General features: G+C 45.1%; 2 protein-coding genes across 2 annotated transcripts; both read left to right on the top strand.

Annotated features, from left to right (window-relative positions):
- Positions 1–35,290: 35,290 nt before the first annotated feature.
- UBTD1 (ubiquitin domain containing 1) lies at positions 35,291–97,134 on the top strand. The gene is made up of 3 exons (XM_088449959.1): positions 35,291–35,608; positions 86,841–87,068; positions 91,327–97,134. The coding sequence occupies exons 1-3, from the start codon at positions 35,527–35,529 to the stop codon at positions 91,710–91,712; spliced, it is 696 nt and encodes a 231-aa protein (XP_088306085.1). The 5' UTR covers positions 35,291–35,526; the 3' UTR covers positions 91,713–97,134.
- A 25,751-nt stretch (positions 97,135–122,885) lies between these two features.
- ANKRD2 (ankyrin repeat domain 2) lies at positions 122,886–143,622 on the top strand. Its single transcript, XM_088449958.1, has 9 exons — positions 122,886–123,110; positions 124,913–125,020; positions 126,653–126,814; positions 130,575–130,682; positions 132,050–132,148; positions 133,171–133,269; positions 135,003–135,101; positions 140,338–140,436; positions 143,326–143,622. Exons 1-9 carry the CDS (start codon positions 123,036–123,038, stop codon positions 143,422–143,424), a joined length of 948 nt encoding a protein of 315 aa, XP_088306084.1. The 5' UTR covers positions 122,886–123,035; the 3' UTR covers positions 143,425–143,622.
- Positions 143,623–144,179: the final 557 nt, after the last annotated feature.

Below are 144,179 nucleotides of genomic sequence, written 5' to 3'. Positions count from 1 at the left end.
CACCAGCAACAAGGCACCGCACAGTACTTACAAATAGGTTTTTCAAGTGTCTCTGAGCAAACTCCCTGCCTGCTCTCCCAGGTGAGACACTCAGCCCTAAACACACTAGGCTTATATTGGCCACTCTCAGGTGGAAACCCTAACAAGCCTGTTACCAGGCTGCAAGGCCCAAAACCTGGAGCGGCCGTGGGTGGAGCCCTCCCTCTCCTCTCACCCACAACCCCCAGGTCCCAAACCGGCTTTTCAAAAAGCCGAGACTCAAGCCTGCTACACTGCAGACTTTCTCCTGGGGGTTTAAAACACATAAGACAGGAATCTGGGACATATGTACCTGCCACAGACCACTTTACCAGTGATCCTATCACAATATATATATATATATATATATATATATAACACATATAAGTAGATAACACGTACCTTTTATATATTGATGTATACAATATTGTGCTATATGTTTCCCCAACAGGCATGAGCAGGTAGTGTATAATTAAAGGCTACTGATCCTGGCACCAGGGATTTGATAAAAATAGACAATGCACTCAGCTTAATGGTAACTGGATAGGCTTACGGATCTCTGTCTTCAATTTGCTGGCAGATCAGTGATTTGCAGACTGCAAAGACCCAGGATCTATTCAAAGGGTTTTAAATAAGTAATCAACATGCAAGTGTTTAAAAGTGACACGTCTGCTTGTGCGACATGATGGGGCTCTAACCTCAACATTTTCCTTTGTTTGTGGTGTAGACAGTAACCTATTGTCACTCAGGCAAGTATGAGTGGTCCTAAGCAATCCCTTGTGCTCCCTACCCTTCCACTAAAGTACTGTACATCCACCTACAGCTGGGCGCGGAGAAACTTATAATTTAGAACAATGGAGGTTCTTCAACTGATTTAACTCCAGCTATTTGTTACCCTCAGGGACGTTTCTAGAGAGGAGGGGGCCCGTGTGCAGTCTCCAACACGGGCCCTCTTCTCCGCCCAGCAGCTGGCAGCGCACTGAGATGTGCGCGGACAGCGCCGGAGTTATAGACTCTGGGCACTAGAGTGTGCCCATAGTCTATAGTGTATGCACAGGTCACCGTGAAAATGGCCGTGGCGGCCATTTTCCCTGTACTGCGCATGCGCAAATGACGGGAAAATGGCCACCATGGCCATTTTCCAGTCGTTTTACAGCGCCCGATCCCCGCGCCGACGTGAGACTCCGGAGAGGTAAGTAATATCATGGGTGCAGGGTGTGCGGTGCGGGGCCCCCAGGACCCGGGGCCCGTGTTCCCCGCACCCATTATAGATACGCCCCTTTTTACCCTGGGTACTCCCTTTGAGGACGGATTGGTTGACAGCATACTTGCCGACTTTTTTATTTCTCTTCTCCAGGAGAAGTCCAGAGAGGAGACCATTTTCGTGTCATTTAGCTCCGCCCCCCTAGTGCAATTATCTCCCCATCGTGACCCCCTCACTAAGAAAATGGCGGGATGCGGGAGATCCGTACACTCCTCCGGGGGTGGGGCTACTCGGAAATTCAGACCGATATGCCATCAGGGCAGCTGATTGGTAACACACTTACCAATCATCGGCCACTTGATGTGTCTGGGCTGACATCACAACTGGGCGGGCATTTAACATTTCCCGTCCAGTTGTGATATCAGTGTCGGCGGTCCCTGCAGCCAGTGTACGGACGGGTAGTGGGTCACTCGTACACACAACACCGATATATGTCGACATCGCCTGTGTTGAACGATGTAATTCGCAGACATATTGGGTGTACACACCTGCCTATGCACTCACGATATATATCGCTCTTCGATAGAATGAGCGATACATTGGCAAATTTGTCTCACAAAATAGATACGCAGTCTGAAAATGTGCACGGGTGAATTAAGCTAGATACACACCTGACAGATCTGCCAATGACTAGGCAAATTACGACAACCACAATGATCTCAATAACACCATACAAATGTATCCACATACATCTATCCTCCCTGTGCTACAAGTCTCGATAAACATAACGTGTGAGAGCCGTGTGACTAAGTAGCGCAGAGCTTATTGTCGTACGACTTTTTTTTATCTTCAAATGTGTCTTATTCGCAAACAATGATGCGACAAGAACGCACATGCAGCTTCTGCTGATTAAAATGATATGCCGCATGCCTATGTTCTGTGTGTGACTGCGTGCAAATGCTACGGCTGTGACACTGTAACATAGACGCATAAGACGCATTTGAAGGGAAAGGTCACATGAAAAGACGCTCAGCACCCAGGTAGTCGAGCTGAGGGGGGCCCATCTTCCTTGTCAAAGTTACATGTATTATATAAATTCTTCACCATTGGGTGGTACATAAGGGCCCTTTTTGCTGTAGGGCCTTCAAATACCTAGTTACGCCCCTGCTCAGCGCTACCGAGTCATACCACGGCATGGCGCTACTAGAGGGGCTGTTTAACGCCCAAGGAGGCTAGATGTACGAGGACACATCTGTTTATGGAGCATACAAACTACACAATAATTGCTTTGTTTGAAACGATCACCTGGACTTCAAATCGTGGAGGTGACTTTTTATATGCAGGATCGGGCCGTTCTCCATGCATACTACAAATTCCGAATAATGCCTCTCAGACGGGACCAACATAGCACATGATATGTCGGAGACAGATCCGACGGGTTATCGGCCGTCCGTCGGGCCCTGGGGCAGCGTACACACTAAACAATTTTCGTGCCAGTGACCCAATATTTACAAACTGTGTACCCAACTTTAGGGGTCCATTTATCAATAAATATTTGCGGCTTATTCCCCAAAAAATGGGTAACCGTAAAATTTTGTATCACCTGAATGTATGACTGAGGGGCCGCATAACTGCTGCGAGCTCTCTATTCCCACCGGCAGCCGCGACCCCTATAGGTTTCTATGGCAATTGCGATGCTGCCATATTTACCAACTTCCGGAATGCCATGCATCCCAGAGATTGGAGCCCCTGTCCCTGTGGTTGCATTTTGTTACATCCGGGGCGGTATGATCACATCCTGTAATGTGATCGTGGGCGCTAATACCGCACCCAGAACGCATTGCAAATGCGATCATTCCTAAATGGGCCCCAACCTACTTCCACTGTAGGACCCATTAGGTAATTAAAACACTGCATGATTTAGCTTCAGTCATGTCTTTATTTAACCATGGGAGTTAGGGGACATCAGGATTATCATGTGTTTGAAGGCTGTAATCATATTGATTGAAGTGTGCAATGAGCTATCCTGCAGGACTACAGTTTAGTCAAAAAGTGCAGAACGGTTGCTCAATTTGGTGCCAGCAAAATGTATTCCCTGCCTCTGTACGTGTGCGCCAGCCCAGTTCCCATGTGCCTCACCGCTAGCCACTCTATACTATACTAGTGAAAGTTTAAAGGATTACATCGACCCCCAGCACAATACGCCTGTAATCATCACCATAACCCTCTACCTGCCCCAGTACCCTGTACCCAGGACCCTGCCATGTTGCCAGGCGCTCATGCCTGAGATCACCGGATAAGTCAGCAGGGAATACTGGCTAGACGTGTGCTATTTGCTAGGTGTATTATATCATTTTGCCTAAGAATATGTACAGCAGTATTATTCATACTTGATGACATTTGAGTAATCCCCATCAAGAGATCCCAGTGGGAGGTGCCAGTAATTCTGGTGCCTCCCTGTGTGGCTCAGCGTCACGATCTGTGGCATCAGGAAGCGGGGGGGGCGGAGCCACAATGATGCAAATACACAATCACATCATCAAGACAATAGGAGCGGAAGGCTGGGCTATTCTTCTGACTTACCAGGAGTCTCCCACACAGGCAATTATGGTGATGCCATGGCCGTCAATACTTAATTTGTCACGCTGCAGACGCCTTCTTCTCCAACCCATGTGGTAACCCCATTACCAGCACTTACACGTGCAACACTGTGGCACTGTGGCTGGCATTGCTCCCTCATGGCCCTGGGGGGTTCGATACCAATCAGGGCATTATGTTTAGGGAGTTTGTATCTTTTCCCCATGTTTGTGTATGTTTCTTTCCACAATCCAAACCCATACTGGTAGGATACATGGCTTCTTACCATATGGACTGTAAGTTCCATAGGAACGGGGACTTGTTCTCTGTTTAGCATGTTGGCGCTATACAAATATATATATATACTAGGGCAAAAGTAAGCTATCTGCGGGGGGGTGCAGGTGAAATACTAGTGTGCGGGCCGTCGGGACTCAGAATGCTGGCGTTGGAATCCTGATACCAGTCAGAATCCCGGTGCCGGTGGGAGGGTTAGGGGTTACGCACTAGGGGGAGGGTTAGGCACTAGGGGGAGGGGTTAGGTTTAGGCACAAGGGGGGAGGTTAAGTTTAGGCTGCGGGGAGGGAGGGTTAGGATACTTACCCAACATGTGTTGGTTTCCTAACTCTGACGGTAGGCCGGCGTCCTGTACCCAACCCATCTGCGGCTCTCCATCTGTTGGAGAGCTACACGGCTGGCATAATCCTCATGTACAGTAATCAGAGGAACCTATTACTTGATTTTAGTATTAACTGAATAATTGCAGGTGAGGAAAATGTTACATGAATATTTATACGGTGTTTGATGGAGAAACCATGGGAGTTGTACACCTATGGGTATCAGCGTGGAATTCACAAACAACCTCATTATAATGTTTTGCATTGTCCAGTGTGGAGATAAACCAGACAGTTACCAAGGAAGTCTATGAAAAGAATATTATCCCTTCCTTATTTATTGTATGTGCAAACAATGGCTCCCATTCCTGTGCACAGTCGTCACTTACTGACATAATGATGTTAGCATTCCATAGTACACGTAATGTTACTCATCTCTCCGCTACCATAATACTCTGAGCCCTATCACAGGTGCTTCCAAACATGTGTATTAGAAACCATATGCATTAGTTACAAAGGGGAAAGTATTTCCGCATTCTAACAAATGCACACCCGAGAATGCAATGACATTTAAAACACAGGTTCTTGAACACAGACGCTTATAACAGTAAGATTAAAAAATATATATTAAAATAATACATGTATTGCTTTAAATATGCGCACTGAGACATTCCATGCTTGTCGACATTATCGCTGTCCCATCTGGGAGGGGTATGCAGTCGGGAAGCCGGCAGACCGACTGCTTTATCCCGGCGAGGGTTAAATGACAAGCGTCTAAATCTAGACGGCTGTCATTTTACTGATGCCGGGAGACCGGCACCCAGCATCCCGATTGAAGTGATGGCGGGCGCCGAGTGCGGACAGCCGGGGAGGGGGGGGAGGGTTAGCTTAGATGCTCCCGGGGGGGACTTAGGGTTAGGCACCCCCCGGGGCTTAGGCGGTAGGGAAGGGGCGGTTAGGTTTAGGCACTTAGAGGGGGGATTAGGGTTAGGCACTGGGGGGAAGGTTAGGGTTAGGCACTGGGGGGAAGGGTGAGGTACACCTAAGGAGGATTAGGGGAGGGAATTAGGATAGTGAATACTTACCTTAAGGACGATCGGGATTTTCACCCATGTCTGGCAGCCGCTGTCGGGGTTCCAATGTCAGGGTAAATCATACCGATTCCCTGGGAGGGGACAGGCAAGTATGGATAGGGGGGAAGGATGGCACGGCATAGGGGGGGGCCTGACAGGATGACATGACATAAAATTGGGGGCAGAGCAGGGGCGTGACTACGCAATTGTGGCCCCGCCCCCACTGCACAATGCCAAGTTTACCGGCAATGTGAAGCAGGGAGAAGAGCCATGATAACGCGATTCAGTTGGGTCCGGGGGTATGCGGCCGGCCGGGAGACTAGTCCACTTTTCCAGACGTCCCCCCGGGGATAGTAGGCAAGTATGAGCCATTCACCTGTTCATCCTGCGTATTTATGATATCAGAATATAGGCTAAATATGCTTTTTAATGAACATGTGACAGGGCTCTAGGTTTCCTATATACGATCTATTTGTAGACCATGATATTTGTGACCTGTAATTACTTTTGGGGGTAATTGTACTTAGAAGCGGGTTTCCAAAACAATTTTTTTGTGTTTTCCCGACAGTTTTGCATCCTGCTGATTTACTAAGGTGAAGATCGAAGCTAAAACCCTGTTTAGATCGCAAATCGACCGTCCCAAATTGTAAAGATGGAAAGAATATATATCATCAGATTCATCAAGGGATGGTGTTTGTGTTTGTGCATAGAGCTCCATTATTTATGTTTTCAAAGCTAAGAATTAAGCAAAAGGACGGAGATGCGCAAATTAATCTGTTTGCAACATTTTTTGTGCATGGCTGCATCCGTTTGTGGGTGGATCTTGCATGTGAGATGCACCCACTCACGGGAGCATGGCATAGCACCCAGCAGCTGGGACTAAAGTATTCATTACTATATTAGGATGGCAGGAGCTGCATTTTTAAAAGGATGTAGTTAGATACTAAAATGTAACACACAAAAATTAAAGTGCTACATCTTTATTTTGTACATCTCTCAAGTAAATAACATACACAAAATCTATTTTCTGTCATAGAGATAGATGAATGAAGGACTTAATTTGACATTACATCAGGTCATCTTAAACACACACATTCCACAGCACATATCCTAACCCACTGCTCCATGCTCCTTCCTCACTATCTACCCCTCTGTGTCGCCCCTGTCTGTCTGCCCCTCCCCTTTAGAATGTAGTCTCTCACGAGCAGGGCCCTCGTCCCTCACGAGCTTCTCCTATCCCAACTTATAGTATAATTTACTGCTAACTCCCCAATTGGCAGCTAACATTTGGTTGCTGAGGCCCTGCTGCTTGTGTTATGCAGCTATGTGTATAAACCATGTCCTTGCCCTGCATTGTTTTGTATTACTATTAACTGTTTTTCGTGTGTGCTCATTTATGTACTGTGTAAGGCGCTGCGGAACCTTTGTGGCGCCATATAAAGGATAATAATAATAATAATTTATTTCCTTCATAAGCCTGCACAGATTTCCACACAGGAATTTAATGGAGAAAGAGGGTCGATTTTAAGTTCCATTCTATTTTGAGAGGGTTTTGAGGTGATTTTGACACTCAGGTATTTACTAACGGCAAAACTGACTCAAAATCCCCAGAAATTTGACTTCACACACAAATAAACCATGGGGACTTCCTCATAGCCAGAGGCGTAACTAGGGTGACAGCAGTGAGTGACAGGGAGAGGGTGTCAGCACTGGGTGACAGGGAGGTGACGCCAGCATAGGCGAAACTGGGGGGAGCACAGGACCACCCATTAGTCCAGTTCGCCCATGAAGTCAGTAGTGCCACTTATTGCCACAGGCAGGACACAGTGAAACAGCGCCGGAGGCATTTCAAGCATGGCACCAGCCGCGAACCTGATTGGCTGCCATTTCGTGATCTGTGATTGGCTCACGGGCGGTGCCATGTTTAAAATGCCTCCAGCGCTGCACCGCTGTTTCATCATGCCTGGCTTGCTGCAATGCAGCCGGTACATGCCCTGTGCCCCCACAAGCCCAGTCCCCCCAGTAGGGCCTTCCTTGCACTGTGTCCCTAAGCCTTGTACCCCCCCTAGGTCAAGCCTTCCCTACCCTGTGCCACTCTCCTCCCATGTCTTGCCATCCTTGTGCTCCCATTAGGTCCAGCCCTACCTGTCCTGCACTACTCCTTAGTCTAGCCCTCCTTTCCCTGTGCCCCCCCCCATTAAGCTCCAGCCTTCCCAGCCCCGTGCCACCCATAAAGGTCTAGCCTTCCTTGCCCTGTGTTCTTCAAGCCATTTGCCAATCCCAGGTCCAGCCTTCCCTGCCCTGTGTCAGTCCCCTACCATGTCCATCCCTCCCTGTCCTGCACTACCCCTTAGTCTGGCCATCTCTTCCCTGTGCCCCCCATTAAGCTCCAGCCTTCCCAGCCCTGTACCCTCCATTAAGGTTGAGCCTTCCTTGCCCTTTGCCACCCACCACCATGTCTAGCCCTCCCTGTGTCCCAGATAGGTATAGTGTTTCCTGTCCTGCACTACCCCTTAGTCTAACCCTCCCTGCCCATGGCCCCCCAGGTCCATCCCACCCTGTCCTGCATTCCCCCTTGGTCCAGCCCTCCCTGCCCTGCATCCCCCAGGTCCTGTGTTTGATGTCCTGTGACCCTATAGTTGCAGCCCTCCCTGCCATTCCATATCCAGACATCACTGGTCTCAAATATATTTCCCTCACCACACACCTTGCCCTTCAAAAACCACTGTTCCTTTTGCCGTGCACCTCATCCCGCCACACCCTTTCATCTTCCATCCCTTACCTTCTACATCCCTTACCATCCTCCTCCTCTTCTGCTGAAGTCGATGGAGTCCCGCTGGCCGACAATCAGAAGCGACCTGGAGCAACCGTACCATGGCAAGGAAGCACAATCTTCTGGCTTAAATATTTTTTTTTTCCCTCTATCGCTTGCAAAAATCCTGACAGCATTAAAATTTGCCAGTGAAGGCTTCACAAGTGTTATGATGGTACTTTATGCAGATCTGGCTTTTTCAAAGGTTTGTTTTTTTATTATCATATTATTCATTTATTATAATTTGCTTTTATATGTTTAAATTGGGCAGCATATATTTGCCTCGCAGCACTGAGGTTGTGGGTTTGATTTCCCCTATGGTCCTAACTGTGTGGAGTTTGTATATTCTCCCTGTGCTTGCGTGGGTTTCCTCCGGGTACTCTGGTTTCCTCCCACACTCCAAAAATATACTGGCAGGTTAATTGGCTCCCAGCAAAAATGAACCATAGTGTGTAAGTATGTGCATGTACATGTGGTAGGGAATATAGATTGTAAGCTCCACTGGGGCAGGGACTGATGTGAATGGTCAAATATTCTCTGCAGTGGCGTAACTAGGATATTTTGAGCCCAGGGCAAATTTGAAAAGGGAGCCCGTTTTATAATGCCCCCAGTAGTAGTTCCCCCCCCCCCAAGTAGTAGTCCCCAGTAGAGGTTCCCCCTCCGATTAAATGCCCCCAGTAGTAGCCCCCCCAGTAGAGGTCCTCCCAGTAATGGTACCCCCAGTAGTAGCCCCCACCCCCGGTAAAGGTCCCCCCAATAGTAGCCCCCACCCCCAGTAGAGGTACCCCCAGTAGTAGCCCCCACCCCCAGTAGAGGTCCCTCCAATGGTAGCCCCCACCCCATACATGCCTACCCTCCCGGTTTTCGCGGGAGGCTCCCGATTTTTCGGGTAACCCCCCGCACCCCCGGAAGGGTAGGCATTTCTCCCGCATTCTGCCCACTTCCTAGTGAAGTGGGCAGAATTAGGAGAATACCCGCGGCAATCGCGGGTCTCCGTGAAGGGGGCGGGGCTTAAGCTGTGATTCTGCATGAATCACAGCATTTGGCCTCGCCCCTATGTAAATTGTGCCCAATCGCGGCAATTTTACCGCGAGGGGGCGGGGCTTAATGGCGCAAATCGACAAGCCCCGCCCCCGTCAGCCCCCTGCTGCTTCTCTTACCCGGGCTTCTCCCGGGAAGAGAATATTAAAGGTAGGCAACCCTGCCCACCCCCCCCAGTAGTGCAGACAGGTTTAAAAAATATATATAAACAAATATACTTACCTGAATCAACGCTGCTGCTCCTGACCGCGACACCGCTCCCGCCGCCCGCCAGTCCTCACGGGCTGGCGCGCTCAGCATTATGGGAGAGACGTCATGATGTCATGACGTCTGTCCCATTACCCACTGCAGGAGCCGGACGGAAGCCCGGCTCTTGCAGTGGGTGCTGCAGCAGTCAATGAGAGTCTATCTGACTCTCATTGGCTGCTGTTTAATACACACATCGCTGCCAGCGCTGGCGGCGATGCGCGTGTTATGCACAGCCTGAGCCCGCCTCCTGGCGCTATTGGGCAAGCGCTCAGGGGGAGGGAACGGGCTCAGCTGTGCAGCACAGGACCGGCGCGGGAAGCCTAGCACCGGTCCTGTGTAAATGTGCAGTGCTGACCGCACTCACTGCGGTCGGCGCTACACTGGCTAACTAGGGCGGGCCGAACCATGGCCGGCGGCGCCCCCCCCCGCGCCGCCGGTCTCACGGCACCCACCCTGCTCGACCCCCCCTAGTTACGCCACTGATTCTCTGCAAAGCACTGTGGAATATGAAAAGAGTGTGTCTCAAAACCACGCCCCCTATTTGGGTGACGATGCCCCTTTCTCTAACAGGCACCCTGCCCCCTGCAACTTTAGATTATATATACATAATATGCTAAAACTGGGACCACTCATTACCAGATCTATTTTTGCCTATGGACACCAGGAGCGGATGAAGGAAGTTGATGACAAAGAGAGGGTGACAAGGAGATAGCACTGGGTGACAGGGAGAGGGTGATGGATGATAGGGGGAGAATGACTATAATGAGTGACAGGGAGAGGGTGACAGCCAGTGGATGCCAAATACACAGTATTTATATTTTCTTACCTGGGCCCAGAACTGCAGTGCATGGGTGGCAGCTCCTCCTTAGACTTAACGCCAGGGACGGTCACGAGATTGGGAAGTCAGATCCCCAGTGCCCAGGCACAGCCGCAGAGAGGAAGCCGGGGAGCATAAAGTGGAAAGGGGAGGAGCTGAGGAGAGGGGATAGCGTGGCCCCTCCTCCCCCTCTAGTCTGGCACGGACTCTTGTAAGCCAGGTCCTGTCACTCTGGGGGGAGGAGCTGAGGAGAGGGGAGGAGAAGAGAGAGCAGCCCCACCTCCGGCCATGCCTGGACTGTCAATCACCGGCAGCATTCAGGCAGCGGCTGCGGCACTGGCGGTGGGCAGCGCAGTGGCATATAATGAGTCAGTGTGACTCATGGTAATGCTGGCGGCTGTGGGGGTCAGCGGCAGGACTGGATGGCGGAAAGACAGCCGGCCCTCCCTCCCTGCCGGGTCCAACACAGTGCCCAGGGCACGCCTCGCTCTGCTGCCCCATAGTGACGCCACTGTCCATAGCCATCAGTAGAAAAAGCTTATTTACGAACAGTCAATTTGAAAATTGACCATTGTTAATATTACCATGAGAAACAGTTATATTTGATTTTAAATCATGTCTGAAAACTCAATATGATGAGAAAAAACACCATGGAAGAGAAGCATGTGGGGCACTGTGGCTGTATAAATCGTGGATATGCCAACTAGCACTGGGATGAAAGTGTTTGTGGGTAATACAGGGCACGTGACATGTTTTGGCCAATAGTAATGTTTTTGTATGATTTTATGTTCTATTGAGGGTGAATAGAACACATTTAGAACTTCAAATAGAATTTTAATTGAAACCAATGTAACATTGAAATCAGAATGGAACCTAAAATCGACTGTTAGTATATGATCTATTTGAAATAGAAACACTGTGGTCGATTTTGTGGGGATGTTGGTTCTATTTTGTTCAATTTTAAATGGAACCAAAATCAACCCTTAGTACATTTACCTCCAAGTGTGCTATGGCAGTCTAGCGCCAACAAACAGGCTGTGCCCAGTGAAGGGACCAGTGTGATCATCCCAGGTGCCTAATATAAGGACAGTACTAAGTTTATTCCCACCCTGGAAAGGAGACATCATCATAAAGCCTTTACAAACAATGGGCCTGATTCAGACCCACTAGCAAGCGGCTGTCCGCTCGCAAGTGGGTCGATGTTATGGACTGAGCATGCGCACGACGGAGGGAGCTCCGTCGTGCGTATGCGCCAGACGCGACGAGCGAAGGAAAGTCCTTCGCTCGTTGTGTCCGATCAAAGGGGGCGTGCTGTCTATGTGGATTGACAGCACGCCCCCTTTGGTGGGCGTGCTGGGGGCGTGCCTCCCTGACGGGGGCGTTCCCACGGGAACGCCTCCCGTCAGAAGCCAGCCCACTGACATCACTAGTGATGTCAGTGGGAGTGATTTTGGCTCTGATAGAGCCAAAATCACTCCGGAGCTTGCGGTTGAAAACCTCAACCGCGGCTCCGGCTCGCAAATTTGATGGTCGCGATGGTCTCGACCATCGCGACCATCACAGTGCACGCTCGTATAGCCTGTGGGTGGTGACCCACAGCTATACGAGCGTCCAGGAGGACGCTCCATGAAAATGGAGCCCGGCCCTCATTCAGAGCGCGCGCTCTGCTCAGAGCGTACGGCTCTGAATGAGGGCCAATGTTATAGAGACATGGCTATAAACCGATTAAATGCACATTTTTACGCCATGCACAATTCTTCACAGCAATCACACTTCATCATACATCTTTTTCAAGTAAACGATATATGCTCTAAAGACAGAAACATCAAGAAATTCCAAAAAACATAAAAAACTGCAATAATTAATTATACTGGGTGAAAATGTAATACATGCAGAGTGGCAGAACTAGGGAGTGATGGGTCCAGGTGCAAAAATACGCTTTGGGCCCCTCCTATCTCTGAGGCCATTCCTTCCCTGCACAAAGGAAAAATAACGTGGGTAGTAATATGCATATTATGCATCGCTTAATAGAGAATATTTTAGTCATTTACATCAGTACCTAACCCAAGGGAAGTTTGCAATCTATGGGCCTGATTCAGAGCCACTCGTAAGTGGCAGCTCGTTCGCTCCGAGCGATGTTTGCCCAACTGCGTATGCGTACGGATCGTTATACGCATGCGCGAACCAGTCAGTGCGGCCGAAATTCATGTGCTCGCAAAATAGCGAATGCCTGATAATTTGAGTGACAGGAGGAGGCGTATGTGGGTGGTAACAGGGGAAGGTGCTTGAAAACGGGGAGTGGAGATCAGAACGCAGGCGCGCTTAAAGGTCAAAACGGGCGTTTTATGGGTGTGCATATTTAAAACAGCAGCGTCATTGACCACGTCACTGTTTTTTTTTTAAGCCAGAACTGCTCGCAAAATTGTGGTAGCAAAAACCAACTACAAGAATAGCGAGCAGCTCATACCCTGTTCGATGTACTCGATTAATCTAATAAATAGCGGACATGACGTAGGATGCGAGCGGCCAGGGGGCGTAGTTTCCCAAAAAACGACCGTGTTTTGTTCGCTCGTTTAGACCTAGAGGCGTGAACAGACCACAAACAGCGAAAGGTTCATTTGAATAGCCACCCCTATTTTCTGGACGAGCGAGCGCAAATAGCGTCCGGCTCTGAATCAGGCCCTATATTCCTTATCACATGGACACACATACATGCAAGGGGTAATTTTTCATCAGGAGCCTATTAACCTACCAGTATATATTTTAGAGATGTGTGCTGACTCCTGTGTTTTGGTTTGGCTGGCTGACTAAGCTAAGTGACACAGTGGGCGGCACTAACATGTGGCAGTTCAGTTTCTAATTTCCAACACGGATACAGTGTGTTATACAGTGTGGGTTGGATACACCAATAGTGCACTTACTTTGACAGCAGTGTCGGCAGAGCGGGGTTGCTGACGGTGTCCTCAGTACATGGATGGCAGTGCTGCGGTTCTGGCAGTGTCCTCAGTGAATGGTACCGGTGATGTCGGCAGTACGGGGGTGCCAGCGGTGTCTTTAGTGCAGATTTGCTGGCTGTGTTGGCAGTGCAGGGGTGCCAGCGGTGCCTTAGTGCAGGTTTGCTGGCTGTGTCAGCAGTGTGGGGGTGCCAGCGGTGTCTTAGTGCAGGTTTGCTGGCCGTGTCGGCAGTGTGGCGGTGCCAGCGGTGTCCTCATTGCAGGTTTGCTGACTGTGTCAGCAGTGCAGGGGTGCCAGCGGTGTCCTCAGTACATGGAATGGCAGTGCTGGCAGTGTTCTCAGTGAAGGGTACCGGCGGTGTCGGCAGAACGGGGGGTTCCAACGGAGCAGGTTTGCTGACTGTGTCGGCAGTGCAGGGGTGTTCTCAATGCAGGGTGCAGGCGGTGTCGGCAGAGAGGGTGTGCCAAAGGTGTCCTCAGTGCTGATTTGCTTACTGTGTCGGCAGTGCAGGGGTGCTGGTGGTAACCTCAGTGTGGGAGTGTCGGCAATGTCGGGGTTGCTAACGGCATACTCAGTACGTTGGGCAGCAGTGCAGGAGTGTCGGCAGTGGGGGACACTGTCAGTGAGGGGTGCCGGCGGTGTCGGCAGCGGGGGTGCCGGCGGTGTCAGGTGGCGGGGGATGGCGGGTGCCATCTTCTTTTCCTCTTTTCTGCTGTTTTCAATGGGCTTAATGCTGAGTGGCTGAGAGCCGTGACAGATGTCAGCGTTAAGCCCACTCAAAACAAAACCTTGCAACTCGACAGAGGGGTCGCAAGGTTTGCCTCGGGTCAGGAATCCGGGCCAGGCAGGGAGATCCGAGCTGCGCTCGGATTGCCCCGGATCCCAGAAATTCGGGTGGGTAACCCGCTCATCTCTAATATATTTGGATTGTGTGAGGAAACCGGCTCTAGTCTGGTACATTGTGGTGCATGCTGAATAGATGACTGGGGGTATGAGAGAATTGGGGCGCTGAAGAGATGGTTGGGAGTGTCAGATAATGGGGTGCTGGAGAGATGGCTGGGAGTGTCAGATAATGGGGTGCTGAAGATGACTGGGGTGCCAGAGAATGGAGTGCTGGAGAGATGGCTGGGGTTGTCAGAGAATTGGGTGAAGGGTAGATGGACGGGGATGTCAGAGAATGGGGTGCTGTAGAGATGGCTGGGTGTGTCAGAGAAAGGGGTGCTGATGAGATGGCTAAGGAATCAAAGAATGGGGTGCTGGAGAGATGGCTGGGAGTGTCTGGTAATGGGGTGCTGGAGAGATTACTGGGGTATCTGATAATGTAGTGCTGGGGAGATGGATTGAGATGACAGATAATTGGGTGCTATAGAGATAGCTGTGAATGCCAGATAATGGGGTGCTGAGGAAATGGCTGGGGATGTCAAAGAATGTAGTGCTGGAGAGATGGCTGGGAGTGTCAGGTAATAGAGTGCTCGATAGATGACTGGGGTATCAGATAATGGGGGGATGTATGGAGAGGACAGAGAATGGGGTGCTATAGAGATAGCTGGGGGTGTTAGATAATGGGGTGCTGGGGATGTCAAAGAATGTAATGCTGGAGAGATGGCTGGGAGTGTCAGGTAATAGAATGCTGGAGAGATGACTGGTGTATCAGATAATAGGGAGATGGATGGAGATGACAGAGAATGGGATGCTATAGAAATACCTGGGGGTGTCAGAAAATGGGGTGCTGGGGAGATGGCAGAGGGTGTCAGTGATCAAAGGAGTTAGATTAAATAGAAGCTTTAAAAAAAAAAAAACTATCCATAAAAATGTCCATGTAAAACAACATGCGCAGTGTTAAATATACTGTATTTTATTACTTGGATTAAGGGCCTGAGTCACATGTAGACACATTGCTGATATTTACACAGTTGAGCGAATATCAGTTGACTGCGCTTGCTCCATGGTTGCACTGCGCACGTGCCAAGGTACCGCAATGTGACTGACAGCCAGGGACCGTTTGGGGGGCGGTAACAGGGAGCAGCATGCGTCTGCGAACCTGTACACAGATAAAGCGTTTCCGATGGCTGAGTTCAGGCAGCCATTCTGCGTGACCAAAGACTTACTCAGACGGCTGATTATCGAATGATCTGTGACGACGGCTGCGTATTTGTCTCAATACATATCCTTGCGGTTAAAGCATTTGCATATTTCGGAAAAAGTGCTGCGTGTGGGATCCCAGCTGCAATAACATTAGCATCCACATCTGAATCAGGCCCTAAATCATCAACATTCACAACCCGCACTATTGTTAGTATAGGCAGGGCGCATTTATAATGGGTGTAGGGTGTGCCGTGCACATAGGCACCTGGATCTGCCCGCACTGCACCCATACTTTTTTTTTTTAATACTTACCTCTCCGATGTCCCACAGAGTAGCGCTATAGAAAACGCCTGAAAAAATGGCAGCCGTGGCCATTTTTCCCAACATTATGCGCATGCGCAGTAGGAAATCACCGGGAAAATGGCTTGCCGCGTCATTTCCCCATTGATCTGCTCAGTAGATTCCAGGCATACTCTAGTGCCCGGAGTCTACCGCTGCTGTCAGTTCACTGATGGCAGCCGGGGAGAGAGGAGGGGGCCCCGGACGTTGAGTGAACACGGGCGCCCCTCCTCTCTTAATACGCCCCAACAGGGGCTGCCTTATCTAAGCAGTCCACTTTTAGCAAGCAGTATGTTGTATGCAAAACTCTTTAGTCCACAGACTTCCAAGATGCCATACTGCTATTTGCAATGTAGTATTTTTGAACAGCCATGATGCTTCGGGTTAACTTATTGAATGAATAGTCTCCAGCACTTCGAATACCAACAGGTTTCTCTCAATAAAACACAGGACCTGATTCAGAGCCGGACGCTCTGAACGAGCGCCCGCTCTGAATCAGGGCGTGTTTTTTTTATAGTGCGGCCTTTTGGCCGCTCGCATAGCTGTGGGTTACCACCCACAGCTTATGCGAGCGTCCATGATGATGGTCACGATGGTCAAGACCATCGCGACCATCGGGCTTGCGACGAGACCCTTGCGGTAGGGTCTCGTGGCCGCAAGCCCTGGAGTGCTTTTGGCTCTATCAGAGCCAAAAGCACTCCCACTGACATCACTAGTGATGTCAGTGGGGCCGGACCCAGACGGTAGGCGTTCCCATGGGAACGCTCCATCTAGGCAGCCACGCCCCCGGCACGCCCACCAAAGGGGGCGTGCTGTCACTCAACATGGACAGCACGCCCCCTTTGGTGCGAGACCCGGAGCGACGGCCTCCCTGTCGCTATCCGGGTCTCGCGCATGCGCATGACGGAGCCGCGCCGCCGTCATGCGCACTTGGGCAACATCGACCCGCTTTCGAGCGCTCGGCGCTCGCGAGCGGGTCCGAATTAGGCCCACAGTTCATGGAGGAGGCACAGTGTTATTAGAAAGTTCGTATGCAGATCCACTTACCCCAGAGCCTTAAAATGTACCAACCCGTAACAATACAAGACACCAGTCCCTTACCTCCCAGCTGCTGGTACCTCGGATAGTGCAGCTTTTTAGGAGAGTACTTTTTGTCCGATGCTTAATGGATTTACAAAGAGAGATGTCACAAGAAAAAGCGCAAATAGTATTATCGCTGTCTTGCACACATTCTAGAAGGGGTAGTTATTCCCTTCAGTTGGAAGCAGCAATTTGTGAGGCTTTAAACCCTAGTCTTGGCGCCTTCTTTTTCTGTGTGTTCTTACTGGAAAACCCCAATCATTCCGGATAATTCAAAATCACACATAACATACTCACAGCTCCCAGCATTTGCCCAGGTGAGAATCAGGACAAGAGAACGCGTGCCCCTAGCTCATCTGCACATTACTGTGACAAGAGCAGCGCTTCTGTCACCCTGGAGACACCCCCTTCCCTTTGAATGCAGCACATATTATGGCAGCTGTGCATGGAACCCTCCGTTTATCTCTGCTCTCAGGATCAGGGTGCAGGGACAGGTCACTCAAATCTGGACGGTCGCCTCGAAATCGGGACGGTTGGGGAGTATTGCATTCTGATATGAACCGGCTTCACAGGTCTGGAGTTCAAATAACATGTAAACACATAAAGAAATATACTTTGTCATTGTCAGTAACACATGCATAAGCAAGATTGTATCTTGGCCTTGGATAACAGGACTTCCCTATGCATGATTCATACCTTCCCTTATGCTGAGTATACTTAGCTGAGCCTAGATCAATGTCTCAGCTTCTACAGTGACCTTTTTAAACTATCCCAGAAAAGTTAACTCTTTCACATCTTGGTTTATTTAATTATGCATATTACAAATATTTATTATTATTATTTATATAAATATTTATATTAAATATTTATTATTATTATTATTTATATAAATATTTATATTAAATATTTATTATTATTATTAATAATAATAATCTATAAGTGGGCCCAGTGGGTAAATTGGGGCTGGATTGGCCCACAGGGGAAATACCCGGTGGGCACCACTGCCTAAGGGACCCATCCCCTCCCTTACAGGTCAGGTTTCAGACCATACATTCTTATAAATACATTGTTACTCTAATACAGCATCTGTTACTTGGGGCCTGCTTCATCAAGGAACGCAAGTGAGAGAACGCACACACTTGGCCGCTGCGTGTATACGCTAATCAATGCATACGCACGGCAACCGCAGCATAAGATGCAGATGCCCAGCACTACATATTGCCGTCCACTTCTCTTTACTCAAAGACAGCAGAAACATCGGTAACATCAAGAACCATCGCAAACACCTGATGTCATGCAGGATTTTGGCCACTTCCTGCGTGCATCGAGTCGTCTGGCTGCGTATGCCGCCGCACTGCCTTAATTATGCACGCCCCTATAACGGCGTCCCAACGCACAGGCACGCCTGCGTTCGCCCAACCACCCCCCGTAACCACCCACAAATGGCACTTCCCATCAATCAATATCGGAAGGGTCTGCGTACCCTTACCAGATCGCACTGGCTAGTTCATGCACGCGCAGTGCGAAACCATTAGCCAAGTGAGTGTGTTCTCTCACTTGCTTTCCTTTCTGAATCAGGCCCTTGGTGGGCAGAACCATTGACTGCTGGATGGCCAAACCCCTTAAACATAGACCCCTACCTCTGCATATCCCCAGTGGGCCCTTCATGCCCCAGTCTGAAACTGTGCATATTCCAGGGTCGTCAACCATTCTGCCCTTGGAAGAGGTATTTGTACACTCTAATGCCCTCTGCAGTCCTTAACCAATTTCATTCATACTATCATTGTACACAGCCAGTCCTGAATGCCCATCCCTTTGATGTTGTCTCCTTCATGAGGCACGTCTCACACACAATTACACATGCTCTGACCTTACTCAGGCTGCGTATGGCATCGGTGTGAATAATTTATGCATGCATAGGCAACTGCGTTCAAACGCACTGGCGCGCCTGCGTTCGGCTGACCACCCCTCCGTTACCACCCACAGACGGCACTTCCTGTCAATCATTCTGCGATGGGTCTGCGTAGTCAGACACCTTGAAATACCGAACACCTGTTCTCGAAACGCGTTGGCCAGAGGGAGAGCTGTCTGGAGGAGTTCTGGCTTTCTGTTACCACCGGCAAGCGGAGAAGAGGTAGGACCTATTCTATCTATTTTTTCGGGTACTGGTCCCGTTTATGTGGAGTTTTTTATTGGGGTCCTACCTTATCTCCGTACTGCTAAGCCAGCTCCCCCACACATCACTTTTATTCTATTTTTGTGTACATCTGTATAGAAATCTCATGTTGGTACTTCCTTTGTTGGAAAATAAATCTTTATATATGTGAAAGAGGCTTCCATCATTTAAAGAAACCTTGATGGGATTATTCCTACATATATCCATGTGAGTACCGGTATGCATCCATTGGGACCTGAAAAGAAACCTTTACATATGTTTTGTATATCCACTTAATGAGGTATGCCATCACTTTTCTGACGACATCGTCTAAATATAAAATGAATTGTTGGAATTAATGCTAACACCTAAAGATACCTTTATAGGAACCTCCCCCCACTCTGAAGAGTGAGTAGGGGTACGCTCCATTAGCTCCTAGAGTTGTTTTTGATAATTAAAATCAGAACCTCTTGAATGTTCTTCTAACACTTTTCTTTCATATGTACTATCAACATCATTTACATCGTACCCCGGCATCTGGGAACCCTAATGAAAATTCATTGACTACTTTGTAAGCTAAGTATTAACGTCTTAACCACACATTTCATCACCATTAGTTCACATAGGATAAAAGCGCCATTTTGTAACACTATTCCTTTTTTACACTGCGATCGCAGTGGCTGGTTCATGCACACACACTGCGATGCCTACGCATGCACAGTAATAAACAATCGGCCGATTGCGTGCGTATAAGCAACTGTGTTCCTTGCTGAATCAGGCCCTAAATACTGTGTGCTTATTAACAAGCAGATACATTGGCAAACTGAAATAATGGACAATATCAAGTGGATTTCCTCCTGTCCCCTACTTTATAACTGTGCAGAGGACTGTGCAGATATTCTGATATTGGATGTTAGTTGGGACTCAAGTCCACAAAGATGGTATTTATTTATACAACTGTGTTTATACAGTCAGGTGCATAAATATTGGGACATTGACAGAATTTTCATATTTTGGCCTCTATTCACCACCACAATGGCTTTGAAATGAAACAAACAAGATGTGCTTTAACTGCAGACTTTCAGATTTAATTTGAGGGTAATTACATCCAAATCAGGTGAACGGTGTAGGAATTACAACGGTTTCTATATGTGCCTCCCACTTTTTAAGGGGCCAAAAGTAATGGGACTATCAACTCAAAAGCTATTTCATGGACAGGTGTGGGCTGTTCCCTCATTATTTCATTATCAATTAAGCAGGTAAAAGGTCTGGAGTTGATTCTAGGTGTGACATTTGCATTTGGAATCAGTGACAGCTCTTTGGATCTCATATTGAGAGTCGACAGCAACTATCAGTGAAGCAAGCCATCATTAGGCTGAAAAATCAAAACAAACCCATCAGAGAGATAGCAAAAACATTAGGTGTGGCCAAATCAACTGTTTGGAACATTCTTAAAAAGAAAGAACGCACCGGAGAGCTCAGCAACACCAAAAGACCCGGAAGACCACGGAAAAAAACTGTGGTGGATGACAGAAGAATTATTTCCCTGGTGAAGAAAAACCCCTTCACAACACTCTCTAGGAGGTAGGTGTATATGTGTCAAAGTCAACAATCAAGAGAAGACTTCACAAGAGTGAATATAGAGGGTTCACCACAAGATGCAAACCATTGGTGAGCCACAAACACAGGAAGACCAGATTAGAGTTTGCCAAACAACATCTAAAAAAGCCATTACAGTTCTGGAACAACATCCTATGGACAGATGAGACAAAGATCAACTTGTACCAGAGTGATGGGAAGAGAAGAGTATGGAGAAGGAAAGGAACTGCTCATGATCCAAAACATACCACCTCATCAGTGAAGCATGGTGGTGGTAGTAGTGTCATGGCGTGGGCATGTATGGCTGCCAATGGAACTGGTTCCCTTGTATTTATTGATGATGTGACTGCTGACAAAAGCAGCAGAATGAATTCTGAAGTGTTTCGGGCAATATTATATGCTCATATTCAGTCAAATGTTCCAGAACTCATTGGACGGCGCTTAACAGTGCAGATGGACAATGACCCGAAGCATACTGCAAAAGTAACCAAAGAGTTTTTTAAGGCTAAAAAGTGGAATGTTATGCAATAGCCAAGTCAGTCCCCTAACCTGAATCCGATTGAGCATGCATTTCACTTGATGAAGACAAAACTGAAGGGAAAATACCCCAAGAACAAGCAGGAACTGAAGACATTTGCAGTAGAGGCCTGGCAGAGCATCACCAGGGATGAAACCCAGCGTCTGGTGATGTCTATGCATTCCAGACCTCAGGCTGTAATTGCCTGCAAAGGATTTGCAACAAAGTATTAAAAAGTGAAAGTTAGATTTAGGATTGTTTAGTTTGTCCCATTACTTTTGGCCCCTTAAAAAGTGGGAGGCACATATAGAAACCGTTGTAATTCCTACACCGTTCACCTGATTTGGATGTAATTACCCTCAAATTAAATCTGCAAGTCTGCAGTTAAAGCACATCTTGTTTGTTTCATTTCAAAGCCATTGTGGTGGTGAATAGAGGCCAAAATATGAAAATTCTGTCAATGTCCCAATATTTATGCACCTGACTGTATATGTTTCTGTTAGAAGATAATCAAGTGATTATTTTTTTTATGTCATTCTCTGCGCTCTCTTATGAATTATTTTTCACATTTTTATTTATACTGTAAAGACAGGCTTAACAATAGCCAAACAGTAGAGAACCTCAAAATCTCCAAGACTGGTCCATGGAAAGAAGCTGTGAAATAGGGAAAACTCCAGAAGGCAAGTGTCCAAGGAGCTGTAATCCAGGAAGCAAGGAGAGGCAGTGGTGAGGGAAGGAGGGGTAGGGACTTCAAGGGATTGTCCAGATGTAATCCAACAAAATCAGCAGGCAACGATCACATGGAGTGGGGAAAAGGGGGACCAACACCCCACTAGCAGCAAAGGTCACGTATTGCTGGATAAAGGCAATGAACAAGAATAGAATCGGCAAGCTGCAGATTCAACACTGGGAAGGGAGCACAGCTGGACAGTCTCTTTGGACAGGAGGAGGGGGAGACAGCACCGGGATAGCACAGCCGTAGGAAATGAGGGACAGGCACCCCAGGGTCCAAGAGCAGAGCGCAGAAACCCCTGTGAAAATTATCCTCTACAGCCAAGGGGGCAAGCGTACTGCACCACAGTACTCTGGAGGAATGCACAGTACCTGGGAGACCAGGAGGCAGCAGGTCGCCATCGGAGGGAATTGTTAGAAGTTGAGTGTGCTACTGCACAGTCTCCAACAATATGGCTGCTCAAGGGGTACTTAATTTCCCTTACCAAGATGGCCACCAATACTATAACTGTGGCGTCATCTTGTTTACTTTGTATGAGCGATACAGTGGAGGACTGCTGTCCTCCCCTTGGCTCCTGAGACAAGTACCCACATAAGGCTGCTGATCCGGCGCCTGTACCGTTACCACAATACCCGAGACAGTCACCGGCTGCTCAGCTGCCTAACCCTGCTCCGCTTCATGCTCTGGACATCCAGTGTAACAGCTAGTATCGATGTACAAACCTCCTATTCAATAAACCACACAACCTGATTAAGTTTAACTGGACTAGTGCTCTGGATCAATTACATATTCGCTGGTGAATACACAACTCTAAAGCAGCAAGTTGTTTATCACATTTCTAACAGGTTATGGGCCCAGGACGCACAACTGTATAAAGACACCTAGGGGTAAATTTACTAACGTGAGAGTTGTTAGAAGTGGAGAAGTTGCTCATAGCAACCAGATTCTAGCTATTATCTTCTAGAAGGTGCTAGTTAAATGTTATGTAGAATCTGATTGGTTGCTATAGGCAACATCTCCGTTTCTAACAACTCTCACTTTAGTAAATATACCCCCTAGAGTGCTCAACTGTGAAGACTTATTGCAAATACCAGAACAACGTTGAGGCGCCATCTTGGTCACATGTAAAGATACAGATGGCTGCAGCAGCACAGAGTAAAGCAAGTAGAATGTGTTTTAAACAAAAGATTGTCACAGCAAACACATTTTATAACACAAAAACTGCACAATAATGGTTGTAAGGAGCATACATACAGGAATTACACCTATGATTGTGTTAAAACAAACTTAAAGGGACAGAGAATTACACCACATTGAAATTTGTTATGGAAATGCAATTTTAGCGGGAAAGACTGTGGAAAGTAACAGTAGATCCTGGCGACAGTCCAAACCCAGATAAAGTACAGAGAGCCATAGGTACCATAGGCTTGAGTATGGAGGAACATGTGTACTTCATAATCCATAGGATAATGTCGGCTAGAGACATGTGGACTCAATTGCAAGAGGAGTATCAGGATAGAGATCTCATGAGAATATATTGTAAGATGTAATACAAAGTTACATGAATGCAGAAATACGAGTGATTATATACAGGATAATGTCTATCTCTCAGCAGTTAATGTCTGTTGGTATACAAATAGATGATGAATACAAAACAAAGACTTCTTGCTTGTGGTGTTAGAGGCAAACACTGCAAAGTTAACTACAGACACAGGGCCTGATGGGAAACAGTCGGGAAGCCGATGGACAGAATCCCAACCGCCGGCTTCCCGACTGTATAATCCTGGCAAGGGTTAAATGACAGGCGTCGAAATCCCGACGCCTGTCACTTTCCCGATTGAAGGTAAGCTGGGTGATGGGCGTGGACAGCCACGGGGAAGGGAGTTAGGTTTAAGGTTCCCGAGGGGGACGTAGGGTTAGGCACCCCCCAAGAGGTTAGGTTTAGGCGGCGGGGAAGGGGGGGGTTAGGTTTAAGCACTAATAGGGGGGGATTAGGGTTAGGCACCCCTAAGGGAGTGTTAGGGTTGGGGGGGAGGATTAGGTTAGTGAATACTTACCTTGGGCAATCTGGAATTTCATCCTTGTTGGGCTGCCGCTGCCGGCCTGATTCAGTAAGGAACGCAATTTTGCTTATATGCATGCACCAGTTGCTAATATCAGCGGTGCTATTTAAATGCCTGACATAAGGATTCCCCCTTCTCACATCTGTATACTAGGGCAACATAGCGAATTAATAGGTAACATTGAGTAACATCGAACCCATACGAACAGTTAATGAAGCCCTGACCTCACTCAGAAATTGCTAACTTCTGCGCACGCTATGAAACCTCAGGAGGCGTCTGGTATCACAGTGGATAATTTATGCACACCCATGCAATGGCTTTGAAACACACTGGCACACTTGCATTCACACGGCCACCCCCTACAGTCGCCGCCCACAAACGGCACTTCCTGTCAATCACTCTGCCTTGGGTCTGTGTAGCCTCTGCGTACGGAGTTCTGACCACAGCGTCTGGCTCGTGCACTGCGATGCATGCGCAGTGTGAATTATCGACAGATTGCGTGCATAGACGCAACTGCGTTCCTTGCTGAATCAGTGAGAGGAAAGCTACTGCAGTTTCAGGAACGTGCACCCTGTGAAACTAATGCTGACACAACTGAAATGCAAGCATAAAGTAAGAAATTCCGAAAATTTAAGTTCAAGTGCTATAATTGTCACAAGATAGGTCACAAAGCAATCAATTGTAAGCAGAGCACAGTGAATCCTGTGCAGAGCCTGAAATGTGATGATAGAGATCAGTCAGCCCTAAGTGTCACAGATAACCACAGAAAATACTCTTGGTATATTGATTCAAGTACAACAAGACATTTCAGCTGCAATGAGGAGTGGTTCACCAAGATAGGCGAGTGTGACACTATCACAATAATCAAGGGAATTGCCAATCAAACGTGAACAGCCGCAAAAGTTGGAAAAGTAAAGCTTGTTTGAGAATTGTCTCAAGAACAAAAATTAAAAAAAACCTGAAATGTAGATGGGAACAAATCTTATTGCCATCAGTGTCCTAGAACAGAGAAGCAAGTTCAATGTGAGAAACAGAAGTGGGACAATTATCGCTATAGACACAAGACGCCAGCGATTAAATGTCCTTGATACACAGCACTGCTATGCGATGATGACAGCTGAGTCACAGTCATTCAAACTCTAGCATAGAAGATATGGTCACCTTGGATATGGCAATATCCAAAAGCGGCTGAACGGGATGGTCACAGGAATGTCAGTAACTAGTACAAAGAAACACGTGTTTGAAACCTGCATATTTGGGACACAGAGTCAATAACCGTTTCCAAAGTCAACAAACAGAGCTAAAGCACCACTTGAAATAGTGCATTCAGATATGTGTGGACTAATGGAAGTAAAGTCTGTTAGTGGATACAGATACTTCATGAAATTTATGGATGACTTCATGAGAATGACACACGTGTACTTCATGAAGGAAAAATCTGAAGTAGCACAGAAAATTGCAGACTACAAAAGACTTGTAGAAAACCAAACAGGCTGCAGACTCAAGTTTTGAGATCTGGTAACGGTGGAGAATATCTTAACAGGGAGGTGGATCAATTCTTCATAAAATATGGAATAGAGCATCAGTTGTCCACTGCTTATACTCCTGAGCAAAACTGTGTTAAAGAATGAGCAAACCGCACACTAGTGGAGAAAACAAGATGTAGAAGGATGCAAAACTAGAGAAAGTTTTGGACGAAAGCTGTGTACACAGCAGTTTACTTAAAGAACCGTTCTCCAACAGTTGCCCTAAAGGACATAACACCGATTAAGGCCTGGTCAAAAAGAAAGATAAGTGTGAAACACCTGAGAACATTTGGAAGTACGTACTGCTTATGTCCATATACAAAAATCAGAGAAGATGCAAATTGGATTAAAAGTCAATAAAGTGCATAAGGGTGTGATATAAGAGATAGACAGTAATTATATAGACAATGTCTAGGTAGACACCAGATGTTAGACAGACAATAGGTCAGCAGGAACAAAAGGTCAACACATTTTTTTCTCTAGCCCTAATCTCCACCCTTCCCTTTCCTTGGTGCCTAACCCTAACCCTCCCTCCTAGCGCCTAACCACCGGGGTAGGTGCCTGACCATAACCGTTTCTAAGTGCCTAACCCTAAAAAAAGAAAGAACATGTGGTGACCATTTTTGTGTCTACATTTTTACACTGTCGACCATTTATACCTGTTGACATTTAGTGTGTCAACCTTTTGTCCCTGTCGACCTATTGACTGTCTGACATCTGGTGTCTATCTAGACATTGTCTATCTCCAGTCCGGAACCCAGTGCATAATGCTTGGCTATTGCCATGAAAGTAAGGATTATGGAATCCAAGTACAAGAAAACTTGTCAAGTCAAGTGACGTTGTATTTAAAGAGATAAAACAAGTTGAAGAGAAGCTGGACTTGGACATACCAGCAGCTGGAGACAAATCTGAACCAGAGACTACCAGTGTGCAAGTTCAACCACAACAAAGATCATCTGTTAGATCAAATACTGGCAAACCACCCAGAGTATATGATGAGGTATTTGCAAACATTGCTTTCATTGTACCTTAAGAAATTCAAAAGCCAAAGTCAAAGAAAGACTGGTGTGAATGGAAGCCTAAAGTGGGAAAAGATACTTTTCAAAAGTTAGGAGTAAAGAACATAAAAAGCATCAAGATTTATGACAGTGACAGCAATTTAAAACTTATATGTCAAGAGACTGTTGCTGAGACCTATGTAGTAAGTGAGATGGACTTTGCTAAAGATTACATGATATAGTGATGTTTTTATATATGTCTAAAAACACCTTTTTTTTTTTACAGGTTGCTATGTGAAAGCTTCATGTGTAAGTTTGTGTAACATGGAGAATCTTGTAGCGAGGAGGGGGGAGGTGGGGCTTAGAAGTGGAGTGCACTACTGTGCAGTCTCTAACAATATGTCTCCTCATGGCATAGTTAGGGGTAAATTTACTAAACTGCCGATTTCTATTCTATCAGTGAGATCCGTCTGTGCTTCCATGTTTAAAAAAAAAAAGAAAACCTGTGTAAAAAAAAAAAAAACGCCCCTCCCTCCCCCAAAAAAGAACAACCTGCACCGGGCTTTGGAAACCCAGTAGTGGTTGTGCTAAATACAGGGGACAAACAACGTAGGGGTTCCCTGTATTTAGCGCAACCAGCACTGGGCTCTGAGCCGGTCCTGGTTATGGAAATACAGGGGGAAATATGCAAGGGTTCCCCTGTAATTTCCATAACCAGCACCAAACTTTTTCTAGAAGGGGGAGGGGGGTAATGCCACAGCCAGGGGAACCCTTTCACCGGGTCCTCCAGCCAAAGCATTACCCCTGACCGCTAGTCAGCCCAGGCCAGGGAGCCCTGGGGAGCTGGGGACCTCCCAATAAAGAGGTCCCCCTCTCCAGGGCTATCCTCGGCACCCCTGGAGCGGCTGTATTATGTAGTGTGGTGCAATTGGTAGTAAAAATATTGGGTCTCATTCAGACCCGGTCACAAGCGCTGAGCGCTCGCAACCGGGTCAATGGTAAGGCCCTGCGCACGTGCAGCGGCCGCACTGCGCGTAGCGCAAGCCCCGGAGCGAAAGAGAAACTCTCTCGCTCCGGAGCTCTCTACAAAAGGGGCAGCTGTCGATGTTGATCGACAGCTCGCCCCGTTTTGTAGGCGGGGCGTGGCGGGGGGTGGCTACACAAACGGAGGCATTCCTTACGGAACGCCTGCCGTTTTGTGGGCGGCCGCACTGACATCAGCAGTGATGCCAGTTGGGAGCTTCCTGCTCGACCAGAGCAGGAAGCTCCCTGGGGCTTGCGGTTGCCGAGACCCAACCTTAGGGTCTCGTCGCAAGCCCTGATGTTTGCGATGGTCTTCATCATCGCGACCATCACCCTGATCGGTCGCTGTAGCTGTGGGTGGTAACCCACAGCTTAGCTAGCGACCAGGAGGCCGCACTAAAAACTACAAGCGGCCGCCCTCATTCAGAACGAGCGGTTGCTTCTTGCGACCGCCCCTGAATGAGGGCCATTGTCTTTTGCTGTGGCTCTACAGGTCCCAGTAAGCCTCTCTCGCATGCTGGTATTTGGAGAACCACAAGTACCAGCATGCGGGGCATTACGGGCCAGCTGGTACACAAGAAATATATATATAAAAAAAAAAAAAACAGAACACACACACCATGAAAGTAAAAGTTTAATAAAATATACATGCACACTCACTATCTCACATACTCACCTACTCATATAAGTATCACTGAAGCCAATCATGTCCCCTTCTCCAGTAGGAATCCATAAGTTCCCTGCAAAAAAAAAAAACCACTCACCTCCTCCTATGCGTGGATCACATCCTCTTCCATTTAGGCATCCATAGGGCTTGGCAAAAAATCAAACCGAAAATATGCAAACCAACAGCTTACCTCTCTCAGCCAATGAGCGCTCAGCACCGGGATTTCTATAGTGAAATTCCACGGCGGAGTGGTCGTTCAGGTAGTACTGTCCTTAGAGGACAGTAATGTCCGCTGGTCCACGTATTTTCGGTTTGTTTATTGCCAAGCCCTATGGATGCCTACATAGAACGAAGGAGGTGAGTATGGATGTTTTTTTCTCAGGTATCCTATGAATCATCTACTTGAACAAGTGGACATGATGGGTTTCAGGGATACAGTATGTGAGATAGTGAGTGTGCATGTATGTTTTATTAAACTTTTACTGTGTGTGTTCTGTGTTTCTTTATATTTCTTTTGCTGTGGAACTACAGATACCAGTGGGCCTGTAATGCCATGCATGCTGGTACTTGGTTCTCCAAGTACCAGAATGCGGGGGAGGCTTGCTGGGACCTGTAGTTCCACAGCAAAAGACAATATTTTTACTACTATCAATTGCACCACACTACATAATCAACCCGGCACTCACTGTTCCAGGGCCATCAGCCTAGGCCTGGGGTGCCCTGGAGAGGGGGACCCATGTTATTGGGGCGTTACCCCTGAACTCCGATATTCAACTGATCTGCGACCAATGCTGCGTCTTTGTACGCAGTCATTTGGATTTGTGAAGCTGCCGGTGGGCGCCGCAATATAAATCCCGTCGGCTGCTACATTTACATATTTTTGTACAGCCGCTGTATACATATTCACAGCAGCGCCGGCATTAGCGTACATCCCTGAGTCCCCGGCAACATGGCTGCACACAGTTAGACCAGGGAAACGTAAGCCTATAAAGACGTGGTCCAAGGTAAAACAGAACAGGGCGCCCTGCTGTCCGATAGTGACGCGGGTAGTCCTTGTCAAAGTCTCCTATTCTCGTTATCTGCCCTCCCGCCGGCTCCCATGTGAAGTCACTGGAAGGTGGGACCACCTCACAATGCCACTGGCACTGCTGAGTATAATTTGGTGGGTACAAATGTGTGGCCAATGGTCATAGGCCAACTTTTTAGTGATTTGACCATCTTTGTCAAACAAAATACTAGAAAGTCTGATGCAGAGTGCAACGTGTGCCCGTTTATAGCATCTAACTCTTCAATGACCACAAGAAAGTACGGGCAATGCCGGGTCACATGTTTCAGTTGCATCTCTAGTTGCGACTAAGCAGACAGAACTAGGGTGTAGTTTGGTGTGGGCGTGTCGTCACATCGCGAGCTATATATGTGAGAGTATCATTTGCACCAAGTATAGGTTGGTGTACATGCACACTGCTGACGGTCAGTAAAGGACCAAGCTTACGGATACAGGGTGGGTGGACTGCAAGATGCGACCATTGATAGTTAACAACCATTGATGATTTGCCACAGAAGGCTGAGATCCAATGATTTTCTGCCATCAGTGGCATAGAGGCTGCAATGCCCCATCCCCCCAGCCTGCAACGGGGTCAGGAGCTTAGTCCCCCCCCCATCCTTTCCCAACGTGGTGCTATGCCCTGGGCCCATTCCCTGACTGATCCGCTGCCCACTCTTTAAGGAGTAAGTTGTATGTCTTGTGGTTGCTGGTTGGTACAAGTGTGTTGGTACTGGGAGCAATGGAGGACGTGGACAGGGCAATGGGAGGCGGTTAGCATAGCCCCGCCCCCTCCTGCGGTCTGTGTTCTCCAGGGGATGCTGCCCGGTCACACTGATGTGTTTCATACACAGAGCACTGGTGTTTATAATGTGATAGACACAGGTGAGTACTATAACTATAAACATCAGGGGCAACGTTACCATAAGGCGACCTACGGTGGTCAGCAACATCAGAACGTCAGGATTTTGTTAACTTCACAATACCCCAGCGCTGAGCTGCAGCCTGCCTACAGAAATAAGTTAAAGACCCACACCTCATTGATAGACAAGGAATGGACAACTATAGAAATATATCAGCACACGGCAACATGCAATAAGCAACTTCTGACTCCTTTTCTCATCAACCAGAGAGGATGATACAGTTTACGCACTTAAAGAACATATTGAAATACGTTTTGGGATTGTTCCATTTTAATTCCATGTACCTTATCATTTATTTGTGGTATACCATATGTATGTTCCATACATTATATTACTTTCAGCCTCATCACTACGTGAAGCCCCATCCCCACTTATGCCTGATATGTGTTTTAGAATGTAAGCTCTTACGAGCAGGGCCCTCTACCCTCTTGTGCTTCTCCTTACTCTACTTTAATTTACTTCTTACTCCCCACTAGGACACCTAACACTTGGTTACTTTGCTCTGTTGCTTATCTGGGTGTTATGGTTGCTAATGTAGCAACATATATTATCCATGTCCTTGTCCTGTATTGTATTGTATTGCTCTGTAAGTCACTGGTCAACCTATTTGTTTATGTTATTTGTATGGCGCTGTGGAACACTTGTGGCGCCATATAAATGATAATAATAATAATACTAACATTTGAAGGTGACCACACACATAGCAATCTGCACACGACGAGCCGATGTGTACGATTTCCTTTGAAACTCTCCCCCGGCAACTCTGCACACAACCTGGTGTCCAATCTTCATGCGATCTCTCCTACATCCAGACTGTCACAGTGCATCGCTTTCCTAGATTGTCAGATCTGCCCTACTGCACGGCAGATCTGACGATGCAATGTGCGACCGGCAGGGACGCGCATCGCATCGTGAATGGGGACTCACGATTTACTCTCAGTTTGGCCATATTTTACACGACCTGTCTTTCCAATGTGTCGGAATCGGCCAGATCGGGTAAAATATTGCTATGTGTGTGGCCAGCATCAGACTTCCCTTTATCGTTTAAATAAGACAAACTCACAGATGGAAGTAGGAACAATCCGGGAAATAATTTCTGCAACACAAGTAAAAAAAAGTTAAATAGCGTATAAAAGAAATTTAAAGCACAGATGATAAACACAAGCGGACGGTGCCGCTCAGTAAAAGGGGCCATGCAATTAGACTATCTTTTTTGGTGCAAAAAGACAAAAAGTAGATTATAGCACTCGGGACACATGATACATTAATAAAGGAATGAGTCTGACCCTATTAGACTAAAAATAGTTGCTGAGAAGGCGGTGTCTGCGATGGGTGAGGCCAGGTACGCCGCAAAACCAACAATGCAGAATGACGTCACAGTATGTGATGATACAGTGTGCGCGCTGATAACAGTCCCAGCATACTCTCCTGTCAGCATCATATGGTTATCAGTGAAATTACTTTTATTTGCAAGTCTGCTGAAATCAAAGCACAACCCCTCTAGTGTGTGTTCCTGCCCGGGGAGGGCACTACACTAATCTCATTAACACAGAAGACCTGCTCAGCAGGACCCTCGGGCCCCCCTGCCATGGCATTATGTGTAATGGGGGTAGGGGGATCGCTGACCCTAGATTACTAGAGAAGATTCTTTAGAATTAGATGAATGGAAGGGAGCACAACTGGGGGGGGGGGGTCTGCACTGAGATAAAAACCTTACAAGACAGCTTGAGATCTCATCAGGCATCATCATAAAAAGGATAGGACGGGGAAGGGGGGACTGTAAGGGTTGATGTAAGTGTAACATGCATGCTCAGTGAGTGTAGAGCAGGGCGAGGTGACTGCAAGGGTTAATGTAACATGCACACTGAGTGAGTGTAGAGCAGGGAGAGGTGACTGCAAGGGTTAATGTAACATACACACTGTGAGAGTAGAGCAGGGAGAGGTGACTAAGGGTTAATGTACATACATGCTGAGTGAGTGTAGAGCAGGGAGAGGTGACTGCAAGGGTTAAAGTAACATACATGCTCGGTGAATGTAGAGCAGCAAGGGGTGGGAGTGATTACAAGCATGGTGAGTGCACAGTGCGGAGCAGGGAGAGGGAGAGTTTCCCCTTTCAGGTCGCACCCGGTATATGTACACGCGTCCATCTCAGGTCCCACCGGCGTGAGACCCCTTTCAGACTGGCGGCCCGACCCGGCACTAATGCCGGGTCCATGACGTCACCACCATCGCTGCTGAGCAGGTGCCTGGAGATGACATCATCTTCAAGTGCCGTCTCTCCCTAGGCAGTGAACGGGACCCGGGTCGCCACGACCTGGGTTACCCATTCACACGGCACTGCGAGCCGGGTTGAACTCGTGTTCAACCCCGCTCGTTACCCAGGATGAAATGCCGGGTCGCTCGACCAGGGATATTTCAAATGGCCCCTTTCACACTGCCCAGTAACCCGGGTTGCTGCGCGTTCATGTGCAATAACCCAGGTTACTTGATGGCAGTGTGAAAGGGGTATAATAAGTGAGCACTGTGTTGCAGGGAAGGGTGTGACTACAAGCATGGTGAGTTAGCATTGTGCAGCAGGGAGGGAGAGTGAGTGTGCTCTAGGGAGGGGTGACTACAAGCATGGTGAGTGAGCACTGTGCTGCAGGGAGAGATGGTGAGTGAGCACTAGGGAGGGGTGACTACAAGCATGGTGAGTGAGCACTGTGCAGCAGGGAGAGATGGTGAGTGAGCACTAGGGAGGGGTGACTACAAGCATGGTGAGTGAGCACTGTGCAGCAGAGAGAGATGGTGAGTGAGCACTAGGGAGGGGTGACTACAAGCATGGTGAGTGAGCACTGTGCACTAGGGAGGGAGTGACTACAAGCATGGTGAGCAGGCATTCTGCAACAGGGAGGGGGGAGCGAGCACTCTGCAACAGGGAGAGAGTGACAACAAGCATGTTGAGCTAGCACCAGGGCCGGCTATAGGGGTGCTCGCCATGAGCGGTCGAATAGGGGCGCCACACATAGAGGGCGCACCCTTCCCCAGCATCCCAATTTCAGCGGGACACTACTGTCCCGCTGTTGCAACCGTGGGTCGCGGGTGGTCAAATCGGGGGGTTTGGCACTTGGGGGGGAGGTTAGGGTTAGGCACCCCTAAAGGAGGGTTAGGGTAGGGAATTAGGTTAGCAATACTTACCTAATTAGCAGTCGGGATCTTCACCTCTGCCGGGCTTCCACTGTTGGGATTTAAACCCCGGCAGTAATACCTACTACACCCACTACAAGCATGGTGAGTGAGCATTGTGCAACAGGGAGGGAGAGTAAGTGAGCACTGTGCAGAAGGGAGGGGATGACTATAAGCATGGTGAGCACTGTGCAGCAGGGGAGTAAGGTGAGTGAGCACTGTGTATGAGTGATCATTGTGCAGCAGGGAGGGGTGACTACAAGCATGTGAGTGAGCATTGTGCAGCAAGAAGGGAGAGTGAGTGTGCACTAAGGAGGGGTGACTAAGCATGGTGAGTGAGCACTGTGCAGCAGGGGAGTAAGGTGAGTGAGCACTGTGTAGTAGTAATCATTGTGCAGCAGGGAGGGTGGCGACTACAAGCATGTGAGTGAGCATTGTGCAGCAAGAAGGGAGAGTGAGTGTGCACTAGGGAGGGGTGACTATAAGCATGGTGAGTGAGCACTGTGCAGCAGTGGAGTAAGGTGAGTGAGCACTGTGTAGTAGTAATCATTGTGCAGCAGGGAGGGTGGCGACTACAAGCATGTGAGTGAGCATTGTGCAGCAAGAAGGGAGAGTGAGTGTGCACTAAGGAGGGGTGACTATAAGCATGGTGAGTGAGCACTGTGCAGCAGGGGAGTAAGGTGAGTGAGCACTGTGTAGTAGTAATCATTGTGCAGCAGGGAGGGTGGCGACTACAAGCATGTGAGTGAGCATTGTGCAGCAAGAAGGGAGAGTGAGTGTGCACTAGGGAGGGGTGACTACAAGCATGGTGAGTGAACATTGTACAGCAAGAAGGGAAAGTGAGTGTGCACTAGGGAGGGGTGACTACAAGCATGGTGAGTGAGCACTGTGCTGCCCTGGGGGGGGGGGGGTAGGGTCAGTGAGTGTGCAGCAGGGAAGGAGTGACTACAAGCATGGTGAGTGAGCACTGTGCATCAGGGGGGCAGGGTAAGTGAGCACTGTGCCACAGGGAGGGGGTGACTACGAGTATACTGAGTGATCACTGGGCAGCAGGGAGGGAGGTGAGTGAGCACTAGGAACGGGTGACTACAAGCATGGTGAGTGAGCACTGTGCATCTAGGGGGCAGGGTAAGTGAGCACTGTGCCGCAGGGAGGGGGTGACTACAAGTATACTGAGTGATCACTGGGCAGCAGGGAGAGATGGTGAGTGAACACTAGGAACGGGTGACTACAAACATGGTAAGTGAGCACTGTGCAGCAGGAAGTGGGGTGACCACAGGCATTGTGGGTGAGCACTGTGCAGCAGAAAGAGGGTGAGTGAGCACTATGCAGCAGAGAGAGGGTGAGTGTGCACTGTGCAGCAGAGAGGTGAGTGAGCACTGTGCAGCAGAGAGTGGGGTGACCACAGGCATGGTGAGTGAGCACTGTGCAGCAGAGAGGAGTGACTACACTACAACTCCAAGCATAGTGAATGTATGGCTGTGTGCAGCAGGGAGGGTGACTACACTACAAGCATAGTGAGTGTATGGCTGTGTGCAGCAGAGAGGGTGACTACACTACAAGCATAGTGAGTGTGTGGCTGTGTGCAGCAGAGAGGAGTGACTACACTACAACTAGAAGCATAGTGTGGCTGTGTGCAGCAGGGAGGGTGACTACACTACAAGCATAGTGAGTGTGTGCAGCAGAGAGGGGTGACTACACTACAAGCATAGTGTGGCTGTGTGCAGCAGAGAGGGGTGACTACACTACAACTAGAAGCATAGTGTAGCTGTGTGCAGCAGGGAGGGTGACTACACTACAAGCATAGTGTGGCTGTGTGCAGCAGGGAGGGTGACTACACTACAAGCATAGTGTGGCTGTGTGCAGCAGGGAGGGAGCACAGGAACAGCATAGGAGAGTGGCTCTGTGTCACATGCTCACCTGAATGGGGAGGAGGGAGAGGTGGTTCCTTTTTTTTTTTTTTTTTTTTTTCAAGGGGAGAAATATTTCCCAACAAACAAATAGCACCAGCCCTTTATTTTGGAAACCGGCAGCAGTCGGGCTGTGGTGCACGAGATTCGCCCCCTAGTAACCCCTTCATGACCAGCAGGACACTTTACTCGGGGTTCCCAGGAAGTGTGGCTCAGTATTAACATGAAGCCGGATAAAGTTGCTGGAGAGCCCGTGCCCTGGGATTAGCACTGCATTGGGAGATCGGCAGGGATCACGGTTGGAGTGAGCGGTACATGGGGACTGTGTGACGCGGAGTCCGGCCATGGGAGGCTGCATGGGACGACCCCGGGATGAGAGCCAGAGATCGCAGTCCAGGGCCTCCGGGCACCCCCGCAAGAGAGCAGGTATGTGGTTCACTTTTATGATAGGGGGGTGCAGTGCTCTGTGTGGCCGCTGGGGGTCGCTGTTTGTGTTGGGGCTACTGTTACATTGTATAAGAAACTTCAAATGGAATTACAGCCCATAAGAAACTCCTCTTAGGTACATGAGTCCCTATATTCTGCCGACACCTGTCCACACAGACCTGGGAGATACATTCCCCTTTATTAGCACTAATAAAATGCTCGATCATGTATCCTACAGACCCCTTATACTATATACATGATTCATGCACATTAGGGCCCTGATAGTATACTACTAACCTATTTTGGTATAATGGAAATGGTAACTAAATACTTATCATACTGTCTGAAACATAATCAGAAGTTTATACTATTTTTACATAGTACTAAAAATAAAGCTAATCTACTTTAAATCTTTTTTTGCACTATTACAGTAATAGGGGCTAAATTAATTGAGATTTAAAAACTTTTCTTACTTTATCTGTTTCACTAACATCCCATATAACACAACATGTAAAAATCAGGTTCGGAGCATAACCCAATTCCTGTAATTGGGTCATGTTGGAGGGTCAGTAGTGCTGCCTAGTTATGTACTAGTGCCTGGCCGTTCATGAAACTAGCTAATTAGATTATATATCCCAGTGTGGTTCCAACTAATGACCCAATGTGATTGTTCTAAGGCTGGGGCTGTATAATGTAATGTACAACTAACTTACCTCTTTAGCTGCATACACACACAACGATTTTTTTAATGAACGATTTGAGTAAACGATTTTTTCCCTTGTAAAAATTTACTAAAATCGTTTACTAAAGTTGTTCATTTACTAAATGTCATGAACGATTTTTATGAACTACAAACGATTTTTGCATATTCCCTTAATGTAAATCGTTGAGTTGACAAGTCTGACTGAACGACAAACTACAAACAACAAACTACAAACGTGAACGCGCATGAACGATAATCGTTCATCGTTTGACTCAGAAAGTGAACGATTTTTGCCATCAATTATCGTTAAACGATTTCGTTTAACGATAATCATTAAAAAATCGTTGTGTGTGTATGCAGCTTTTGTCTGTTATTGCTCAGTCTTGCTTTATTACTGTTTTGTACCCAATTGTAAATGTACAACGGAATATTCTGGCGCTATATGAGTAACTACTACTAATACTATATAGTATCATGTGCAATTCAGCCTATGGGCCAGAGAAGATTTGTATCCATTGACCTTAAGAAATTACTCCCAAAAAGGCCCCCACATTACATTACCACCACCACACAACCCCCTTGTCTACATAGCTCCTTAAATATATCTACCCTCTTCTAATGGAGCATACACACGGTCAGATCTGTCAGATGAACGATTTTACCAAAGATTTGAACGATGTTTGACTGCATAAAAATTAGGGATGTGCAGGCTCGGATAGGTTCGAGTTTGCACGTGGAGTTCGGATTTTTCCCTCCAAAAAAACGGAACTCAGAATGAGGCAAAACGTCATCTTACATGGACGAACATCATCATTCCTGGACAAAAGACCAGGAATGATGATGTTCGTCCATGTAAGATGACGTTTTGCCTCGTTCTGAGTTCCGTTTTTTTGGAGGGAAAAATCCGAACTCCACGTGCAAACTCGAACCTATCCGAGACTGCACATCCCTAATAAAAATGAATAGACTCGTCCAAGTCTGACTGCAAACACATCAGATATCGTTATCTGACCATCGGGAACGCGCATCGTTCATCGTTCAGGTATGTCAGATTTTCCTTCAGATATGAACGACTTTTTAAATCGTTATCGTTCAGATCTGAAGAAAAATCTGACCGTGTGTATGCACCATTAGGCTGGGTACACACGCAAAGATTTTCTGTCCAACCATCCAACTAGCTGATTGGTTGGAATGAAAATCTGGTAACGTATGGGAGTAACTGATCAGCAATTTGCTCCTAAATGCCCGAAAACAGATGAAAATGGTCATCAGACAAGTTTGTTAAATGTTTGATTTAAACAATTTGTTCAAACAACAGTTTTTGTCCATTTTCCGGCGTTTGGGAGGAAATAGCTGATTGTCATTTGCTTTCATACCTTACCAGGTTTTCATTCCAACCAATCAACTAGTTGGATGGTTGGACAGAAAATCTTTGTGTGTATGCACCTTAAGGAGCGTACACATTGGACCAGTGATTCCCAACCTCAGTCCTCAAGGCACACGAACAGTCCTGGTTTTAGTGATATCCATGATTGTGCACAGATGGTTAAATCAAAATAACTGAGGTACTAATTTAGTCACTTGTGCTCAAGTATGGCTATCCTTAAAACCTGGACTGTTAGTGTGCCTTGAGGACCGTGGTTGGGAACCCCTGCACTAGACGATATGCTCCCTGAGCGATATCATCTAGTGTGTCCCCGGCAGGGTGTGCTCAATGTCGTTCATGACATTGAGCACACTCGCTGAACGATATCATTAACTATATCGTTCAGCGCCGGGCTCTCTCCCCCATTCCCCAACATGCAGCAACCTGACAATATCGTCAGGTTGGCCTGCATGTTTACCCAATGAACGATAATGACGAACGACCCGCGGGAACGCGCATCGTCGTTATCGTTCATCGTTTTGGTGTTTAAAAATGGACGATAAAGTGGACGACTGAACGATAACGATATCGTTATTGTTCAGTCGTCCACTTTAATCGCCCAGTGTGTATGCACCTTTAAGGGCTCATTTACACATTTTTGCCCACAGTCTATAAAGATTGTTAGGGGTGATTTGCAGGTAAGTTGTGCAAAGTTGACAACTGAACCTGGGTATATAAATGACTGAAATATTCATTGAAATTCAGTTTTTATAAGTAAGTATTCCCAGGGAGACCCAGATCTACATCAGAAATCTACACCTGGCCATAGGGACTTATAGAACCTAGGGACTGTACAGCATGTTGCAGCATGATCACCGGCCAATGGGATGCCTAGGCATTTGCGTTTTCAGTTTGTTGTATTACACATTGGTGGGAATGGGTTGTATCGTTTTTACACCATCCCTGTGGTCAGTGAAGCCTATGGCCAAGTCCCCCCCAAAAATGAATGAATGACTAAAGTGTGAACTGAGCTGTAGGATTTGGTGTGTTATTTGTTATTTTTCATGCCTTCAGAATGCATGAAAATGAATAAAAACCGCTAAGTGTGATTGGTCTAATTTCTGTAAATTAGGAAGTCAGGGTGCCAATGTGTGTGGCTACCTTCAGGCACACCAGAGGACCGCCTGTATTGAACACCTGAACGAGAAAATCTGAGATTAATTTGACGGAATTGCAACCAAATTCAGTTTAGCGGTTAAATCGTCGACATCTCGCCGCTGCTTGTAACTTGCATATAACATATGGAATAACTTGTCCCCATTGTGTCACCTTTTATAGTTTTGATTTGGACTAAACAGTCAATTTTAAGGACCAGCGTCCTCAGGACCCCGAGGAGGTTCAGTATTGCAGAGGCCTACACCCGCCCATTGTGGAGTGCGCCATAGAGCCCTATGCAAAATACTCTTTTGGGCTGCCATCTTAAAAAACAAACAAAAAAAACCCAGTTTGTGCCTATTATGTCCTAGCTGGGAGACCTAGTGCATGAAGGCCGATCCCACAATGCTTTTCAGCGCCCGTCCAAATAGTGTAAACTGGTCAGCAACGAGCACGGTGGAGGTAGCCATTTTGTTGGATGGCAGAATATTCACAGAATGCAGGTTTTCCAAACTATTTGCATCGCTGAGGCACGAAGCCATTGGTGGTTGACGAATTGACAGGCTGCGTTCTCATTAGGTTGGTTACGTCCAAAAAATGGCTTCCTACTCTTAGTAGGTTTCGTGCTCTTTAAATGCAGTCATGAGATTACAAGTCATGTATTTCCTTATGCAGATATTAATATTTTAAATGTAATTCATAATTAACTGTAACTACTGCGCAAGACCTGTTAGGCTAATGCATTTTAAGTGGCGAATAGGTTGTTGGCTCTATGTTTGCATTATCATGTGTCCGAATGCAAAGTTTTTATACACTTGAAATAAAAGGTTTGCCAAGTACAGACACCAACCATCTGAGAGAAGAAACCTTAAGTTATTCCTCGTGTACCGTGAATGCCTAGCTCCTCAGATCATACGCATTCTAGTTAACTGAATGTCACCATAATTGTGTTGTCGGGCTGGATTTTCAGACTACACCCAGTATTAAATCTCCACGTGCAGGTCGGCTTGCATGTCATTCCCGAGAGACCTTCAAACAGTGCTTGAATTGTTATGCGAGATTGTAGGCTCAAGGTGACGATACACACAATGGTGTTCTAAAGCTGGGCACCCACCATGCAACCCAGCGATGGCGCAATGTCCTGTAACGATACCTCACGAGCGCCGTACACACTGCCCGGCGTATGACGGCGCAGTGTGTCGTTACATGCATCACGTAACAACAACGCATCGTTCATTGCGACGTCCAATCTGATGTGCAGCACAAAAGATGGGACGATGCGATGAACAATTGCCGTGAACGACAGACCAAATGTACACGATGTGTACGGTCTATCATTCTGATCCGTGTCGGATCGATGTATCGTAGAGTGTATAACCCAGCCTAACCTAAACGTCCATTTTTATTTATTTACTTTTGCACAAAATGTATGGCTGACCTTTGTGCTCACATCTGATCGATTCTCAGTTCTCCTCTTGTGATTAAGCCCTTACCTTCTCACTGATGAGGGTTTGAAAGTTCTGTAATCAAATGTTACTAAAGATAAAAAAAAAAAATATAGATTCTGTTTAATGTTTCAGCCCTTTGTTCTCTCACTGTCATTTACAATTTCTGACGTTATTTGTCAGGTCTCTAAGCAACAGACGACATTGTGGACTTTGCCATTGTGATTGAAGTATCAGGTGTTGGGGTTTGCCATGAGACGCAAACCGTTTATAGCGCTATGACTACAGTAAATGAGCTGAGCACTAAATCTGCAGCGTAAATGGCTTCGTGCTGCCGTACTAACCCGTAGGATTGATGAGTGCTGAAAACTCTTCAGAAACATGTCAGTCGGGACTAAATATGTGGTAGCTTTATCCTCAGTGTAGATGTATGTTCTGTACTGCTCGGACTACCTCTATGAAAGGATACTGAACAAAGCTGTAGGGCGCTGCTGTGTACTAGTAAGTAGCTAATTTGCAAAGGAAAGTGACTCAGCTAGCCAACCAGGCTCTGTGTATGTGAGCTTTAAGCAACCAGCTTTTCTTACCGTTTTGCCTGTGCATACAAATTGGAAAGATCGAATCGTTTCGATCATAGGGGCGCCTCTCGGGCAACTGATAACGCTCATATGGCGTGCAGATTTCCGGGAAGGCCCAAAACTATTTTCTCTTCGGGTCCTCGCGTGATGACATAAAGGCCAAGTAGTGGATAGCGTTGCTTGTCCATAGAACATACCGACACGTTCTTAATATACATTTGGTGAATTCTAAGCGCAGGTCATTGTTATTTTTCCTGCTTTAAAGATAAGACTGCAGCTATTATTCCCTGGATGCATAGCTCAATATACTTCATAACTTTTTTTTTTTTTCCTCTTTTTAAAATTTAGTTTTTGTTTTTTGTGCCCAAGGCATCTTCCCGTTTTTTTTTTTTTTTATTATTTATTTATTTTTTTTTTAAAAAAAAAATTTTCCTTCTTTTTTGTTCCATGTTCATTGAACGCCTGTATTGTTGTGAAAGCTGTATGTACAGAGAAGTTACAATTTTAATATTGTCTGGGTTACTCCCGGCGGAAAATTTCAAAGATCTGTGTTGATAGATTCTTTTTCTTAATTGGTCATATATCTAATTGAACAGCGGGCATTATACTTACTGGTAAACCAACAAACTATCAAATTATCTGAACCTTTTTTTTTTTTTTTTTAAATTTTTTGTTATTGTTGGTTCTTGCAAATATTTTATCACGTGAACCATCTTTAACTGTATCCTAGGCTGTAAATGTACCTATGACCTTATTGCATGCTCTGCTTTTATATACACTGCTTCACCCTCTTCAGTTTATTCCAGTTACTTGGTCAATAAAGTAACTAGATTTGTCTGGCATAAATGATGGCTGTAAATACTGCAGAGATGAATACTGCTGAGCTGGTTGATGTGTTGCCTGACAACACAAGGTTGCCTAGGGCAAGGTCTAGGGGACATCTCCGTTTCCTGCAATCATATCCTACAGTGGACATCACTGCGGTACCATATCCATGCTGTCAAACATCCATAGTTTAACGACCAAAAGGATAATGTAGCCATGCCTGTGAAATTGTCTTACTATAAAGGGCAGAAGAACCACATAACCATGCTCTACACCATCAATAGTCCACCAACCGTATGCAACCATTTTCTATTCCATCAGTAATCCACCAACCGTATGCAATCTTGCTCTACACTATCAATAGTCCACTAACCGTATGCAGTCATGATCTACACCTCCAATAGTCCTCCACCAACCGTATGCAGCCAACCTCTACACCATCAATAGTCCACCCACCGTATGCAGCCATGCTCTATACCATCAATAGTACACCAACTGTATGCAGCCATGCTCTACACCATCAATTATTCAACCGTATGCAACCATGCTCTACACCATCAATAGTCCACCAACCGTATGCAACCATGCTCTACAACGTTGACCGTCCACAAACAATGATGAGGCCAATGTATCTATGCTGTAAAATGTGACTAGTCCACAACCCATGAGAACCATGTAGCCTTGGTGTACACTGTGACAAATTCACAGACCACGAGAACCACGTAGCCATGTTGTACAATATGACTAATGCCCACACCATGAGGAACATGTAGCCATGCTGTACAATATGACTAGTGCCCACACCATGAGGACCATGTAGCCATGCTGTACAATATGACTAGTCCCCACACCATGAGGACCATGTAGCCATGCTGTACAATATGACTAGTCCTCACACCATGAGGACCATGTAGCCATGCTGCACAATATGAAGAGTGACGTAAATAGGGTGGGGTTTGCCGGGGAACGTGCCCTGGGCACCGTTGGACTGGGGGTGCAGCGTCTGTGGTCCAGATTAGTGTAGTGTGGACCACAGTCCACACAACACAGTAAAACAAACACATCGGCATCTGGTAGTATACAGTGAGTGTACTACCTGGTGGCTGTGTGTTTGTTTTAGTAGCTGGGAGCACTACTAGCTGGGGGGCACTGTATAAGGGGCACTGCATAGGGGGAACCACTACTGGGGACACTATATTGGCACTGCATAAGGGGCACTACTGGGAGCACTGTATAATGTGCACTACAACAGGGGGCATTGCATAAAGGGCATTGCAAGAGGGGCACTACTACTGCGGGCATTTCATAAGGGGCACTACTACTGCGGGCATTTCATAAGGGGCACTACTACTGCGGGCATTTCATAAGGGGCACTACTATTAGGGGCATTGCATAAGGGGCACTACTACTGGGGGCATTAAAGTGCGTATGGAATGGAAAGGAATGTTCCCAGAGTGATGGGAAACAGTGGTGTCATGTTGACACGGTCCCATTTTCCAGTGGCCTCGTCCCTTGTGTCATGTGTCCATCCCCACTTTTTCGGCATGTGCCCATACTTTGGGGTGGGGGCTCCGTTTCTTTAACTTGCCCGGGGCTCCAAATACCATAGTTACGCCACTGAATTTGAATAGACCACAGGCCATGAGGTCCATGTACTGATGCTGTACAATGTGCATATCTGACAGACTATAAACTTTATTCTGACTAAAAACATTTCACTTTGCTATCCAAAAGTCCTATCTTCTCACTGAAATATTGATAGTTTATTTGTAAAGAATGGGGTAAGAGGAAACGTTCTATGTGGGCTGTGGTTCTAGTCAGCAGTACAGGAACTGATTTTGCACTGTAATCCTATGTGATGTAAGGTCTACTGTCCATTTGTCTGTATGGTTGTACACTAGCATACTTACCCTGTCCTGTATTGTGAGTCTTATTAACCGTTATATTGTGCATGCATATTACACAGTGCTTTACAGAGATTATTTCAGTCATTCACATCAGTCTGTGCCGCAGTGGATCTTACACTAAATCACAGGATCTCAAACTCTGTCCTCAGGACCCCAAACCGTGCATGTTTCCAGGTCTCCTCACAGAATCACAAGTTAAATAATTAGCTCCATCTGTGGCTCTTTTAAAATGTGTCGTGAGTAATGAATACACCTGTGCACCTGCTAGGTGACGTGGAAAACATGAATTGTTTGGGGTCCTGAGGAAAGAGTTTGAGAACCACTGTACTAGATGTTTCCTATGACATGGACCTACAAATCCACAAGAGTTAATTATTATTAATTGTATTTATTTTTTTGTCAGAAGTCAATTAACCTACAAGTATGCTTCTGGAGTGCGGGCAAACCTACAAACTGTACAGAGTGCCTTAAGCTGGCCACACATCTAAAGATTATCTGTCCAACTAGTTGATTGGTTGGAATGAAAATCTGGTAAGGAATACAATCAGCAATTTGCTCCCAAACACTGGAAAATGGACCAAAACTGTTGTTTGAACAAATAGATTAGATCAAACATTTAACAAACTTGTTTGAATTACCATTTTCATCTGTTTTCTGGCATTTAGGAGCAAATTGCTGATCATTATTTACTCCCATACATTACCAGATTTTCATTCCAACCAATCAACAAGTTGGCTGGTTGGATGTAAGTTGGTCTAGTGTGTGGCCAGCTTTAGGTCAGGAATTGTGCTCATGAGCTCATTCTGTGAGGTGGTACTGCTTACCACTACACCAACCATGCTCCTCTTTAATATCTCGGAGTTATTACTTATTTTCTGCTGCTGACACCTCTCCCTCAATCTGCTATTTTGTTAGAGGGATGTTACCATTGCATACCAACCATGGGTAGACCCATCTTATTAACAATTGCGTGACTTTCATTCCCTCTTGTCTAAAAAAAATAATTGTAATTGCCAAGTCTTCACTCTGGAATTTGCACAGTAAAGTTCACCCCGGATACTGCCAAAATTATTTCCACACATCATTGAAAGTGAAAGCAATTTCCTTGTGTTTTAATCCTGGTAAAACATTTTGTATATGCAAATTTGCCCCCGGGTCTAATACGTGTGTAGATCAGATCTCTCAGACCGGCTTCTGCGTTTAAAACCTGTTCTGACAGGCTCCATAACATTAACTTCGGTTCACGCACGTCTAAGCTCATACTACTAAATGATAACCCTGTTGGCTTTAGGGAAAAGAAAACCAAAAACCGCCTTATTAGTGCTGCTTTATAAGGTCATCGGGCACTATGCGAATGTGTTATCGGCAGCCGGTGACCATGTTTGCCGTGTTTGTTGTCGGTGGACAACCAGAAATATGGAGCCCATATGATATCTTTCTGTTTGCCAATATTGTTACATTTCCTTTACGGTGGGTGCCAAATTGGTTCGGTTAAAGATGACAGACTTGGTTGATCAGTAATAGGCCAGGGGTGCAAAGAGGGAGTGGGGACAGGTACTAATTGCCCGGGCCTTTCAGGGGGGCATGGCGGGCAAATGTCCCACTTTGTAGCGCGTGGTGCTGCTTCCTGGCATCACATATAGGGCAGGATGTACTATGCATCACATTATGGATACGGTACATCCCCCCCCCCCTCCCCCCACTTATATGGTACATACTGGCTGGCGTTAATATTGCTGGTGTGTACCTAGAACTGCGATTAAAATCGCAAAGGTCAGCTCTTCCGGGAAGATCTGTTCTTTGTATAGAGGTGACCTCCGGGTTTATGACCCAGAAATTCTTCTGCGCATGCGTTGCATGCCGCAAGAGATGCCAGGATGGACGTGATTGGGTCCCCCCTAGGGCACAACACGATAAGGCCATAGGCTTCTATTGGGTAATGCCATCTGCCATCTATAGATGGCATTGCCCACAGACTTCAAGCTCCGGGGGAGCATGCATTCCGGAGCATGGTACATATGGGAATGCGGCTAGAACTTCCTCTAGTACATCCCTCCATAATTTTTTTTTTTTTTTTTTGGAGGGGCGTGATGCTTTTTGGATTTGACCACTTCCCCTTCAGTACCTGCACTCGCGGCTGTCTCATCGACCCTGGTAATACGCTATGTCAGGGCTCGACAAATCCGGTGGGGGGCCAGGTCGCCAAGGCTACTAGATTTTGCATTGAGAGAGGAAGCAGATCCTCATCAGCTCTGGTAGAGATTCGTGCCTATAGTATTGCGGTGTTCATATCATGCACAGGAGTGCATGTGCTGAGTGTCGCCTGCGGTGACTGCTGTGCCTCTGTCCGTCCCGGCCTGCACTGACGACTCCTCTCCATCCTGGCCTGCTCTGATCCCTGCTGTCTATCCCAATCTACGCTGATCCTCCTGTTCGTCCCGGCTGTCTACTGTCTCCTCCTATCTCCAGCTGCTTACAACTCTCCGGTAGTAGGGTCTATGCGTGGCCAGTGATTGCGGAGCGGCTTCAGAGGGATAGTGGTGTGACCACGAGGGAAGGGGGGATTTGTTGTACTTTCTGGCATCATTATTTTATATGAAATGTGGTCCGTTATTACTGGAGGGTGGGGGGTGGAGCAGGGGAGCTGTGCAGAGCAGTGAGGGGGCCTCCATGTTACTGTATCCATTCAACTGCGACCATTTTGTGGACTAGTATAGTGTGTATAACAGCTGCATAACACACAGAGCTGTGCTCCTCACTCACTCCTGTAATTTTTTTTTTGGGGGGGGGGGGGGGGGGGCGTTGGTCTGACACTTTCATCCTGGCTCTTAGATTTTACAAAAATTTGTCAAGCCCTGCGCTATGTTTATTAGCTGATCAAGTAGTCTGTTACTCAGGTAGTCAGTGGCAGTATCACCAACCCATGTATTTTAGACATGTGTCTTTTGCTTCCTCCCAATGTGTACGTCTAGAACAGATGGCTGATCTCCTTTCATCCTGACTAACTTTTATTCTCCCAGGTAACCAATGCCTTTGTGCGCCCCTGTGTAAAGTGAACATCAAATAACACTTGTCTCTCTCCGGCATATGGCTTCCACATGCTGCTGGTAATAGAACCAATTGCTGAATACTAAGTGACGAAGGGACCTGCCAGGTGTATTACACCTTGAACAACCGACCAGGGCTTCATTTCCTGCATAAAACCCAAATAACCGTTTTTGTAGAACACCAAGACATGTGAAAATGGCAATGTGTTTCGGGTAGTGGGGGAGATGTTTCAAACCTTATAAAGAGAAGTTTCCCATATCAACCAATCAGCTTATATAGCTATAATTTATCTAATACATGGTTGCTATGGGCAACTTCTCCACCTGTCCCCTTTAGAAGGGTTGACTCTTCTACCCCGTTCTGTCAGCGATATTAATTTACAACTTTCCATACTATATAAGGGGTCTATTTACTAAGCAGTGTTAGGAGACAGAGTCAAAAGTGATAAGGTGCCAGCCAATCAGCTCCTAACTGCCATCTCACTGGCTGTGTTTGAAAAATGACAGTTGGGAGCTGATTGGCTGGCACCTTAACTGCCATCTCACTGGCTGTGTTTGAAAAATGACAGTTGGGAGCTGATTGGCTGGCACCTTATCACTTTTCACTCCTAACACTGCTTAGTAAATAGACCCCTCAATCTTGCAGCGTCCGATCTATACCCTGCAGGAAGCAGCGTGATGGATGTGTATTGGTATTTTCGTACAGCGCAGTCTCCTCCAGTCACCCACAATCTGTTGTTACTCTATAGTCGCCACAGCAAACCAAAAAAAATGCTCTACACAAGTAACGTGGCCTTTCACAGCCTCTAACTAGATTCCTGCTGATAACATTGATCACAAGTGACTTGTTTACACGGAGTCCGTGCAGAATGTTTGCACTGCAGGTGTTGTGTGCAGGGGTGCTGAGAGGGGGGGGGAGCGGGTACAGATTGCCCGGGCTTTCTGAGGGGCCCGGCGCCACCCCCACCCCCCCCTCACAGCAGCCCAGCCACAGCAGACTCCTATGTCTCACACTGATCGCGCCCCCCCTGTCTTTGCGTTAGAGTGCCCCCCCTCCCCAGCGCGCAGCACCGCTTTGTGGCGCTGCAAATTTTTTCTTCTTCTCGGCAAGGGGGCGTGGCCACGCCTCCCGCTATTAGGCTACGCCCCCTATTACCGGGGCCCGCGGCGGCTCTTAGCGGGCCTGGTTGTGTGATAATGTTCTATAACAGGAAAGTCAGCCGTGTAACTTCCACTTATTGTCGTGCATAGACTGTCTTCTCTCGGGGCATAGGGGACTCTCCCTGGCATCAGTTGGGGTAGTTCACGTGGGCACTGCTCCCCAATGATCATGATTTTTATTATAGTTTAAGTTCTCCATTTCAATAAGCTGAAGTCCACCATCGGATAACTTCATCAGCCAGGCATTTTTCTTGCCCTTAGATATGATAATGTTATGGAAAGGTGGACTTACCATACGACTTACAAAGCCTCTGAGAATTGCACAACCTAAGAGAACGTGCACATATTCATTGGTTTATAAAACTGAGGATAAGCTGTAGAAAATATATATTAAACACAAAAAAAAAGACAAATCACAGATGCACAACTCCAAATGACTCATTACATATAACACATTTCTCCTTTTTTGCACATTTTAACAGTTACTGTTTGTGTGTTTATTATATATGTAATTTCACTTCTCTATCCTATACATGCAGCAGCTGCTTTTATCCATCTTACTTTTCACTTCACCTTTCTCATTAGAGCGATGGCCAGGGGTGGCTCGGCTGAGCTGGCTTGGGGGTGTCCTGCACCCTGAATTTGAACCCCTGTATGTTAGGGACAGACCCTACAGAGGTTACCTGGATATGGTGGGTAGGCCCATAACCTTGGCCATGATTATGCTAAAAAACATCTGTTTATTGCAAAATTTTTATTGCAAAGTGCCTATATATATATATATATATATATATATATATATATATATATATATATACATACATACATACATACATACATACATACATACATACATACATACACACACACACACACACACACACACACACACACAGTCCGGTGCATAAATATTGGGACATTGACAGAATTTTCATATTTTGGCCTCTATTCACCACCACAATGGCTTTGAAATGAAACAAACAAGATGTGCTTTAACTGCAGACTTTCAGATTTAATTTGAGGGTAATTACATCCAAGTCAGGTGAACGGTGTAGGAATTACAACGGTTTCTATATGTGCCTCCCACTTTTTAAGGGTCCAAAAGTAATGGGACTATCACCTCAAAAGCTATTTCATGGTCAGGTGTGGGCTATTCCCTCATTATTTCATTATCAATTAAGCAGGTGAAAGGTCTGGAGTTGATTTTATGTGTGACATTTGCATTTGGAATCAGTTGCTGTCGACTCTCAATATGAGATCCAAAGAGCTGTCACTATCAGTGAAGCAAGCCATCATTAGGCTGAAAAATCAAAACAAACCCATCAGAGAGAGAGAAAAAACATTAGGTGTGGCCAAATCAACTGTTTGGAACATTCTTAAAAAGAAAGAACGCGCCGGAGAGCTCAGCAACACCAAAAGACCCAGAAGACCACGGAAAACAACTGTACCTGGTGAAGAAAAACTCCTTCACAACAGTTGGCCAAATCAAAAACACTCTCCAGGAGGTAGGTGTATATGTGTCAAAGTTAACAATCAAGAGAAGACTTCACAAGAGTGAATATAGAGGGTTCACCACAAGATGTAAACCATTGGTGAGCCTCAAAAACAGGAAGACCAGATTAGCATTTGCCAAACAATATCTAAAAAAGACATTACAGTTCTGGAACAATATCCTATGGACAGATGAGACAAAGATCAACTTGTACCAGAGTGATGGGAAGAGAAGAGTATGGAGAAGGAAAGGAACTGCTCATGATCCAAAACATACCACCTCATCAGTGAAGCATGGTGGTGGTAGTGTCATGGCGTGGGCATGTATGGCTGCCAATGGAACTGGTTCCCTTGTATTTATTGATGATGTGACTGCTGAAAAAAGCAGCAGAATGAATTCTGAAGTGTTTCGGGCAATATTATATGCTCATATTCAGTCAAATGCTTCAGAATTCATTGGACGGCGCTTCACAGTGCAGATGGACAATGACCCGAAGCATACTGCAAAAGCAACCAAAGAGTTTTTTAAGGCTAAAATGTGGAATGTTATGCAATGGCCAAGTCAATCCCCTGACCTGAATCCGATTGAGCATGCATTTCACTTGATGAAGACAAAACTGAAGGGAAAATGCCCCAAGAACAAGCAGGAACTGAAGACATTTGCAGTAGAGGCCTGGCAGAGCATCACCAGGGATGAAACCCAGCGACTGGTGATGTCTATGCGTTCCAGACTTCAGGCTGTAATTGCCTGCAAAGGATTTGCAACAAAGTATTAAAAAGTGAAAGTTAGATTTAGGATTGTTTAGTTTGTCCCATTACTTTTGGCCCCTTAAAAAGTGGGAGGCACATATAGAAACCGTTGTAATTCCTACACCGTTCACCTGATTTGGATGTAATTACCCTCAAATTAAATGTGAAAGTCTGCAGTTAAAGCACATCTTGTTTGTTTCATTTCAAAGCCATTGTGGTGGTGAATAGAGGCCAAAATATGAAAATTCTGTCAATTACCCAATATTTATGCACCTGACTGTATATAATATAGTTCCACTTACCTTGACAAAGGGGAGTGTAGCCCCGAAACGTTGGTGATATGTGTTGGGTACCCATTAAATAGCTTTATTTCAGTCTCCAAGTGCCGCTGATTTTGTCTGTCTACATTTATACTACAGCAGGCACTGGAGTGCGTTGTAGTTTGTACAGCAGAGTGCCGGTCCAACGGATATATATATATATAATATATTTTATTCAGGGTGTGCAGTCTAGGACTTTTTACCCAGAAAATATAGTAAGGACTGTTTGCAACATTTATTCACCCTGTCCATCTATACAAATGATTATGAATGAGATCTGTTAATTGAGCATGAAATGTATGATACTGTATAGGCCACTGGTACTAATATACAGATCTGTCCACCTACAACTTGCTTCCGTGCGTTACAAGTTGCGCAAAACATAACGCGCAAGTGCCGTGTGACTCGGTAACGCTGAGCGACTTTTTACATTCAAATGCGTCTTATTCGCAAAGCGAAGCGAATAGGACACAGAAGCAGCTTCTACTTTTTAAAATGTGGCGTACCTATATTCTGTGTGTAACTGCGGGTGCATCTGCATGCGTCATACTACGTTCTAGTATTTCAGCCGCTGACAGTATAACGTAGCATGTCGCATGCAGTTACACACAGAATTTAGGCATGCCGCATTTTTATAAGCAGAAGCTGCTTCTGTGTCCCATTTAAAACACATTGTAAATAAGAAGCATTTGAAAGAGTAGCACGAAAAAGGCGCTCAGCGCTACAGAGTCACGGCACTGCAACTAGAAGGGCTGTTTAAAGAGCAATGAAGAAGGATCTATGTGGACACATCTGTAAATAGAAATGTTGTGTCTAAATTTATGACCAGGTCAAGTGATCTTATTCACACTCTCTCTCAGCCGGACCTGGTCAGCTGTATACTACCTATTGCTGTAACATTGGTTTTAAAGAAACCGGCATTGTCTGTCATCGTGCACAGTGTGAGCTGTCTGCTGTCCTGTTTACCATACTTTACACTGGTTTGGACTGGAAGAAGCTTAAGTTGAATCATTTGCATGGTCTAGTGTGCTTAGGGTAAGACTCAGTTGGTTAGCTCACCCCCTCCATACATTAATTACTTTAAAATGCATTGGTTTTGTAGTAATGTTCTTTGCTAAAGGCTGAAGTTCTGTTGGCAGACACATATAATGTTAGACTGATCTGGTAACAACTCGCCACTGCACCACTCCGCAAAAGCCTGCCATATCCTAATAATGTGAATATTCCCAACTCTTCATACATATTAAGGGACCAGTGACGTGCGGTGTGGTCAATGGCTGGGGAGGCACACATGGAGATGGATCTGAGTGCTGGGAGCTTGTATCACCCCGTATTCACTGTAATTCTCCCCTCACTACACTAGGCTTCAGTGTCCATTGATTCTCCTAACTACATCACTGTCTTCTCTTGCTTCTGCTGACTGAGCTCCAATCCCTAAACACTGCAGTGAACTTCCTGGTCACATGACACATCAAAGATGTCCATCAGTGCTCAAGGCATACTCGGAGGCATGCTTCTATTAGCTCTCTTTCTGTGCAGATTACTGCCCGTGGTGTGGCCCTGCCCCAAGCTCTGCAAGCAGTGTCTGACTGTACAGAAGCGAGGCTGAGCTGTTGCTGCCTCATCTCTCATCTCCCTTCAGTCCCAGGGAGCTCCACAAAGCTATTGATTACAATAAACAAAGAAGACGTTTTTAAGTTCTAAATATCTTTGTATTATTCTAATCATTTTTATATCAAATATTTTTTTGCATGCAGGATAAATACTGGCTGCTTTTGCATGACTTGCTGGACCGCTTTGTTTTTGAACTGCAATTTAGATTATGGTTTGGACACTCCCCTCTCATATCTAAATCTCTTTGCATATTTTCAATCTGCTCCACCTGCAGCGTAGTATGGTTTTACCTAGGTGAAAAGTTACCTGTTTTTTTTTCTTTTGCGCCCAACTCAGAATCAACTCCATAACTGCATATCAAATCTCTGCTCTCTCTGATGTCCTCTTAGATCTACCTCTGACCCGCTCTTCACGTTGTCTTGCATAACTACCTCACTCCTGCCTCCATGCAGGGCTGTTCATCGAAGGGCTTAAACAATCAATGATCGTTCAAACCATCAATGGTGTTCCATCGATGGGTATCCCTAGCTTGCATACCTCCAGCACCCATTACCTCTCAGCAGGGGCATAACTAGGACTCTGAGCGCCCTGTGCTGTCATAACGACACACATAATGGGGTGGGGCCGCGTGCCTGCCTGTAGAGTCCATTGGACGCTACAGACAGCACTGCCACAGCGGTGCTGGCTGCAGGGGGCTGTTCCAGGTACCCTCCAGCCAGAAGTAAGGGCCGTGGGCTGGCGACTCTACCACCTGCAGAGCTCTGTGCGCTGGCATCGGGCGAACACCCCTAGATACTCGGCCCTGGGGGAGTAAATGGGTATATCCAAAAGTTTGTAAGGGCTCCTGTGCACCACCCAATGGTGAAAAATGTATATAACACATGTAACCTTGATAAGAAAGATAGGCCCCCCTCAGCTTTGAGCCCTATAGCAGCTGCACCCCTAGCACCTATGGTAGATGCACCCATGGGTATCAGTAAGGATCTATATTCTCTGTATGTGTCGCTGTGTCTTGCAGTCACTGCTCGGGCAGCAGTCTGTTATTATTTGGGGGGTAGGAAGTCCTTCCATGTTCCTTCAGCCTTCACCCCAGTATCTATACATGATAAAACCTTTTCACCTGCATTGACCGTCCGGTGTTGGGGCCTTTTATCCATTTATCTCTCACCCATTTGTATAACTGGTGTATACCCGCCAACCATTCCTCTCTAGTGACAAGTCCTGGGTTTCAGGGACCATAGTCTCCAGTGACCGTCCCATAGAGAGAGGAGCTGCTACCAAGACCTCTTCCTGCCTGTTCTCTATTGTACCATTGGGTGAGCGCGGCCATTGGAATGCCAGGCCGTCTATTGTCATAGTAACCGTCACTCAAGCTCCCCTCTCTCCCCCTACCTCCTCCACACACTGGCTGTACACTTCTACCTCTCTGAGGTTCTCCTCTGCAGTGTGTTCAGGCCTGTTGGTTCCCTTCAGAGAGCTAATAAACTCTGGCTGGATCAGACACTAGATTGTGTTCCTGCTACTGTAGGACAAAAAAAGGGGCCACTTGCTGGCCGCATAGGTGGCCATATTTGACGGGGTGTATGATTCATTGTGCATCAAGGTAGTTTTTGGCCTACACAACTAAATAGCATTAATACCCACATTTTTTATTTATTCAGATAGACCGACCCAAACACACCTTAATTTTGCAGTGAACATTTTTGACCTTCTCACTGATGATTTCCCAGTGTTTCCATCTCCAAGGCATCTCCTGCACTGTTCCTGACCTATGGAACTCCTTACCTCACTCCACCATACTCCCTTCTCCCCCCTAACCTAAAATCCTCACATGCTCTCTCAAAACCCACTACTTCAGGCTTGCCTTCCGTTCCCTGTTGATATCCCAATATCCATTTACACAACCTCTTCTTCCTTCACTATATGCAGTCACTCATGCCCTGTCTGCTCCTACTGTCTCTCACTGACACACCTTTCACTAGCGGGATCCCCTCTACTCTACGGGGCATATGTACTAATCAGGTTTTTGAACCCGAAATTCACGGTAATAAATGTCACACGCATGGACATGAGCTCCCTGCCATGTATAAAGGAGTGAAATGATCGCAGAAACAATCACTTCCCTTCTATATTGCGAGCCGGGGCATGACCATGCATGTGCAACGGCCATTGCTGGGGAAGGTCCCAGAGGAACCTTCTCCCAGTCATTTTGCAAAATGGTAGCCTATAGGTTACTATAGAGTAACGCCGTCTGGAAATGGTGTTATCCTATCGGAGCCAAGCTTGGTAAATCTGACCGCTTCACCATAGAAACTTACGGTGGCTGCTGTCAGAAATGATATCTGCTGCGGTACCTCTTTCATACATTCTGGGGATCCTTAATATTTTCGGGCAACCCCTGAAAACTTGTGTTATGGGGTAATATCCCGCAAATATTAAAATAAATAGGCTCCTATGTCTCCGGCCCTCTACCTTGCATCTCACTGTAATGTCTTACGGTGAATTGTGTGTCGTGCATTATGCTTATTCTACATATTGTATTCCTGTTTAACTATATTTATATATTTCTTGTACCTTGTAATTATGCTCAATTGTGCTCATGTATTATTCTTCTATTCATGCATTAGTCTTGTATTGATTTTACCCATGGCTGTATTCATACATTTATTGACTGCATTCTTGTACTTTTGGTTGTACTATGCTGCGGAATCTGCGGCTCCGTATAAATATACTATGACTGCGCGCACGCGGCTAATTTTGTATAAGAATCCCAGTAACTTGCTCCTGTCACCTGTATCTTTTATTGCCGCTGTGCTTGAATGGCGCACCCCCGGCGACCTCATCAGAGCCCGTTCACACTGCACTCGGTGACTTTGATAAAGTAACACTGATGAAACTCTCGTTTTGCTTATTTGCATTTAAATGAGCTATGATGTCCATCATACAGCAAGCCAGCTCGAGTTTTGCATATTATTTTACTTTGTATATAGAGTAATATTTGTGTGTTGGGTTTTTCTTTCCGGTTTCCCAAAATAATCCTAAACAAATAAACAGATTCAGATTATTTACAAATGCCGCTTTTACAATAGGTATATAACGTGATACGTGAACCATACCAACCAATTGGCGTAGATGAGCCTTTGTGATTGTCTTGACTTTCAAATGCTCCTGTGATATCTTATTTATTTATTTTGTACTCTAGGTAATAAGTACTGTAAACATGTGCACTCTTACAGTACACACACTATATATGTGTGTGTGTGTGTGTGTGTGTTATTATTGTTTAATTTCTTTGTTGAACCTAGAGGCCTGAGTTTGATAAATTGGCTTGCACAAGCGCTCATTAAACCCTTACTGACCAAGCAAGCGGCTATGAGAAATTTGTATTTTCAGTGGAATAGTAATAAATAGAGCCCTAAAAATCCTACACACAAGTCTTTTTTTTTTTTTTCCATCATGCCACCCAGATGTCCTGGAATGTGGTGGCTCTCACCCCAGGGCAGGGAGCCTCAGCATGTGTTACAGCTTCGTGCAGTCACTGGGGAGTGATAGGGACGGTCCTGTACCCCAGTACGTGTCAGAACCTCCCTTGTATTTACTCCCATTTGTCCAGCACATGCAGGGTGACGCTGTGCCACATACTCCTACCTGTGCTGTGGCTGCAGAGATGGGTGGGGAGATTACCTAGTCACCAACATTTATTGTGAGATGGATGAGTAATTTGCACATCGCCTCCCCCACTGACACTGGTATGCCGGGGCGTAGTTACTGCGGTGGGGAAGGGGCCTCAAGCCTTAATCCAGCCCTGTTCTCATCCCCCAATTACAGATCCTATATATGGTAACATAGGTGCGAATTAAGATGTAGAAATTGGGAGTTGTGCCTAATTCCCAGAGAGACTCCTATCCTGGGTGTCCACTTTCTTTGGAAAGATGGATACACTGGTTACAGTCCCTGCAGTAATGAGCAGGGTCTCCGTTTCAGTTTATATGCAGACTGCGTGAAAACGGCTGACTCCTCTGGATAAGGGACTGAGAACACTGCAGTCTCAACATCCCTAATTACATAGATAAGTAGGATGAATATAATACTGTGGCTTTTATTTTTTTTTAATGTTTGACTGTGTTTTGCTGCTGGCATTCTGTTCCTTGCTCACTATGCAGCTGATTTAATTGCTGTGCATGTACATTGTGAACGTCTCTTTGGGGATTTGGTAAGAACCACCCACGTACAAGCATATGACAAGTGAGCCAGGTTCACGAGAAACCTAATGACCATATTACTAGGTATACGGTTGGGATGGAATTTTAGCTGAGCCTGGTGTTCTTTTGTGTGAGGCCGTCTCTGTGATGTGCTGATGGACTGATGACACGGAGATAGGTCGCCTTCCTTTGTGTGCTTTGTAGTTGGTAAGGTCATCTGCTCAGTGGCCAAGTCTATAGAGGGTTTTAATTTTGCTCTATTTAAAGGGCCACTAAACCTAATATCTGACCTCTTGCATGAAACCATTCACAAGTAAAGGTGCCTACACACTAGATGATATTTTACACGAATCGCCCAATTTCGACACATCGGAAAGACAAATCGTGTAAAATATACCCGCTGGTCGTAAATCGCGTCTTCAGATCTTGCCTGCTGCAGGTAAGAATTGCCAATTTCATAAACGATTTGGTGCAATTGATAGATCTTGTGCAAGATAGATCTTTAGTCAGATTGGACACTTTTTAGCACCATATCGTGTCCTGGAGAACCTGGGAGCTGCCGGGGAGAGTTCAAGGGATATCTCATTGTGAGGACATTGTCTAGTGTATAGGCCCCTTAAGTGTAAGAAGATCTGCAGAACTTTCAGGAAAACTCAACTTCCATAAAACTGTTTCTCTACTTTACTGTGGTGACCAGATGTCTATTTGGTAAATGGGTCACTGCTTGGTTATTTTCATTTATTGAGATAGTGTCTTCGTCTGGAGGTTTTGGCTTTTTTCAGATTTTTTTTTTTTTCTCAATTTAAGAATGTTAACCCTTGTGAAACCCTATTTGTGCCCCTAACCTCACACCTCATAGACCTCTATGGTGACAGTGGCACTAGTCAATGTAACAAGCGGCGCGAAGCATAGCTTTTTACCACTAGCAAACGCCATCTCAGGATGTCTTAGCCATATCTGGCAATGGAATGGGGGGGGGGGGGGGGGAACCAGTGAAGCTATAGAGGATTACTTCTGGATCAAATCACTATGCACATGAGCGGACGTTGGCTGTACATATCGCTGTGACTATTTAATGGCGGCACTATGCTGCCGGCGAGTGGGAGAAAACTTCTGCTTTGGTAAATTGGGTATTGCTGTGATATATAATGTTACCGGAGCCACTGTACCACTGATGATAAATAAACCCCCTATGTATATATAGAGTGTAAGCTTACGAGCAGGGCCCTCTAACCTCTTGGTCTGTCATTACCTAGTCTCCCTTTATTACGGTTTTGTCTCCAATTGTAGCACGAAACGGAATATGCTGGTGCTACTGTATATACATAAATGTTAGTAATATTAATAAATGTGGTCTTCATTAAAACCACACTGTGATAATTAATCATTATGCACAAAACTCTCAGACGTGAAAAAAAAGAAAATGGATAATTTATTATTTATTTATTACCAGCTATTTATATAGCGCACACATATTCCGCAGCGCTTATACAGAGAATATTTGGCCATTCACATCAGTCCCTGCCCCAGTGGAGCTTACAATCTATATTCCCTACCACATGCTCACACACATACACACTAGGGTTAATTTTTGTTGGGAGCCAATTAACTTACCAGTATATTTTTGGAGTGTGGGAGGAAACTAGAGTACCCGGAGGAAACCCACGCAAGCACAGGGAGAATATACAAACTCCACACAGTTAGGGCCGCAGTGGGTATCGAACCCATGACCTCAGTGCTGTGAGACAGTAATGTTAACCATTACAGGATCATGCATGGAACTGCAAAGTGCATACAGCCCATTTGATATGTCATCCTTGCACGTTGCTTGTCCATTTTGTGTAGTGATCGGTGAACATTATCCCTAGTGCACAGAGAACCAGGCCATAAACAAGGTCATGTATATGCTTTAATAATTAGCAAATCATGGTTATACCTGAGCGGATATATGTAAAGTCAAGTTTAACATTTGGGCATTCTTTTTTTTTTTTTTTTTTTTTTAATTATTATTAAAATCAAAATCACGAAAGCTGACCTTTTCAGAACATCACAACTTTTCCCCCGCTAGTTATTAATCCAAACCGTGCGCAGTAGGTAAAGGAGAGGTGCGCAGGTACAGGATCTGTACTGTTCTGTGCGCGAAGCATTCTGTAATATGGCAGAGGTAAGGCTGCACAGAATACTGTGATCTAGAGTCTACCGTTTTCTGTAAGTCTCATTGTTTAGTGATAACATACTGATCCTGTGGCCTTCACAGACAGGTACACGCAGGTACCTACTGCCCTCATGTTCTGTACTACATTAAACACTGCTGAGAACAGAGTTCAGATATGATTAGATAGAATTGTTACGTGCTGTGTATATAACAATGTATCGCATGTCTGCAGTCTGCAGGTGAAGAAACTAAACTGCAAGTAAAATAGAAACACCTCAAAGTGCATACGTGTAAAAGTCAATATAGATATTTGCCTATTTATGTTATTATTAGAGCCCGTGTGTATGGGCAGTTTTCATTATCCGTGGAGAACACATGGCTGAAAGCAGCCAGAGTAAGTATGACCAGAACTACTAAGAGGGAAGTGAAGCTAGAAACTTCTGTGGCCTGGTAGTGATCTGGCATAAAAACCAAATGCCAATGCTTACATCTCGCCCAATTATGTTTGTGGCCACCAGACCCTATGGATACCTAGGTAAAGCTACCGGTTTGCCTCACCTTCCTATCCCTTTGTCAAAACTGTATGCAGTCGGCATGCCGACGGTCTAAACGCCGACCGTCGGCATCCCGACTGTCTAATCCCGGCAAGTGTCTAATGACAGGCGTCGAAATCCTGACGCCTGTCATTAGACCTACGCCGGGAGCCCGACACCCGGCTTACCGATCGAAGCTAAGCCGTGCGCGGACAGGTTAGGGAGATTAGGGTTAAGCTATGGGAAGGGAGGGGGGGTTGGGAGGTTAGGGATAGGCACCCCTAGGGGAGGGTTAGGGTTAGGGAGGGGAGGTTAGGTTAGTAAATAGAAAAAATACTTACCTGTCGGGATCTTCACTGCTGGGCTTCCGCTGTCGGGATTCGGTAAATTATACTGATTAGGTCAAAACACCCCACATTGAATCACAGTAATCCAGGTCCCTAGTTTCCCACTAGCACTGGTCCGAGAGCCCTGGCTGCCTAATGTGTGATCCAGCTGGTGGCCATGTTTTTAGTGTGTTTCTAACGCTAACCCTAACGCTCCTGGAAATGTCGACATTGTGTAGGTGTTGACACCAGTGATGTCAACATAATCTATGTTGACATTTTAACTACGTCAAGATCATCTATGTCGGCCCTCTGTCAACATTGTAAATGGTGACATCCTGACTGCATACCCCTCATGTCGGGTACAAACTAGGACGATGTCGGTCCGATATGTATTTTCCGGCCAAATGGGAATGACATCGTCCAGTGTGTACGGACTATCTGTGCGCTCCCACGGTCACATGCGCTATTGTCCGGTCAGCTGTGCTGCGCGGCCAGCCAGATGAAATCGCATGCGACACCGTTGCAGGTAATGAAGGATGGAACGAGGGTTTGTTCCGTCCATCACTGCATCGCTCAATGAGTACCCGCAGTACCATATGTCGGTCGGTCGGCCCGAACATATCGTCCGGGTACACATCGCTAAGCGTGTACCCAGCTTGAGGCGCACACTGCACAAAACGAACCCTTGTTTAGTAAAGCGCTACCAACCATGTTTTCTGTGCCAATGCCCATGTGACTAATTTAACTATAGTTGCAAATAATTACATTGTTTGTTCTGCTCGCTGCTACAATACACAGAAGTCGCCTCTGAATTACAGGTGTGAAAGGTATCTGGTTTAATATGCAGCTCTGAAAATAGAACCTCTCCCATGGTTCAGACAGTGTGTCCTCTGCACCTGCTGAATTTAAAGAACCAGCGCACCCAGACGCTCGCTCGTGTTTATATGATGGCAGAATGTTCATTACATAGAGACGCAGAGGGGTTGTCCCTAAAGCACAGGTAAAATTAGACCTAGTCAATTAAAGAGCTCCTTCCTGAGTTTAGTAAGCAAGTTTGACTTTACTAAGCTAAGTAGTAGTACATATCCAGCCATTCCTCATAATAAGGATAATTCAGAGGGGTGTCTTAGTAGCGTTTCCTCATATCATGTTCTGGGAGCAGAAGTCACCTGAGAAAGAAAGCTGCAATAATTCCTGCAGGCATTGGGATCGCAGATGGCGGATACAGATGCGTAAAATTATGCATGCGCTTTTTCTTTGTGTTTATGGCTGTAACGCGATCATTGGTCCCAGTGTCTTCTCTGCACTCCACTCAGAACTGAGGGCCTGATTCAGACCCAGTCGCTATGAGCGCACGCTCACTCGATGCGTATGCAAATATTTGAAAGTGACGTGGTGGGGAGCGATCGCTCGCCAAGGCATAAGCGCGCCCATCTTACCTGTGCAAGCGTTCGCTTTGTGCATGCAGACTCTCCTTAGCGAATGCAGAGACTCCCACTGCCCCACGTCATTTCTTGGAAGTTTGTGAAAACATTGGTACATCGACCACTATCGGATGTGAACGCAGTGCTTGTCGTAGCTTTTTTTTACAGCAAGCATTGCGAGGAAAACAGAGTAAAATAATGGCTGGTGACGTGTACTATGACGCTGCCTGTTAATTATGCATGTCTCTAAAACGGCGGTGCAACACTCAGGCACGCCTGCGTTCGCACCTCCATTCCCCCGTTTTTACTGGACTGCCCCCGTTACCACCCACAAACGGCCTCTCCTGTCACTCACTCTGCAGGGCTGGCTTTGCTGTGCGAGCGAGGGATCTGCGAAAGCACTGTGTAGTTTGCGCACGCGCACTGTGATGCATGTGCAGATTAGCAATCATTGGCAATAGCGAGCGCACTGCGGATAGCGTCCGGGTCTGAATCAGGCCCTGAGTTGTAATTGCATTCCCATTACATACATCCGCAAGTCAGCAAAAACATCTGTAACATCGGACCTGTACGCACAGTAGTGGTTGAGCTGACCCTGACTCACAAACTGCGAAACTTCCTGTCGCCATCTAGACCTCTGGCTGCCGTATGCCATAGCAGGGGCTTAGTTATGCAAACCCCTGTAACGGCGTTCAAAAGCGCAGGCATTTTCCCCGGTATCAAGTCAGTGGTAATTTGCTTTTATCGTAAATGGGGTAAATTTATTGATACCTTGGATATAGAAGCTCAGAAGGGTATATTTCACTTATTCGAAACCACTGAATGGTATCTCCTCAGGGGATTATTTGCAACAGAGTAATATTTACCTCAGTTTGAACTTCCTTGTGAGCCTAATCTCAGAGTTTACAGGTTTGGTGACTCTTACCCCAAAAGTTGTGTTATTTACAGACAATATCAATACATATGTATTTATTTACGAGCCACAAAAATATTCCTCCCACCCACCCCCAGTGTTCTTCCCTTTTGAATATCGTCTTCCCCTGTTTGTCTAGTGAGTCAATTTGGAATGGCATAATTTCTAGACTGTGTGAATTATTTCACTCAATTTTTAAAAAAAGTATATACATAGTGATGTTTTTTTTTTTTTTATGTATAGATCTATGTTTAAGGGGTCTATTTACTAAGAAGTGTTAGGAGACAGAGTGAAAAGTGATAAGGTACCAGCCAATCAGCTCCCAACTGTCATCCCACAGGCTGTGTTTGAAAAATGGCAGTTAGGAGCTGATTGGCTGGCACCTTATCACTTTTCACTCTGTCTCCTAACACTGCTTAGTAAATAGACCCCTAAGTATAGATTGATATGACCTTTAGATGGACTAAGGTTTATTATTGCTATCAAAAGAACCTTTATGTACAAAAAAATATTGTATGTTGAATTTCTACACAAGTGGAGAATTTTGCTGCTTATTGAAGTGTTGTATGGTCTTTTCAAAAATCAATAAAGTATTTAAAAAAAAAAAAAAAGCACAGGCACGCATGCGGCTCTGCGTATCTGCTGAATTTGCTTTCGCGGTCGCAGCGGCCAGTTCACGACACTCGCAGTGCATGCGCAGAATGCAAACATCCACCGAGTGCGTGCGTCTGCAGAGATGCGATCCAAGCAGAATGAGGCCCATAGGCCCTTATTCAGCAGTGCATGCTAGTGGATGACCGGGAATCTGCGCAGGCGCCTAGCCCAAACTGCACATGTGATTGACAGTCTGCTGCTATTTGAGGGGGCGGAGACTGCTTCCATTACCCAAAACTGAGGCGTGTCATCGCTGTTGGGAGGGGGAGGTAAGAGGCGTGATGCCTCCTGCTCCATTACCATATCTGCTTGCTGCACGCAAGCAATTCCATTCAGTACTGAATTGGGCCCATAATACAGAGTTTTAGATTTGCAGGAAGTCCAAAAACCATGAAGATAATATAAAGGAGAGGCAGCCATTTTGGGGATCAGTTCAAAGGATTATCTTTCCCACTCACAAAGGTACAAGGTGAGGCAGCCATCTTGGGCACACTGGGGGGATGCCAAAAGATTATTTCTAATGGTAGCGCTGCACTAAAGCAAGATCCTTGAAATTTCCTTATAACCTCAATGATCATATAAACATGTGACAAATTCATGCTTTATTCCCGTTATGTACTAAGGTGCATACACACACGATTTAGTATATGAACGATTTTAGTAAACTATTTTTGTTAATTTTTTCAAGGGAAAAATGAACGAAAAACGTTTACTTAAATCGTTCATTTACTAAATGTAATGAACAATTTTTTTTGAACTACAAACGAGTGTTGCATATTCCCTTACTGAAAATCGTTGAGTTGGTCAGTCTGACTAAACTACAAACGTGAACGCGCATGAACAATAATCGTTCATCGTTTTAGCTCAGAAACCGAACGATTTTTTGAACGATAAACGATATCGATAATCGTTCAAAAAAATCGTTGAGTGTGTATGCACCTTAAGAGAATAAAGGCAAGAGGTATGTGGCAGAAACCCTCCCACATCCCTGTTAGATTGAAAGTTTTCTGTATTATCCTTAACATCGGCATTTGGGTTCCATTTTTGCAGACGCTATGAATTTTCGGGTCTTTGGTTGTCAGTATATCTCTTTGCTGCACCCGCTCCCTCCATAAATAATGCATCTGACTGCAAAGTAACACGATCCTTCCTGTAGGAAAAGAATGACGCCGATCAGATGCTCTCACCGGCTTTCTCTCTGAAAGGACCCTGCACCTTATCTCGCAGCTGCTTTTTATTTTCTTTTAGATTGATTTTTAACCCAGTCTGCGCCAGCGACGTCGCGTTTCCCAGATGAATGATAGTGTCATAACTGCTAACTTTACATCGTCCTCTAATATTAGTGGTTAGTCCCAAATTTTAAAGATTTGTCCCTGGGAAGTCCCTATTTTTTAGCACTAGCCAACGTCACAGTAAATATCTCTAATACTGGATGGAATTCTGAAGCTGCATACACACACAACGATTTAGTAAATGAACGAGTTTAGTAAACTATTTTCGTTCATTTTTTCAAGGGAAAAGTGAACGAAAATCGTTTACTTAAATCGTTCATTTACTAAATGTAATGAACGATTTTTTTTGAACTACAAACGATTGTTGCATATTCCCTTACTGAAAATCGTTGAGTTGGTCAGTCTGACTGAACTACAAACGTGAATGCGCATGAACGATGATCGTTCATCGTTTTAACTTAGAAAGTGAACAATTTTTTCAACGATTGAATGATAAATGATATCGTTATCGATAATCGTTCAAAACTGTGTGTGTGTGTATGCACCTTAATTCATTGTTCTTTCAATCTAACCTTTATGGGCTTATTCACACGTGCAGGGAAAAGGGGATACAGGTGCATTAAATCGTACATTCAATTGTCATGTGGTTTTACCAGTACGATCTATTGTACCATTAATGTGCGTTTAGCTTATCAGTGTAGCGCTAACTTTTCAGGCTTCATTGGCATAATCAATGACTTTGACCTTACGCATTTCACGTGTTCAAGCAGAAAATTGCATTAAAAGTGAATAGGTGAGAATAAGCCCTATAAGTTTAATATTAGATGCAGAAAAGTATATTTGAAACACAGAAAATATATAAAAATTAAATATAACAAAAATTCTTTGATGGTTCTTGTAGTGTATTAATATGATCCATCCAGACCAGTGATGGGCTGTAGACTACCATTTCACCTTTATTGTAAGATTTGTTTGTTATAGCTTGTAACACTTGTTAGTTTTACAGTAAAAAACCTGCTAAAATGTTGTTATGAATAATAGTCTCTTATGATGTACTTGCTGGGATACCCGGCGTTGGCCGGGTTGAAGACTGGACCCTGAATTACACCTGCAGCCTTAATTTGTTTACATTGTCCTCGCCTATAACCCCATTCCATTGGTCCTGAAAAGGACCCCACTGTTTGCTAACATGCATGCAAACAGTGGCGTAACTACCGTGGGTGCAAGGTATGCGGCTGCAATGGTACCCGAGTTGCCTCTGTGGTCCACCGTTCCACCTGCACCCAGTCAGGCACACAAAGTGGGCTGGTCCAGTCAGGGCCATCGAGGGAGGCCCTGGTGTCAGCAATGTTGATTTGGTGTAGTGTGCCAGCTGTAGAGACAGTGGTGCCGGTCGCAAGGCAATCAAAGCTCGCATGCTGGCAGCCAATTAGCAGTGGTGGCTCCTGATTGGCTGCCAGTCCGCAAGCTCGGATTGGCTCGCGACCGGCGCCTGATCCAAATTACGCCGGCACTGTCTGTCCACGTCTGCTGGTGCGTCAGCTGTAATGAGGTGGCGGCCCGGTCCCAAATCCACCCCTGATGGCGCACACATATGAATTACATGGGGTAAATTTACTAAAGTGAGAGTTTTTAGATGTGAGTTTTAGAAGAGATGTTGCCCATAGCAGCCAATCAGATTCTAGCTATTATCTTCTAAGGTGCTAGTTGAATGTTAAGTAGAATCTGATTTATTTGCTATGGGCAACATCTCTTCTAAAACTCCCTTCTAAAAACTCACTTTAGTAAATTTACCCCCACATGGCTGTTTCCAATTACTGTTTTCAACAGATCATATTAACAGCTTAAATGCTTGATGTCATTAGATTAATATACAACTATTTTACTGCTGTAATCATTTTCTCTGTAGTTTTTTTTCTACCCAAAGCCAGGTATTTTTGGCCTGTGTGGCATTGCTAAAATGTCCGTGTGTGGGATGTATTGGTGTCACTATTTTACAAGCTGCAAATATGATCCACTTGCTGCACAGCGAGAGCACTGCACTGATGGCGAATGTTACACCACAACTGATGTCGCCTCTTTCTGGACCTAAGTGGCAACAGTGACATCTGCAGGCTATGAATCCTTATTTATTATTTAAGACTTGTGCACACACATGCACCGTGAAAATTAGTAGAACAGATTAGAACGCGCCTAAAGCGCATTTTCCTTATTTATCAGGAGCTTTTGAGGCCTGATTCAGAGCTGGACAGTATAGCACAGACCCTGGGCCCACAAAACAGGGGCGAACGCACCCTTTTTGTAGAACGGTTCCGGTCGCCACCCTGCTCCCCAAACGACATGCTGCGGCTAAGTGGAGCCAGCGAGCCAGCATGCAGGACCCGTTCTTTGCACCTGCACAGACCCTGAACCATCGAAGATGGACGTAAACCATCGGCTTTAAACTCTTTGTTTGAATTTTAGGACGCAATGTTGTGAAGGAGCTTGTAAGAAACCGCGCTCATTTTATTTATTTTCCAATGCAGTTTTCAGTACATTACGGGGTATTCAATTAGCAGCGATTGCCGTGAAGTGCTGGCGTCCCTGCTGTTTCTCGGTCACCTCGCGATCACAAACCGTGCAGATTTTTCCTCCCACGCCATAGAGGAGCACAGAAATATCTGCACTTAACGGAGATGTTCCCAGCTAATTGTATACTGCTCTACGTGTTTAGATTTGAACAACAACTGAATGGACTGTGGGGGGACATGGGGGGACATGTACTAAGCCTTGAAGAGAGATAAAGGGATCTATTTACTAAGCAGTGTTAGAAGAGAGTGAAAAGTGATAAGGTTCCAGCCAATCAGCTCCTAACTGCCATCTCACAGGCTGTGTTTGAAAAATGACAGTTGGGAGCTGATTGGCTGGCACCTTATCACTTTTCACTCTCTTCTAACACTGCTTAGTAAATAGACCCCAAAGTGGAGATAGAGAAAGTACCAACCAATCAGCTTCTAGCTGTCATTTTTCTAGCACAGCCTGTATAGTGGCACTTAGAAGCTGATTGGTTGGTACTTTATCTCTCTCCAAGGATTGATACATCTCCCCCTGTGGCCCTTTATATTTTTTGTTTTTTTACTTTTATATGGCTGCAAATCTGTGTAGTCTCTCCAAAATAGTGGCTGTTGGGTTTACAGGAAAGCTCTTGGTGAAGACACTGAGCTCTGCAAACTAGCACCATCTAGGAAGTGCTATAACAATATTTTTATACATTTATTTAAATGACACAAATACTTGCCCGTTTATTAATTCTATTGGAACTGAATAGGTCTACTGAAAAAAAAAAAAAAATTCGAAAGGTGCGTACACACGTAATGATTTTTTGAATGATTTAACTATAACGACGTCGTTATCGTTCAATCGTCGAAAAAATCGTTCAGTTCCTGAGTTATAACGTTGAACGATTATCGTTCATGCGCGTTCCCGTTTGTAGTTCATTCTAACTGACCAACTGAACGATTTTCATTAAGGGAAGTTACCAAAATCGTTTGTAGTTCAAAAAATCGCTCATTACACTTTAAAAAATCTGACAGAAAATCGTTCATAAAATCGTTGGTAACAAAATCGTTGTGTGTGTATGCAGCTTATTTCTGCAAAAGGGGTTAGTGGTTGCTTTTTATTTAATTTTTGGTTTTTTTTCCATATTTTTGTATTTACCAATTTCGAGACATTGCAGGATGACACTGAGAAACTGAACAATCTTCCAACATGTCTTTTTTTTTTTTTCACTGTAGGACACGGTTCTCTGTTCCCATTTATCTAGCTTATTGTTCTATTACTGTTACATGGGCTAAAATAAGTCTTCTCATTAGCTCAGTATAACAAGATTAGCCATTTAACATACACCGATTCGCACACAACATTTCTATTCGATTATATTGAAATAGAAAAAAAAAAACATTTCTATTGTGAAGGGGGAGGGGGAGGGTTGATTTTAGATTAAAATTCTGTATTTCATCATGATTATCCACAGGTCTGTTTTTTTATTTGTTTAGCTTTATAATGACCTAAGTCTGCCGTCTATTTCTGACACGCCTGCGTACAGTTTCTCAATAGTCCTGAACCAAATTGCAAATGTGACTTCTATATTGCACATTTTTATTTTAGAAAATCATAAGCAAAATGTCATCTCTGCAATTATTTCGCTTCCGATCTGAGGCTGCAATTCTGGCACGTCGAGTGGCTACTTGGTTTTGAAGGTGATGCCGCTGATGATTTCAAGTCTCAATGACCAAAATAGACGCGTGGAAATGAATACTTTGCTCATTTTAATTGCATGATCTTGGGCTCTCATTACTCGCTTGTCATCCTCTGTGATGGAGACTCGCACAGCTAGATGCGGCCACTGGCTGTATTCCAAATTTCATTTCAAACAAAAAGCCTATTTGGTCTGCTGTAGAGGAGACGGAATTCTATTTATTTTATTTTTGTTTACCCTACATTATCAGGTCAGCGCTGTTGGCTTAAAACTATGAACTTGGTGCACTCTGCCATATTTCTGTAAAACTCTGTCCCGCATCCCAAGTCACTGACTTTAAGTAAACTGCTTTACTGGCAATATATGTACTTACACCAGGCATGAAAATGAAAAGACTTGCTAGAGAGGAAGACAATCCATTAGTAGGTCAATAGAGATTTGCTAGTTCTCTACCTAGAACATAAAAATAACGGCCACGTATTATATTCTGCAACGTTCATTCCAGCACCCTGCATCTGTCACAACCTGTGCAGTTCCTCTCTCCTGCCTGGGGTGTCGCTCTCTGCTCCGGTGCTTCTAGCACACACAGCTGATGCAATAAACTGCTGCGATGCAAACCAGTGTGTGCTAGAAGCACCAGAGCATAGAGCAACACCACAGGCAGGAAAGAGGAACGGGTTGTGAACGGTGCAGGGTGCTAGAATGAACACTACATCTAATTCTGCATAAATGTTCTATTATGGTGAGCAAGATAGATCTATCTGTACATGTACATAAGTAATGAGTGTAGCTGGACGGGCGTGCGTTGTTCTAGCGCCATTCCAGCCTGTAATACTCATATTGAATTACACAGAGGATGGAAAAGGTTTTTATTTGATCTCCCTAGAAGAAGCAAAAATCAATATAGTCTGTTTTCCTAGGATCTAGATATCTGTCTGGCACCAGAAACAACGTCTTAAAAAGGGGCTTCCAAGTGCAGCGGATTAATTCTGAGATTTCATCTAATTCAATTTGCAAATGGTTGCAGAGGCACTTATCTGCGGCTCAGTGGATCGTCGTCTTATTGTAGTGGCATTAATGAAATTGGCCTCTGCCTGTAAAAAGTAGAGCGTCTCCGGTGCGGTTCTATCTTCCTTTTTGTATGATAAAACGGAGGAAGGGTCACCGCATTTTTAGTCACTGAATAATTACCACTCCTGCTTTGTAGGCGCTATTCCTGCAAGCGAAGAGAAGACCGTATTCTACCAGATGTGGGTAATCTGGGCTCAGTAGGCACTTTCCAGTGGAATCCATAGATATATAACTGACTGAAAAGTCGGCAAGGCAGCGGGCACATCAGTGTATTCTTTGTGCCCATAATCGCCATTTTGTGAGGTATGTGAGCTGCCAGAGGGTCATCCCCTGCAGCCTCCTGAGTTTGGATGAACACTAGTTGCAAGGAGAGTTGTGAGTTAGAAAAGCTAATGGCTACACTGAGATCCAGGATCGGTCGCAGGGAGTAGGGATGGACCTCGGAAACCGATGGTTAGCAACCATCGATGTTTCCTATGTGATGGAATTACAGGTAGTTACTGACTTGAAGAGGGAATCCCTATACCCCTGGAGTGGTTGCTCAAGGAAGCACGAGTGACTCATCCCTAATCTGTAATGGCTGGCGGGGTATGGCAATCCAGTCACCTGCAATAATACATTTTAAAGGACTAGGAACAGCCTTGCCAGATAGGAATCTATAACTGGCATATAGTGGTGGTGCAGCTATAATTAATAGAAGCAGGCAGTTTTGGTATGTGTGGGTGCATATGCAAGGGAAATACAAAAAATGAAGTAACCATTGTACGTTTTAATAAAAGAAGTAAAAAAAAAAACGTAACTACAGTCACAATTTTAGGAGCTTTTCCAGTGTGGTCTAATGGGTGCACGTTTTTCTGGGTTTTCTGTAAAAGATCCTGCTAGAGCCTACGGGGGAATATTTATCAAAGTTTAGATTTTTACATTCAAATTGATGTTCAATTTAGCTCACCTCAAATCCCTCATTTACTAAAATTAGATTTTAGAAGCCTTTTCTAAATCATCTTCGACTTGGTTCGATTTTGAACAGTGATTTGATGTTTGAATTTGCATGCACACGTACAAGACGAACACCAAATCCCACTCCAGATCGAAACTTCAAATCCCCAAATAAATAGACCTGCTTCATTCTTTCAATTTTAGCATGAGCAGGTCTGATTGACACAGACGCATGCACAGATCAGTGAGATCCATGCATGCATCTGTGTGTAAAATGCTTGTGAAGTGTTTAAATAAAATAAAAAAAATGATGATGTTTCCCCCCCCACCCACTCTAAAAGCACAATCCGTTCTGGTTGTGAAAATATAGGGGACAAAAGACGTAGGAGTCCTGGACCGGTCCTCCTTCTCCATGTGGGCATCCACTCTTAGAAATGCCGGGGGTGAGTGTTCATAGGCTGAGAGAGGTGAGTCTCCGCCTCTCTCAGCCAATGAACGGTTCCCACCATTGACTTCAGTGGTGAGAACCGCAAGGTGACTAAAGGTTACCTTGCGGCTATGAAAAAGTACTGATGTTTTTCCGATGTTCGATTTTGAGTGAAATTTGGTTTTATGTTCGATTTGACATTCGATTTTGCCTTCGGTAAATCGCCAAATGAAAATCGAATGTCAAATCACACTAAAATCAAAATCGAACATTCGTAAATATACCCCTAAAAGCCAAATTATTTTACCCACTCCTGGGAACATTATATAAATAATTTTGAGAAAACCACACACAAAAAAAAAAAATCCTTGAAAAGATTGAGCAATATATTTGGTAAGAAATGCTAGAAGGGCGCAAGCCATCAAATTATAGCAGTTTGGTATCTAGGAAGCGATTTAAAGCTTAGAAGGTGATTGGTTCAGACTTTACCTCTCTCCAACTATCACTTTACAGGCAGTGTTTGAAAAGTGACAGGTGGGAGATGACTGATTGGTACTTTGAAGCTCATTCAGACCCGCTCGCTAGATGCGTTTGCTTGCTCCCAGCAAGGCAGGCGATCGCACGGCAAGTCATAAGCACGCCCACTATGTCTTGGCGTGCGATCACTTGTGTATGCAGACGCCCACTTGCGCACGTCATCTCCAGGAAGTGTATGTAACAATCGGTACATCGGGTGCCATCGGATGCGAACGTAGCGCTTGTGGTTGACTATACACTACCGCAAGCACTGCGATCACGGCAGGCTGAAATACAACCAAGTGATGTGTACTATGATGCACCTTTGCTAATTATGCACACCCATTAAACTCCGTTTTTGCACCCAGACACGCCTGCGTTCGCATAATCCCTCCCCCGTTCTCAAGCACCTTCCCCTGTTACCACTCACAAACGGCGCAACCTGTCACTCAAAATAGCGTCCAGTCTGTGTACTACGAGCGCGCGACTCCCGATCGCAGTGAGTGACTCACGCATACGCATATTTACGCATGCGCAAACGGGCGATTATCATAGATCGTCTTTTTTTTTTTTTTTTTTTTTTTTATTCTTCTGACCATCGTAATTCTCTACTCTAATGCCACTGAAACAGCAGTTGGCATCTCGGCCCTGTCACGTCCCATCAAAGTGACCTTTCAATTCATAGAATATATCCGGCCAGCATGGGATATGGGACACGCTGCCAAGTTCTCATTACTGTCCTGTGGCAAGATATTGAAATATATCTGGTTATTTTTAAATACTTAGTCATTCATTTTATGGCTAGAAGTGCTCTGGCGCCAGAGGTCTTGTTTACTTTTAGGCTGGCAATTCCCTGACGTTTATGTTCAGCCCCAGTACTTCAAGCAATCGCGGTCAGATGGGGTCGGTACAGAAAACCCCTGGTCTGTTCCTCTCCGGCAGCTGCTAAATCGCTGTGGCCATAGAAAACCAAAGGGGACCCATTAGATAGGAGCTGTTTAAAGGCACCACTATACTACAAATGGCATCTGATTTAATTTTGTATTTGTGGGTAAATGCGGCCGTAGCGAGAACAGGGTTCTGGATTTGGTTCAGCGGACTGGACAAACTGAGGAGAACGGGGTTATAACACTGTCCGTGCACTGGCCTCTGTGGCCCGACTGGTGGGCCAGCAGAGGACAGTTGGATTTGGTCAAACACGTACATAGGCCTCTCTGGCCAAGTTCGGAAGATCACAGAGTTGCAAAATCAAGCACAGCATCGTTAGAATGGTCAGACGCTATGCTTGTTAGGACTGATCTGGCTGCCAATCAGAGCTCAACTGGGAATTTGGAGTCTTTTGGATCCCTCTGGTCCTACCAATCCCAGACTTTGGAACTCCCAAGAATTCTGCTAGTTACAGGGAGGTTTTCTTCTATTCTTTAAGTAATCAAAGTGTTCTGGTAGGGGTGCCCAGGATAAGTAAAGTGTTCTGGTAGGGGTGCCCAGTATTTTTTGTCATGCATTATGTTATGGACAGGGCACCAAAATGTGGCTGCAAACGTGGAACTCCTTTTTAAAAGTTATTTTTACAGCAACTATTGTAGACTGAGGCGGAATGAGGACCCCTTCACTGAAAGTTCTGCAAACATGCTAAAGAGGACGAGTGGAGAGGGCACCCTCAGCAACCAATCAGGTTGTAGCTATAATTTTATAGGCTGTACTAGATGCATAATAGCTGTAATCTGATTGGTTGCAACACCTCCACTTGTCCTGTTTTAGCAGCTTTGATAAATCTCCTAAGTGTGTTGCTGCTAATGTCGCTACCATTCTCCCCAGTGTAATGAGACGTAGTGAGGAGAAGGACTGTTAGTGAATAGGAGTAGCACACCAGAAGTCCCACAAGACCGGATGTAAGATGAGAGCTATTTGATAAATAAATAATATATTTTCCCATTAGCTCTGTGTTAAATTGATGCTTTTTTTTAAACCGCACTCCAAGGTAGGGTGTTAAAAAAATCACCCTACCGCAGACACCCCCATTGGGGCCCAGGGCTCCGTGGTTGGTCACCTAGCCCCCCACTGACAGCTAGCGTGGCGCTGTGAGTGCGCATACCTACGTCAGTGCGGCAAACTGACATTTTGAAAATGCTGCTTTTAATAATGTGCGTAAACCCTCGCCGGCATGCCGAATGAGGGTCTGTGTGCTTAGCTGCCCCAGGTAAGGAATGCCTGTGAAATAAAACGACCTTGGAATGCGCCAGTTTTCCCTGAATCAGCTTGAAATTCATGCTGTGCACAGCTGGAAATAAAACGATCACTTGTTCTCCAGCTGCAATCTGCCCCCTCCACACGCACAATGCATAAAAAACTCATTTACTCCGTCTTAAAAAAAAAAAAAAAAAAGCCAATTTGGCATGTTTGGATCTGTATGCGCGGCAAGATGAGATTTTATTTTCCAGCTAACAAACGTGTTGTCAAATAATCCTTAGTAATCATAATGCCACGCTAGATGATCTCTCCGTTAGCTGCATGAGTGGTATCGCACAACGTTTTCGATGTAAGCACCAACATTTGAGGGACATTATGAAACCATAAAGTAAATGAATATATAGTAATGTTACAACGTTATGAGCCCATAGTTGTAAACCCGCAGTAAATTAAATAATTGCTGTTCAGTGATAATGTCAGTCACACAGATATATAGGGGGAGATCTGTATCCTACCTGCGAAAGAGGACAGGTAGCGGCGTTTCCCATACCGACCAATCCGATCCTAGCTATCATTTTATAGAATGTACTAGATAAAGGATGGCTTAAATTGAGTTGGTCACTATGAGCAACGCCTCCATTTGTCTCCTTTTTTAGAAAGTTTGCTAGATCTACCCCTTAACCACCAAGGGACAGATTTACTAAACGCTGGAATCAAAAGCGTCAGTCGTAATTAATTCTGAATCGGGCTTGTTTAGCAGTAATTAATATTTCCACTTGAAAAACATCGGTCAAAGCCGCGATCGGTGGCTTTAAAAAAATCTGGCGTTTAGTAAATCTGCCCCAAAGTGTCTCCTCCTACAGTCACAGCGTGGAGCACTGGTAAAGACTGGCAAATACAGTATAGGGAGAGCTGGAGGAAACTTTTAAATGTGATCAAAAAGTCACAGGAAAAAAAAAAATCTAGAAAAGTGTATAATTGATTCCTTGCATACATGTCATCATGCTATACTGTACCCCAGATTTATTTATTGTATGTATTTTTTTTATTAATTTACTCTATTAGGGGTCTATGTACCAAGCTTTGGAGAGAGAGAGAGAGAGAGAGTGGATGGCGATAAAGAACCAACCAATCCGCTCCTCACTCATTTTTTTCAAACGCAGCCTGTTATGTGACAGGAGGTGATTTGGTTGGTACTTTGGGGTCTATTCGCTAAGTTTTGGATGGCGATAAAGTACCAGCCTATCAGCTCCTGTCATGTCACAGGCTAATACCTCCGCCCCTAAAAGGGACTGAGCCTCGCGACAACCCCCCTCTTTTGTCACTATAGGGGGCGTGACCAGCACTCTCCGAGATGCTGGGCAGCCCCCCAGGCTCTCCCTGCGCTAGTGAACAGATGCCGTGTGATGCGCACTCTGCTCTCCCCAACTCCCCTGATCCCCCCCGCGGAACACTGTGGCCCGCGGGTGTGACAGCGGGACAGTCCCAGAAAAATGGGATTGTCCCGCTGAATGTGGGACAGTTGGGAGGTATGCAGGATGTGTATAAAAAAATTACGGAGGCTGGTTGGTTGGTACTTTTATCTCCATCCAAGGCTTAGTAAATAAACCCCTTAATCTCTGTCCACTTTATGTCTCTTCAAGGCTTAGTACATAAGACACCTTATTCCTATCAGCGGGATCGGTATGAATGACCGCCGGACCGATAACCGACGGTTCAAATCCCGACAGCGGGAGATCGGCAGCCCTGAAAATCCCAATGGTAAGTATTTTAACTATTGCCAACCCTATCCCCCCCCCCCAACCCTCCTTTAGGGGCGCCTAACCTTAACCTCCCCCTTAATGCCTGTACCCTAAACCTAAGACTCCCAGGGGGGATGACTAATCGTAACCGGCACCTGTCATTAGTACCCTGCCGGGATTTGACAGTCGGGAAGCCGGCTGTCGGCATTTTGACCATCGGCGTCCCGACTACATACCCTACCAGCTTTTGGTGAAATGTAAGAACAAGTACATAACATTTAAACATAATTGTACTTGCCCAATAGAACATATTTTTATATATTCATTACTTCTTTAACAACCTGGGGTACATATACAAATTATTGTATCACATCCAACACTTGGTTTAATCAGTCTACTGCATATGACACTAATAACGGCATCGCGTATAGGTCATTAGAATTACGCACCTCCCGACATGAATAATGATTAATGACTGTCTAGTAGATGCGTCTTGCCAGAGCAAACAATTAAGACACCATTGATTTATTTGTAAATTTGGCAAGTTTACATCACGGCAATCTGCTGCTACCAGACCCTATATGTAATCTCCGATTGTTCTCCAACGCTGCTGTAGATTATGTGTGTGCCTCATTTACTGAGCTATAAATACTTTGCTTAATGAAAGTGACCTTTAGGCATCCAGTAACTCCCAGTCTTGTTGTTTGCTGGCTGTTCCTAAGGATGGGTGAAATATGGGCTACTTTCTGCAGTTATAGAGTCATAAACCTGTATCTCTAACTTGTGTTGTGCGGGATTCGTTGTAACTTGGTAGTTGCAATAAATAATTGTGCTTAAAAGTAACTATATACATTTTTACACTGAGTATTATGTATTTCTCAGAATCCTGCTGTAAATGTAAATGTACGCCAGATCTGTAGTAAGGCGCGTATTGAAATTATGTACCGCTGGGATGTATTAAGAAACTTATGCAGGGACAGTTCTCTGATGATAGCCCGTCCATGCAACAGTGACAGAACCTGCTCCCGGTAAATTGAGGCTACAGTAACTAACACCATCTAAAGATGTGATCGGAGACGGGTACTGCAGCAGCTATTGGAGATCTACCCCATACATACATCCTGGGGATACTTACATTTTGCATCTGTTTTCAAGGAGTTTAATAAATATCCCCTGTGACCGCATGATCTCGACTCACCACCTAATCACAGATTAGTTTTTGACCCCACTGGATCTTGGTATTAGGGGTTCCCTCTTGAGTCAGTAACCGCCTGTTACTGACTCCACCCACTGCGCCGTGGACAGGTAATGCGCTGCCGCCACCAAACTCCTACTGTCTGTGCTTGGAACTGCTTCTTACGTAGAACCTGGAACCGCCACTGCTGAGTATGTATAGACAAACCGCGGCCACACCTCCTGATTGGTGTCGGCTGATACCCACTGATCACTCGCAATGGACCAGGCTCTGCACGGTAGCTGGCAGAGGGCTTGAGCCTGGAGACACTGGGCTCAATCCAGGACAGCCGGAGGACGGAATAGCGTTTGGCGCAATTCTGTTGTCGCAGGATACAGATGAAGTAGTTGTAAAGGCAAAATGTTTATTTCTCAAATAGTCTTCAAAAAAACTCTTCTCCTTGGTTTAAGGGGGTAGAGCATACAGATGTTCACAGCAGTACAATCCTTTTTGATGTTCAAAAATATACATGCAAACCGGTCTCGCAGGCCTTTTTTTTTTTTTTGTAAATCTCTTTATTAATGGTTGAACAGGACATAGTTATACAGACAATATAATATATAATTTTCTTTTTTTCCTTGCATTACAGTAGGAATTAAAATAATAATAGAAGAAAAAGAAGAAGAACAGTCACATATTCCTATTATCTATTGTACATTTAATTTTTATCAAGAGTGTATGAATTGTCACATGTATCCATATGGGCATCCTATCTTGACAAATAAAATATAAAACATAAAACACAAGAGATATATAAAGTAGGCAAAATATCACCATTCCAGAAATCAAAAAAAAAGAAAAAAGCTAATGTGACCAGAAAATGCATCACTGCGGCATACACTACCACAGTAATCCCTAAGAAGAGCTAATAAGTTGTCTTATTACATACCATTCGGTACCTTCAAACAATTTTAAAATCGAATGTTGTGTATGATTGTCTAGTTGGTCTATAAAATAGGACCATTTTTTATAGAAAGTTTTAACTCCTTTCTCTATATTAGGCAGTGTGGATCTCCTATCGAAATATAATAGTTTTAATAGCCATGACTTAAGTTGAGTAAGAAATGGAGAATTTTTAGAGATCCATTTTTTTAATATAATCTTTTTTGCTACCGTTAATATAACTGTAAGGAGGGGAATAATGTCCCGTTTATTGGGACCTAGATCCCAATTCGAGAATATAACAAAGAGGAGTGCCAGAGGATCAGGATGAACATTAATAGAAAACAATACGTTAATATATGCCACAATCTTATTCCAAAATAGTCTAATCTTTGGACATTCCCAAAAGTTATGGTAATAAGTAGCTGGATAATGATGACATTTAGGACAGACTCCAGATTCATCCTGAACCATGTGTTTGCGTTGTTGTTGTGTTATATATGCCCTATTTATAAATTTAAAGTGGACTTCCTGAAGAAGAGCCGATTGGGCGTATTTCATGGTGGAATCAAATCGTGATAATACATCCAAGGATTCTGGGTTGCATGCCATATCTGATGCCCATCTAGCATTGGTGACCCTCCATATCTTCCTCACATCTCTGTCTAGTAAGTCTCCATAGAGAAGTCTGGTATGGTATGTGTTACTTTTAATAAAGACAAGTAAATCAGATAAGATGTCTGTGGAGTCATCAAGAGACCCTAACGAAGGAAGGGAGTTTGCAAAATGTCGGGCCTGTAAATACATAAAAAATTGGGCATGAGGTAAATCGAAAGCTATTCGAAGATCACCAAAAGATCTCAGATTTCCTCCAGGATCAAAAATATCTTTTATTTTCATTATTCCTTTGTCTCTCCATTGTAAAAATCTGATATTTTCCAAGGCAGGTGTGAAAGCCGGATTTCCCCAAAATGTAGTGTAATGAGAGCTACTGAAGTTTCTATTAAGTTTACGGTTAATAAATAACCAGGCATTGTATGTATCGAAAAACAAAGGATTGTGGAGTATATCTCGAGGAATTAATGAACGGGGAGAGTGTAGTAATGCTGCTGGTGAGAAAGGGGCTAATATAGCCTTGTCTATAGAGATGTCAGTGTATAGATCTCTGTCAAGCAGCCAATCTGATATATATCTGAAAAAAATTGTCTGCGAGAAAATTTTTAGATTTGGGAAACCCAACCCTCCGTCTGCTCGTGGAAGGTATAATTTATTCATATTTATTCTGGCCTTTTTTCCCTGCCAGATAAATTTGGAGAATGCTTGAGTGCAGGATGTAAGGTCTGTTTTGTTAAGTGATATGGGTAACATCTGTATGATATATGTTATTTTAGGGATAATTATACTTTTTATTAAAGCAATTCGCCCCAACAGGGAAAGGGGGAGGCTTTTCCAGAGGTCTAAGAGATGGAACATTTTTTTAAGTAATGGTGTGAAATTGCTTGTATATAGATGTTTCAGGTCTGACGTTATAAAGGTACCCAAATATTTCAGTTTTGAGTTAGCACGTTTGAATATAGAAAGGGGTGAGGGTAAGGGATTGTGGGTTGAGCATCCCGAGACCGTAAGAATCTCCGATTTATCAACATTAATTTTATAACCAGCGAAAGACCCGAACTCAGAAATGATATCTAAAATGTTTGGAATGGATTGTGATGGGTTGGAAATAAGTAACATCATGTCATCTGCAAAAAGACTGACTTTTAATTCTAAATGTCCAATTTTGATACCACTGAATAATTTGGATTGTCGTAAGGCCACCGCCAGGGGTTCTAATGCTAAGGCAAATAGCAGTGGTGATAATGGACATCCCTGACGTGTTCCACAAAGAATCGGGAAAGGGGAGGATAAAAATCCATTGCATAGAATTTGGGAAGATGAGTTTGAGTATAGGGATTTAAGAATATTAACAAATTCATTAGGGAAGCCAAATCTTGTCATTGTGTCAAATAGGTGGACCCATGATACTAGGTCGAACGCCTTCTCGGCGTCCAGTGAAATAAGAACACTGGGAGTCTCTGGATTATGAAGTTTTATGTAGTGAATTGCAGACAGTACTTTACGAATATTAGTCACTGAATGACGTTGCCAAATAAAGCCAGATTGGTCTTTATGAATTAGTTGTGGCATTAAAATTTTAGTACGCTCTGCCAATATTTTAGTGAATAATTTGTAATCCGTATTTAACAGAGAAATCGGTCTATATGACCCTGGTAAAGTAGGGTCTCTTCCCGGTTTAGGAAGTAATTTGATCAGAGCAGCATTAAAATATTTAGGTATAATTTTATCGTTCAATATAATATTAAACACACTAACAAGTATATTTATAATCTTTGGTTCTAAAATTTTGTAATAATCACCTGTAAGCCCATCAGGCCCAGGTGCTTTCCCTGGTTTTAAAGCTTTAATGGCATTCTGAATTTCCTCCACTGTGATTGGTAAAAGCAATTTTTCTGCCAAAGTATCAGGTAGTTTTGGTATATTAATATTGGACCAAAAAGAAGTTTGATTTTTATCATCGTAAAATTTTTGGGTATATAAAGATTCATAAAATGAGGAGAAGACTGATAAAATTTGTGAGCTAACTGAAGTGATAGTACCATTAGGTTTAGTTATGTGTTTGATGGTGGTGGAAGGAAGCGAGCCCCGTATTAAGTTGGATAGCAGTCGTCCTGATTTGTTACCTAATTTGTGAAATTGGAAGTCTCTATTGAATGAGGATCGATCACCTAACTGATTAAGAATTTCTTCAAACTGTGTTTTTCTCTGGAGGTAGTCAGCCTTATGAATGGTAGAAGGGGTGTCTTTGTATTTTTGGTAGGCCTCTGTCAGGTCTCTCTGAGCCGCCATGTAAGATTTAGAGAATTCTTTTTTTGTGTAAGCAGTGTATGATAATATATTTCCTCGTAGTACGGATTTGGAGGCCTGCCAGAACAGAAGTGGGTCTTCTGATTCGTGAGTTGAGTTATTAATCTTGTATTCTTCCCAAAAAGTTTCTATTTTACTTCTAAATTTAAGAGATTGTGTTAAGTATGACGGAAATCTCCATTGTCTATGCGACCCCAAGTCAGCAGCCATAGACAACGAAAACCATACCAAGGCATGGTCCGATATAGAAATAGGTTCTATCTCTGTCGTATTAATCCGTGTAAATAAATGATCTGAGACTAAAATATAATCTAATCTGGATAAGGATCCATGTGCCGCAGACAAACATGTGTATTCTTTATCAATTGGGTGCTTAGCCCGCCATATATCAATAAGGTTAAGTTGTTCATTTATATACGGAATACCAAATTTTGGTGTCTGTGTGCAACGTCTGGACTGTGATTTTCTATCTAGTTTTGCGGAGGAAACTACATTAAAATCTCCACATATAATTAAAGAAGAGGAAGAATAAGGGAACAGTTTTGTCAATAGGGACATCACAAAAGTTTTATCATATACATTCGGGGCATAGATATTACACAAAACAATGGGGGTATCATTTATTTTCATATCGGCAATTACTAATCTACCTGACGGATCACTGTACGAATTTTGTAGTTGAACATTAAGGTGTCGTTGTGCTAAAATCACCACACCTCTTGATTTTGTCGAGTAAGGAGCTGAGGCAACCACTGACCACCTCAGCATACCGAGTTTACGAATTTCAATATCTAACAAATGGGTCTCCTGTAAACATATAATATCTATTTTTAATTTATTTAGATATGTCAAGATTCTTTTTCTCTTGATAGGTGAGTGGATGCCTCCTACATTTAAAGTTCCTACTTTAATTTGTGACATTGAAAATACCAAGGCATAATTAAATTGAACTCACGGTACATTAATTTCCATGGAAGTACATGACTGTTATAAAAAAAAGAAAAATCATTATCACACAGAACCACCAAAATGGTGATCATAATAATAAAAAAAAAATTTTGAAAGAAAAAGAAAAATGATAAGAATATGGTCTCGAACAGAGGAAACCACATTAGAATTATGTAGATATATATATATAACTTCCAGTATAAGAGCAAATAAGTAAGTTATTAAACTAAGTTATAACAAACTCTGCGACATCCGCTCCTAAACCACATCCAACTTCATTTTTAAACTCAATATATAAGAATATTAAGTGTTATGAGAGAACATTGAAGACAAATAGCATTATCAATAGCGGTAATGTCAGAAACATTACAAATTATGTTCTGAAAATGTAGGAGCATAATAAAGAAAGTATTCTATTAAATTGTGTCATATGACAGATGCTTTGAACGAAACATAGAATACTAATATAACCATATAACAATATAATCTAAACCGGTGTCTGATGTCATGAATTGACTAGAGTCCCAGAGAGAAAAAAATGGAGGTGACATCCGCCACCGTCGTCACAAGTAAAAGCGAGGTGAGGTATGAAATAACATGCGAGATTGTAGGGAGATCACGAGTAGTCATTATGGGATTCATTTGCCTCTTCTGCGGTCTGTTCTTCATCCAAATATGCCTCTGCATCCATAGCTCTTGTAAAATCAATAAACGAGGAACCACTGTAGATTCTTAAACGTGCAGGGAACATTAACGCAAACTTGCGGCTTATTTTGATAATTCGAGTACACACCGGGGAAAAGGCTTTACGCGCCTTAGTAACTTCAATAGAAAAATCTTGGAAAATGAGGAGTCTGCTATCATTCCACAATAAATTTCTGGTTTTCCTAGATGCTAGCCATAGTGCATCTTTATGTGCATAATTTAAGCAGCGAAAAATCACTACCCGTGGCCTAGGATTTGAATGATCTCGGATTGGACCAACTCTATGTGCACGTTCCACAATGATCTTAGGGTAGGAGTCAGAGATTTTCAGTAACTCAGGGAGTGTTGATTGAAGAAAAGAATATAGCTCAGCCCCTTTAAGGGTTTCTGGCAGGCCTAGTATTCTCAAGTTGTTTCTCCTGGATCTATTTTCCAGATCATCAATTTTATTAATAATCTGGTTTTGTATTTTAGTAGTTTGAGAGACAGAACCTTTCAAAGTATATACATCTTGATAAATCTCCCCCAATCTACACTCAGAGGATTCCACTCTGGTGGAAAGCTGCTGTACTTGATTCTTAATATCTTTGATTGCCTGTGTAAAGTGTGCAGTTTGCTCCTGCATTAAGGGTTTCATAGTGTCTTGTATGGCTTTCACCATAGTGTCATAGGTGATTGGAGTACTCACTGTGGCTGTATTAGGCAGTAGTGCTGGGGGAGGCTGAGTATCAGACTGAGACATAACACTGCTCAACTCCGTCTGAGACGCCAGCGATTCAGGCGCGGCCGCCATCTTGGATTCTGAGCGCAGCTTCTCAGCTTTCTGAGTCTGGTGTCGTCTGGGCATCTGTGGGGGGAAATATTTTTCCATACACCGGACGAGTGTCTCCGCTTAGTGAGGTAAGCGTTTGTTCTCCGATGGAGGCTGATAAACAGCCGTGCACGCCGTGTGAAGCTGGGTGGTAACGGAGCTGAGCGCTGAAGCGTCTCACCACATCCTCACCACAACCGGAAGTTCCCTCGCAGGCCTTTTTATGTTACTCCAATACACATGGGGGTAAGTCCGCCCTATGGTTTTTACCCAATCAAATTCTAGCATGCCCAAGGCATGCTCCCCTTTGTGCACAGCCTGACCGTTGAGCTTGACAAAGAAGCCCGTCGCTGGCAGCAATAAGCTGCCCGCAGCTGAGCGGAGGGCGCCGACAACAAGGGGGACGTCGCTGGGCTCCGCCGGCGAAGTAAGTAATGATGAATACCAGTGGCGCATTCGTTTGTATTACGGCAATACTAAACTAAATATGCCACTGGTAATAAGGTTCGTTAATAAATGGGGCCCTCAGTGGAGCATTATAGCTTCAAAAGTTTAATATCATCATACTATTGTTTATAGTCTGCTTCACGGTAGTATATTTCATTTTTAGGACTGTTATCGTAGGGCAGAGGTTCCAAAACTCCACCATTACAGTCCAGGTTTTAAGGATATCCATGCTTGAGCACAGATGACTTAATTAGTACCTCAGTCAATTTGATTTAACCATCTGTGCTCAAGCATGGATAGCCTCAAAACAGGCTTGCCTACCCTCCTGATTTGGTCGGGAGCCTCCCGAATATCGGGTGCCGCTCCCGACCCCCCCGGAAAGGCAGGCAAGCCTCCCGGCTGCCGCCTGACCCCCCGGCTACAAGTAGAAACCCCCCGCAGCGGGGGTCCCGATGACTCGATTAGCGCTAAATTGCGTCATCGTGGCTCCGCCCCCTGCTTCAGAATGCCTTTCTTTTCGGCATTGTGAAGAGGGGGCGGGGCCACGATGACGCAATCGTGTAGACACGTCCCTCACCCCACCCCCATTAGGAATCAGTGCCCGGCCGCGCCCCCCGCTGTGTGCAGGCATTCAGCTCCCTGCCGGAAGGAGGGAGCTGAATTTCGGCAACTATGCCTTAAAACCTGGACTTTAATGGCAGAATTTGGGAACCTCTGGCGTAGGGTATCCACACCTGTTTTATGTAAGCTGAGTGTACTGATATTTACGTGCTCAGGGGGTCATTCAGACCCGCTCGCGAGCGAAGGTCGCTCGCAAGCTGGTTGATGATGGGCGAGTGCGCATGACGGAGGGAGCGCCGTCGTGCGCATGCGCGAGACCAGGCGAGCGACGAGAAATACGTCGCTCGGGGTCTCGCACCAAAGGGGGCGTGCTGTCGATGGTGACTGACAGCACGCCCCCTTTGGTGGGCGTGCCGGGGGCGTGGCTGCCAGACGGAGGCGTTCCCATGGGAACACCTACCGTCTGGGTCCGGCCTTACTGACATCACTAGTGATGTCAGTGGGAGTGATTTTGGCTCTGATAGAGCCAAAATCACTCCAGGGCTTGCGGTCACCGAGACCCTACCGCAGGGTCTCGTCGCAAGCCCGATGGTCTTGACCATCGCGACCATCATCATGGACGCTCGCATAAGCTGTGGGTTGTAACCCACAGCTATGCGAGCGTCCAAGAGGCCGCTCCATTTTTAGGGAGGAGGGCACTGATTCAGAGCGAACGCTCTGGTCAGAGCGTCCGGCTCTGAACCAGGCCCTCAGTGCACCCGGCGTGTGAGTCACCATTGAAGCCTTTTGCAATGCATCCATCTTTACTTTCCAAAGTTTATCACTTCCTTTAAAGCCCCACTAACACTAAGAGGGGTATTCAATATGAAACGTAAACTTTGCTGTCGAAGTTTACGTTGCATATCGGAGATTTTCCTGGGATAAAGTATCGGGCGCGCGCCTGCTTTATCCCCGTATTCAATATAAAATCTACGAAAACGGGAGCCTGTGAAGTGGGATTTGCAATAAAAAACTAAATTTACCTGAAAAAAATTGTAGGACCCCCCTAAAGCTGTAAAAACATGGGGGATCACTATGGGTACCCCCATTTTAGCCTGCAAATGAAAGTCGGAGATTTAAATAGCTGCGGCAGGTGCTTTTTTCCCGACATTGAAGAAGTGATGCAGAAGAGCACTTAGGTTATTTTTTTCGTTTTTTTTAAGTGGTCCCATCAAATTTGGGGTACATGAAAATGGGTACTAGCATATTTTTATGTCCCTAAAGTAATTTAAAAAAAATTCTGCAACTGTGCACCTGCCGCTATAAATCTATTCTAGAAAACACCTGCCGCATACATGCAGAATAGCCCTGAACCTATTTCCCTAGTTTTAAACACTTTTTTTCGTATTTTTTTTTTTTTCACCCCAATTTTAACATTTATTTTTTGGGGTGTCCCTATTTTTTTTTTATTTTTTTTTGACCGTTATTTTTAAAATGACATTCCCAGGGGTGCAGGCTATTTTTTTTAAGCCTGCACCCCTAAACCGCAATTATGCACTTTTTTTCGACACCTATTCAGTGGTGAAAAGTTATCCCCGTTTTTTTTCAAAGACTTTTCGAACCTGCAAAGTCTTTGAAATTGAATACGGTGTAAAACAAAAACCTGCGATAATGACGTCATAGGTGCGAAAACATCGCAAAAACTGAGTTTTCGCTCCATATTGAATACCCCTATAAATAACAAATCTCCAATACATCCCTCGCCACATTCTTAAATAGAAATAAAAGAATTGGGACAGTTGCCTAAACTGCATTTCCTTGCATCCTTACATAGAAAGAGGGGCTTGTTCCATTAACTCAGGGAATTTGGCTTTTATACAAAACATACAGGTTGCGATGCAGAGATGAACGTCGTGTATATTATTAAATTTGCAAGTGCGCATGCACCGAAAATAATATAAAAAGTGAAGCGCTCAAACTGACACAGTTGATGAGTCCATTTTGCTCTTTTATTAAGATAATAAAAATGAACATGCATTGCACATATCATAAAACATATCCAATAAGAACCAATCTCCGTCCTAAGTAAAATCTGCAGATACTATATGAACAGATATCATAATCTCTATATGCATATAATCAACAGGGCTCAACTAGTATGAAATGAACCAATGTAGCAATCAGTGGCAACGTATATGCACAATCATTAGTAAAAACATGGTAATATTCTCTTGAAATCCGTTTATAATAACGGAAGTTCCTTATGGTAAATAATGAATGTTACTTGGCTCTAGGACAATGGCAATGTCTCGATAATGAGCCGGTTATTAGTAGAAACACTCCTAGAATGCTGGTGCCATTAAAAAATATACCTGTCCAACAGGAGATGAAATCTTTTCCAGTCTGCAGGTTGGTTCCAAGCAAAGCACTCCGTGTGTAACACAAGCCGCGGCTGTGATGGTGTCCTTAACTCCTGGCGCATATATATACACTGTTCAAACATATATTATATGTAATGTATTATTGCCCATACCAATAAAGGAAATGATAAAAATTTTTTATATATATATATATATATATATATATATATATATATACCCAATATGGATCCTATCAAACAGAGGATGGGCACCTGCTAACCATTCATGCCCCATTTGTTTCAAGTAAAGTGGTCAGCCCATATGTTCTAAATTCTGATTTTTAGGAGTCATTCGTTACATGTCACATGAGGATGTCATGTGACTCTACGTGCACTGTGATGTACTTGTCTGCACCCTAAATACCGGAGAACATAGCGATTTTATCCAACTAATATATGTAATTCTACAAACTTCTCTCAATGCTATGTAGTCATTGGGCTCAAACCTATTAGCCAAGGGTAGGTGTTGCTGTATACCACACTTATGGTACCTCCGGACTCACTGATTTTTGTTCACCGCCCCTTAGGGCTTCATGGCAAAATGTGCGATACCGGTGTGAGATCGGGCTGCGAGGAAAGAGCGATGCAGTTCCGTTGCCGGCCCTCCTGTGCTGTTGGAACTGCAACTCGCCCCCTTTGCGGCTAATAGGACTGAGCCCTAAATGTCAACATGGTCGAACTGTCATCAGTGAATATGTCAACATGGTCATTATATCGACATTCTGAATGGCGACAGTACAGGGTTAGGGCTGCAACGCTAGAGAAACGATATGTCAGCATGCCGACTGTCCACAGTATCGACATACATAACCATGTCAACATGGCCCATATGGACATTCTAAATGTCGATGTTCTGATGTCGACATAACATACAACACTCTCTCTCAACCTGTGATTGCACATGATCTATATATAGGGGCCTATCCAATTAGCAGCGCTGCTAATTGATCGCGGCAGGGCTATCCAATTAGCCTGACGCTGGCACTTATCGTGGATATTTTTCAGGACCTGATATGTCCCGAAAAATAATCCACGGTAAGTGCAGTTTTTTCACCACCTAAGTGGCAAAACACATGGGTCTGAGAGCTTATCGCGGGTACTATGTGTTTTCCGGAAGAGCTATCTTATTATTTCAACCAAAATAATAGGATAGGGTGGAAAAAAAGACATTGGCGAAAAACCGGGATAATCTGCGGAAAATCCTGTTTTTCACCGATCGCGGCTATACATTAGCGCCCGAACAATGTTCGGGGCTAATTGGATACCCCCCATAGTATGTAACATTTGTTCCGTACACTATATATTTTCTGTCACTTGAAGGTAATCAAACAAAAGACTTTCCAAGTTGTGATGATTAAACATAATTAAAGATGACTTTATACAAACTTTTATTTTCAGGTCGCAATGAGCCACTAAAGAAAGAGCGGCCAAGGTGGAAGAGTGACTACCCAATGACAGATGGGCAACTGCGCAGCAAGCGGGATGAGTTCTGGGACACTGCACCAGCCTTTGAGGGGCGAAAGGAGATCTGGGACGCACTGAAAGCTGCAGCCTACGCGGTGGAAGCCAGTGACCACGAGCTGGCTCAGGCTATTGTGGATGGAGCAAGTATTACATTACCCCATGGTACGTGTGGTACAATTTGGCTGTACATTATGCACTATCAAATTGGTTTAAACCTCACGCTGGAAAATGCCATTGTCAGACTCACAGTGGTGATCAGTGGGCGGACGTGATCACCATTAGTGAAGCACAGGTAACGAGAGGGGTGGACAGGAGCCAATTCATGAGATATTATTATTATTATTATTATTATTATTAATGCAACATACGGATGAAATATAATGACGCCGTGTAGCTGCTTAATTTGATCTAATTATGCATTGATCGGATTGTTTATGTATATTAACCACTTTAGCCCTCTCCTTTATTTTCTCGTGAGAATCTCTGCAATCCACACAAAGCAGTATAATAATCTGGTTTCCTTATCTGTCATGTGATCAGAGAGTCAGTGTGAAGGTCTAAACAGGACTATTGACATTCAGTGTATGACCCAGTATGATTGGTATGCCATGTCCCAGCCCCAGGCTACTCCACCCCTATTGTATGATTCGTGACGTGACTGCGGGTTTTTTTTTTATTGATGTAACTGGAAATGATCACTTCACGTAGCAGCCAGTAACTAAAGGAATGTCTCGTGACTGAAGGGTTCTCCAGTTTTTCTCTTTTATGTAAAATTGGCTCTTAATAATTTATAATATACCATGTTTTAAAAAGTATGAGGAAGAGATTGCTAATTTTGTAATGTATGCGCAATTTTCATTCCTATTTGCACAGTGATCTACTCCATTTATTAGTAACATTTATTTGCATATTAGTTTATTTTGTATTCGTATAAGCAGAATATATATTCTATGCATACAAGCTACGTTATAGCAGTGACGTGCAGTGAGGTAAATGGCTGGGGAGGCGGCAGTGACGTGCAGTGAGGTAAATGGCTGGGGAGGCACTGGCTGCTATCAGAGCCAGGTTTACACATACATATATGAATCTGAGGGTCCATATGGGCATCATACAAAGGTGCAGCAGTATATAGTGCTGGACATTTGATGTGTTTTGATCAGGGATGTGTGGAAATGGTAGACTGGAGGCAGTGCCTCACCTGCCATACACTTTTTACTCCAGAGTTTTCACTATAAATATCTTCTTTGTATTATTCGAATAATTTTTATAATGTTTTCGCTACTTTTTTCTTTTCTTTTTATAGTCAAAACTCTGAAGTATACCTAAGTATGACGTGAAAGGCTCTGCCTCACCTGACCATATATATATATATATATATAGTCTGGCTCTGCCCCCATTTCTGCTGTTTTGTTTGAGCTCTACCCACCCTGCGTTCCATCCTGCCCCCATCTGCTCCTGCTTCCATGCTCACCCTGTTCAGGTGGTGGGTCCTCTTCCTCCCTCACAGTGGGATCTGCTATGACTATGACGTGCGGCCAGCCTTCCACAGCGGCTAATTGAGGAGACCAGACAAACCTTCTGAATATTCTATAGATTTTACATACACTAATCTTGAATTAAACATTTATTAATCCAGCATGTACTGATCTGAATGACTAATACGGTCACTTTACTTACAAAATGTCTCCTTGTTATAGATGTAGCTTGTATAAATGGATAGCACAAGCTTAAAAGCGAACATGGGGGGGTAGCGTCCCTTAATTTCCCCCGTCCGTTCCTGTTCTTCCGTCCTGACCGTTATATCACACTGTCACAAGACACTACTCATATCTCTTAAAAGCGTTCTCACACATCATCACGTCTGACAAACACTTTGGGAGCAGAGAAGGGGGTTATTTACAAAGGCTAAAAATATGAATACATGCACATTATGAAGTAAACAAAGCTTGTTAACAGTTGGGTAAATCCAATTAATGGGTATCTGTCTCTGTTTGTTTGTTTTTGTTTTACACTTCCGTAGGGCACTAGGTTATTTTATGTCCACTTTAAATATATTTTTGCTGTAGTGTTAAAAAAATAAAGAGAATCTGATATATGTTCTGTATTGGATAAAGATGTTTTGTAGTCATTGCATTTGTCTATACACAGAGGGCAGCCAAGTACGGTCCTCAGTGGTCCTTTACCCCAATCCTCTTTTAGCAAATGTGTAATAAGTGCTTTTAGGAAGGGAAGTGCTGAAGGTAGTGAAGCCAGATAGAGACGCACCACCCTCTTAAGTAATGGCGGCTCTTTGTAAAAAAAGATATAAAAAAACAAAGCGTAGATCAAGAGATGAGCTTAGCGTAAACACATTAAGGGGTCTATTTACTAAACAGTGTTAGGAGACAAAGTGAAAGGAGATAAGGTGCCAGCTAATCAGCTCCCAACTGTCATTTTTCAAACACAGCCTGTGACATGGCAGTTAGGAGCTGATTGGCTGGTACCTTATCTCATTTCACTTTGGGGTCTATTTACTAAGCAGTGTTAGGAAACAGAGTGAAAAGTGATAAGGTGCCAACCAATCAGCTCCTAACTGTCATCTCACAGGCTGTGTTAGAAAAATTAAATTTGGGAGCTGATTGGCTGGCACCTTATCACTTTTCACTTTGTCTCCTAACACTGCTTAGTAAATAGACCCCTTAGTCATTTCACTTCACCGGCTTGCCTAAAATGTGCCAATTCTACTACAACCTGCTTGTTGGTGAGGCAGGCAGCTCTGTAGTGTCAGTGTGCACTGTACACTACACGAGGAGGCTAAATGTGTAGTCGATTTATAAGATCAACTGTCCCATCCAGCTATATAGTAAATTTAAATCCATAACACCTTTTTGTTAGCCCCTTTTTAACAGAAAAAAAAAATGTTTAGAATGTGAATAGACTTGTCTATTGTTAGGTTACGGGAAATTCCAAGGAAACACAAATGCAATATTTTTATATTGCCCTTAAAGCATAGCTAGGAGAATCAGCGTGTCATGATCAGACAGGTAAACGATCAGCGGGGAAGTGACAGGCAGTCGTACACTATGCTTTTCCTATGAGTAATCTAGAAAAATGCAGGAAATTATTGCTCCATCAAAAACAGGTGTAACATTGCACACATCAGTAAAGCTTGGCTCACCGGTGATTCCACACAAAGACAATGCAGGACACATGGCGTGTTTGACCATCATGTCTGATTGGTTGCTTATGGCCCACCGTTATTGGTTCTTCACATATGTCCTCCTGTAAGATTCAGACCTGGTACTAGTTTGAGCAGTTCGCCACCTGTTATTGAATAACCTCTTCCCCCGATATCCTGTTCACAAGGCCATGCCACCAGTGATGTGGTCTAGGGATGTGTGTGATGCCATTTTGGAGTATGAGGTCACTGGTGGCATGGCCGGGTGCAGAATGGATCGAAACTACGACTGTAAGCAGATAAAAAGAGATAGGCATCATCTTGTTAATTGTCTGTACAGAGAATTAGCATATGCTTAGCCAGTGATGGGCAACCTGGTAAACTTCAAGGGACGCACGTGTGGCCCTGCCACCATTGAAAGGGCAGCACATTAATTAAGAGTGCAAAGCAAAAAAACTACCTAAAAACAACCACTCAGACCTTCCACTTGTTAAAAAAATAAATAAAATAAAATGGCCACACAAGCCCTCGGATCCCTGTTTGCCACAAAATGTTGTCAAGCTTCACCAGTTTTGGACTTACTCACGTGCCCCCAACATACAACTCACCCCTCCTCACATGCCCACAAGTCTTGAATCATGGACCTAGAAAGTAGTGTAGCTTGAGAGCAGACAGACATGCTATCTAAGATCTGGGTGAATTTGGAGGCAAGGGCCGAGTGGATCGGTGGTGGGGCTAACTTTGCCCAAATTCTGCATCTCTCACTATTAGGAGGTAAGTTTACTGGATCCCAAGCTACATTCTCTTCTCTGGTTGGTTGGTTGATACGTGACCTCCCTGCATTGTGCAAATGAGGTCACGTGACATGGAAGCCGGCTGCCCCTATTCAGCCTAATTCTCCGCTTTTATACTAAAAAAAACCAAAAACATAAAATAAGATTGAGTGCAGCCAGTTGTCTTAGGTTCTCCATGGCTAACTTTTTGCACCACTGTTCTAGGCATAATTACGGAAGTAAACAGTTTGAGGTTAAAGACCTTTTTAAAAACAAAAGGGCAATACCACAAGATGAAATCGAACTCCATATGTGTAACACACGAGAAAACGCCATTATGAACGTTAGTGGTACTTGGTACGTAATATGACATTTTACTTTGTTTGAACAATATAGTATTCCGTAAGATGTTCTTTTAAACCGTTTTCTCTTTTAAATGACGTGTGCGTGTGAATGGAAATTTTAACTGTGAATAAATTGGTCATTTCAGGATCTCTAACTGAATGTTATGATGAACTTGGAACACGATACCAGCTCCCGGTTTATTGCCTGGCACCACCGGTCAACCTGATCATGGAGAGAAGTGATGAGGATGGAACGGATGCCCCTGACCCAGACCCTAACACCAGGCGGGAATTCCAGCTCAGGGTCCGCCTATCCACCGGGAAGGACGTTAAACTCAACGCGAGCATGTCGGACAATATTGGCCAAATGAAGAAGCAGCTATATTCCGTGGAGGGTATTGAACCTTGTTGGCAGCGATGGTTCTTCTCTGGAAAACTTCTCACGGACAGGATGAAACTGCAGGAGACCAAGATTCAGAAGGACTTTGTCATACAAGTAATTGTTAACCAACCGGTAGAGACTCAAAACTGATTGAACTGAAAAACCCCACGTAATACGAATGTCCGGAGAGGCTGAGACACTTGAAAGGCAAAGAAAGGAAGGGCTGCTATGTCGTTCCTGTCTGCCTTCTCAATCATAATGGTCTGCTTGAGACATGATGGGAATAAACTGGAGAGATGACCCCGAGATACCACTATATCTGTTGTCTTGGTTGCACACAATATTCCCGTGATCATTGGCCTGAGGGCCTGATTCAGAGCCGAACGCTCTGACCAGAGCGCTCGCTCTGAATCAGTACCCTCCTCCACGAAAATGGAGCGGCCTCCTGGCCGCTCGCATAGCTGTGGGTGACCACCCACAGCATATGCGAGCGTCCATGATGATGGTCGCGATGGTCTTGACCATCGGGCTTGCGACGGAGACCCTGCGGTAGGGTCTCGCTGCCGCAAGCCCTGGTGTGATTTTGGCTCTATCAGAGCCAAAATCACTCCCAGTGACATCACTAGTGATGTCAGTGGGGCCGGCTTCAGACGGTAGGCGTTCCCATGGGAATGCCTCCGTCTGGCAGGCACGCCCACCAAAGGGGGCGTGCTGTCAATCAACATCGACAGCACGCCCCCTTTGGTGCGAGACCCGGAGCGATGGAGAGCCCGTCGTTCGCCGGGGCTCGCGCATGTGCACGACGGCGCTCCCTCCGTCGTGCGCATGTGCAGTGGGGGAACATCGACCCGCTTGCGAGTGTCCTGCGCTCGCGAGTGGGTCTGAATGACCCCCTGAATTCCAAACTAGCCTAGTACTTTGTGTGGCGGAGTACTGCAGTGTCTAATCGCAAATCTCTCCAGTGTATCCGCAATACTGCAGCAATGAAATGATCGGTAAATCTGGTTTGATTTTTACGTTTTTTTTTTTTTTTATCTTCCTTTTAATGGATCTGATGGGCATTTTTTTAAACACATATTTGTGGTTGCCAAGAGCAACTTTTTTATTAGAGTTTTTATTTTAATGGTCAGACAGCACTAAGACGGCTTGGAAAACTTTCCAGTCTTTTTGATAGTCTAAGCTGTAAATGCCACTCCACCAACACAGAAAGTGTAACACTGGTTTACAAGAGCAAAGCTTGAGTTACATACAGATCATTAGAGTCCATTAACTTTTTTTGTTTTATTTGAAAGCATAATATTGTATTGTCATAAGTACTATTGTTTCCTATCATCTTACGTCGACTGTGTAAAAGATCCATGGAGTTCATTCCCATTTTAAAATGGATTATTTTGATGAGACATTTCCATACTTGTGCCTGATTAAAGCTATTATTTAAATGTAATATTGTTTAACTATTTCTACCTTCTCCTCAAACTGTTGCCTCAAGAACAGAATAAAATATATATATATTTTTAATTTTTATTTTAAGGTGTGGCTATTAAATAACGAGACTGATGCTGTAATTAGTTTACTTATATTAAGTACATTTTAGCTCTGTTCCCCTTCTATGTACTCCCCTTCATGCACACACCGCTGCATTCTTATTTTCCATTGGACAAAGCCGCGCTGTAGCTCATTATTCGTCAGCTGTCTTAACAGCTCAGTTGTTTTCTTCTTTACCTCAGTAACTGATGCAAAACGGGTTCCCTTGAGTACAGATTTGACTTTAGGGAAAAGAAAGAAGTCACACGGTGCTAGGTCTGGCGAGTATGGAGGGTGGTCTAGCACTGCAATCTGTTTCTCTGCCAAAAACTGCGTCACAGAGAGAGCTGAGTGGGCTGGTGCGTTGTCCTGATGGAGGATGAAACCATTTTTCCACTACTCTGATCCTTTTTTTTTTTTTTTTTCTGATTCTTTCTCACAAAGTTACTAGAAGATTTCTGTAGTAATGTTGATTCATCATACGGATGCTGAGTCGTCGGCCAATTTGAACAAGTTTCTCAGTTTCTTTCCACATTTTCAATTGTTTTTGATGTGCAAGGCCTCCCTGCACGTTCATCATCTTTGACATCCTCACAACCGTCACTGAGGGGTCTATTTACTAAGCAGTGTTAGGAGAAGTGAAAAGTGATAAGGTGCCAGCCAATCAGCACCTAACTGTCATTTTTCAAACACAGCCTGTGAGATGACAGTTAGGAGCTGATTGGCTGGCACCTTATCACTTTTCACTCTTCACTTCTCCTAACACTGTAAATAGACCCCTAAGGACGAGATCCATCAAGGGTAAAAATGCAGTAAAACCCTGAAAATGCGGGTTTGACCGCATTTTTCATATGCACCAAGCCCCGGAGTGCAATGCACTCTGGGACTTGGCTGCGGTGGGTAATGCGATCTTCCTGATGGTGTTACCCATAGAAGCCTATGGGTTTCTCTCCACCGAGTGCTGATAGGGGGATCCATTCAGATGCGCAGGAGGACGCCGGAGGGGCTTCTGGTTCATAGACCTTACCGACAGAGCGGTCCTTTGCGGAGATCCTCATGCATGCCTGCGTTGTCAACGCCGGTATGCATGCGATGACCGGCGGAATGCATCGTGAGTGCGATGCGTCATGCATCCCGCCCTATATCTTTTGTGCCACTCCAACACACATCCACGTGACCTACAAACTGCCGCTGTTGGCATACGGAAAGATTCGGAGGGCGTTTTGTACAATTCAACTAAAAAGTTTAAGTTGACCCGTTGCTCTACTATTGAACTTAGCATTCTTACGATGGGAAAAACACAACTTCTTCTAACGCTGTGTGATGGCAAACTATCTGTGCGAGAGCTGTAAAACTCGCAAAACCGTTTTGGGATAGTCCAAGGTTAATGTTCCTCCGCTCCCTGTTAGCTCACGACGTATGGTTTATTTTTTTTATAGGACAGTCTCATTATGTAATAGCCACACCTCATATTTACTTCAGGGCTGAAGCAATTCTGGCTATTGTTGACTTTGTTGAAAGTTGGACATTGTCTGAGTACTAGGATATGCAACGGAGGCGGAGATATATCAAACCTTGGAGAGAGATAAAAGTACCAACCAATCAGCTTCTAACTGTCATTTTACAGGCGGAGTTTGAAAAATGACAAAAAATGATTGGTTGGTACTTTGATTTGATACATCTCCCCCTTAAACATGAATATTGCAGACCTTCTCCAGTTACTGCTGGCTACTTTTAGCTTTCATCTGGATAAGTCAACATAAGCCAGCTTTCAGTATATAGAATATTTAACAGCAATAAAATTGAAATCCATTGATGCAGTACATTGATTGGGTTTGTATACCAATGATCGCCATAGTTTTTATGCTGAAAAATAAGGTCTGTAAAGTGTCTTGTCGCTGTAAATGTGGTATCTCATTACTGTAATGTTTGGATTAATACCGGTTTCTGCTTCCTCGGGTGCAAGAAGCATTTTATCTCCTACACAAGCGACTACCTGGCCCGTCTCTCTGCAAGATGCTCATTTGTCAAACTGTTCGGCAATGTCGCTAAATTACTACCTATTTATTGGACATAGCTAAGGCCAGCACAACGGCAAATACAACTCTCATGGAAACATGGCCATACGTCTAGTGACATTCGGTTCAGGAATCCCCCCTTTTTTTAATCTGAGGAAACACCAGTGACCTAATGTGCCCATTGTTGTATATTTACAGCAACCAGGCTATGATTAAAATATACTTTATGCTACAAACAACAAAGGTAGCCATTTTGTGGCCTTAACCAGTATCTAAAATTCTCTGGCCTAGCGAGGCTTTAGAAACCAGAGACATCACTGAGGTTTGCACCTCGTATCCAAGTGATATCACTAGATCCAGGGGGATTAGACATTTACGTACTCATGAATATTGCTTCAGCCCACAAAATGGCTGCCTGCACTACACGTTATAAAGGGACATAGTTTAACCTTAAGTAGTTTATTTTTAGATGCAATTTCCTCAGTATAATGTAAGGTAGTTTAATTTTTTTCAGCTATTATTCATCTAATTTTTTTAAAGGTATATATTTTTATTTTTTTTCCTTTTTTTGCATCCTATGCACAGAGATGTGAAAATTCCACTTAAAAACACTGGACATGTTGAAAAGTTCTTTAAATGACAAGAATCCTGTACTATTTTGTTTCTTGTTGTCGTCGTCCCCACCCCCCATTTTCTAACTAAATTGAGGGTTATTACACCAGTGTCTTCATTATTATCCTTGCTGCTAATATATAACTGAGCTGCTTTTAAATGAGTGACTGTAGTGGTCCTTGCATTCTTCCTTTTATATTCATGGCTGTTGAAATCCAGTAATATGTCACCACAGAAGCCATACCATCCCATTTATTGATGTTGGAATGTAAAGGGGATTTTTACCTTCAGATTGCTTTAATATTTTGGGTTGCATTTGCCCCCCTTCAACGCTTACTACATTTTTATTGCTTTTATTTCTAACCTCCTGGGGGTATATTTACTAAAGTACAGGTTATTAGAAATGGAGATGTTAAGCAACCAATCGGATTCTACTTAACATTTATCTAGCACCTTCTATAAGATAATAGCTAGAATATGATTGGTTGCTGTGGGCAACATCTCCACGTCTAAAAATTTGCACTTTAGTAAATATACCCAGTAGTCTGCTGTTTAGCAATATATGTATTTCAACAGGCAGATTTGTATGTCCCTTTATATGACATAACTAACTGTACAATAAAAATAGAAAACATTGCACATAAAAAACATGGCTGCAAAGCTAACAGGCGCTGCAAATCTAAAAAAGGGATGTGTTAAATAAAATTAGCAATAAAGTATGTATAAACAGTAAGTGAAGGGTAGATTTGCTAAAACTTTTAATGAAAAGTGAATGTGGTACCCATATCAGCCAATCAGGTTCTAGCTATAATTGTTTTACACTTTACTAGATAAATGATAGCTACAATCTGATTGGTAGCAATGGGCAATGAGTCTCCACTTTTCCTTTCCAACATTATGGGGTAGTAAATCTACCCCATAATGTTGGAAAGCTCCTCTGGGAGCCCGCTATGTTTCGGGTTAGTCATCGGTTGCCTAGAAACAGTGGAGACTGTCATTTTGTGAGTGCTTCATGGATTACATTACTAGTTCCCAGGCTGCACAGTATATATTGGTTAAGCCCACAAAATGGCTGCCTCCAGTGTGTGACAGGTGCACTCTAATGCAGTGCAGACTGATACTTCTCTTAGCATTCTATCCTAAATAAGGAAATTCATTAGGAATTTGGCAGAGTCTGTTCTCCTTTTCTACATGGCCCCATCTAACTTGCATATATACTAGAATGTTTCCTGCAAAGACAGACTCGCTGGCTACTTAGTGTTCATGATGTTTAATTATGGCAGGAATGTTAGTGACTGAGCAAATGCATAACTTATTTCACTGTACTCGTCTGTGTGTTTTATTGTTAATTGTTTTTAGGATATACTTGAAATGAGATCTATATCTCCTAGTTAATGTTTTGTAAATAAATGATTTCATCAGGTACTGCAGTGTGGAAGTGAATGAGTATGGATTGTGTCAATAGCTATTTCTACAGCGTCCATATGCATTGGGTTGGAAAAAGTTGACTGTGTTTAAAATACATTCTACACATGTGCTTAAGTTGGGGAAATTGTGACTCATTGGCATTTGCTAAAATGCAAGATCTCTATGGGAACCACTAAGAAACTAGGAGAAACTGGAGACAGATTGGAGGGTCCTTGACATATAACCCCCACAGGACATATTCAGTGAAAACCAGAATGGAGCACCAGAAACGGTCTTACAGAAAAGCATATGTCACATGGGGAAGCCTATGTAATCTTGCTGGGTGTAAATAAATGGGGTATTGCAGATAGTGGCTCCAAAACTACTTCTCAATATTTAAATGTAATCAAACCAACATCCCTCCCAGGCCAAGAAGAATGTGTCTTCATGGGGCCATGGAAATGGATGGATCGCTTTTGGTGAAGGCCAAATGACCCGAACAATTACTCTTGGCCAGTGTTTCCCAAACATGCACTCACTAACAGTTCATGTTTTCCAGGTTGTCTCACAGAATCACAAGTGAAATAATTAGCGTCACCTGTGGATCTATTACAATGTGTCAGCCAGCCAGTAATGACTACACCTGTTCAACTAGGAAAAATGAAAAACATGCACTGTTGGGGGGGAGGGAGAGAATTTATCAAACCTTCTAAAGGGGGAGATGTTGCTCATTTCTAGCAATCAGATTTTCGGTATCATTTCATAAACTGCACTAAGTGAATGATAGCTAGAGTCTGGTTGCTAAGGACAACATCTCCACTTGATCTCAAAGTTTGATAAATCTCCCTACAGATATCTTAAGTAAAAGTAACAGAATTTCATATGGAGAGTATTGTGAACACAGATAATCACTGCACAAGTCTGTACACAAATATCCCTCAAATACTCCTAAGTACCAGCAGTTCTTGTATTATCAGAGGCTGGGGGGCAGTCACCAGTGGGTAAATGCCAGCGGACTCGCTAACAATGAGGAAAACCTGTTTGGTAGGACCAAGCTACCTATTACAGGAAGCTGTAAGGTACCGTAATGAAGTCTCTGGAGGGGGAAGCCGCAACACTTTCCCGGCAATTCTTGTTCTTTAGTAGCAATTCTCCTTTAGAAAAAAAATCGGGAACAATTTATGAAAACAGATGCAAGAAATAAAAAAGGTATGACCAAAGGGGCAGCATCTGGTTGCTATTGTTACCATTATTGACCCCTGATTTGGGAGGCCAATCTCGCCTCATCTTTTCAATACGGGGATTCTGGATTGAAAAAAAAAATCTCATTCCCGGGTTTTCGTTAATCCATGCCGGCCGCCCACAGCACACAGACACCAGTCCGGGCGGGTGCATCACTCTGAAGATTATTATTAATAATATTTATAAAAAAATTAAAATAAATAAAAGGGCAAAAGTGATCTAGTACATGACACGCTTGTAATACACAACTGGCCCATAACCTGACCGCACACTGCACTAGTGTTTGGATTTATATACAACCACACATCCTGTACATGTAAAGCCTGGCTGTTTTTAACACAAATCTGCAGAAGGCACCAGGCAGCTGGGACTTGCAGTTTCATGCTATTTGCCAGGAGGCATCGACAGCAGAGGGTGAGACTGACCAAAGTGACGCCATCCGCCCCCAGACCAAATGCATCCTCTGCATCTTCCTGATCAGCAGATCCTGCTCCGGGCATCCGCTGAGTAGCTCTCCAGCAGCGCCAGAACCCGCCCAATACCTAGCGCCGCCATCGCTGCTGGTCTTCAATGTAAAGGGAGACGCCATGCTCACAGTGACTGCAGGCTGGCCCCTGTCGGTAGGTGCACTGCATTATGACTGCACACAATGGCTGGGCAGAGCTGCTTGGTGAGAGTGGGTGGGTGTAATCTGGAAAATTGTGTTTTACAAATCGCCCCACTGGATCCGACACTGGCACCATGTCATGCATTTTAAACCCGAAAATCCTAGTATTAGAGAGACCAATCCCAACGTTTTTTGCTCGAAATCACAGGATCCTGCTGATAACTGGGATTGGCTTCCATACACCTGATCTCTTCCCTGTTACTGAGAAATCACTGTGTTTGCGGAGTGATGTCAGCAGCCAGGACTGGTGAGAATGTGCGTGAGGACATATCAAAGTGTCAAATGCATCTGATTGAGCCGGGGCAGTGGCATTTATACTATAGGAATGTAAAATTAATCATGGTAAGATTCATGTGAAGGTATGATCTGAATCTACAGCCATGGCCAAAAGTTTTGAGAATGACACAAGTATTGGTACACTGAAGTAAAATTACAAGCATTTCATAAGTATCAAAGGCTTTTATTGACAATTACTTTAAGTTTATGCAGAGCGTCAATATTTGCAGTGTTGCCCCTTCTTTTTCAAGACCTCTGCAATTCGCCCTGGCATGCTGTCAATCAACTTCTGGGCCACATACTAACTGATGGCCGCCCATTCTTGCCTAATCAATTCTTGGAGTTTGTCAGAATTTGTGGGATTTTGTTTGCCACCCGCCTCTTGAGGACCACAAGTTCTCAATGGGATTAAGGTCTGGGGAGTTTCCTGGTCGATGGACCCAAAATTTTGATGTTTTGTTCCCCGAGCCACTTAGTTATCACTTTTGCCTTATGGCAAGGTGCTCCATTATGCTAGAAAAGGCATTGCTTGTCACCAAACTGTGTTTGGATGGTTGGGAGAAGTTGCTCTCGGAGGATGTTTTGGTACCATTCTTTATTCATGGCTGTGTTCTTAGGCAAAATTGTGAGTGAACCCACTCCCTTGGCTGAGAAGCAACCCCACACATGAATGGTCTCAGGATGCTTTACTGTTGGCATGACACAGGACTGATGGTAGCGCTCACCTTTCCTTCTCCGAACAAGCGTTTTTCCAGATGCCCCAAACAATCTGAAAGGGGATTCATCAGAGAAAATAACTTTACCCCAGTCCTCAGCAGTTATCCCTGTACCTTTTGCACAATATCAGTCTGTCCCTGATGTTTTTCCTGGAGAGAAGTGGCTTCTTTGCTGCCCTTCTTGACACTAGGCCATCCTCCAAAGGTCTTCGTCCTGTGTCATGCCAAAAGTATAGCATCCTGAGACCATTCAAAATTAGGACGTTTGTAAAGCCAATCAGATGAAAATCGCAGGGTGTATGGGACCAAAAATAAAGCGGAGCTCAATCAACCTCTTAGCTGGAGCCTTTTGTTTAATGGCATTAACTAAAGAACTGAACAGTATTAAAACTGAATCCAATATAATTTGGAGAAGGTAGGGGAGCCTCCAGATATGTATGACTTGCCCACACCTGGCTATTGGTAGACATGGCTGGATGTCCATAACTGGGTCATCTTCCTGATAATTGCATGAGTTGTCCCACAAAGCCACAAAACTCTGCAGCGTCTGAGTCCCAGATCATATCAAATACATTTGCACATAAAAAAGAGAATAAGTATAGATGATGTTGATGAAGAAGATGTAGGCATGAGCAAAGGATAGGGAGGGCCCTGTTCGTGAAAGCTTAAAGTGGGTACACACCTAGCAGATATATCTGCAGGTCGATTAATCTGTAGATTTATCTGTAGATGATGGTCGTTCATATACACTGAACGACCATCATCTTCCAGGCATCTGGGGGGGCGGGTTCGTCCCCCCCCACGGCTGCCGCTGCATGTGTACGGGCCATCAGCTGAACGCCCGAACACACTTTCCGATGGACAATATATCTGCAGACGCGATGTGTCTGTGAACAACATTGTTCACAGATATATCGCTGGTACACACTGGCCGACGGGCATCAGATATATTGGCCGATCAATTGATCGGCCAATATATCTGTCAGTGTGTACCCAGCTTTACAGTCTAAAGGTAGAGGATCATTCGGAGACAATGGGATATAGTGGAACTGGAGTGGGCATTTAGACAGAAGACGGTAGAACATAGGGCCTGATTCAGAGCCACTCGTAAGCGGCAGTTCGTTCGCTCCGAGCGATGTTTGCCCAACTGCGCATGCGCGAACCAGTCAGTGCGGCCGAAATTCATGTGCTTGCAAAATAGCGAATGCCTGATAATTTGAGTGACAGAATGAGGCGTATGTGGGTGGTAACAGGGGAAGGTGCTTGAAAACGGGGAGTGGAAATCAGAACGCAGGCGTGCTTAAAGGTCAAAATGGGCGTTTTATGGGTGTGCATAATTAAAACAGCAGCATCATTGACCACGTCACTGGGTTATTTTATAGCCAGAACTGCTCGCAAAATTGTGGTAGCAAAAACCGACCACAAGAATAGCGAGCAGTTCATACCCTGTTCGATGTACTCGATTAATCTAATAAATAGCGGACATGACGTAGGATGCGAGCGGCCAGGGGGCGTAGTTTCCCAAAAAACGGCCGCAAGTTTTGTTCGCTCGTTCAGACCTAGAGGCATCAACAGACCGCAAACAGCGAACGGTTCATTTGAATAGCCACCCCTATTTTCTGGACGAGCGAGCGCTAATTGCGTCCGGCTCTGAATCAGGCCCATAGGCTTTAATGAAGAGGTGGTTTTTGACAAAGCATTTGAAATACTGAAGGTTGGGGGAGAGTCGGATCAGGAGGTGTAGAGCAGTGTTTCTCAAACACAGTCCTCATGGAATCCTAACAGTGCATGTTTTCCAGATAATTAGCTGGAGCACAAGTATGGTAATTGACGAACACGATAGATCTACAGGTGGTACTATTTATTCCTGTGGATACCTTGAAAACACGCACTGTTAGGGTTCCATGATGACTGAGTTTTAGAAACACTGGAGTAGAGCATTCCATAGTTGAAAAGTCTTGGGAGTCCTATAGCATTCCAGAGGGTCCCAAACGCTGTCATAACAGTCCAGGTTTTAAGGATATCCATGCTTGAGAACAGGTGACTTAATTAGTTCCTCAGTCAATTTGATTTAACTGTGTGGACTCAAGCATGGATATCCTTAAAATCTGGACTGTAATGGCAGAGTTTGGGAAACTTTGGCATAGTCTATAGGTGTGTGCAGCATGCTGAACAGAAGGATTCTTTCTTAGTTTAGTGTTGGCGCTGGAAATGTTGAGGCAAGAAGCCTAATGACCAGGAAGATTTTCATCAGGAATCACCACAAGGTCAGATCGACTTAGCTGCCCCCTCATCATGACTAACGTGGCAGCAGGGTGGTGTAACAAAGGAAGCTACCAAATCACAGGCACTGTAGTAGAGGCAGAGGGAAGGGTCCAGAGGCAACGGTAGTGTAGGCTAAAGTCGGGGACACGGGTACAGATTTATAAATGGTAGCATAGGTATGTGTCCCTATCAGATATGTTTAAATTAAACAGAATGAGCCCAAATATGCTGGTACTGCATGGTGTGCAGAGTAAGTTAAACAGGCAGTGCCTGATTTTAAATTGTACATCACTGATGCCGATGGTCGTGTGACTAACTTTAGACTAGAGATGTTCGGATGTTTCCCGCCAAATTTCGGGTCTCAGAAAGAGGCAAAATGTCATCTTTCATAAGGTGCAGTTTTTGGCGGGAAAACCAAACAGAACCAATCTGAGTCTGCACATCTCTACTTTAGACCATCTGCAGTACCGCGCTACTGTCCTGTTAGGGTTTGCAGTGAAGACCAGTGGACGGATTAGGCAATGGGATCCCAGAAGAGTGGGGCTTGGCTGGAGATCTCAATGCCAGACCAGGCCAGTAGATAGTAGACTGTTCATTACAATAGGATAACTGAGGTCAGGGCTGTTAGCAAAGAATCCTATACGGTAAGTAATATGTTAATAAATGTAGTTGAATAATCTAGAATATCTCATTTGGGAAACTAAAAAATTATAATTGGCGAGGTTTGTAAAGGCCGGGACAGGAAGAAGATGGCTTCCAGGTATAGGAGGGTCACCCATCCCAGTTGATAGAAAATATCCCCTATGTTTCGGAGGTCTGCCTAGCAGGCAAGGTCTTTGCACCTACTGTTGGTATGATCAGTGGTTGAACTTAAGGTGGCACCAGAGTGGGACATACTAGTAGATTAAAGATACAAAGGGATATGGTGACTCGCACCCATGAATGCCCTAAGCAGAACAAACCGATGGCAAGCAAGAAAAGTTAGCTCTAATTAATATTACCCTCTCTCTCATTCAGAAAGAGTGTGTCATGGCAGGATAGCACTGTATGATGGAAGATCATCATCCCTGGCCTCTATGGACAAGACCTACTCCCAAAGCACTGTCTGACCTCCTGCATTCCTGCCTAAACCAGATTCTGTTAAAGTAGTCTCTCTGGCACATTTCTGACGGTGCTTCAGTAAAGTCACTTCCAGATTCTCCTCCTCATCCCAACCAATGAAAAGCGTTGCTGGAAAAAACCTGGACTAATGTGAATGAGTGGTGAGGCTCACTCCTATTCATGCTGTTACCCAGAAGTGCTTTCACTGAGCCATTATATATGTCAAAGGTATCTGCTAGTGATCCACCAGGATGAAACCAACCCAATGGGAGTGACATTGTGATGTCATAATGGGAGTACAAATGTGGTTAAACCACCCCAGCCAAACCACCCCAGGGCACCACACAAAATAAAATAAAAAATAGCAGTGAAGTGTTAGGTAAGTGAGAGTGGCTGTTTAGTGTTGAAAGTGTTAGAAAAAAAAGAAAAATAAATGTGTGAAAATGTAACATAAACAAAAAAACAAACATAGAGTGATATAAAGTGTTAAGTGGTGATGCCCCAAAGAAGTCCAGCCAGACCAGTTCAAGGCGCCCCACGCCCCAAAATTCACCCCATCTCTTTTCTCTCTTTTTCTATGTTGTAATATTAAAGCTGCATACACACACAATGATTTTGTTACCAACGATTTTATGAATGATTTTCTGCCAGATTATCTGTCAGACTTTTTTAAAGTGTAATGAACGATTTTTTGAACTACAAACAATTTTTGCATATTCCCTTAATGAAAATCGTTGAGTTGACAAGTTTGACTGAACTACAAACGTGAACGAGCATACACACACGATTTTTTGAACGATTATTGTTAAACGTTATCGTTTAACGATAATCGTTTGAAAAAAATCGTTCACTTTCTGAGTCAAACGATGAACGACTATCGTTCATGTGCGTTCACGTTTGTAGTTCAGTCAGACTTGTCAATTCAACGATTTTCACTAAGGGAATATGCAAAAATCGTTTGTAGTTCAAAAAAATCGTTCATTACACTTTAAAAAATCTGACAGATAATCTGACAGAAAATCGTTCATAGTATCGTTGGTAACAAAATCGTTGTGTGTGTATGCAGCTTAACTCTCAGCTAGGTAGCACATCCCATTAGAAAGAGCTAGGGTGTGCAGTCCAGGCCCCCTTTCCCCACTATTGCCAGAAGTACAGGCGTTTTTGCACGGAGTTCTGCATACTCAACCACTATACATTTGCTCCTATAGCTCCTTGGGCCCTAAACTTAGTCTTTACTGCCTTACAGTATCCTCTTCTTTTTGAACCCCAGGAGACTTTGAATTTCAAATTTCTTGCAACTTTTTTTTTTCCCCCCTCTACACCGAGAAGAGTTCCGTATCTCTGGGCTCTGACTTCTAGATCTTCATATTATCATTTTTTTAGGATGACAACGCTGTTCTGTGAACAAAACCCTGCTTTCAGCCTCAGATAGTGTCTAGTTTCCACCTCAATCAGGATATTGTCATTCCGACCTTAAGTCGGGGTCAGTCTTTCGAAGACGTGGGTTCCCTTTTCTTGCTGCATATCCTCAGGACTTCTCTTGAGAGGACATTAGGGCTCTGTAATACAGTTGACCTTTGGTCTTCAATGACACACAAGAGAGTAGACCAATTATTGCTAGGGGGGTTATTTCCATAATTGAACAGTCTTATTTAGCAACAGAAAAACCTGCACATATCACTAGGACGGTGAGTACCCCATGGCAGAGCGTCCTGACTGCCTGGTCCTCCGTCCATACAAAGTTTAACAGGTTCTATGTTTTTTGTATACAGGGATTGCAAGGACAGCAATTTCAGAATGTACGCTCCCATAGAGGCATCATTAGAACATCTACATGTTTCCATTATCCCCCAATTGGATGTATGAGCAAATGGCATTTTCATACTGATGTTAAATCCTTTTCTCTGAATCCATATGGTGGACTCCCAAATGCCCACCCTATACACAGTTGTTCTTCCATTTAAACTTCAAGTATATTAGTGGGGACCTTGGGGGTCATTCAGACCCACTCGCAAGCGGCAGTACGCTCGCAAGTGGGTCGATGTTCCCCACTGCGCATGCGCACGACGGAGGGAGCTCCGTCGTGTACATGCGCGAGTCCCGGACTGCGACAGCCAAGCTGTCGCTCCGGGTCTCGCACCAAAGGGGGCGTGCTGTCGATGGTGACTGACAGCACGCCCCCTTTGGTGGGCGTGCCTGCCAGACGGAGGCATTCCCATGGGAACGCCTACCGTCTGAAGCCGGCCCCACTGACATCACTAGTGATGTCAGTGGGAGTGATTTTGGCTCTGATAGAGCCAAAATCACTCCAGGGCTTGTGGCTGGGAAACCCTACCGCAGGGTTTCCATCGCAAGTCCGATGGTCGCGATGGTCAAGACCACAGCTATACGAGCGTCCAGGAGTACGCTCCATTTTAATGGAGGAGGGCCCTGATTCAGAGCGAGCGGCTCTGAATCAGGCTCCTTGTTTCCTCTCTCTTGTGTGTCTGTTCCTCTCTCCTGTTGTGTAGAACTAGATTAGTAGCCTTGGCCACTCTGTTACAGTAGAATAACCGGCATCAAGCTGGTTATATAGGGCATGGTGCAGAGATGTACGCTATCTTTGTACGCAGCAGCTGTACAAAGATATGTAAATGCTGCAGGAGGCGTCTTGTGTAGTTAGATGCCTCCCACCAGCTTCTGCAAATGCTGCTGTGTGCGAGGACGCAGCCATCGGATCACTTTTGTGAACATCGGTCATCTGTGTAACACTTAGGTTACTTTGGATGGTGGTGTATTTCATGCTGCCAGGGTCAGTGAAGCTGCATTTGGAAGGCACTGGCCTGGACACGCCCAGAAAACGGGACTGGCGCGCCCAACGTTGTCAATCATGCTTCGGCTTAGGGGGTACTGCGAGCGCTCTCGCAGTACAAGATCTGTGCCTGTGTAGTACAGATCCTGTGCTGATCAAAGACCATCAGAGTTCTTAAGGTGCTAACTCACTGGCAGGCGTTTATCACATTCTTCTCAAAGTATAAAACTCCTCCCCCTTCTATATCCCCTCCCTGTTGTTTTTTCAACATCCTGATAGGCTAATTAAGCCAGGACGGTGGATCCCCATGCTATGTTCAGCCGCCGGGAGCCAAACAGGCTGGAAGACAAAGCTAGACACATTATTTTGGGTCAGCATTAGTATGTACCAGCAGCGTCCAATGCATTTATCCAGCATCATGGGCGTAATTACCATAGCTGCAAGGGGTGCAGCTGCTATGGGGACCAGAGCTGAGGGGGGCCCATACAAACTTCTGCTATGGGGCCTTCAAATACCTAGTTACGCCCCTGGTTCAGCATTCTAATATCCTGATATTTTAACCCATCTGCGGTGCTTAAATAACAGCATAGTCACATACTCACCTATCTTTCCCCAAGATGCATCTAAAAGTGGCATACATTAACTAACTGTCCCTAAACATACATCCACACATATAATGTTATTCTCTGTCTGCTGGGCTTGAAGCGGCAGAATACAATAGTGAAAGTTGCAGGTGTTAGTAAAAATAATTCCTGTTCTTCTATGCACAGACTAAGATGGGTATTTTTTACTAAAAAAAAAAAAAACTACAGTTACTATTAACAACTCCAGCGCTGCCGGCGAAACGAAGGTCAAAGTTCACCATTTCAGGTCCACCATTGATGATCATGGCGTCACCAAAATGTATTAAAATTGGCTTCAACATTTTCAAGTTGGTTTGCACATGTGCAGATAAGCCCCAACATGGTAAAACAGGCTCTAACCGATTGGAGAATCCGATTCAAGCATCGCTAACAAATACCTTACCTGTCCTTCAAGTCTGATACAGTTGGTAATTTATACAGACATTATATATAGCGGATAAACAGCAGGTGAGAAAGAATTTATATGTAGAAAAAAAAAGAGAACCTTATTGAATCATTGATAAATAAATGAGTATGGGAGCACTAACACTGACACATTTTCAGCTCAAAGATAATTCTAAATTGTATACAACCTTTATTTTTAAAGAATAGTGTTGGTGGCCTGAAATGAATAATTTGAATCAACCACAACGTTTAGCCAGTAGGTGGCGCAGGAGTTATCAGTGTTTGGTTCTCACCTGCTCTGTTTATTCTATTGCAAAGAACTTTATGTTGCAAAGAACTTTATTTAAGACATAAACTTCAAAAACAACATTTACAAAATAACTAGAAATAATAATAATTAAAACAAACAAACAAAAAAAAAACAGTTAATCCAACATGATTTTTAGTTATATATATTGTGGGAAAAATGGATCATCATTATACCAGTCAGATGCAGCCTACGGGCCTGATTTACTACGGAACGCTATTACGATCGTGGCTGCGATTACGCACGCAAATGAATGCTGTCGCAATGCCGTCGCACGGCCAGCATAGAGATGCCCACTACCTCTATCTCCTATACGTAATACCTTGCAGTCCTGCGTATACATCGGGAACATCGAGTAACATCGGCCCCTCACGCACAGTTACAACAGGTCTGTCCTTACTCACAAATTGCTAACCCCAGTGGCACGCAGTGAGTACTCAGGCTGCGTATGCCATCTCAGTGGCTAATTTATGCACACACAGGAAACGGTGTTCAAATGGACAGGCGCACCTGCGTTTCTCCGACCACTCCCCCGTCGCCTCCCACAAATGTTGATGTCCAGTCCCTCCATCTGCGATGGCTTTGTATCTGTGTGCGTGATCGCAGAGCGATTGCAATGCTACCTCACGCAAACGCACTGTGATGCATGCGCAGTACGCACCATCAGCAGACCTGCGCCCCCTGTAGCAGCTGCGATCCGTAGTGAATCAGGCCCTATGTTCCATCCCTGAGCTTTCCATCATTCCAGCAGTGCAACAAAATGCTCCAATTGGTATAACATTGTTATTTGCAACAAGTCTAGTTGGCATTTCAGGGCCCGGTTCAGAGATAAATGGTGGTGCACTGCCGCACAGTAGCAGATGTGCACTACCATCCAACAAAATGCAAATGCAGCAGGCGGTTTCTATAGGGAATAGACAACTGCACTGCGTTTGTGATCCGAGTGCAGCGTCTGTAGACACTGCCTCGAATCACCTTCACGACATTGCTCCTTTGGACTGGCTGCATAAGCCGAAGCTTACTTCACCCTGGCCGGTGCCTGGTCACTTGCGAGCCGAGGAAATTTGCATCCAACAACGCAGATCCTGGCGCAGTCCCTCCCGGAAAATGGGTCCGACATGCCTCTGTTTCTGGGAACGGTGGCCAACCACGCCCACGCTCTGCCCCCCAAATGCCGCACATGTCAATCATGCTGCAGCTAAGGCGGGACTGTGAGCCAGAACGCAGGACCCATTCCACACATGCATAGAACGGGGCCTGCGCAGACCCATAAACATCGGAGATGTACACTAACCATCGGGTTAGCGAACATCTCTGAATCAGGTCCTCTGATACACACCACATCCTGCTGTTACATGTTAGACTCTGAGAGGACCTTCAGAATAACACTGCTATGTAAAAAAAATAAAAAAGGTAAATCAATATTATGCTATAGGTTGTATAAGAGGAAATAACCTATTTAATATTCTATAACTATTATTTTGCTATTATGGCATTATTATTTCCATATACTAGTAAGAAATAACCCTACACTACTGCAATTTATTTTCAAACTTCAAAATGGCATATAGTGCAGTGGCGTGATCGGGACCGCCATTAAAAGTCCTGTGACCTGGGGGTCTATTCAACAAGCAAAACTTTACTTAAATCATGCGGAAATAAATGTTTCTGCAGGATTACGTATCCCAGCTATGCAGGAGCGGGTTAACTGAGCAGGTAGCGCAATTATCTTTTTCGTTAAAGCCCGACTCCCACAACATTGCACTGTGGAGAGCACGCCATTGTGTTTAACATTTTCTGCTGTTCAGGAGGTAGCAGGAAAATGTTATAACAAATCCTTAAAGGCTTATTTTATATAATGTCATCTGAGAATGACATGATATAGGGAAAATACTTATTTCCGCCTGCTGATGCTCCACCCACTCTCCGCCCCTTATTTGGTAATTACACTGCAAGTGTCCCTGGCAGTGTAATTACAGAAATTTACAAAAACGCAGCAGCAGATCAGAGAAGCCGGCAGGAGACATCTATTTGCACAAGACACATCCTGCGGCATTAGCATATTATCGCACCGCGTACAAAGATGCAGCGGGCATGTAATTAGCGTACATCTCTGATCTGCTCCTGATCTGCATGTATGGGAGAAAAAATTTATATATTCGCCCCTGCGCAGAGCTGTATACATGTTGTGGTGCGCCAACTCTATCCGTATGTTTGGTTTTCTGCGAATCATCATCAGTACGTATCAGCCACTTGTTGCAAAAGATGTGCATGGTAACCAGTAGCTCACGCAGGGGGGGTTTCTGAGTACCTACAACCCCCCCCCCCCACCAGGCCGAGCAATCGCCACAGCTCAGCGATTATTATTTTAAAATTTTTTTGTGTAGTGAGATGGAAAGCTTATCTCCTTCTCATCAAGCCAGTCCTGGAGCTCCGAATGGGCTGCGATCAGAGCTGCCGGTCAAGCGCGGTAGCCTCCTCGTAGCCATGGAGATGTGCGAGCATTACAGGGAAGCTGCTAGGGCGCACAACTCCTACCTGACAGCTCCCATGGGCCTTTGAGTGTCAGTGAATCCCTCACTGCACTCCTCCTCGGCTCAAGACAAGTCCGGACAGCAGGTCATTTATTTACCACTGCTACAAATAACTGGCATCACAGGTACCTGCCTGCTCCTTTTTATACCATTGGTGTGGGGGAAAAGGGCCTGCTGTCTGAGTGTGTGTGTGTGGGGGGGGAAGGGATACGAAAAATGGTCCGTTAACCATGTGGAAACGCTAGTTTCTGCATATTTAAGTTACCAGGCCACTCATCATCAGCGGCTTGAATAGGACCACCTGATATTCAGCAAACTCCGAAAACTTTCCTGTGAGAACAAGTGCTATCGTCAGATGGCGTATGTTCTTGTAGCCCCGCTCCTTCCTATGGGAAGAAGTTCCGGGGATACAAATAGAGATCCAAGCGGATCCCTCCGCTGCCTCGTCAATGACTTCCCGGTGGCTTTACCTCATGCACATGCACAGAAGTCGGCTACGGGGACAGGTAAGTAACGCAGCTACTTCTGTAACTGCACTACTAATCGCAGGATCAGCTGCTTTTCGGAGCAGCTGTCCCCGCACAGGAGCAATGATGAATTGGTGTTAAGTATCCCCCGCGGCGAGGTGAATACTTCATCATCGGGGGCTGTACGGCCCGCAATGATGAATAGGCCCCATAGTTTTACACTTACAACCAACTCTGTGGCTGCAGTTCTGTCAGAGGGCGTAGAAGGTATTACCAAATCCCAACAGCGGCAGCCCGGCAAGGGTGAAAATCCTGATCGTCAAAAGGTATGTTCTAACCTAATTCTACCCCCTAACCTTCCCTTAGGGGTGCCTAACCCTAATCCCCCCTCTAAGTGCCTAAACTTAACCCCCTTTTCCCCGCCACCTAAGCCTAAGTCCCCCGGGGGGTGCCTAACCCTAACCTCCCCCCGGGGGTGCCTAACCCTAACTCCCCCTTCCCCTAGCTTAACCCTAACCATCCCGGGGGGGTGCCTAACCCTAAGTCCCCCCAGGAACCCTAAATCTAACCCCCCCCACAGCTGCACCTCCCACCTGCAATCTTTAAAAAAAAAAATGTCCCATCCATTACCCCATATACCTGTCCCGCATTGTAACCCATTATTCTACACGTTGCAGAATATCACCCCCAAACAATGACATTAAATTATTAGCCAAATTAAGCTAATTAGAAACTTCTAATTCACTAATTAATCATGGGGGGCAGGGGTTCTGATCTAAGTGCCAACAATTTTACCTTTCGCAGACTTTGCACCTGCTTTGGGAACCTAGTGCCCGGCCGCAGTAAATTGCAAATTGGGTTAACAATTGTATAGTCCGCTCAGAGTGCGAACGAATCTGTGTGTCAGTCTCTATGAGTATGTGTGTCAGACAGGGTCAGTGAGTGTGCTTGTCACTCACTGCCAGAGTGAGTCTGCATGTCAACCAGTCAGAGCGAGTCTGCATTACATTCACTGTCAGAGAGTCTGTGTCTTAGTAATTGCCAGAGTGAGCTTGCCTGGGTGCCACACTGTCAGCGAGTGTGCTTGTCAGTCACTGCCAGAGTGAGTCTGCGTGTCAGTCACTGACTGTGTGTGCAAAACACCCTGAGTGAGTTTGCATCTCAGTAACTGCCAGAGTGGATTTGCATCTCCATCACTGTCAGTTAGTTTGAGTGTCAGTCACATCCAGAGTCATTAACTGTCAGTGTCTGTCAGTTAATGTCTGAGTGAGTGTGTCTGCCAGTTACAATTAGAGTAAGTGTGCATGTCAGTCAATGACAAGAGTGAATCTGAGTGCTAGTTACTGTTAAAGTGAGACGTCACTGTCAGAATTAGTCTGTCTATCAGTCACTGTCAGAGTGAATCTGAGGGCCAGTCAATGTCAGAGTGAGTCTGTGTATCAGTCACTGTCAGAGTGAATCTGAGGGCCAGTCAATGTCAGAGTGAGTCTGTGTATCAGTCACTGTCAGAGTGAATCTGTGGGCCAGTCACTGTCAGAGTGAGTCTGTGTATCAGTCTCTGCCAGAGTGAATCTGAGTGCCAGTCACTGTCAGAGTGAGTCTGTGTATCAGTCACTGTCAGAGTGAGTCTGTGGGCTTTATTTCAGAGGCGGCCGTACGGTCTACGACCGCACGCCCGCCTCGATGTTTGTCCAGTGCGCATGCGCACGAGGGAGCCGGCTCCTTCGTGCGCATGCGTGAGACCCGCTGCGACCGACAGCAAGCTGTCGATGTTGATTGACAGCTCGCCCCGTTTGGAAGGCGGGCCGGGGGGGTGGCAGCCCAAACGGAGGCGTTCCCTAGTGATGTCAGTGGAGAGCTTCCGGCTCTGACAGAGCCAGAAGCTCTCCGGGGCTTACGACAAGTGAGACCCTACCCTAGGGTCTCGCCGTAAGCCCCGATGGTCGCGATGGTCTATGACCATCGCGACCATCACCCTAGCGGTCGTTAGAGCTGTGGGTGTAAACCCACAGCCTAACGACCGAAACAGAGGCGGACAGTCAGGATGCAAGCGGCCGCCCAGTTTCTGAGCGACCGCTTGCATCCTCCGACCGCCTCTGAATGAGGGCCAGTGTATCAGTCACTGTCAGAGTGAGTCTGTGTATCAGTCACTGTCAGAGTGAATCTGTGTATCAGTCACTGTCAGAGTGAATCTGTGTATCAGTCACTGTCAGAGTGAGTCTGTGTATCAGTCACTGTCAGTGAGTCTTTGTATCAGTCACTGTCAGAGTGAGTCTGTGTATCAGTCAGTGTCAGAGTGAGTCTGTGTATCAGTCACTGTCAGAGTGAGTCTGTGTATCAGTCACTGTCAGAGTGAATCTGTGTATCAGTCAGTGTCAGAGTGAGTCTGTGTATCAGTCAGTGTCAGAGTGAGTCTGTGTATCAGTCACTGTCAGAGTGAGTCTGTGTATCAGTCACTGTCAGAGTGAATCTGTGTATCAGTCACTGTCAGAGTGAGTCTGTGTATCAGTCAGTGTCAGAGTGAGTCTGTGTATCAGTCACTGTCAGAGTGAATCTGTGTATCAGTCACTGTCAGAGTGAGTCTGTGTATCAGTCAGTGTCAGAGTGAGTCTGTGTATCAGTCACTGTCAGAGTGAGTCTGTGTATCAGTCACTGTCAGAGTGAGTCTGTGTATCAGTCACTGTCAGAGTGAATCTGATTTTTTTTTATTAGCATTGATGTTCAATAGAGTATTAACATGCAGCATAATGTCTAACAAAGCAACACTATGCCCAGCACAGGAGCAGGAATCTCTGGCTCTCTGCTCACTTGACCTTAACAACATAATGTACAAAGTGACTCTCCCTGGTGTCCTAAATAGAAATGTAGGGCCCCAGGCGGAATGAAGGCTCTGTACACGGCACCCATTCTCTTGATGAACTCATGCAGGCGTTAACAGCTGCTAGCCCAGTTCTCCCTCCGTGAGGAGATGCTGGAAGTTCCATTGATGGGAGCAGGCTCCTGACTTCTTTGACCATGGCCTAAGCCTCCTCAGTCTGGTTCCCAGGATAGCAGAAACCGATAGCGCATCTAGAGGGCTGGTCAGATGACAGCTTGGGTGGGCTTGCAGCAGCTTACCCTTCATCATGCATTTCTCCTTTCAGTTCTGCTCACTTGTGATCATTGGCTCTGGCCCTCTCACATGACTAAAGCGAGGAATACATTCAGTTTACAATAGTCTATGACCGTGCGCTAAATGGAGAGGTAAAAATGTCTCCCAGGGCAGGGAAGTCTGTGGTCAGTTTAGCAGAGTGAAAAACAATTCAATTCACTGCGATGTTGAATAGCCGTGGGAGGGAGCTCCCGAAGCTATTCAATACACCGCGCTGTTTGGGCGGCTAATGGATTTCTTCTCGCACGCCCCAGGGGATGCGAGGAGAAATCCGACAAAAGTGCCTGGCGCACAGCTGTTTGCCGGCTTAGCACGACGCTAACAGCCGCGCACCTGGCACTTTAGTCAGAGAATGCCAGTTCTCGCGCCTTAACACCCTTGTTAAGTCGGTGGAACCGACATTTTCTGAAATAACAGCGTACTGAACTGAATAGCTCTGGGAGCTCCCTCCCGGTGCTATTCAATTCGCATTGAATTGAAGGCCTGAATAAGACCCGCTCGCGAGCGATGAGCGCTCGAAAGCGGGTCGATGTTGCCCAAGTGCGCATGCGCACGACGGAGGCGGCTCTGTCGTGCGCATGCGCCAAGCCATCGTTATGGGTCTCACACCAAAGGGGGCGTGCTGTCAATGGTGATTGACAGCACGCCCCCTTTGGTGGGCGTGCCGGGGGCGTGGCTGCCCAGACGGAGGAGTTCCCATGGGAACGCCTACCGTCTGGGGCCAGCCTCACTGACACCACTAGTGATGTCAGTGGGAGTACTCTGATAGAGCCAAAAGCACTCCAGGGTCTCGTCGCAAGCCCGATGGTCGCGATGGTCTTGACCATCGCGACTATCATTTTGGCCGCTCGCTATAGCTGTGGGTGGTCACCCACAATGATGCAAGCGGCCAGGAGGCCGCTCCAAAAAGGAGCAGGGACGGCCCTGATTCAGAGCGAGCACTCTGTCAGAGCATCCGGCTCTGAATCAGGGCCTGAATTCCCTCCATTGATAGAAAATGAGCCACAAAAGCTTAACATCCTTCTTATTTAGCTGATAAATAGCAGGAAAATGTTTATATAGAAAAATGCTTGATGTAATTTGCAGCGTGTGTGTTATGAAACCCCTGGCGGCAGATGTACTAAGTCTTGGGGAGAGATAAAGTGGAGAGAGATACAGTACCAACCAATCAGCTCCTAACTGTCATTTTCCAAACACAGGGGTCTATTCATAAAGAAAATGAAAACTGAATTGTTACTTTTCACTATATATAGCGTCAGTTGGATGTGATATATAGCTTTGTTAAGTAGCAATTCATGTATAGTTACCTTTCCGGCGATGCAATCCGTTATCCAGTGCTCTGTCTTGTCTTCAGCTGCGGTCCACGGTGAGAAGCCGTGAGGCGAAGGCAGGACCTTCCTGCGTATGAGCTGGCGGCTGAGCTCAGGGGAGGCTGCTGGGACATAAAGGGGAGGAGCAAGCGCCGGGCAGCAGAGAGGGAAGTAAGTAACTTTCCTGCCCGTTTCGCACTGCAGTTCAGATGACGCTATCCTGAGATGGCGAATCTGAACACACAGGAGAAGCGGTAAGCTGAGCTTTCCATCCTTTAATGAATTGCACTGACCATACTAAAGTATGGTGATGTGATTCATCTACGGAGCAGGGGTGCCGCTGGAGAAGGAATGATCATCTCCACAGTAACCAGCTCTGTGAATAGCAACAAGCAAAGAAAAGCCCAGTTATCCGCAAAACAGGGCTTATCTCTGCTCCATGAATAGACCCCACAGTCTGTAACATGACAATTAGGAGCTGATTTCTTGTTACTTCATCTCTCTATATACTGTATCTCCAAGACTTAGTACATCACCCCCACCTCCAGACTAGCTACTTCCTCAATGGTCCAGGAGGATTGGCCTACTCACCCTGGAGCACTCACGTAAATTATGGAACATTCTGAGAGATTAGACAATTATGGCCTACAGTACATCCACAGCAGCATCCCACAAAGAAACAACACAAACAAGCACATAACCATCCTGAGCTTACACTTACTGCCAATCAGTCCATACTTACTATCCTGATCCACCCTCCGAGAGATCGGGGGGAGGGGGGAGAGTCCAGGTGGGAGGTACAGGGAGTGGCACTATGTTGCTCATTGTCGCACCCCCACCCACTGCGACCTAATGCTGTCATTTTGGAGTCTCCCAGATAGTCCAGAAAAGCGGGCAAATATGGATCAGTCCCTACCTAGAGACTTTGCCTGGTCAGGGCATTACACAGCCACCTCTAGGTGGTTAATTGGCAGCCACTTACAATATATGCAAGGCCATTCCTGTCCCAGGACTCCCAGGGGGAAGCCATTCTTACCACCCCACCCATGTTGCATTTCTACTTCTTGTGTGATGGTATTAATTTTTATTAGGAAGAAAAAAATGTGACATGTCTGACTTTTAAGGCTGGGTTGCATCCATGTGACCTGACCTTTAATCAGTCCCCCGACTGAGTTACCCAGCCTCCAACCTGTCACCAGCGCGCTCCTCACAGAGGTACAGGAGGCCGCTTGCTGTGAGAGGAAAGTGAATGCTGCGTATCCTGCAATTTGATACATCTCCCCCATAGTCTGATCAGCATGTGGCTGAATTGGGCCACCAACACCCCACCCTGTAGAAACATTAAAAAGAAAGACCAGGGCTCCTCCCAAAATTCATGCCCGGTGAGTGTTTGGGCACTAAAGAGATAAAAGACAGATTTCTGGGGTCTTTTCTTTTCTTTTTCTGTGTGGCACTACTAGTCCCAGGAAGTCCTGCCAGCCATAAACAGCTTGTGTATTCTTGTCTAGAACTGTACCAGGAAACAAATACTGTTTAATAAAATCTGAGGCTGTGATTTTTTTTCCTTCTATAATACAAACATACTGTACAACTATTCCATAACCCCTGTTTTTATTTTCTAATTTATTATTCACCTAAATCCAATGGATACAACAGGAGGAATTGCACTGTGATGATGTAACGGAGAGTGAGTGGGTCTTCAACCTTTGGCCCTCCAGCTGCTGTGGAACTACACATCCCTGCATGCCTTGCCACCATTTTGATATAACAGCATGCTAAAACTGTGGCAGGGCATCCTGGGATCTGTAGTTCCACAGCAGCTGGAGGGCCAAAGGTTGAAGACCCTGTAACCAATCAGTGCCGGAACATCAGGACTTTCCAGACACTACTTAATTCAGGACACATTTATTAAAACCAGCCCCTAGAAATTGGATACAATTAAATTGTCATCTTTTGGGTGAATATATAACTCTGGACTTAGGGCCTGATTCACAGCCGGACGCTATTTGCGGTCGTTCGTTCAGAAAAAAGGGGTGGCTATTCAAATGAACCGTTCGCTCTTTGCGGTCTGTTCACGCCTCTATGTCTGAATGAGAGAACAAAACTTGCGGTCGTTTTTTGGATAACTACGCCCCCTGGCCGCTCGCATCCTACGTCATGTCCGCTATTTATTAGATTAATCGAGTACATCGACCAGCGTATGAACTGCTCGCTATTCTTGTGGTTGCTTTTTCCTACCGCAATCTTGCGAGCAGTTCTGACTATAAAATAACCCAGTGACGTGGTCAATGACGCTGCTGTATTAATTATGCACACCCATAAAACGCCCGTTTTGACCTTTAAACACGCCTGCGTTCGGATCTCCACTCCTCGTTTTCAAGCACCTTCCCCATACATGCCTACCCTCCTGGTTTTCGCGGCTCCCGATTTTTCTGGTAACCCCCCGCACCCCCGGAAGGGTAGGCATTTCTCCCGCATTCTGCCCACTTCCTAGTGAAGTGGGCAGAATGAGAATACCCGCGGCGATCGCGGGTCTCCGTGAAGGGGGCAGGGCTTAAGATGTGATTCTGCATGAATCACAGCACTTGGCCACGCCCCCTATGTAAATTTTACCCAATCGCGGCAGTTTTGCTGCGAGGGGGCGGGCTTAATGACGCGAATCATTAGGCACCGCCCCCATCGGCGCCCTGCTGCTTCTCTTACCCGGGCTTCTCCCGGGAAGAGATGATAAAAGGTAGGTAAGTATGACCTTCCCCTGTTACCACCCACATACGCCTCCTCCTGTCACTCAAAATAGCAGGCATTCGCTATTTAGCGAACAAACGATTTTCAGCCGCACTGACTGGTTCGCGCATGCGTATTACGATCCGTACGCATGCGCAGTTGGGCAAACATCGCTCGGAACGAACGAGCGGCCGCTTACGAGCGGCTCTGAATCAGGCCCTTAACCTCTTCTGTATGTTTCATCCCTGTAATTACTTTTAAAATATATTTCCTTACAAAATTGTGATAAAAACCTTTAAAGGAAAGTCATACCGATATTGCTTGAGGATTAGTAAACACGGCTTGATTGCTGCATAAGAGAACATTGCATTTTACCTGGGCAGATAATCCAGTATGGCAGCTTCTAATGAATGCAAATACTGGTGGATCGAATGACCATACATTTCCCAAATAGTAAAACAGTCATTCCCACAGACACATTCAAGGCGGAAATACATGGTATGAGTTAGGTATGGACTCTATATACAGTATGGGGCCATGAAGAGACAGTGGAGATAGCACACAACCCCCCCCCTCTACATTCTTGCGCCCACTCCCATATCCCTGCACACATCCTCCCAAACCCCTGTTCCACCTTCCCAGGCAGCCCCTGCTTCAGAGCAAACTTTTATTTGCTTCAGTTATTTTTTTTCCTATTAACACTTAGGGGGGCAGTCAATTTGGAGCAAAAAGTTCGTGTTGGACTTTTCACTCCACATCACAGGTTTTCCGGGGATAAAGTATCAGGCGCGTGCCCGCTTTATCCCCGTATTCAATTAGGAATCAACGAAAACTGGAGCCGGCGGAAAGGTAAGTTTCGCCAAAAAACTGGCATTTTCGGGAATTGTTCCTGGGACCCCCCTAAAGATGTCTAGACATGGGGGATCACTATGGGTACCCCCATTTTTGCCTGCTGAAGGAAGTCGGGGTTTGTAATAGCCGCGGCAGGTGCATAATTGCGGCTATGAAGAAGGGGTGAAGAATAGCACTTAGATTTAAAAAAAAAAAAAAAAAAAAACTATGGCCATCAAATTTGGGGTACATGTAAATGGGTGCAAGCATATTTGTAAATCCCTAAAGTTAATTTTCAAAATTCTGCAAATATGCACCTGCCACATACTTGGGAACCCTACTTAAATTAATTTCGGTACTTTAAAAGTTTGTCCCCGTTTTTTTTTAACCCCAAAATTAAAAAAGTAATTTTTTTGGGGTGTCCCTATTTTTTTTTTACACAGATCATTTGTAGGGGCCATTCCCAAGGGTGCAGGCTATTTTTTTTTTTTTTAAGCCTGCACCCCTAAACCCCAATTCGCCATTTTTTTTCGCCAGCTAAAGGCCGCTGAAAAATTATCCCCGATTTTTTTTAATTGACTTTTCACACCCGCGAAAAGTCAATGTAATTGAATATGGGGATAATTGAAATAGGCGAAAATGACGTCATCAGCGATAAATTATCGCCGATAACGGACTTTTTGCCCCATATTGAATATGGCCCATAATGTAGATCATGCAGTACATCCATTTTCTGGCACCGCAATCGCAGCTTTTAGCGCTGAAAATCAATGACAGCTAGGACTAGCATGTGTGGTTGAAGTACCGAGGTTGCAGAGCTTGCGCCCGGAAGTGAGGCGGTCACAGCAATACTGGGGTCCCCTCATCTTCTAAGGCCATAGATAACCCTCCCATGCCCACTAGTTAAAATGCCCCATGGCCCTTCTCTTTTTTTTTCACAGCAGAGCAGGGGATCAGGGGGGCTACATCCAGATCTCTGGGCCCCTACTCAAATTTTTATATGAGGCCAGGTGATGCACTGTTCAGCGCAAAAACTAGCAGTGTCCTTTTTTCTATTTGTCATTTTCATAAGGCAGTGTAGAGTAATTACTGGGCAGCAGCATTATTATAGTTGAGAATTGGTTATAGGCTGTGTTTGACTCTTAATCGTATACCTGAAATAACTGAAGTATTTATATGTAACTAAATAAGTCCATGGTCCTCTCCTTTAGCTCTAAGCAGTAGGCTGTCATGTTAACAGTGAAGAGCTTTTTTGATCTATCAAACATGCTCTGCAAATATGGATTATGACAAATTTTCAGTCAGTTAAGCCGCTGTGACATCAGTGCCCCTAGCACGTAATCATTATGTGGTATGGGCAGTGTTGTCACAGCAGCTTACCTGACTGAAATTGTTGTTGTTTGTTCTGTACCATTAGGACACTGGACCTCATTCAGAGTCGGTCGTAAGCGGCCGCTCGGTTGTACACATCTGATGTTTCCAAACCACGCATGCGTACGGTTAGTTGTGCGCATGTGTGTACGAGACTTTGTGATCCAAAATGCTGTAGATCGTTCGGCTTCCGAGAGTTGATTCACATGAAAGGCCGTTTGTGGGTGTTGACGGGGGTGGTGGTCTAAAAACGCAGGCGTTCCTCACAGTTTACAGGGCGTACATAAATTTCCTGCTACGACCAACATAGAAGGCCGGAAGTAGTAAAACGTCACTCTGCGAGCAGGTTAGAGGCCTGGCTGATCGTACAGCTTGAGGTTGGGTATGTGCTCTCTCAAGCCCCAGAGTACAATCGATACTATCGAATGTGACTGATGTTATGTTTGATGTTTCTATTTTGTGCCACACAATGCAAGCAGCTAATAATAGTTTGCTGTTGCTAATAACACTGCTAATTGGCTTGTAATTGATTCAGTTGCGTTTGCATTAGAGAATAATAAGAATGAATATATTTCATGGGGATGGCTTATTCTATGCGTTTTTTTTGTTAATTTTTTATGTAATTTGCACACAACACAAGCGGCCGCAACCAGCAGAAGAAAATTAACATACAGCGACTGACAACGAACGACTCGATCGCTAACTGCTATCACTCGTTAGCTGGAGGAGGTGCTTTGTTCATGTATGGGTGTCACTTTGGTTGCGATCGCCTGGCCGTGCGATCGTTTTTTTTTTCCTAATTCTCGATCATTAGGCGTACGACCGAGCGGCCGCTTACGACCGACTCTGAATGAGGTCCACTGTCCTAAATAAGTGGGAGATGGCTTCAGCTGTCTGACCTGGATGTAGGAAACATTTAATACATTACATTTAATTATTTTTTTTAGCAGAATGCAGCTGAATGTTAATGTGACACTGAACAATGTATTTTATCTTCAAGCTCCCCATATAAAGTTTCACTCTGGGGTTTTAGATATCTACTTTGGTTTGAAACTGAGCCCACCAAAGTGCCAATTTTTTTTATATTACAGATTAAAAACTCAACGCACTCTTCTCTAGAATGGCAAAGTAGGAATACTCTCGTAGGTCGAGTCACCTTAACAGAGACCATTGCCTCTGTGTAATTCATGTCCTCAATGGGACTGTGTTGCAGGTTACACATCTATAATAAGTTTTATTATCGGCAGTATGGGATACTGGCTGTTGCTCTTATGCGTTCGGTCTTTACAAATAGACCTTGTGATTAAGTACAAACATTGCACAAGTGCTTGTTTTTGTCCACCATCCGTCTGGTCACAAACAGCACATATAGCAACGTACTTGTGTACTGACTTTATCACATTGTCTAGGTTTGTCAAATGAACTGTATTTCAGTTTTCTTGCTCATTCTGGGGCTGATACACAATTGAACACACATTGACCATAATTACGCCAGCATTGTACTAATCTCTGTGCATCGCCATCAGGACCTCATTCAGAGGCGCTCGCAAAATGTGAGCACTCGCTCTGAATGAGGGCGGCCGCATCTAAAAAATGATCCAGCATCCTGGCCGCTCGCTAGGCTGTGGGTTACCACCCACAGCTTGAGCGAGTGGCCAGGATGATGGTCGCGATGTTCAAGACCATCGCGAACATCGGGGCTTGCGATGAGACCCTTGTGGTAGGGTCTCATCTGCCGCAAGCCCCAGAGAGCTTCCGGCTCTAATACAGCCGGAAGCTCTCCCACTGACATCACTGGTGATGTCAATGGGGCCGCCCACAAACGGCAAGCGTTCGCTTGGGAACGCCTCCGTTTGTGAAACCACCCCCACCGCCACGCCTACCAAACGGGGCGAGCTGTCGATCAACATCGACAGCCGGCCCTTTTGTAGTGAGCCCCAGAGCGAGAGAATTTCTCTCTCGCTCCGGGGCTTGCGCATGCGCAGAGCCAAACATCGACCCGCTTGCGAGCGTGTCTGAATGAGACCCTCAGTGCGCACCAGTCCTATATTAGGTGCCAAATATCTGCCTCACAACATGCATTTTTATGTGTTCGCGCAATACTTCAATGCTCTCGACATGAATTTGCTGAACTTAGCCAACATAAGAACCCCCATTAAGACCCTGTTACACCCCATTCAGTCGCAAGAGATTATGGGGTCTATGTTCTAAGTCTTGTAGAGAGATAAATTTGATAAAGTACCAACCAATCAGCTCCTGTCAAGTTACAGTCTGTGTTTGGAAAATGAGTTAGGAGCTGTTTGGTTGGTACTTTATCCCCATCCACTTTATCGCCCTCCAAGGCTTAGTACATCTATCCCTGTGTTTTTGGTTTGCTCGCAACTTTGCGTTGCCTGGAGTGTTTGTACGATTGGAGCAATGCGCAGAGCGGAAAAAAAAAAAAGCAAAACACGTTCTGTAAACGGACTAGCGTTCAACTCTGCGCCATCATCCCTCGGTATCTGTATCTCTTTAAAGTAAAAGAAAATAAACGGAAAGCGCGCTGGGACCATTTTTCTGACCACACGCACTTCAATAATAGGCCGACTGTCAGCGTGTGCAACCAGCAAAAGTGTCCTACAGCAGGGGATAAAATAGATACCCTTCACAATGGACCTAGACATGAGAAACGCCTTCTGAGAACGACTTCCATGAACGTCTGCGGCTCAGGACAACCAGTAACATAACTATTTATCAAGGGAGGACGTTCCTGGTAATATCATGACAGGAGGCACTTTAGGAGTTTCTGACAGTTTGAGGAGGGGGTGACCTAAGGTCAGGGAGGGAGACATGACATAATGTGCTAGGATGAGCTCATGCTGCAGCCTCTCAGGTCATGTGCATGGGGCCTACACCTGTTTGTTTAGAATGGTGGGCCCTGGAACTTCTGAAAGAGAGGTGGGTGGAGCTGCCCTCGCTGCTGGCTATAAAGCCCTGAGTGAATTGGGAGTGAGATGGATAGCTCCACATTACAGACTCATCAGCCTTCCATTACCAACACAGCTCCCTGCAGCCTACAGGACGCACAATACCCCATCCGGATTTTATTCCCAGCGTCCGCCACGTCCTGTTTTTCAGCCACGGTTTAGAATATGGAACTGGAGATGGAAGACGAGGTGAAATGGGCCACGGAGATCATTGACCAGAAGCTGGAACTTGAAAATGAGGTGAGTGTTCTATGCACGTCCCAAGTTGCTAATGCAGGAGGAAATCCTTATCTAGTCATTCAGGGCCTGATTCAGATTTAGAAGCAAATAAAAAAAAAAGTGCAAAAAAAGGAAGAGTTTGCTCTTGGGACAAACCATGCTGCAATGCAAAGGGTGCATCTGTAATTATCATTTTTTTTTTTTTTTTTGTGCATGCAGAGAAAATACAGTCTGCTTTTACATTTAGCGAACAAATATTGGGCACCTGAGTTTTTTACCTTGAAATTTAGAATAAATCTTGAAATCTCTTGGCACATTTTGAATCTACTCCAACTGCGGTGCAACATGGTTTTCCCAAGGTGCAAATTGCGTTTGTTTTTGTTTGTCTTTTTAATTTGCTCCCAACTCTGAAACAGACTCTCGATTAGCAAAATATACAACACTTTTTATGAAAACAACAGATGTTTTGTGAAATGATGTGGAGGAACCCTACACTAAAATATCAATGGAATAAATATTATTATTATATTTTAAATACTAAAACTAATTTAAAATGTATAAAAACATTGGTCATTGCAAATAAAATAGAATAAAACACCTTAATAATCGATGTGACTTATAAACTCAGAACGCACTTAATATATTTATCCTGTATGTGCAGTATATGTATATGGATGAGTAAAAAGGTTAGTAAGAAATCACAGTATACAGTATATACCTCCTTACATCTCAGTGAATGTGTAGGGAACATCTGAACAAATTTTTGTAATAAAAATGAAACGTTGACCGCAGAAGGATACTGATTGGTGATTAGGTGTTAATACACCGTCAATACTATTTGCAAAAAGTCCTTTGAGTGCTAACATATGTAATATTTATAAATTAAATGTTAGGGATGTTTAAGCAGCATTATTGGGTTTCACAAAACAAACACCAATAATTTATTGGGGCACAGACAGAATATGGATGAACAGGGTGTCAAACTCATAGTATCATATAAAACAGATGCAAATTCCCAGTAATCTGATACAGAACATCACCTTCCATAGGGTAACGTGACTACCAAACCGCATTAAAACGTTTGTAAATTATCCAAAGGTTTATAGACCACGAAATTGCTTAACACATTTTTTTTTACTATATTACTGTATAAATGCTTATATTGCAGGATATATGTATATTGCTGCATCTGCGATCCCAGCCTTGCGACCACTATCGCAACCGCGATGGTTTCCCCTTTGGCCAGGCTGCGGTAGCTGAAGCTTACCGCAGCCTGACCGGGTCCTGGCAGCTTGCGAGCCAGGAAATCTGCATACACAAATACAGACCCTGGCCTCGTCCCTCTTTGGAAAACGGAGGCGACGCGACCCCGTTTCCGGGAACGCGGCCCAGGAACGTCCCCCCTTCTACGCTTCCAAAACGCTGCAGCCTGTCAATCAGGCTGCGGCTGGGAGGCACTGCGAGTGCAGCCGCAGATGGAGGGCAGCACATGCGCAGTATACAGCCTGCACATGCGCAGTCTTCTAACTATCGGAGATGTGCGCTAACCATCGGGTTAGCGTACATCTCTGATTCAGGCCCTCGTTCTGTTTTTATGTGTGATTTGTAGTTTGCACCAGCTGTAACCCTTACTGCCTGCCGCTGCACAGTGCCGCCTTTCACAAAACGACGATGATCGATCTACTATCAATAGTCTCACAAGATTATACTTGGCTTAGTATTGTATCACAGTAATCACTGAAAGAATATAAAAGGAAGATATCTGGCGCTGTACACCAGCTATTCACAAACAATTTAACATGTCTGAAATTATTTTAATACAGATGACGAAACCTCGTTTTCGCAAGATTGGTGTGATTGACATGGAGTGCAACGGATTCAACGAGGAGAGCTTCAAGCCCCCAGTTAATCGAAGCATTGGCAATTTGAAGGTAACGGTTTTAAAATCCATATATTTCTTTTGCTATGATGGATAAACACGCTAATCCATGGCCATTTTTATTCGCTACCGTTTAGTATTTCTTTCTACTGCGATTTAAAATATTCAAAACAAAAGCTGGCGATACACAACGATTGTCCAGATCAGCCAATGAAATGATCTTTTTGTATAGAACCTGAAGCAGCTCCAAATGATCGTGTCGCCATTCCTTCCCTGGGCCTTGTCCATCTCGGCTGCGCAGTGTATGGCCAGCCTAACTTCTCAGACTGACTATTATTTTAAAATCTTTTAATAAAAACTAAATCCTGCTTAGTTTGACACTGTAAGTTGGGAATCTTCAAATAAATGGGACCTCTGTAATGACTGTGTGCACCTTGCATATAAATTAAACAGATTATTGGGGCAATATTCATGTGAATGCAGCTTATTCATTAACTGGGAGCCAGTGACCATGACTTTCCCTCAGTATTGCCAATTATGGTACTTGTGTACTTTACGGACTCATTGCAGAGCGAACCCAATGAATGTTTTAAATGGTACTTGTGTACTTTACGTACACAAGTACCAAAAGTGGTCCCCACCTAAAGAAGAAAGTTGTCCCCTCGCAGGCTCGCTGTGTTCGCCACGCTTCGGGCTCAGTGGCTCGCTACAAGGTTATATTGCTCCTCTTTGCCCACTTGGATGGTAGGGAATGATGCTGGACACTGGGAATGACGCTGGACACTGGCTGATGACGTCAGGGTCCTCTCCGTGAAGGGGATTTAGACATTACCATGACTGATAATAATAATGAGTGTAGGACACTTCGGTTCTCTCTGCAATGAGTCTGTAAAGTACACAAGTACCCCAATTATTGCTAATTAATTGATAGGGAAAGCCTCTCTAGTGACTCATTGGTCCCGAATTAATATGTTGCGAGATGCCCATAACAACCAATCAGATTACTTAACACTTATCTAGCACCTTCTAGAAGATAATAGCTAGAATCTGATTGGTTGCTATGGGCAACATCTCCACTTCTAAAAACCTGAACTTTAGTAAATTTACCTCTTAGAGGATGAATAAAGTGCATTCTCAGTGATATCACTTAATAACTGAATTCAATTCATAGCGACAACCAGTATCTTACATTTTCTACAGTAATACACATAGGAGGGGAAGGGGGTGTATAAAAAAAATTATATAGAGGACAAGTTGAGAGGTTACCCATAGTAACCAATCAGCATCTAGATGTTTTTTTATCAGTTACAGTTTATAAAATTATAGCAAGAAGCTACTTTGGTTGCTATGGGCAACTTCCCCACCTATACTCTTAGGTAGGTTTGTTACATCTCCCTCATAGCTATGAATTGTGCAGTCAGCACATTACTATGAAGTGAATTCCCCCCCCACAGGGTGCATTCTAAGTCCACAAAATGACTGTATTCGCTTTGCGTTTAATTACAAACACTACCATTTAAAAACACGTAATATCGCTGTTATAAAAATATATGTAAAACCCTTTCCTGTTATGTTCCTCCCAGTATTCCCCACCCTTGTACTGACTGTCAGATCTGCAAATACATAGTTACAGAGTAAGCCCCGGCTACATATTCACTCTCACAGGCCGTGTATACATCCGCAGGGCGATGAGCGGGTGAGGAAGACCTCGGTGGATTTGCGAAAGGAGATTGTAGATGTCGGTGGGATCCAGAATCTCATAGAGATACGCAAAAGGAGACAAGAGCGGAAGAAAAGGATGTCGCAGGTGGTGGCTCCGCCCCCAGAGCCAGAACCGGAGGAGATTGTAAGTGTGAGATCAGTCAGCGCTTAACGTTACGTGGCAGGAGAGTGTTCCACGCTGTGATCAGGCGGTAGGAGAATGGATTATACAAAGGTGCATCCGCTTGTCCCTTCCATCAACACATATAGGGAATACTGATATTTCTAGTTAAAGCAATCTCTAGGACTGTAGAGCTTACAATTTAATACTGGTTACTTGGATAGAATTAGATGATGGGCCAAAGCACAGAAGCCAATCCAAGTCAGTGATATTAATAAGACAATGAAGACCCATGTAGTAGGTGATAGACACTACTAAGCCTATTAAGATGTTTTAATGACACATTGATGCTAAGATATCACGGCCAACCTTTGTCTCTTGATAGGTTCTAGTACCTACTGTGTCCTGTACCACAAATACTGTCTTCCCAATGCCCCATCTGTACTGTACATCAGTGAACCTTATTCTGTCTCCCCAACTTTCAAACTATGGGCCGTATTCAATTAGCCGCAATATTTTCGCAGCCGACGAGCGGAATCTAGTTTCCGCCTACATCGCGTGTTTTGGACGCGGAAACCTACCGGGAGCGCCCCCGCTATTCGCCCTATTCAATTCCAAAGGATGTGAAAACGCGTCCCGGCGATACTCATAAACAGGCGAAAAGTGCTGTAAAAAAATGGGGAAATCACCATGACACACCCTAAAGGCTGCACTAACTTTGGGGATCAATATAGATGTCCCCGAATAGTCCCCCTGTAGCTATTTTGGGTACTTAAGTGCTGTCAATTGCCTCTAATTAGTATCTTTGCAGAAGTGGTGAAGAATAGCATTAAGCAGGTTTTTTTTGGAGAAAATAAATAGTCCTGTCAAATTTGGGGTACTTGGAAATGGGTGCAAGCATGGTTTTAAATCGCAAAAGTGAAGTTTTAAAAAATTAAAAAAACGCACCTTCAGCAAGCACCTGCAATCCAAAAAACACCTCCCCCATACTTGGAGACCCCCCCAAAGTCTATTTCACTAGTTTTTAAGTTTGACCCCCAACTTTCCACTTTTTCGCCCCAAAATGAAAGTACTTTTTTGGGGGCTTTCGAAAGTATTTTTTTTTTTTTTTACACAGCTTATCTTTGGGGGCCTGTCCCAAGGGTGCAAGGGGGGTTTCCTGAAGTCTGCACCCCAAAACCGCAATTCTGCACTTTTGTATGCCTGCTATTCATAGGCGAATCTTTTTTGCCTATTACATTGCATTGACTTTCTGCGAATGTGAAAAGTCTTTGCAATTGAGTACGGCGATACTTTTCCGCCTGCCGAAATTACGTCATCTGCGATACTTTTCTGCTGATTCAGACTTTTCGCCGCTAATTGACTACGGTCCTATATATCAGTGCTCCTTATTCTGTCTCCCCTACTCCCTCACTGTACATCAGTGCTCCTTATTCTGTCTCCCCTACTCCCTCACTGTACATCAGTGCTCCTTATCCTGTCTCCCCTACTCCCTCACTGTACATCAGTGCTCCTTATTCTGTCTCCTCTACTCCCTCCCTGTACATCAGTGCTCCTTATTCTGTATCCTCTACTCCCTCACTGTACATCAGTGCTCCTTATTCTGTCTCCTCTACTCCCTCACTGTACATCAGTGCTCCTTATCCTGTCTCCTCTACTCCCTCACTGTACATCAGTGCTCCTTATCCTGTCTCCCCTACTCCCTCACTGTACATCAGTGCTCCTTATCCTGTCTCCCCTACTCCCTCCCTGTACATCAGTGCTCCTTATCCTGTCTCCCCTACTCCCTCCCTGTACATCAGTGCTCCTTATCCTGTCTCCCCCTACTCCCTCACTGTACATCAGTGCTCCTTATCCTGTCTCCCCTACTCCCTCACTGTACATCAGTGCTCCTTATTCTGTCTCTCCTACTCCCTCACTGTACATCAGTGCTCCTTATCCTGTCTCCTCTACTCCCTCACTGTACATCAGTGCTCCTTATCCTGTCTCCCCTACTCCCTCACTGTACATCAGTGCTCCTTATCCTGTCTCCCCTACTCCCTCCCTGCACATCAGTGCTCCTTATCCTGTCTCCCCTACTCCCTCACTGTACATCAGTGCTCCTTATTCTGTCTCCCCTACTCCCTCACTGTACATCAGTGCTCCTTATCCTGTCTCCCCTACTCCCTCCCTGTACATCAGTGCTTCTTATCCTGTCTCCCCTACTCCCTCCCTGTACATCAGTGCTCCTTATCCTGTCTCCCCTACTCCCTCACTGTACATCAGTGCTCCTTATTCTGTCTCCCCTACTCCATCACTGTACATCAGTGCTCCTTATTCTGTCTCCCCTACTCCCTCCCTGTACATCAGTGCTCCTTATCCTGTCTCCCCTACTCCCTCACTGTACATCAGTGCTCCTTATTCTGTCTCCCCTACTCCCTCACTGTACATCAGTGCTCCTTATTCTGTCTCCTCTACTCCCTCCCTGTACATCAGTGCTCCTTACTCTGTCTCCCCTACTCCCTCACTGTACATCAGTGCTCCTTATCCTGTCTCCCCTACTCCCTCCCTGTACATCAGTGCTCCTTATCCTGTCTCCCCTACTCCCTCCCTGTACATCAGTGCTCCTTATCCTGTCTCCCCTACTCCCTCACTGTACATCAGTGCTCCTTATTCTGTCTCCCCTACTCCCTCACTGTACATCAGTGCTCCTTATTCTGTCTCCTCTATTTCCTCATTATAAGGGGTATATTTACTAAAGTGAGAGTCTTTAGAAGTGGAGATGTTGCCCATAGCAACCAATCAGATTCTACCCATCATTTATCTAGAACTTCTAGAAAATAATAGCTAAAATCTGATAGGTTGCTAAGGGCAACATCTCCACTGCTATAAACCCACACTTTATTAAATATACCCCTAAGAGTACAACAGGGGAGCAGATAGTGCACTTCTCGGCAGACAAAGTAAGAGATTTGTAGAAATGACAAGTTTGTGCCAGTAGTAAATGTTATAGTGACCGCATTTATAGAGTATGTGTAACCTTTATTTAGGAGTTCTGGAATTTATTTACCCATAAGTCTTTTACTATGGACAGTACAGAAAATAAAGCTATTCAGTTCTTTAATGTTATATGTAGAAAGGATGCAGGGTTGGACATACGCCAGTTTGCATAGCGTAAAATACGCAAACTCGTCCTGCGGAGGTCCAGGAAACAGGCTGTGCACATGCACAGATGCATGCTTGCCACTATAGAGGTAAATGCAGGATGAAATCACAGCCCAAACTTAATAGCCTGCGATTGCTGTGCATTGGCGCTATTCTGGCGAGATCGCCTATTTATTTAAAGCGGTAATTAGTTTTGAGGCGAAACCAACCTAGATTTGACTGAAAACGAATTGCTGCTTTAAATCTAGTGATTCTCTTGCCAGATTAGTGTCAGTGGGCTGTCACTGCGTGCGATGAGGTTAGCAATTCCTGAGTACGGTCAGACCATGTGCAAGTGTGCGTGAGGCTGCGATGGTGCTCGATGTTACTGATGGTTTCGTAGTCTTGCTAAGTATTACAGATGTGTGTAAAAAGGGGGCGTCCTTATGTTGTGCTGCGATGGAATTGCGATTGAAATCATTAGCATATCTCTGCAGTGAGACTGCGTGCGTAATGCGATCCTTGCTGAATCAGGCCCAGTGACCGCAAATTGCGGTCTATTACTTTTAGGGCAGTTGTCATCTAAATAAATGAACAGTTTGCAAGATGGTGATTTATTTTCATATGAATAATCAATGTATATGGTTTCTGTCCCTAATAGACCGGGCCCATCGATCCAGAGGTGTACCTGAAGGCTGCTGTAGAAGGCAAGATGAATATAATTGAGAAGTTCTTGGAGGATGGCGGTTCTCCAGACACTTGTGATGAGGTGCGTCTAAAAAAAGAATGTAAAGGAAAACGCAGCCAGGCTTGCCAACACGGTCTGGGGATCTTGGGTTTTAGATCACAACATTTCTTGGCCCGTCCGCTGCATTTCACTCTGTAGCTTGAGATGGAGCCGTAGATATGTTTCTGTGTTGAATTATGTAATAACGTTCGGGATTATCAGTCTAATTCCCTGGCAACATGGATAAAACCCGCCAGCGCTGCACATTACCCACCAGACGGACTGTAAATCGATCCGCACATGTGAGATCTCTGCAATTATTTATCAGCTTATAAATAGAAACACTGAGGTCTCTGGGATAGACGGCTGTAACTTCATTAAATTACATGTCAGGTTTTGACGTACGGGTGAGATTACGGACCGAGGACTCACAAGTGACAAGTCTGCACTGCTGCACTGTGGCGATATGGCCTCGCCCACAACATAAGACATTTATATATTAGAGATGAGCGGTTCAGTTTTACTCGGTTATGTCCGGATCTCAAAAACAGCATTGGCTATCCGGCTCTCACGTGTTTTGGATAGCCAATAACAGACATACGAAATACATACAGTAACCAAAATATAAACAGAGCACAAGTAATGCCGCGTACACACTAGCCAATATTTTAACGATATTGTTCAAAATATCGGCAAGTGTGTATGCAAAAAATGTCCAGCGATGTGCGCTCCCGCTGGTCGTTTACGATAACCCCAGTCGGCTGTACATGCAGCCCAATCTGGGGATATCGTCTGTCGCTGGTCGGCATCGGCAAGTGTGTATACACTTGCCGATGCCGGCACCCCCGCCGATGACGATATCGCTGCATACACACATTGTGTAGTGTGTATGCGGCTTAACAATTAGCAACACAATTCTCCATACACAATACAACTGGGAAGCTGAAGGTGTCATTGAAGTGCTAGAGAAGAAGGATGTGAGACAGAGAGATAGATAGATATGAGATAGATAGATAGATATGAGATAGATAGATAGACCTATCTATCTCAGAGGTTCTCAAACTCGGTCCTCAGGACCCCCACACAGGTCATGTTTTGCAGGTCAGCCAGCAGGTGCACATGTGTACTCATTACTTGACACATTTTAAAAGATCCACATGTGGAGCTAATTATTTCACCTGTGATTCTGTGAGGAGACCTGGAAAATATGCACTGTTTGGGGTCCTGAGGACCGAGTTTGAGAACCTGTGATATCTATCTATCTATCTATCTATCTATCTATCTATCTATCTATCTATCTATCTAGTAACAGTGATATGTGATGTCACTAGGCCATAGTGAATTGATAGGATGTGCCTGCATGATAAGGGGTAAGACTGTATTATATTAGGGCTATTTATTTGTTGCAGTTCAAGAGAACAGCTCTCCACAGGGCATCCATGGAGGGTCACATAGAAATCGTCCAGAAACTCATAGACAGTGGATCCTCTGTCAACTTTAGAGACCGGGTAAGACTGTAGGGTGACTCAGTGATAACAGGGCAGACACAGACATCTTTTAGGCAGCTGCAGAAACGCCAGCAATGTTGGAATCCCTGTCAGGATATATATAAGTATTGGGACTGTTGCAGAGCTGGCCGCAGAATGAACGTACATTACGAATGCAGAAGTGGCGCACAAGAAATAGAGTACTGTATATGCGGGCGTATATAGAGCTACAGATGAGCTCCATTTGGCTACAGTAGTGTATGTCTGGTTTACACCAGGCGCACGTCCCAGACACTTACTTGCCATTTGCGCCAATTTTGTAAATTATAATTCTTTTTTTTTTTGTATGCAAAAACGTATTTGATCAATGAAACGACAAAACTAACACGGTAGAAACAACTCCCCAACTCACGCATGCAAAGAGGACAAAAACCTGTAAGCACATCTACAAAGGCATAATCTATGCCTGAGCGATGAAGGAAGCACCAGCCAGAGTTTTTGCGCCTTTTCCACGTCAGAACGCCTATCCAGGCGCGTAGCACTCACTCTGTGTGAAAAACCTGCCTTGTTTATCCTGCAGTTACACAGAATGTCATTTCCAAAACTTACAATGATGCACAAGACAGGAGGGGCAGCTGTTTTGTGCACTGAGTGATGTCACTTGTACCTACTGATTTGATTGGCTGCATTCACAATACACAAGCCCACAACGTTCCGCCCACAAAATGGCGCCCTCCTATGGTTGTAGGTGATGGGCACACAAGTAGTGTCCTACATTCACTCGCTCATAAAACAAATCTAATTATCTGATTGCCACAATGTCTTTCATCCAATCCACTCTTCCATTCTAACCCCCATGGAAAGTTCTCATTCTTTGTACATTCTTGATGTAAAGTATTTAATTTTAAATATTAACAATGATACAAACCCATTTCCATTACATGTAATAAATGATGTGCATTGTAAAATCCAATAAAGCATAAATGAATGATAAAAATAAGGATCACTGATATGCTTACTGTATTTTCATTGTCCCCGAGTAGCTGGACAGCACGGCCATTCACTGGGCCTGCCGCGGGGGCAAACTGGACATCATACAGCTTCTGCAGCAGAATGGGGCTGATATCAATCTGAAAGACAAGGTAACAGCTACAACACTAGATTTATCACCAAAGACATAATAATTACCATAGTAGCCAGGGTTGCAGCTGCTACTGGGTCCACAGCTGGGGGTGGGGGCTCCCATGTCAAAATCCCATGCATCTGTTATTCTAGGTCAGTGGTTCTCAAACTCGGTGCTCAGGATCTCACACAGGTCACGTTTTCCAGGTCACCCAGCAGGTGCACAGGTGTAGTCATTACTCACTGACACATATTAAAAAATCCACAGGTGGAGCTAATTATTTCACTTGTGATTCTGTGAGGAGACCTGGAGAACATGCACTGTTTGGGGGTCCTGAGGGCCGAGTTTGAGAACCTGTGTTTTAGGTGGTACATGATTTTTACCTGCCGTCTCTCTAATGCTGGCCATACACCTGCACGACTTCGGGCCGATTGCCCGATTTTCGACGAGTCACATGATGGATCTTGTGAAAATCGTGTATTTTATTAGTAAGATCAGATCCGATGCGCGCTCCTGCAGTTCCTATAATCGGATCTTATGATCAGATGTGCAGCCCATCATATCGTGTGCAGATCGTGACGTTTATTTTGTTCATGCGATCCATCATGCGGCAATTCAAGTCATTTCAATGACGGTTTCCTTAATGAGCGCGTGAGGCACAGGATCGATCATACGACAGATCCTGTGCTAAGAAGAACAAATATGTTGCCGGGACTGCCAGAGAGATTATCGCGACCATCGGGCTTGCAATGAGACCCTTGTGGTAGGGTCTCGTCTGCCGCAAGCCCCAGTGAGCTTCCTGCTCAAATAGAGCAAGAAGCTCACTACTGACATCACTGGTGATGTCAGTAGGGCCGCCCACAAACGGCAGGCGTTCCTTCAGGAACGCCTCCCTTTGTACAGCCACCCCGCCTACAAAACGGGGCGAACTGTCGATCAACATCAACAGCCGCCCTGTTTGTAGCGAGCCCCGCCGGAGCGAGTGAATGTCTCACTCGCTGCGGGGATCGCGCACGCCGCCTGTGCACACTGCCCGGCCATCGACCCGCTTGCGAGCGGGTCTGAATCAGGCCCTTTGTTAGTATATATTCCTCCACGATACACTAGCACAGAGCACTGCAGCCCTAATACCATAATTCAGTACTATTCTATTTTAAATGTCAACCTTCTATTAAACATAAGGTATACAGCATATAAAAGATGAATAATAACAAATAGTGAGAATGCCTTGGGATGAGGAACAGTTCTATGTACCTGGGTATTGCTGGATATTCTGGGATGGGATTAGGTAAAAGTTGTGCCTGGGATACAGAAATACACAACTTTAGTGTTGCTTAATTTCCTGTTGGGTCCGATATCAACCACCTTGAGGGATCACCTTTAAAAGGTCGCACCCACGTACTGACAGCAGCCATTTTGTGTGCTGGACCCAAACTCGGCCTATTCAATTAACTGGTGACATCATGGAGACATGAGGCATAAAGTACCTCATAACTCAGTTAAGTCATTATTTTTGCAGACTGCATTATCCTGAATATTGCTGGCACAAAATTGGCTGCATCCACTGTGATGATTGGTACAGTGTAAAATGGCATAGCAATAATACATATTGTACCTGAGAGAATATACAATATTTCTTTACACATTACCTCAGCTTTTTCAGCATATTCTGTCTCATAAGAATAATAATGATTGATTTGATCCGTTCTCACGTGAATAGCGGAAGCTGAGCTTTTCTGGTCGTCTTTGCAGGTCCTCAGCACTCCGCTACACGTTGCTACGCGTACCGGGCAGGCTGATATTGTGGAACATCTGATTGCCACCGGAGTGGATATAAACTCCAAGGACAGGGTAGGTAATTATATATATATATATACATATATATATATATATATATATATATTTTTTTTTTAATACTGTTCTGCCAGAGCAAATCATTCATTAGTACCCATCTGACTAAATGCAATATTAACCCTGGCTTTATGTAATGTTTGTCTATTTATAAAATGACTTGTAGTTGATATTCTTAGACAAGGCAATCGCATTGTTTGGATGCGGTATGACTGGTCGACAGTCATAATGTCAACATGGATGTTGGGTCGACAACCAATATATGTTGAGATACAATTAGGTCGACATCATTAAAATGTCGACACATATCAACACCAGAATGTCTACATATGTTTTTTTTTTCTTATTTCAGCCTAATCCTAACAATAAAAAAATATGAGATATGGTAAGAACTTACCTTTGTTATCTCTATTTCTACAAAGTCCATAGGGTTCCACAGGATTCCTTGGGGTATAGGTGATGACGTCAGGCATAGGGCACCATAGAGTTACGTTTTCAGCCTCCCAGGATGCACTAGGGTCCCCCTCCTATACCCCGCCCCCGAGCCAAGGCATCTCAGTTACGTACCAAGCCATAGGCCGGAGGAGGATAAGGAAGAGAGAAAAAAGATCTGGACACACACAAGAATCACATTCTCTCCAGAGGGAGACGGAAAAACCGGTGACCAGAGTAAAGCCCATCTGCAGCACAGGTGCGACAGGGTGGGAGTCCTGTGGAACCCTATGGACTTCGTAGAAATAGAGATAACAAAGGTAAGTTCTTACCATATCTCATATTTTCTACTTCAGGGTCCATAGGGTATCCACAGGATACCTTGGGGATGTCCCAAAGCAGGATCCTTCAAGGGTGGGGACGCTCCTGTGCTGAAAGGAGAATCCACCGCCCGAAGGAAGCATCCTGAGAGGCAAAGGTGTCAAACACATAATACCTCACAAAGGTACGGACAGAGGACCACGTGGCAGCCTTGCAGATCAGGACTGCAGAGGCACCACATCGAGCTGCCCACGAAGGACCCACAGACCTAGTGGAAAGAGCCCTCACAGATGATGGAACCGGCAGGCCTTCATGAAGATAAGCTTCTGAAATTGCCATACGGATCCAACCTGCCAAAGTTTGCTTTGAAGCAGGCCAACCCTTTTTACGGAAGCCATAGAGGACAAACAAGACGTCAGACTTCCTAAACGAAGAAGTGCGGTCAACATAAATCCTTAAGGCCAGCACAACGTCCAAAGTGGCCTCACCCACTGACAGGTCAGGTGAGTTAAAAGCCGGCACAACTATTTCCTCGTTGATATGAAAACGGGAAACAACTTTGGGAAGAAATTCAGGACGAGTGCGCAGCACCGCCCTGTTCCCATGAAAAATCAAGAAAGGGGGTCTACAAGAGAGCCACTAAAACAGAAACACATCTGGCCGAAGCGATGGCCAGAAGGAAAATTGTTTTAGCTGTCAGCCATTTAAGATCCACTGAGCCCAGTGATTCAAACGGCGGTCCCTGGAGAGCCCTCAGGACCACAGCTAAATCCCAAGGCGCCACCGGTGGAACAAATGGCGGCTGAATTCGAACACCTTGCATAAAGGTGCGCATATCAGGGATTGTAGCAATCCTACGATGGAACCAGACAGTCAGGGCAGATACCTGCACCTTCAAAGAAGCAAGGCGAAGCCCATGGTCTAGTCCCGCCTGTAGGAAGGCTAGCACTCTAGACAGACGGAACTCCCGAGGTGCATAACCTCTCGGTCGACACCATTGGAAGAACGTATGCCACACACGATGGTATATTCTTGCAGAAGACTGTTTCCGAGCTCTCAGCATAGTACGTACTACAGAGCTGGAAAATCCCCTGGACCTTAACATGGCCGTCTAAACAGCCACGCCGTCAAAGACAGCCGAGTCAGGTCCGGGTGAAGACAAGGACCCTGTGACAGTAGGTCCGGTCGTAGCGGCAACCGCAGAGGAATGTCCACGGACAGACCCTGAAGGTCTGAGAACCAGTGCCGTCTGGGCCACGCGGGAGCTATAAACAGGAGCGTCCCTCCTTCCTGTTTGAATTTCCGGATTACCCGTGGAAGGGAAAACTGAGGAAAGAGATAAGCAAACCGGAACGTCCACTGGACGGACAGAGCATCCACCAGAGACGCCTTTTCGTCTCTTGTGCGAGACCCGTACACCGGCAACTTGTTGTTGTGCCGTGACGCCATGAGGTTGATCTCTGGAAGACCCCACCTGTGCACCAGAAGATGAAAGACGTCCTGGTGCAGAGACCATTCTCCCGGATGAACGTCCTGGCGACTGAGAAAGTCTGCCTCCCAGTTGAGGACTCCCGGGATGAATACCACTGATATGGCCGGGAGATTGCGCTCCGCCCAGATCAGGATGTGGGACACCTCTAAGAGTGCCGCCCGACTTCGGGTTCCTCCTTGCCGATTTATGTAGGTCACGGTGGTGGCGTTGTCCGACTGGACCTGCACGGGATGACCCTGGAGAACCCGATGGGCCTGCTGGAGAGCATTGAAAATGTCGAATACTGACACCATCGTGCCCAGTAACCTCATTGCCGAGTGAAGAGACACACGGCGACTCTGCAGACAACTGCGCCCCCTCAACTGCAAGGCAGAGATCTTTTCCCCCGTCACAAAGATCCTCTGCTGGCTGGAGTCCAACAAGGCTCCGAGGTGCAGAATCCTCTGAGACGGGATCAGAGTGGACTTTTGCCAGTTTATCAACCAGCTGTGCCGTTGCAGTACTGCAAATGGTGTAGAAGGAGCTCCGGAGATCCTGCTACCAACAGAAGGTCGTCTAGGTACGGCAACATGCGGACTCCCTGCAGCCGCAGGGAAACCGCCATGACCGCCATAACTTTGGTGAACACACGTGGTGCTGTCGCCAGTCCAAAAGGTAATGCCCGGAACTGGAAGTGATTGTTGCGGATTGCAAACCTGAGGAACTGTTGATGGCGCGAAATAGGGACATGCAGGTAGGCGTCCTGTATGTCCAACGACACCATGTAATCCCCAGGTTCCAGCGCCAGAATGATGGACCGTAGGATCTCCATCCGAAACCTCGGCACCCGCAATGACTTGTTGAGTGCTTTGAGGTTGAGGATCGGACGGTACGACCCATTGGGTTTCTGCACCAAAAACAGATTGGAATAGAAACCCAGGCCCCTCTGGGAGAAAGGAACAGGCACTATAACTCCAGCCTGGAGCATAGTGTGCAAAACCTTCCGCAGTTCCGTTGCTTTGTTCCGGTCTGATGGAAGACCCGTGGTGAAGAATCGGGACGGGGGCCTGTGTCGAAAGGAGAGGGCATACCCGTGAGAAACCACCTCGTGAACCCAACTGTCGTGGTTACCGACCAACACTGGGCGAACCGTAGCAGGCGGCCTCCCACTTTGGGATCCCCCAAAGGGAGGCCCGGACCGTCAGGCCGCAGGTTTGTCATCGGACTTAGGGGCCGAACGTCTGGTACTCCAGGCCTGCTTCCGGGGCTTGGCCGATTTCTTGGGGCCAGCCTGTCGGGGAAAGGACTGTGCTTTAGGCCTACCCTGGGCCCTGTTAGGCTAAAAGGAAGACGTACCTGAACTGGAAGGAACTGCAGCAGATGAGAGACATGCCGATTTGGCTGCCGCCAGCGTGGCTACAATTTTGTCCAGATCCGGACCAAATAGGAATTCTCCATTAAAAGGCAAAGCTTCCAAGCCCTTTTTGGAATCAGCGTCCGCCTTCCAAGATCGCAACCATAAGGTGCGACGAGCCGCCACAGCTGCCGAAGAAATCCGAGAAGTCAGGGTACTGATATCTAAAGCCGCTTCATTAATGTAAGTGGCCGAATCCCAGAGATTGCCTATCAACTCGGTCTGTTCAGCCGAACAGTCGTAATCCAAAGACTCCTCCAAACTATCAGCAGGGACAGTGAAAAGACTGACTGTAGAAAGTGAAAGTACAGGCAGCAGACGCTAGCAGCAGTCACATCCAATGCAAAGAAATTAATCCCTGCACTATCAGCGCTGATCCTCAACTACGCAGACACAGAGCCTGGTAGGACACAGCGCTGCATACACAGACCTGTTCCAACGGAGGAGAGGTATGCTGGGGGACCCAGACCACGATGCCACCGATCAGCAGCTTCCAGCAGCGTTCACCATGCTTCTGCAAAGATGGCCACCGAGGAGCAGAGAGGAGGCTGGCCTGGGGGAGGAGAGCTGCCACAGGGCCAATCGGCAGGTGCAGAGAGGGCTGTGTGCAGCGGGGGAGGCGCCGGCTGTGTAAAGGGAAGGCGCGCTCCCCTGGCATGCAATTAACCCCTGGGACGCCGTAGCGCTACCGCTCAGCTGCGGTCCGCTGTCCCAGGGGGTAGTGGAAGCGCAGGTCTGTAACCTGGCTCCACGCTGCAGCCAGTCCCCAGGGAGCCCCCTGCCTGGGGACTCTGGACCATGTCCCAGCGGGGACCCAACGCGGGACCCCGCTGCTTACCTGCTGTCCCCCTTAAATCCGCCCATGGTCCCAAACATCTGGGGTCACCGCTAGCTGTGACCCCAGATGCCTACCAGCATCCCCGGATCAGTACCAGCGTTCTGGTACCGGCGGGGGTGTAGGGAAGACAGCATGGACGTCAAGAATGACTGTCCATGCTGTACCTCCAGATGTGCAGCCACAGCTGCCTTGTAGAAAACTTCAGGGGCTATCCTTAGCCCCCCTCTAAACAGGTGCATCCAACTCCGAGCCGGGCACCAACGAAACTGAGATGCCTTGGCTCAGGGGCGGGGTATAGGAGGGGGTGACCCTAGTGCATCCTGGGAGGCTGAAAACTTAACTCTTTGGTGCCCGATGCCTGACGTCATCACCTATACCCCAAGGTATCCTGTGGATACCCTATGGACCCTGAAGTAGAAAAGGCGACTTTCTGGTGTCGACATGTTAAATGTCAGAATTCTGATCACATTAACCATGTTGACCTAATTTTATATCAATATATTTGTTGACCCAACATCCAAATCATGTTGACATTCTGGTGTCGGCATTCTGAATGTGGATACATCAAATGTTTATCTGTTCCCTATATGTATGAAGTAGAGGCTGTGCTTCCATCCATCCCAGCTGTACGAAACCCTGGAATTACTGACATGTGTTTATTAGCAGTAGTTACATAATATAGCGGCGTATAAAGGATAATAATTAGCAGTGGCCATACTGGGTTTAAGACCAATTGGTTTTGTTTTGTTTATTGTTACAGGAAGGTGACACTGCGTTGCATGATGCGGTCAGGCTTAACCGGTACAAAATTATCAAAATGCTGATAATACACGGAGCTAACATGATGACAAAAAATGGAGTAAGTATCTTCTACAGCTGCATCATTATAACGGCAGGAAAGACCCCAGTGTACTGTCTACGCTCGCGTGGCATTCCAGCTGCTGAGGAACTACACTTTCAAGCATGCCCAGTTTCAGCATGTCACAGGGCATGCTGGGATGTTAGTTTCACAGCAGCTGGAGTATGGCATGTCGCCTACTCCTGCTTTGGACAACTGGGTGGGATGCACTATTATGCGGTCAACCCCCGAAATGCCGTTTTTGGAGGTTTGACTGCATTTCCCATATGCACCAAGGTTCGGGAAGAAAAGCTGTCTACAGCCTATGGGCAAAGTTCACTCAGAGAAATCCAATCCAGTGTCCCCCACGGCGCGTCATTCTGCATATGCGCAGAAGGACACCAGAGGGACTTCAGGGTCATAAACCCGGGAGTTCCTCTCTCGCAAAGGACCGATCTTATTGGGAGAGCGGTCCTCTGCAATTTCATTCATGCATACTGGCGTTTTTACACCGACATGCATGCGATGTGTGGCGGGATGCATCACATGCAAAATGCGATGCGTCATGCATCCCGCCCATTAAATGATATGCAGTCAGGAAACCGTTGAAAGGTCGACAGTAAGGTCAACAACGAACAGGTCGACACCAAATGGTCGACACTCAATATGTCGACAGGGTCAAAATATCGACAGGTTAAAATGGTCGGCACAAAAAAAAATGGTTGACATTTTCTTTTTCAAAATTGTTGAGGTTATTATTAGGGCTAGGCACTTGGGGGAGAGTTAGGCTGCCGGAGGGGAAGATTAGTTTTAGGCACAAGGGGGAGGGTTAGGCTACAGTTAGGCTTAGACACTTGGGGAAATGTTAGGGTTAGGCACAAGGGGGAGGGTTAGGTTACGGTTAGGATTAGACACTTGGGGAAATGTTAGGGTTAGGCACAAGGGGGAGCGTTAGGCTACAGTTAGGCTTAGACACTTGGGGAAATGTTAGGGTTAGGCACAAGGGGGAGGCTTAAGCTACAGTTAGGTTTAGGCACTTGGGGAAATGTTAGGGTTAGGCACAAGGGGGAGAGTTAGGTTACAGTTAGGCTTAGACACTAGGGGGAATGTTAGGGTTAGGCTACGGTTAGGATTAGACACTTGGGGAAATGTTAGGGTTAGGCACAAGGGAGAGGGTTAGGCTACGGTTAGGATTAGACACTTGGGGAAATGTTAGGGTTAGGCACAAGGGGAGGGTTAAGCTACAGTTAGGTTTAGGCACTTGGGGGAAATGTTAGTTAGGCACAAGGGGGAGGGTTAGGCTACAGTTAGGCTTAGACACTTGGGGAAATGTTAGGGTTAGGCACAAGGGGGAGGGGGTTAGGTTATGGTTAGGATTAGACACTTGGGGAAATGCTAGGGTTAGGCACAAGGGGGAGGGTTAGGCTACAGTTAGGCTTAGACACTTGGGGAAATGTTAGGATTAGGCACAAGGGGGAGGGTTAAGCTACAGTTAGGTTTAGGCACTTGGGGAAATGTTAGGGTTAGGCACAAGGGGGAGGGTTAGGTTACAGTTAGGATTAGACACTTGGGGAAATGTTAGGGTTAAGCACAAGGAGGAGGGTAAAGGTGCATACACACACACCGATTTTTTTTAACGATTATCGATATCGTTCAATCGTTGAAAAAATCATTCACTTTCTGAGTTAAAACTATGAACTATTATCGTTCATGCGCATTCACATTTGTAGTTCAGTCAGACTGACCAACTGAACGATTTTCATTAAGGGAATATGCAAAAATCGTTTGTAGTTCAAAAAAATCGTTCATTACACATTAAAAAATCTGACAGAAAATCGTTCATAAAATCGTTGGTAACAAAATCGTTGTGTGTGTGCAACCTTACGGTTGGGCTACAGTTAGGTTTAGGCACTTTGGGGGATGTTAGGGTTAGGCACAAGGGGGAGGGTTAGGGTCTGGATAATAATTAAAAAAACATGTGTCAACCATTTGAACCTGTCGACCTTTTGTACCTGTCGACCTATTGTATGTCAACCATTTGGTGTTGACCTATTCATTGTCGAGCCTCTTACTGTCGACCCTTTATACCACACCCCTGCAGTCATTACCAGGAAGGACCTAGCACTACCTATAGTATATAAACTATACTGTATTCATTGAGGTGGTTGTACAAATATATGTCCTATGACAAACAAATCCATTTCTATTCTGAGCAATTAACACCAGTTGCTCATCCCTACCCCTGTGAGTAATATAGGTAACCTGGGGCCTGATTAATCACAGATTGCAACCGCGACGCAGATCGGCCGATGGTGCATACTGCGCCTGCAGTGCTCGTGCGTGAGTTAGCATTGCTATCGCACTGCGATCACAATACGCAGATACAAAGCCATCGCAGAGAGAGGGACAGGAGGTCAGCATTCATGGGTGGTGACGTAGGAGTGGTCGGAAAACGCAGGCGTGCCTGTCCGTTTGTATGCCGATGCATGCTCGTGCATAAATTAGCCACTGCGACGGCATACGCAGCTTGAGTGCGACGAGGTTAGCAATTCTAAGTAAGGTCAGACCTGATGTAATTGTGCGTGAGGGGCCGATGTTACTTGATGTATACGCAGGACTGTAAGGTATTACGGATGTGATATAGCGGTAGTGGGCGTCTCTATGCTGGCTGTGCAAGGGCTTTGCGATCGCATTCATTAGCATATTTTCACAGCAGCCCGGAGTCTGTTATCGCAGCTGCAATCCCAATAGTGATCCGTAGTGAATTGGCCCGCTCGTGCCTATATCTAAATCAACTTTGCCAATGACAATTAGGGTCTGACATGCATGTTGTACGTGTATATGTACAGTATGTCATTGGCCCATCATTAGTAAAACCTTGTCACTAACTGCTTACACATTGTTCTCTAGGATGGTAAAACCCCTACAGATCTGGTGCAGCAATGGCAGTCAGATACCCGGGAAGCGTTGGTGAAACGGACGGACCATGGCTCAGAGAAGCAGGTGTAAAGCCGAAACCAGTCGTCTACTTTGTTATTTATTGCTGCAATGCAGATGGATGTGATTAGCAAATGCTTCAGAAAAATTATTTTTTTAATGCAGATTGTTTGATATAGTGTATTTATGTACAGCCATTTCTTTCCTTGTTATATTGTATGAATTGTTGTATAAACCTTGCTTCTTAGCAGAATAAAGCTGAAATGTGTGTCTTGTGCAGTACAATATTTCTTTTACCATTCTGACGCATTCAAGGTAATCACTACTTTACATTCTACAGTCCCCATCCCCTCTGACCGACCTCTGCTCCCTCTCCCCCAACACCTGCTACTAATGTGCCCACCTCTCAGCCTACTTCTCTCCCACAATACCTGCCTCCAACGTGCCCACCTCTTCAGTCTATTCCTCTACCCCAACACCTGCCTCCAACGTGCCCACCTATTCATGCTATTCCTCTTCCCCAACATCTGCCTCCAATGTGCCCACCTCTCCCCCAACACCTGCTACCAATGTGCCCACCTCTCAGCCTACTTCTCTCCCACAATACCTGCCTCCAACGTGCCTCTCTTCAGTCGATTCCTCTCCCCCAACACCTGCCTCCGTGTCCACCTCTTTAGCCTATTCCTCTCCCCCAACACCTGTTTCCAACTTGCCCACCTCTTCAGCCTATTCCTCTCCAACACCTACCTCCAAGGTGCCCACCTCTTCAATCTATTCCTTTCCCACAACACCTGCCTCCAATGTGCCCACTTCTTCAGCCTATTCCT

This window comes from Taudactylus pleione, unplaced genomic scaffold (assembly GCF_031769625.1).
Source record: "Taudactylus pleione unplaced genomic scaffold, aTauple2 ptg000502l, whole genome shotgun sequence".
NCBI lineage: Eukaryota > Metazoa > Chordata > Amphibia > Anura > Myobatrachidae > Taudactylus > Taudactylus pleione.
The sequence above is the reverse complement of the archived record's forward strand: the minus strand, read 5'-3'. Positions and strand labels throughout refer to the sequence as shown.

What these genes read in the sequence shown, in the direction of transcription:
- ANKRD2 (XM_088449958.1), top strand. Translation starts at nt 123,036, where the DNA reads ATGGAACTGGAGATGGAAGACGAGGTGAAATGGGCCACGGAGATCATT. An exon ending in AGCCAGAACCGGAGGAGATT is followed by an intron (nt 126,815 to 130,574) that starts GTAAGTGTGAGA and finishes TGTCCCTAATAG; the next exon opens with ACCGGGCCCATCGATCCAGA. An exon ending in CTCCAGACACTTGTGATGAG is followed by an intron (nt 130,683 to 132,049) that starts GTGCGTCTAAAA and finishes TATTTGTTGCAG; the next exon opens with TTCAAGAGAACAGCTCTCCA.
- UBTD1 (XM_088449959.1), top strand. Translation starts at nt 35,527, where the DNA reads ATGGGAGGCTGCATGGGACGACCCCGGGATGAGAGCCAGAGATCGCAG. An exon ending in GCACCCCCGCAAGAGAGCAG is followed by an intron (nt 35,609 to 86,840) that starts GTATGTGGTTCA and finishes TTTTATTTTCAG; the next exon opens with GTCGCAATGAGCCACTAAAG. An exon ending in AAGTATTACATTACCCCATG is followed by an intron (nt 87,069 to 91,326) that starts GTACGTGTGGTA and finishes TGGTCATTTCAG; the next exon opens with GATCTCTAACTGAATGTTAT.